The 144,179-nt window shown below is 37.8% G+C and overlaps 2 protein-coding genes across 2 annotated transcripts in view; both read right to left on the bottom strand.

The window, feature by feature from the left end:
• Positions 1-28,955, bottom strand: part of LOC145985659 (fatty acid synthase-like) — a 73,948-nt gene extending 44,993 nt beyond the window's left edge. Inside the window, exons 1-15 of the mRNA XM_083119730.1 lie at positions 28,804-28,955; positions 25,151-25,335; positions 24,134-24,286; positions 22,792-22,968; positions 21,685-21,885; positions 21,116-21,354; positions 19,670-19,900; positions 17,515-17,709; positions 12,696-12,824; positions 11,216-11,446; positions 5,571-5,760; positions 4,612-4,841; positions 3,550-3,854; positions 2,598-2,742; positions 1,271-1,381 (exon numbers count right to left, since the gene is read on the bottom strand). Coding sequence (XP_082975856.1) covers positions 1,271-1,381; positions 2,598-2,742; positions 3,550-3,854; positions 4,612-4,841; positions 5,571-5,760; positions 11,216-11,446; positions 12,696-12,824; positions 17,515-17,709; positions 19,670-19,900; positions 21,116-21,354; positions 21,685-21,885; positions 22,792-22,968; positions 24,134-24,286; positions 25,151-25,335; positions 28,804-28,955 — 2,874 coding nt within the window. The remainder of the gene's footprint in view (positions 1-1,270; positions 1,382-2,597; positions 2,743-3,549; positions 3,855-4,611; positions 4,842-5,570; positions 5,761-11,215; positions 11,447-12,695; positions 12,825-17,514; positions 17,710-19,669; positions 19,901-21,115; positions 21,355-21,684; positions 21,886-22,791; positions 22,969-24,133; positions 24,287-25,150; positions 25,336-28,803) is intronic.
• Positions 28,956-50,451: 21,496 nt separating this feature from the next.
• Positions 50,452-128,005, bottom strand: LOC145985652 (fatty acid synthase-like). The gene is made up of 34 exons (XM_083119724.1): positions 127,893-128,005; positions 126,051-126,244; positions 120,186-120,338; positions 119,722-119,898; positions 112,154-112,354; positions 110,973-111,211; positions 109,418-109,648; positions 107,193-107,384; positions 106,518-106,646; positions 105,839-106,069; positions 101,914-102,103; positions 99,221-99,450; positions 97,599-97,903; positions 95,087-95,231; positions 93,119-93,229; positions 92,087-92,195; positions 89,982-90,239; positions 88,507-88,683; positions 87,829-88,145; positions 86,095-86,388; positions 85,200-85,396; positions 79,694-79,924; positions 79,127-79,250; positions 77,999-78,175; positions 77,491-77,670; positions 72,954-73,152; positions 71,975-72,155; positions 67,648-67,793; positions 61,096-61,343; positions 59,121-59,604; positions 55,692-56,155; positions 53,429-53,692; positions 52,245-52,487; positions 50,452-50,697 (listed from the first exon to the last, which is right to left on the bottom strand). The coding sequence occupies exons 2-34, from the start codon at positions 126,181-126,183 to the stop codon at positions 50,575-50,577; spliced, it is 7,083 nt and encodes a 2,360-aa protein (XP_082975850.1). The 5' UTR covers positions 126,184-126,244; positions 127,893-128,005; the 3' UTR covers positions 50,452-50,574.
• Between the last annotated feature and the right edge of the window lie 16,174 nt (positions 128,006-144,179).

The raw sequence follows: 144,179 nt of genomic DNA, 5'->3' as shown, positions 1-144,179 counted from the left end.
TTGATCATGAAAGTACCAATTAGAAATGTATTTTTTGAAAAAAGTTCTACAGTCCATTGTTAAAATTTCATGATACATTTATTAATTTGCTGATTGGCAACCCTCAGTTCTTTTCAGTAAATAATAAGTGACGGACACACCGATTTTCACTATTATTTAATAGACCCACATCTCAAGCTTGGTTTTTATTTTTGTTCGACCAAAGACTATGGCAGAGTTGTCATCGTCGAATCTTGGGTATGGCAAGGATGTATCTGTGTTTTTTTCCCCTTTATCTATTCCATTATTCCTCCTTCCTAGTCACCTTCGCGATTAACCTACAGGTTTAGGAAAAAAGGAGAAAGTTAAAAGGGGGCTCCAGTTTCCTAACTAACTAACTAACTAACTAACTCCCTAGCCTTCTTAAACCCGAAGGTTCATGGCTGCAGCAACACAGGCCTTCCAACTTTCCCTATCTTGAGCAAGTTCTATATACTCTTTTCCATCCCTACCGATTTCCCTTAGGTCCATCTCAACGTTGACCCTCCATCTTCGTCTTGGCCTTCCTACAGGTCTCTTACCATCAGGTTTCCCAACAAGAATCCTGTAAACTCCTCTTTCCTCTCCCATTCGTGCCACATGGCCTGCCCACCTAAGTCTTCTTGATTTAATTATTCTAATAATATCTGGACATGAATACAAATTATGTAGTTCTAAATTATGTAACCTTCTCCACTCACCTGTCTCCTCATCCCTTTTAGGTCCAAAGATTTTCCTAAGGATCTTATTTTCAAATACTCTCAATTTATGTTCTTCTTTCAATGTAAGGGACCAAGTTTCACATCCATGTAATACTACAGGCAAAATTACTGTTTTGTATATTTTAACTTTTAGTTTCTTAGATATTAAACGAGAAGACAAAAGTTTATGAAGAGAGAAGTAACATGCATTTCCTGAATTAAGCCTACTTTTTATTTCCTCTTTAATATAATTTTCATTTGTTAATATTACTCCTAAGTATTTGAATTTAGAAACTGGTTCAAACGAGTTGTTAGGGCTCCAGTTTCCAAGTTCAAAAATTAGTAGGAAAATTCTTATATCCTATTGTGACATGCGAGTTAATTAATTTTAGGCACTGGCAACAGTGCAGTAGACAGTACAGCTATTAGTCGTAGAATCTACAAGGTATATGTAGAAATACAGACTATTTCATTACATAAATAGTTACATGACAAGAATTAACCAAAAAGAAGGTAGAAATTTGAGACGTACTCTATTATTCTGTACGTACCAAATATCCCGTTGCAGGGAACAAAATTCGTCCGTCGATCTTGTGTCCTGTGTAGAATTGTCGACTTTCATTTCTCACATCAATAGATATTGTTTGCAGTGTATTAACATTCTAGAGGTGTGGAGAGAAATTCAGAATTTAGAATAAGCATCATACCGAGACGAAGCAAGTATCGATTTCAGCTCGAAATTCGAGACGAGACGAGACGAGACTTGAGGCCCGTAATTTACAGATTTTTACCAAAATCAAGATTACTTAGATACTCTACGACTTATTCAGACAAACCTGATTATTTATGAGTAAATCATACATTTTGTTTTTTGTAATTCTGAAGTTCATCCATCAAAGACAACTATGAAGAAATGCATTGTCGTTGCATGCATTGAGGACAAGAATTTTGAGGCTTCGCCAGTTTAGAAAGGAGACGTCAAAGGAGAAAACTATTAAGAAAACTTGTTTGCTTTAATGACCTCTATACGATGTTAAGTTTGCTCAGAGACACGTTTTGTATGTTGTATATAGGTACTACATAGGTATTTCGAGACTCGAGACGAGAACGAGATAATCATTTACATCTCGAGACTGGGAAGTCTCGTCTCATTTCGATACCATCCTTATATAAAATTGAAACATTAGTATTATGAGAACCGTAGTACATATGGCATTTAATCAGCACATTCGTATTGGTTTTATTTGCATACGGCAACTTCAAAATAATAAAATAAAATGTTTAGTCTTTAATAGTAAGCAAGTGCCGGTATCTTTTCTCTTGCCTATATCAATAGTATTCCGATCAAACAGAAATTATAAATTTAGGAGAATCTGCCTAATCGCCAAGAACCAAATTGTGTTTATAAATTCCTAATTTATAATCTACATTTGAACTTCGGGCCATGATGCCCGTTAAACTTGAATCACCAATATATTGATGATAATCATTATGTAATGGCCACATTACACGTAACAGCTTCCGCTAAGAAAGATGATCCTCCCAGGAACCCATACATGCATTATCTTGCCGCGCGGCTTTCTGAGCAAGAAGTTCCTCGCATAGATCTTTCTATTGACAAGACAGTCGTTTGGCGCGTGCGCAGTACAAAATCTGACGGGAGGAAACGCAACACGTATTATCTTGGAGCATGTCCATATGAAAATATGAAATAAGATTTATGCAATCTAATGTTACCTTACTGAACAGAATGACTCCATATTACACGATAATATTACCGCATGGCATTGTAACTGCGGCTTTTTATGCGGTGAGCTAATACTGGTAATACAACCACATGACGTACTGAATATTTAATGTGAAGACATACATACATACCGCTATTTCTGTGCGTGGAACGAACAGATTTTCAGTGTGGTCCCATTCCACAAGTGGGCCGATCATAGGAGTTCCTCTGCTTACGGGAAACGTAACCTGCGGGTACAGGGTGGTCGTCTGCGGTTGAATTCCAGCCAGGTACATCCTGGAATATTAGAATACATACAGGGTAAGGCTGATTGGATTATGTCATTTTACGTAGCCTTTGTTCCACGTTGGCTAATCGCGAAGAGCATATGGTAGCTGTAGATGCAAATACACAACTAAGCTAGCCTGGAATACACCTACAGTTTAAAGTGGGATCCGAACCACTATGCGCCTCCACCGGGTGTCGAACCCGAGACCCGTTGAAATCGGGTAGGCTCTCAGTCCAGGAAAAGAAATACATAAAAACTAAGAGCTCCTTGTCACAACAGCTCTTTTAGGGTCAATACCTGTGAAGTTGCCAATTGGGACGTGGTTAGCACATCAGCTTCCCTGGCCACTTTTATTTGGCTTTCTAGACGGAAAAGGATAACAATATATAGGATAACGCAATTCATAGTGGCTCATAGGAGTGAAAAAACAAGGCAACAATAATTGTAAGTAAAGAGAGAGGATTGGTTAACGCAAAACCAGAGTTCCTAATTTCTAGCTTAAACAAGAGAGCCAGTAAAATACGTAAAAAAAGAAACAATATGTAATTATAAATAGTCAATAGGTCATTCGAGGGGCCTCTTCAATTGTACAAAATAGTTATTGGCGTTTGTTTTCTAAGGAGAATTGAGCCAGCATATTTAAGACTCGTGCAAGATAATACTAAAAACAAAGCGGTTACAGAGAAGAATCTATGTTTAGTTTAAAGGATTTGGAGAACTGAACGGTGGAATGATAACTAAACTGAGAATAAGGAGTGGGAAAACAAAATATTTTTTATATAAAACCACAAGAAAGCTGAAAATAACCCACTCACTTTCCTATAGAAGAGTAGAGATATTCCAAATTGTCGCTGTGGTTCTTCAAGGTTAGTGAGATATTGATGCACTCAGGAGGCAGAGATCGTTTCAGGATCGCCTGAAGGAGGCCATGAGGAGCTATCTCTATGGTTATGGCGTTTTCTGGAACGTGCTTCATCCCTTCCTCAAACAGGACGGAAGAGAGGAGATTGTTCGTCTGGTACTCGGCTGAACAAGTTTTGGCCACAGAGGAATCCCAAAGATCCTTAGGTACGGATGTGCTGATCCATCTGGAAGACCTTGGCTTGGGATCAGGGAACACCTGCAACGTACAATAGGAACTTGAACTCTCAGAAGTAAAAGCTGATTGTACACAAAAATTACAATTAGTACTTCACAAACACCGGCTCTTGTTTCTAAGTTCTCAGAAAGAGATTAGAGAAAATATATGGATATAAGTAAAAGCAAGCATCTACTATTTCATTCAAGTCGATTCATGTGTTCATTTAGTCTCGCCCTGACCATGCGGTTGAAAACCCTGCTACCGCTTGAATGGTTTCTGTTAATTGTTATAAGTTTCGTCAGTGGAAAGAAAAAAATAATATGATACAGTTTCTTGTGTTGCAATGGAGATTTCTCACCACCTTTTCGTATTTTAAACCTAAGCAATAGTGTGTGGTACTGTTAAGATTGAGATGGTAACGCACTGGAGTCATGCATAAAAACTCGCATTTTAGCTGCAATCGAAAAATTTAAACTGATATGCTAAGCTGTCAGGACTTCACTTGACTTCTCACGCAATGAACTTAATTCAAGTTCGTAAACGGGGGCGAGAAAAATTTAATGTCACATACTCACCATAAACACTTACCTCCCTTTTACTATTTTGCTCCATTTTAAATGTCCACACCACGGTCAACCACCTGCCAGTACGGTATGGTATAAAAACGCGAAAAAGGCAGCGTATGGTTACATGGAAATAATAGTTGTTACATTCTTTAGTTCAGCATGAAAAACTGATGTAAATGCTCTTCCAGTGTTGAAAACTTCTGTAAAGCGAATGTAAACACTCTCCTTACCTTCTTCAGGTAACGCTGCAACACAACTCCAGCATCTGCGATGTAACGGCTGTGGTACGCTATGTTCGCAGTGTTGACAGCTCTGGCGAAAATACCTTTCTCCTTCAAGTTCGCTACAAATCTCTTCACTATTTCTTCTGGACCAGAGATGGTAACACTGCTTGGACCATTGTGACAGGCAACGTCAATTTCTGGGGGACACATATTCTTCACTTCTTTGTAGGAGAGGCCTGGAAGATATTACAGTACAGTCTTTAATTCCGTTTTGTAATATAGTTTCTGGAAACCACATTTTTTTAGGCCAACTAGGTTATCGCGCCTACACCCACATACAGGACAATTCCCTGTGGGGCTTTGTGTTGTCATGAAGCTAAATAGAATCCCGTCTTAAGGCGAAGAGTGACAGTTTCGTACCAGGTATACATTTATTTCGTCAGAATGGGCACTGCTACTAGAAAAAGCAAAACTAGGACAAGAGTGTATGAATTTCTCCCCATGTTTCAAGTGAAAGCTGTTTTCTAAAGTTGTTGATTATTAAGCCAGTTACGATCTATATATAAAAAAAAGACTTCCATATATTCCTTATGGACAAAGAACTTCAACTTGAAGTTACGGCTAATCAAATGGAAGTTTTGACTTCTCCTAACACAAGCAAAATGCTCAGCATGTCCTGTTCCCGCTGATGTGTTTTTCTACACCATCGGACGTTTGATATTCCCAAGAGAACAAGTAAAACAATATTCCCAAAAAGGGTAATATAACCATCAGCGCACAGACCTCTCTTTCCCCAGCTCGCCGCCTATAAAGGTCAACGCGGTTGTTATATGAATTTCGAAATGCAAAGTATCCTTCAGCTTGATTCTATTTAAAATCTAGAATAGAAGTTTGCAAAATTAATCTAATAGTGTAAATGTTAATGATGCTGAAGAACTAGTACTTCTTAGATTGAACCTACGTACCCACGGCAGCCATTAATCCCTTCTGAAGCTTAGCCTCGAGGGATGCTCGTCCTCTGTAGTAGGCGGCAAGGACCATCTGCTCAGCCGTGCAGCATCCGTCTGCATAGGCACAGCCGAGCTCCCCCACGGAGTGCCCGATTATTCCTTCTGGTTGTATTCCTAGGGAGTGGAGTACGTCCACCAGACCAACCTGCCAAGTGAGGTGCAACATGAATGTTAGGTATTTTACTACAACCCAACAAATGGTTTACGTACACCCTTAGAAACCTTCCTAAACTTGAATATCTCGTAACATTCCACTGTAATATTCGATATTTTACGACTCTTAAGCAAGTTCCTTACACCTCTCTGTATTAAAATATTCTCTACATATTTCTGAGATTTTAGTACCGGTTGATAATATATACTTTTTCGATGTAACTCAAATCTCAGAAAACTATCCCAATATGATACGAGTAACGAAAGGAGTATTTTCGAATGATAAAGTGGGTGTATTCTAAGAAAATTGCAAGCTTTGTCAGGTTTCGCACTTTTGGAATCTTATAGGGATCCTTACATGGCCTATATCCACACACAATATGAGTTTTTTTTCAACTTAGATTAGACATATCATAAGTTTATCCATGTAGCCGGATGAATACGGTTTTGTCGTATCTCCATTTTTCGTCGGAAGTGATTTGATGACATATCGTGTTCCTTACACGTTAATGTGTCATGTTCCGAAGTGACGTGTCGTCACCTCAACCGATGTGAATAAAAAAATAACAGTAATGGAATGTTTGCGGAAATCGTGTAGTATATTCGGAATCCACATAAATCCAATTTCAATCCGCTCTCCTGAAAAGTTATGGCAGGTGGACACACGACAAAACAGTATTCAGCCGGCAACGTGACGGACTGTAGCGTAAGACACTAGAAACCAATGGTCGTACGATCGAATCGTTGTACGTTGAAACATCAACTTTGAATATAATTATGAAAACTAAATAATATAATTTCCAAAACGAAATGAAGGAAGTGTACTAAAGTGTGGATACTTTGGACATAACCATGACAAAAACTTCGTTTGAGACTCAAAATTAACAACCAGAGGTATGATTTTGAGTTAAATGTTTAGCACGATACAACTCACAACCAATAAATTTATCCTAGAGGTGGAAAGGGGGGGGGGTGGGGGGGCAGGAGCATTTTTTTTGGACCAAAGTATATAAAATGGGATTCCATCACCTCTGCTCACTTAGTACTCAACCAACTTCCTAGGTAGCAAACAACATGGATTATGTTCGTTACATTACAAGGGTCAATTTAGTGCAGTATCAGTTTATCCCCATAGGAGGGTAAGTGGATTTTTTTTGGTCGAACGTATAGAAAATGGTATTACTGCAAAAATTAACTATCGGCAACTTGAATATACGGGTATAAGCTACAGTAAATTCAAGTTACAATACAGAAGGTCGATCCGCGTATATGTGTCCGATTTTGAACCATCACTCCTGTGCACAGAATCTACCGATCCAAGCAGTTAAAAGCGTGGGAGGACGGTTAGAGCCTGTAGTATCATGTCACTATCGCGAGTGTGTGTTGAGTGCATCATGGCTCCTAAGGTGAACCGTTTTGGGGAGGACTACATAGTTGCACTTTTCCATGCCAAATATTCGGTGTCAAAAATTCAGAAACAGTGCAAAGAACATGGATGTGCCTTGGGTTCGACGACCATCAAGAACATAATCAAGCGGCATAAAAACTACGAGGTTCCAGCTATTGAGTCGCCCACCAGGGGTACGAGGAAGTGGGCGTGCACTGCAGTGATGAAACCCGTGTCTCGGAAGTTGCATCGAATGGCACTACAGGAAAACCCTCCGATGCAATGTGTGATGGCCACACGACTCCACGTGACCCAGCCAACTGTGAACCGCACCCTGTGTGAGATATTAAATCTCCGGAAGGTTTTTCAAAGCCGTGAACATTACCTCAGTGAGGCCTATCTGTGTAAGGTCTCATCACATACATCTCGTTCTAACCCAGAACTTTCTGCAACAGATGGCGACAAACACCGGCATTCGGGCTATTCCATTTCAAGATATACTGGCAAAGTCAGTATATCTTGAAATGGAATATATTTTAATGTTAATTTCTTTAATTTCCGATCTATTAGTTATGAATGAATATATAGTACATGGAAAGAAGTAATGGTTTTATGAATTTTACCCATTTTTATATGCAATCTTTTATGCTAAATATTTGAGGCGTGCAAAGATAAAAAGGTAGTAAAAGAGAATTTTGTCCATTAACTTTAATTTAGCTGTCTTCATTTCCTTATGTGATTTCTGCTTAATGTTCTTCATCTGCTAAATAGTTTGAGGTGTAGGAAAAGGGTTTTAGATCACCTTGAAGATAACTAATAATACTGTCATTAATGAGTTTACCAGATTTTCCAACTACGTTAAAATAATAATTGCTAAAATATTGGAGTCGTGAACAAACCTATAGACCTCTTGTGGACAAATTAAGAAGCACAAAGTAAGTTCGTGAAAACATTTTTTCCTAACCGAAAGGGCGTGAGGATAGGGGAGTTTACAATTTATAAAATCCCCGAAATATATTCGAAATAGTAATACTTAAAACTACATACCGAAGCATGTGAAATTAGCTTCTTTTATATTGTAATGTTCTCAATTTCTTGCCGACAGATAGAGCAGAATGTTATGTAGACACTTGACTGCACCGTGTTATAATAAAATCTTTCGCAAATCTTAAACTTGCTCAAGTAACAAGGATATGGCTCGAAAAATATTCTTGTCTCGTGCAAAGTAAGTGCAAACTAATTTATTTTGCATTGCGAGTGATTGAGAGTTTCATCCCATGTATCAAGTTTTTAGAAATCTGTGCTGGGTGTGCGGGTTCCAGAATTTTTGAATAGGGTGTAAAATATAGCTCCTATCCCGATTTCGGTAAACCATTTCCGAGATACCGGCCGACCTGCGTGGCAGAGTGGATAGCACTTCGTCCTACGACTCAAGGAGTTCTGGGTTCGATTCCTGGCCTGAGCATGCAGTTTCTTTGTGAGTCCCTTAATCAGTTTCATCATATCATCATTCATCGTCATCCTCATCGTCGCGATTAGCCAAAATACAACCTGAAGAAATGCCCCCCCCCTGTCAGGAATAAAATTATATAATGAATCCATTATAATAATAACTACTATAACAGTAGTATATTTATTTATTACATTAATTGCAATTGTAAAAATTACTAGACTTTCACATGGTCCTCTAAAAATAATTATAGAAACGTATAATAACCTAATTCAATTAATCAATGAATCGAGATAAAGTACAGTTTGGAAATTTCGAATTGTGAACTTTTTCTTCGCAGTAAGTGTCGTAAAATTATAGGAATTGGTATTTCTGATTCCAAAAATTTGAAAGGAATAACTTCAGGGATAAATGGTGTCCTGAAATCGAGATTTTCGGACACATATATTGTAAAGGTTAGTAAATTTCTCAGCTGAAATAATATTAGAATTAATATGCCTACATATATATAAACCTGCAGGCATAAATTAACAATAATTTATCCATAATATACGTGTGGATATATTTCTTCGCCATGCCCTTACTCTCCGAACACGAAAGACAAGACTAGCTCGAGAGGAGGAATGTACGCGCTATGGGGGAACTAGGTAGAGACATGAGCAAAACAACGCTGTAGGTTTCAGATCAGTTGTTTCGTTTATTGTTTATTATAGCACGCTTTGTTTTGTTTGCGATCGCATTTAAAACTCATGTCCAACGTGGATACGGGCAGCGCGGTGCGTGCGGTGCGATGCGAGCAACGCGGCAGTCGTATCCGATCAAACCTGTAGTCAGCAATGAGCCCGTCCTACGTAGACAAGTGACGCGTGCGATTCGTCCGCTCGCAACGCACGCAACGTTTGATTTTCAAACAGGTTTGTTTTGTATCGCATTTGCCGTCCGGTGGCCAGTCGCCAAGAAATATGGAAGGGCTTATTGCAGAAGTGCAAAGAAGAAATGTGTTGTGGGATAAAATAAACCCTCGTTACAAAGATCGTTTAATTGTTGATAAGGAGTGGGATTCTGTAACTGAGAGTACAGGAATTGCAAGTAAGTAATAATGGAATACACATACACTCTTCACGTTTTAAGTATTTGAAAGTCGTGAGTGGATGAACAAAAACATCAAATTGTATTCACTGAGAAGTAATCACAGAATACGGTTCGTACATTTTCTGCTGCTTTCGAAGCGCGGTTATTTGCCTTCGAGAGTTGTAGGTTCCTGTCCATCACATTTTCGTCCAAGACGTTTACAAGAGAATATTTTTCTATGTCAATTATAACATTATGCAGAATGAGAATTATGCATGCTGTACACTAGTTTCAATTGGTTTCAATAGGATCCTAAATTTCGCAGAACTTATGCCGAAAGCACACTCCACGCGATAAACGATAATTGAAATATGAGGCGGCTGCATTATTTGAACCCTTCTTTTAGAATATGGTCTCATAAGATATGTTCGTAATGGAAATGCTTCGTCTCCTACAAACACAAATGGGTCTTTTTGATGGAAGTTGGACAGCTGCAAATCTTTTGGTAACGATAAGAAACCATTTTCGACATTTTGATAAAGTGCTGAGTTAGAAAATACTCCTGCATGACTTTCTTTGCCATATGCACCCACATTGATCATTAAAAATCTGTACCTTGCATCAACAACGGCCAAAAGCACCGAACTGGAAACCTTGTTCGTCGCAACTGCTCATCACAATCGCACGCAGTAACGTTGGACACTCCCGGCGTTCACGCACATATCTACGGTGCGACGCTCGCATCACACCGCACGCACCACGCTGCCCGTATCCACGTTGGACATAGCGTTAGGCTCTGTCCGAAAGGTCCATAAAGCAGTCTTGAGGTACGGCATTGCCGAAAGTGACGTCACCTAGTGCAATTCGAAAGCGCCAATTAAACGAGCAATCGAGATAGCATGGAGTACGCGAGTTTGCGGGCTTGAATATTTGACTCGTGCACTTCGTTCATTTGTTTCAATCATGAAAGTTAAAAGTCAGCCAGTTGTTGGTTGTGGTTCTTATAATGTGTGAATATATACGTATAAGAACTTTTATAAAATGCAATGTGATTTCCACAGTGGAAAGAACGTGTTTATAACGCGAGAAAAACTATGCGTTCTTAGTTTTATCTTCTGATCCTATTTGCCGCTGTAGTCGAAGTGCAATTCGAAAGACTCACTTCCAGTCCAAGGCCTCAAGACTGAACTGCGTGATCATTCTCGAAGTATGCTCTCTTCAGGTACGGCCTTGCACCTTTCTTACACGACCGTAGCTCCCCTCTTGAAGCATTTCTTAACCTGCTTCTCTTATCCGCTCTACCCCACCTTTTGCCATTGGACTCGTCCTGCCAGCGCATGCGCACTTGCGTCGATGATCGCGACTAAAGCAGCCGGACTGTACCTGGAAGCAAGAACTGTTGATCACCTTTCAGAACACGAAGGCAATGGGAGAAAGTGTCTGTGATAGTACAGACTAAGTAATTATTATAATTACCATTGTTCCTAAGAAAATTGCCACCATGAGATGATGGCAGCTGATGGATTCCACTAAACGTACCTGTATTACAGCGATCCCTACAAAGCAGTTGAGGATGTTGTCGAATACGCTTTCGTCGCTGGTGGTGATGATGTCGTAGATGTCCACTCCGTGTGGTTTGAGTAGTTTGTGGCACTTGCCCACCGCATCGGCAAACACCTTCAGCTTCATGAGGTCACGTCCCATGCCAGCCCATTGGCTGCCCATTCCGGAGAACACAAACCATACCGGCCTCGTTTTACCAGAGAAATACTGAAACAGAAGAAATTTATAGGCAAACATTGTTTGTGATTCGTGATATTCGTAACGTGACTCAAATATTGATAATCTTGCATGCTTTGTTATTAATATTTTTAGCTTTGAATGCAGTGGTTCAATCCCAAATTTTCTTCTCTTAGACACTCGCTCGTAATTTTGGATATTACATTTACAATAAGCAGTAATTCATATTTTCAATCTAAGAAAATGTAGAGGAGGTGGAAACGTCAAATGTACACTCTCCACCCCGTCCTTCCCCTATCTCTTTCTCCCTGCATTTAGGGCACTTTACAACGTTCCAGGAGTCTGTGAGGTAACGCGCATATAACGACGGTAGAGAATGAAACAGAGCAAAGCAGTGTAAACGGCCGGTATCTGAAGTTGCGTTCCCACCTCCATTTAATCCCTTTCCGTTTCACGCGTTCAGTGGTGGAGCTATCTCAACTTATTTTCGTTTGCTTGCTGGGGTGTAATGGGTTACCATTACTCAACATATAATACCAACCTCACTTCCACGTTGTTCACCCTGGACTGCATTATGCAGACTAACGAGGCTCTGGCGACTGGAACCATGGCCAGAATAATTCTCTATGGGACTTGGGTTGCTTTCGTACTCTCCCTATGTGTTTGTGATTCTCCTTTCATCTATTTCATGCAATCACCATTCATCATCATATTCGCAATTATCCAGAAGTGACACCGTCCGCCACCAGCCCCAGTCCACTCTATTTCTTGCTTTTTCTCTCCAGTTCTATTCCCCATCTGTCTTAGATCCATCCGTGTTAGACCTGGGTTGCCTCTTTTTTTCCTCTGTTGTATTCGGTTTGGAATCTGATCATTTCAATATTTTATGTTTTAACTTTAAAATACATTATCTGCCTTTATAGTAAACAAATCTAATTAAGGCATAAGAAAATATCTTTATAAAGTATTAGCAGAAAGGTATATTATCTTTATTTTAAAAAAAATAACATTTGGGATAAAATATGCACTAGGCACATATCTTCATATACAGTATTGATTTATTCTTTTAATTTTTTTTGCCATCTCCCTTCTATAATGTAATATTTCTATGTACAGTACAATTTTGCAGTTGTGCATGAATAAAATTAAGTTTTTAAAGCAAATATTTGTTCTAGGGGCATGGAGAGGATCGTACCATAACAATAGATTGTAAAAAAAGAAACACTAATTTCAGTTATAATGTACTGTATGAACTTAACACGACGATAAAAATATTTACCTGTATTTCACTGTTTGGAGATTTTCCATTGAGAATTGCAAAACCTCTGTAGAGATGCCGAGAGATTTTCAGAGAAAAAGCCTCGTTTAGCAACTTTAGAAATTCGTCATCTAACGGCATAGATTGAATCTGTAAATGGGAAGAAGGTAATACATTTTCATTATGAAACATTTCTTGACAGTGCGAACCTTATAAATATGAAAAGTAAATACCAAATTACAAATTCCAGTAGAATTTGTAGAAGGAATGTTATTAACATGAGTAGAGCCGGAAAGTATTGTACGATTCATTTGTGAAATATCCACATACTTGAAAGAATATGATAAAACGTGTAGCAAAATATGTGGGATGACGCAAATATGTCATTTCCACGGTACGTCGCTACTAATTCTGAATTTTTGAGGGGAGTATTATTATTTTTAATTTACAAATAACGACATATTTTTAAAGCGGTGTCAAAGTGGTGTTCCATTATCATGTGAACCTTATAATCCAGTCCCTGTAACAGTGTCCCGTAAAAATTTTATTTATGATTTGTCTAACCAATGGAACCAAGTAGAATACACGTAGAAGAGTCAGAAAAACTTGGGTAGACATCACCATATTCTGGACCGGGTGTTTTAGACGCCATTTTCCAAAATGGCCGACAGCGACAATATTTTGCTTTTATTTCCGCTCCTGAAACCATTAAAGTCATAATTTTGGTGTCTAAATATATGTTTCGAAAGGTGAGGAATCGAATAAAATGGTTCCTGAAATTGTCTGATTGTTATTTATTTCAGAAAATCTCTCGTTTTTTTTTCTTTCGAAAAATGTGTACTGGACTCTATTACAGGGACAAGAGTATAATTTTGGTTTCATTTATTACATAATTAAACAAAAGGCCTACTTAACTGTATGTTTAGGGTGATAAAGATGTCAGAACTGAATTATATAATTCAAAATTCTAATAATTGTTTCTGTTATTTACAGGTTAACTAGCATTAATTAAAAATTGATGCGCAAAGACGGAAATGTAACCCCCTATGAAAAATATGCTATTACCATTCAACAAGCCCAGCAACTAAGAATGTGAAAACAAGCCCAACAGAGTTTAATGAACTTTTAGCAACCTTAGCAGTTTTGTACAACGACTTTCAGAAATTTTCCAATGATTGTGCCACTAAGTCCGAAATGTGCCGATACTGGGATTCATTCCTTTGCCTGGTAAACTTGTTGAAATTTCTAATAGCGTTTGACAGAGATGTCGATTGGAATAGCTACCTTCAAGCTATTCAGAACCTTCTACCTATATTCTGTGAATTTGACAGTATTAACTATAAGATATGCATCATGGTATCTGGAAAGTAAGCGATGGTTAGAGGATTAGCATCCTGCAGTGTATCAGAAATTTCAAACAGGCCATTTTGTAGTGAGGCAAACCAATCGATCATTTAGTGCTGTGTCACCGGACATGAAATTGGAGCAAACTATCCAACGATCTCGAAAGATCTCTAAAGGAATAATTGGACAAACAAAGCAACAAATCTATGTCACTGAATGGGAGTTCGTATATCACGAGGTACTAGGAATAAGCAACTGTTTCCGAGAAATACTTGGTGCTGATGATATCAGTTACAATGAGGTAACTCTTCATCATGAATTATCAGGAAACTTGAGTTCCAAGATGTTAATGTTTGTGAATGCAGTATTTGAATTTATGAATAGTAGAAGCAATCCATATGAAACATCCAGCCAGACCCAACTTCATAATTTTATCAGTAAACAATGTGTACCTAGAGAGGATGCTATCCGCCTGATGAAAGTGAGAGAGCATGGAGAAGAGAGTTATGAACTATTCAGAAGTGAACGTTTCGTTAAGAAAACTACAAAACGTTCTGGTGTCATCACGATGGTAAAACTCCCAAGAATGATGGGTGAAACAGTAGTGCCTACTCCTAAATCGAAGACAACACTTGCTTCCCAAAATAATAATATTGCTGCAGCTGATAGAAGTATACAAATAGCTAAAGCACGAGGAGAAAAAATGAAATATATTTTGAAATATGATCTGCTGCCAACTAATATGTTATTAGATGATAATGGCTACACAAACAAACCTGTAAAGTATCTACTGTTGTCTGAACTGGAAAAAGAACTAGATCCAACTGATTACTGTTTTCAAGAACGTGAAGTCATGAATACTGCTGTCGTAGTTGATTTTATGTCACAAGTTCGCCAACTCAGAACTAAGTGTATGGGAACTTTTAAAAGTATAGATAGAGTCTGGAATAATGCAACTCAATACCACGGAACTAAATGAGTGGATTTTGTATTTGACAGCTACATCGAGCAGTCACTAAAAGAAGGTTAAAGAGAAAGACTGAGACCTGCTGATCCAATTGAAATTATGACAATCGAATGGTACACACTAATTCCTTATACAGATTCTGGTCTTCAAGTAAAAACAAACAGCTTCTTCAATTGTCCGCTGCTACCGGTTTTATTGAACATGCAAAAACTACTAACTTTACTACAGTGATAAGTGGAACCATTACAGGAGACAATGATACCAGAGATTCCTTCATAGTTATGAACAAGGAACTTCGAAATTGCTCTTACCTTCAGACCTTTGTAGAAGAAGCAGATTCTAGAATGATACTCCATATATTCCATGCTGTTCAGTCAGGCATAAAATGCCTCATAGTACGTATTATTTAATGACACTGATGTAGTTGTTCTCGTCCTTCGATATCTATTTGAACTATTCACGAAAGGATTGGAAGAAATGTGGATTAAAGTGGGAGTGGGTGACAAACTACGTTATGTGCCTCTAACCATGCCGGGGAGAAAACTGGGAGCTACGTTTTGCAGCACTTTAATTAAGGCGCACATCGTTACAGGTAGTGATCACTGAAAGCATCACCAGAAACATTACTAATTGGATTTGCAGAAGAAAATGCTCTGTTTGAAGAATCACTTATTAAGCAGAGGAATATATTGTTCAAGTTTTACACCCATCCTCAAAGTATAAGACATTTGATGAGCTTCGTTACTCATTACACAAACAGAAGCACATATCTGAGCTACCCCTCCCCCTCATCTTTCTCAATAAGAAATGGACATTTGAGAAGATGATTTTTTGTTCTGCTTAAAACTTTCACGAAGCTACTTTCCTGATGGAACCCTGCAACCAACCGATTATGGATGGTGTAAAGATGCAAATGACGTTCTAAAGCCTGATATCTGCCTTCATGAAATGCCTTCTGAGATACTAATACAGTGTACTTGTAAAGCATGTGCTACTAGTAGATGTAAATGTTGTATGAAATATTTACCATGCACTGAGTATTGCAAATGCAGCGAATAATGTAAAAGATAGTGTGGGAGAAAATAAGAAATTATCATATTATTATTCAGATTTTTTTTTACTTTTTTTATTCAGATTGTTGCAATAACTTGCAAAAAAACATTTAAGTTCAGAGTTTTTATAATTATCATGTGTGCTATATTTTATTATAATCCTTTATGTTGTGTAACTGTAACATTCCAAATAAATGTAGTCAGTTTTTGTTCATTTTATCCTTTATAGATGCAAAAAAAACAACAGATTTTCTGAAATAAATAACAATCAGACAACTTCATTAACCATTTTATTCGATTCCTCACCTTTCAAAACATATACGGTATTTAGATACCAAAATTATGACTTCAACGGTTCAGGAGGGGAAATAAAAGAAAAATATTGTCGCTGTCGGCCATTTTGGAAAATGGCGTCTAAAACACCCAGTCCAGAATATGTTAGTCTACCCACGTTTTTCTGACTCTCCCACATGTATTCTACTAGGTTCCATTGGTTAGACAAATCATAACTAAAATTTTTACGGGACTCTATTACAGGGACAGGAGTATTAGCTCACACGTCATTTAATACATAATGGATATGATCCTTGCCAGCCTTCATTGCGGAATAGTTAGCGTAAGCGTTACGATGCCAGAGGTACTAGGGTCGATCTCCTTTGTCAAGCATGGGTATTTATTTCACTGTGTTTGTATCTACCATAATTCACTTCATGAGTTCATCACCAACCTCATCGTTGCTACAAACTAAGGAGGTACAATTAAGAAAAATGATTGAAGAAATAATAGTATATACTCTATATCGGGTATCTGTGGAGCAAGCGAGCGAAATCAAGTGCCTGTGCAATTAGTGACTCGAGAGGACTCGACCTATGAACTCGTCAGAGGGGAAGTGAATGCATTGAGAGGAAAATGAGGCCGCAGGTACCAGCTGTTAGAAGCAACACGTGCTGCTTCGCTCCGCCCACTCGCTCTCTCCGCTTCTCTACAGTTACGCGAGACATGGCCCACAGATTCCCGGGACATAGTATAACTTCAATCGATTCTTCTATTTACAAATATATTTATGGTGAACACAACTGGAAATTATTACCATTATCTATATTTATGCAAAGAAAAATATTAAAATTTAAATAGAACGGCCATTTATCATTTTTGTAAATTAACAGGAAGACTTAAATTTTAAAGGTAAAATATTGTAAAATTTACGGTAACTTTTCGTAGTGTAGAAAAACGACATAAACAGGAAGGAAGAAAATTATGAGTTTTTAGAATATCATAATTAATGATAACAAAATGCAAAACTATACCTAATAAGAAAATTCCCGAAATGTGCTTGTTTAATACAAAAATAAAATCGTATAATCGATTCAAATATGCAAAGAAAGAAAAAGAACTAAAATGAGAGAGTGTTATACCCGAGTTATTTTGCAGGTACTCTATTCTCTCTTACAAATATTACTGAAATTCAGATTCTTACCTCCCTTATTATTTTCTGCAATGCGTGTTCAGTTCTTCCGGAGAATACTGCTAACCGCGGTAGGTGGTCATTTACCGTAGGTTTCTTCTGTTTGTCGTTGCCTCTCAAAACGACGTGAGAGTTGGCCCCTCCGAAGCCGAAGGAGCTCGTGGCCGCCAACGCCCCTGGTCGGATCGGGGTTTTCTCGGTCACAACCTACAACGGCGAAACGAATACTTAGTTAGGAATAATTTGAGGTGGCTTTAGTCATTTACTAATTTTAGTATTCTTAACATTAAGTGCTGAGAACACTATGATACCTTAATACAGAACTACTGTAATTCAAATAGAAAGTACAATATCACACAACTAAAATTCTTACGATATAGAATAGTACAGTAAGAGCGGTATGTTTATATTTTATCCCATTTCAAATTCTTCTCCTCAACAAGATATGCTACCATCTAGACCTCTTAAACCGTACAAAGACTTTAGAACAGATTTGTTACTCCACAGTTCTACAGCCCATGCAGAGCCTTGGACTCCTTGGTGATAGCTGCCCACTCATCTCGGTCGTTCGCTCTAGTTGTCCACCCTCTTATGTCCATTCGTTTGAGGTCTTCTTCCGCCTGGTCGAGCCATCTCTTCCTGGGTTTGACAACACTCCTCTTGCCTTCTTTGTTTCCGTTGGTAGATCTTATATACTGCTCTGTCTGGTTGCATCCATTCTACGTGCCCCAGCCAGCTAAGGCGTTTGGCTCTTATTTCACTTCTTATGCTTGGGTTCTGGTTAAGTGTAGCTAGTTCTTCGTTTGTCCTGATTCTCCAGATGCCGTGTTCATTGGTTGGTCCATATATCTTACGTAAAACTTTCCTCTCCATATATCTCCTCTCCTCTTCCTTTTTTGTGAGACACCAGATTTCCGACCCAGGCATCACTATTGGTCTCATTACATTTCTATACAGCCTTAGCTTCAGTTTTCGGTTGTAAGGATTTTAAAATATTTATAAATTCATGGTAGCATCTGTTGCCTACTGTTATTCTTGCTTTTACTTCTTCGGCAGTGTTATTATCTTCTGTTATTGTTGAACCTAGATATTTAGATATTATAAATTTCGAACTCGCTCAAACTTTTGACTGTGCATTTCGAACTCATTTATAGTTTGATACCTGATCTTGTTTCTTGTTGTTATTATGTATTTTGTCTTATCCTGGTTTATTTCTATTCGGGTTTTTATACGTTATAAATTCTGCAGTAATGTATTTTAATATTGCATATGTGACTTACAATAAATTCACCTTTGTGTTAGATTACTTCAGTGTAATGTTAATTTTTATTGGTGTGTGTATTTTTGAGAAAATAATTTTCTTTAAATTTCAACATGGAGGTTATGAACATTGAAACGAATGCAAAAGTGATACTCAGTTGTTGAAGTCTCCACAAGACTGTTCCCTTAACATTATGTTCTAGATAATTATGTTATCGCAAACTTTATAGAGAGAGACTTTATAGAAATCCGTATGAGAAAATATACCACCAATATTTTTAAGCCTGTAACAATAAGACGAATTAAAAAAATATATATATTTTGCTTACATTGATCGGCGTTTTTCTTGAAAAGATATAGCGTATCATTAATAACAATTAGAAAAGGTACCGCAAGGTAAGAGTCAATATATTACTTTTCGAGGAAGAAATAGTACCCGTGGGCTCGAAGAGACTCCTTTCCATGATCCGAATTTGATGTAATATTAATTAGTAGATTTATTAGCATTGCAGCTATAACGAAAAGTGCACAAATTCTATTTTCTGGCTGACTTCGTGCGGCAATGGCTGCTCCAACTCCTTTTATCTGCCTTGGTTAATTCTTCATCCTTAGTTACTGCTGGTCTTCACTTATTAATTTGTTTTGTGAAATAGTTATATTTACTATATTTGGTAGAGTATTATTATTATTATCTGGACTAACAGTATTTATGGACGCTGGCCGAGCACATTTAGCGGACGACTCAGTATATTTCATTCGTAAGTTTCATCAAATCGTCATTCATCTTCATTGTCATCAATCAGCTGACCGAGAATCTTCTGCAGACTCGTAGTTTTCGTTAATCCAATGGATCCGTTCCGTCAAGAAACTAGAATGCTCGTAGAAGAGTTCCAACCATCACACTTACCTTCAACTTCCCATTGAGTATTGCCTTCATCTCCGGCTTGGGTTTGTTGAAATTCAGATTGGGAGGAATTATCCCAGACTCCAAGACCACGACGACTTTGGCGATGGAGCACAACCCGGAAGCACCTTCGGTGTGGCCCATGTTGCTCTTCAACGCGCCAATGAGCAACGGTGTCGTTCGGTCCTTGCAGAACACCTCGCTCAAGGCCCACACTTCTTCAACGTCACCCACCTGTGAAGCACAAATCTTCATTAGAGTTGTTCATTAGTCTGAGGACAATGCAATAGAAGCAATATAAGCTAAGAAGCTTTCTACCTTAGATTTTACATACTGATGATTATAATACCTGATAGCGTGAGAAACATAGAGGATTTAAAAAATAAAAACATTTATGTAAACACAAAACACAAACACGCACAGTTTACATCTAAATGCGGTTTTATTTGATTTATCTTCCTGTTTGCAGTACTGGTAAGTTAACGCCATAAGATGATTTCTTAATTTTGATTTCAGTTGGCTGAGAGCAGACGATTTTCTTACTTGGTGCCTGGACTTATAAATGAAAAAGTACGTGTTGCTATTATATCATATAAATATCTCTACTAAAACTTGAGTATTTTGAATGTTCCCAGTGTTCCAAGTGGGGAGAACGCGGGAGATACTATCCCCATATTTTGATATAGCAACTCTCAAGCTACGATAATTTGCATAAGCGTCCCCACACCTACTGCATACCCTCTACTATCTCCAAACTCGGCCAATTATCCCCCCGGCTCGGAATTCCCGTTACGAGAACTGCATGTTAACGTATGGAATAAGATGCAGCTGTGGTGAATCATTATTATCTACAAGTTTGATCAACATTTATAACAGTATACACTGGTTATTGTAATTTGATACTCATCAAACATCTTCTTACACATTCACACAGCCTTAGTAATGGGGAAGGGGTGTGTAAGGGGGCGGTCGTCCCGGACCTCGAGGTTAAGAGAGCTTCCTGCGAAAAGCGACTTACTAAGTTAATAATTTTGTCATGAAAATGAGGAACAAAGGAACACCTAAAAATGTTCTTAATAGCTTCGCTCGCATTACAATAATTTCTGCAAGAATCACATCAAATCGTTCCTATTGCTTAAGAACAATTACTGCATACAATTTATTCACGACGTTGTGATATCGAAGTTTCAGAATGATGTTGGAGTACGTGTATAAGCATTCTATACACCCGAAGAATACCAGACTATGCAGAAGTCTGCAGCGGCAATTGGGTGCAAAAAACGTGGGGAGCAAAGACACCTTACTTTCTCTTGGTAGACAAGGCTTAGCATTAAGATGCCATAGTACGAGGGCAAAACGTAAGGAGGGGGAAGGGAGTAACTACCTTCCCTCACGCCCCACCCTATTCGCCGTCACTGGTAGAAGGAAAAGTAAGGTCAAAAGACCTGCCTTGGTTCCTGTTCCATGAGCCTCGACGTAGTCCACAGTGGCTGGATCCACGCCGCATTCCTTGTAGGTTCGAACCATTAAGTCCCTCTGCAGATACCGCGATGGGAAATTTATTCCTTCATCCTTGTACCCATCGCTATTTATCGTTGCGTGAACAATGCTTGCGTACACGCGTTTCGCATCCTTCTTCTTCTGAAGAATGCAGACAACGGCCGCTTCGCTTCTTGCGTAGCCGTCAGCTGAAAAGAGTACCTTCAGTTACAAGCTGCGAAGAGATAAACTGTCCCGAATTCAGTACAAATACATACATGCAAAATTCTGGCATGAAACAAACTCTCTGACCTTACGTCCTAGTATGCATAACTTCTTAAATATTTATTGGTGGCTCTTTTCAAGACTAATACTTTGGACGATAGCAAAACTTGTAACAGATTTCAAATCAGTTAACTGTTAATGAATCATTAAGCTTTACTTGCGGTTTCTGCGACATACCATTCAATTATATAATCCCTCCTTAACGATTCTGGCATATAAATGGCTATTTGGTGCGAATGTTGCTTAAAAGTTACCTTTTTCGTCGAACACCTTGCAGCGGCCATCTTCCGAAAGCACCCCAAGTAGGAAGAACCTGTTGCTGATGTGAGGCATCAGAGTGACGTTGGAAGTGACTACAAGTGCAGAGTCGCAGAGGCCACACTTAATGGCCATGACTGCTTGATGGAACGCCGAGGAACTTGAGGAACAAGCCGTGTCTATTGTAAGACTAGGTCCTACAAAGCAAGAACATAAAGAATTATACATATCCTCCTGGAAACATTAAAAAGTGGGAAATTATCCTGAGCATAGATCATTGTGTACAATTCGTCATTTTGAATACCGTATCATTCTCGCAGGGCTTTACGAGGAAAACATAACGCGCTTAAATCCGCATATATCACCACGTAACATTACCCTACGGTATTTGCGATCGAACTGGATTGATGTAGCGCACTGATCATTCACCCTTTATAGTGGAGCAACTCCCTACTCATGGTAAGCTTGATGGTAAGGTGCGAGAGGTAACAATTATACACTTAATTTGCAAAACACAACACTTGAGTTTAAACCCCTACAGATGGATCAGAATGGTAAATGGAAATACCTGTCTTTCACTGTGTGGAAGTGCTCCCTCGAGGTGTTGAACCACGGACCGGTTAATAAACTAGGTTTCTGTTGTAGTGCAAGTCTGAAGGCCCAGACTTCACTCCCCTTCTCTTAGACTTTTAGCTCGTACATCTGCACTCTCTGACTGATAGCTTCAAACTGACCACTCTGACTGATGGCTTAGAACTCACTACTCACCTCTCTCTTCCCAGATATTTATTCAGATTGATTTTACTAAACAAATACAGAGTCAGACCTGTAGTCTCTTCCTTGATTGCGATTGTTTTACACCTGTTTACAACGATGGCGACCAAGTAAGCTCGGTAATGTCCGACAACACATTCCTTAGATTTTTCTAGCTGTTTCCTGTCTGGAGAGGTGATGGCTAAATGTCTGGGATTTGGAGTTCAATGTATTTTACATTTCAAAGATTCTACAGATTGTTACGATACAACTGGACACACAATGCCTCAAATAGAAACAAATTAACAAAGATCTGATTGAGTACTGGATAGTGATAAATAGTGTTTTACCTGTTAATCCATAGTGAAACGAAAGTCTGTTTGACAACATAGAAACACTGCTCGCAACCAGATCGAATGGCGATACCTCCAGTTCCTCTAGAAGTAAATTACACATCTGGGACTCGTTCAAGCAACATCCTGCAAACACTCCCACAGGCTTCCCACGGAGACTTGACGGACTTATACCTGCGTAATAAAGACGCTAAACTGAAATAATGTAGTTGACACGCTCAAGAGTACATCTCTATGAGGCATCACTAGTTCAAAACTGAAATATGTGAATGATCTGCTTGTGTTTGATGCAGTTTTTATACCTACAATCCGAGCCACATTTGAGGAAAACCCAATCTGAAAACGTCCACTGATTGCAGATTTGTTAACATAATGAAAGTCGCCGTTTGTCAAGTTCTTATAATAGACACTCGTGTACAGAAGTTGAAACTAGATTTGAAGAATGCTTTAAGTAGGATTAATATCAATCTCTTATTTCAGTATGTACTGTAATTTCTGGTTTGAATGGCCAAATGTATCAAACTAATTCTAATGTTGTAGGCATCCAAAACCATATACGTATGAATATACAATATTTTTTCTTACATCCTATACTATCTAAAAATGATGACAACTTAGTACAGACACCACATACTGTAACACTACACAGAAAAGAGCACTCAAAATTGTAGTACACTATGTGTAGACTGTGTAATCAGTGAAAATAATGTTTGTGTAGTGTGAATACCTCTGGTTAAAAGTTACTAATTGCAACTTTCATGCAAAATCCGCAAATAGGATACTTCTCCTCGAATGCATGATTCAGGGTGACGGGATGATAACCCCTACCAATTTACTCTGCGTGCTTCTCTGTTTGCATGATACCGTCATCATAAGAACTACGTTTTTGTATTTTTATTATTTTACGTTGCTTACTTGATATTTCTGCTTAATCGCGACGATGAAGATGAATGATGATTAGATTAAATTGATGACGTCACACTCATGCGCAGGGCGTAAAAACGGGATTTCGGTGAAGCGATCAAATACCAACGTGCTTGGCCAGTCGTCTCATAGTTGAGGTGTTAAGTGACAGAAATAAAAATTAATACCAGTGATGATATTCTGCTGTGCTAAATTGCTGAATTGCTTACATATATCTAGGTAGGAGGGAAAATTATTGTTTTGGAGAACCCGTAGAGGCGAAAAGAGGCGACAGAGAGGAAAAAGGAAAGGTTTTTAAACTGTTATTCAGAAAATATGTTCGTCTTGATGTCTTCTACAAGTTTGTCCATGTTGCACGGCCACATCCTGTGTAAGTTACATTAAGGCAAAGTAATCCACATATACACAGTCTCACCTGCATCCAATATAGCCTCGAAGGATGCCTCCAGCACTTTTCGTAATTGAGGGTCCACTCTGTCTGCGTACGCCTTTGGGAAAGAGAAAAACTGGGAATCAAACTTTTCCAAGTTCTTTATTTTCCCCGTTCGTTGTGGTACTCCGGGACAGCCTGAAATGAAACCAGATATTGTGTTGGAATATTTGGAATTTATAAAATAACAAATGGTGTCGACATTAGGGGAAGGGGGAGTCTTTCTGGCCTCCCAAAACTCTTCAAATGGGACAGAGAACCTAATATGATTAAATCTACGATAAAACTGAATATGCCATCGTGTTTTTCGTCAAATTCTAGCTCATGCTGATATGTCACATTACCACCTTTGTACTCAAGAAAATGAAAGTTGGTTCCAAGATGGCGACCATCGTGGTGACATGACGTAGATGTTTTTCCCCTCACCCACATCATTTTTGTGGGTGGTACAGTGGTGTTACACAAGTATTACTAGGCAGATTGTCAATGGATATTTTCGTTAACTTTTCTCTTGCATCCTATGTGTTTTTAAGGATTAATTTTGTTACTTATGCTGGTGTAAAGCTTATCGGCTGCTTCTTTAGCATTTTTTTAAATTCTTGAAGCTCTCATTGGGTAAAATAAAGTGCATGAACGTGGTGATGCTACACAGTACAATTGCTACACAGTACATATGATTCCCACTGAACCTAACTTTTGGCCCATCCTATAAAATTTAATTAATGATTATTTATTTAAAGTGCTTCATTTCTCTTAAATTATAATTGAAACCAATAAATCAATATTGTTCTTCCTTCAGGTGATTTTCTTAACAAAATAACACAAGACAGAAATCCCCCAAGACAGAAATCCGAAATCACTCATGACATGCCCTAGCATTTCCGTCTACAGAATCAATTAGAGAACTACTTAATTTGCTTTACAAAGTATGCAGAAACTTGATCAGTGGAGTAGTAATTACTAATATCTTTCTTATTGAATTAATTGGAATTTTTCTCTTACCCGCCTTCCACCGTCTTTCATCTTCCGTTATGAGATCCACTTTATCCATCAACTTCTCTCGCAATTCCATAACATTCTCACATTCTGGGAATCTACCTGATATTCCTGAGATGACTATTGTATCGTCGGCCATTTCTTTACTGTAATTAGTGTGCAAAGGCGTGGAAAGCGAATCGTTGGTAAACCTGAAAATATCAACAAGTTAACTCAGATTTGTAGAAACAATTGTAATTCTTGGAGAATTGCAGTGTACCTTGCATTTAAAACACATTTTTCTTACCTGTTAGTGAAATTGGTAGTTATAATGAAGAAAAAAGTAAGCACGATGCAGGATTTGATTCGATTTCCCCCCTCGCTTTTCTGCCACTTTTTGGGGTAATAGCGACAATGACAATGATTGTTGATATGATTAAATTGATGAAGGACACTCGTAAAGTATAACTCCTGGCGTCGTTGCCCGTTGTGCTAACCACTCCGCCACGGAGGTCCGAACGTTGCAGGAGTTATCTGCTTGGAAGTTAGAATTTTGGCCATATTTGGAGAGTGCTAGTTAATTGGAAATATTCTGTTTGAAACGCCGAAAACAAACTAATATATTGTCGAACAGAAATATTGGCGGATGAGAAGTTTTTTTTAATGAATTAAATTAATTACTGCATCGATACTGATTGCTAGGGGCTTAATTAATATGCCTTAAAAGCAACAACGTATATATGTAAAACCTGAAAATATGCAGCCCTACTTAGTGTTAAAATATACAGTAGCATATGCACAAAATTTTGAAATTGATCATACATAGTGAACGATGTGTATGTTATTGTTATGTGTATCATTGTCAATATTAGTCATCTCACGTTTTTTACAGACATATTGTATGGCTGAAGTATAGATTGTGTACACTAGAAGAGTGGTTAAAACTGTCGCATTCTATTTAAGAGGTCTCAAACTGTACAGTCACGTATACTTCTGGGTTGTAATGATTCCATTGAAAGCTAATGGAAGTGTTACAACCCAGAAGTGTTCGTGACTGTACAAGTCTAAGTTCCATGATGGAATGTAAAACATGTTGATGAAATATTTTCTTTAAGTATTTGTTTTGTAACTCTAATTATTTGTAGACTCTTAATTGTGCCAGAAGAAACCACGAGCACACAAGGTGCACCCCCGCAACTGACTTTTCAATCATTTTATTTCCACCATCGCACAAAACTGTGCCACATTGCATTTCTCTTTTATTTTATTTATGGTCAAACTGAACTCGCTTAACTGTGTGTTTGAATTTTAGTTAATCAAGATAAATATACTGTTGTGAACGAGTAATGAAAATAATTTTCATGTAATTTAAAACATTTAATTAATTAATTCTTAATAATACTTGAAATTTCAGACAAAAAGGCTTTCGCTCGCTTGTACACTCGTTGTTTATATCCAATTGGGCTTTTGGGTAAAAAGTTTAATAAGTTTCTTTTTTCTAAAATTTCAGTTTTAGAATATTCCATCCTTAAGAAGTTATGGTGGAAATATACATTAGTTCAACCAGCGTGCTCCATTGGAAGACTTCTAATAGGATTCCACAGGATGTAAGTATTACATTTTTCTATGTCAGCATGTTTCCATCGTTGAACTTTATTATGCAACTTAGAAATGAATAATTTGAAAACTTTACTAATTAAACTTTCTGAGAGGCAGGGATACGATTCAATTCAGCATATCCCTTCAATAGGCGCCATTGATTTTAAATCTTGCAACAGAAGTGGATCGCGTGAGTGTATTTGAAGGACATGTTGTTATACACAAATTTTCGCAATAATGTTTTCTTTCAGACCAATCATTTCAACGAAATGAGCACTTGAAATACGATATTTGTAACTTGTAACGATACGATACATACATGTCGTTCTTTATTGGATGAATCAGTAAAAGAGATTTATAGTACGCGAGAGTGGAAAATGGTCAATAATATCAGTAAAAGTTAGATGTTTCATCGTGGTCTGTAAGATTCCATGGCAGTAAAAACAGTATTCCGTGACTGATATTTGTGATTTTTGTTGTTGATGTTGCAATTCGGGGAGGGCGTGGGGGTAAGAGGACAGTTCAATACAAGAAATTATTTATGTATTATTTCCTAACATAGTAATAAATAACTGGCCTCCCGATGGCGCAGTGGTATCGTCGTCGCCTTCTAATCAAGGAGTCCCGGGTTCAATACCCGGCGGATGCACATAGTGGTTCGGATACCAATTTAAACTGTAGGTCAAGTCCCGATTACCCATAATATGCACAAAGTGCACTTGAGACACCAACTCAATCAATTAAAGTAATAAATAAATATTATTGCACTGACAAAGTAGCCCAGTTATGATAGAGTTTCTTGAGAATTGGCCCTCCGTAATTGATCAAAAATATATATATATATATATATATATATATATATATATATATATATTGTGATATAACATATGTTATAATAATAATAATAATAATGTCTTACCATCATAAACATATTACACTGTTACGTTCAATAAAAAAGTGTGCCATGACTGTCTGTGTGGATGTTGGATGCCAGATAATAACTTTTTGTCACTGGAGTTCAGTTTCACTTTGAAATCTAAATTTAAAATAAATTGTAATTATGTTGATCAATAATAAGTCAGTATCAGGCCATTTTTGGTTAGTTAATTCAGTAATATGTATTTCATTCTTTAACTAGTCACTACCCTGAGTACGGGAACAATATCAGTATGTGAGAGACTTCGCACTTCTCCTTAAACCATGCATGTATCAACATCCAGGTACATATGTCTCTTATCCTATTTTAGGTAAATATACATAAGATGACTATATTTTTCAAGAGCTCTTAGAGCCGAAATGAGACTTGTGAAAGCTTGTGTCTGTTGTATGTCGACATCCTGTACAGAAATGAAGTCCTAAAGAGCTAGATTGGAACCGACAATTAAACCGTAATGTCGTTCTATGTTATTGAAGAGTCATGTGTGAGAACTAGATTCAGAAGGCCTCCATTGATGTTATTTTTCACGTGCATTACCCTAACTATTATATTAAGCATTAAACGTCACATTTGAATTATTTTTAGAAACTGAAAGCCTCAAATTCACCATTTCATTATTGGCGAATTGCATACAAGCCGTATTCCAAAAACATTGTTTGCAATTCGTCTACGTCAGTAGAGAGCCTCGAATGTGTTAAGTGGACTAGTTCAGTAGCAAGATAGGGGTGGACCGGTGCAAGTGGAACGCAGATGGGAATCAAGTTCCGTGAAAATCGTCTTCTGCAGATAGAACATCCAAGTTTCAAACAAAGTAAGTGCTTCGTACCAAAAAATGTACGATAAACGAGATATTGATCTGAAACCTGCACATGTTTATCTTTAATCGTCCTTTCACGTTGGGACTTGTCCACTCGAGCGTTTTCGGCTGTCGAACGCTAAAATATATTTCACCTATATTAGTCAAATTCGTACCCGACACCCCAGTGCTCTGTGTGAAATTAGGGGGACGGGGGTTCCTTTCTCGAATGAAACACTATTTAAACGAATTCGCAATCCAGCCCCTACTGCACGCCAGGTGGATATCAATTTTCTTCAAAGGGCAAATCGTGCTGTATCGGATGCTATAATGCATGCGAGAGCATACATGTTACAAGACAATGCTGGGATTTTCTTGAGAGCGTCCTTGAAATTATTCCCAAACTGCTCACGAACATCGACGACGTTCTGCTGCTCCTCTCTGTCCCCTTCCTGGTCGTTCCGCCTGGGAAACAAGGCCAAGGTTCTCTGGAAGAGCATGATAGCAATGGCAGGCCCTCAGTAAGAACTACAGAGGGTTCTAGTGGACCACATCTTGAGCTGTCAAGATGTTTAGCTGTCTCTCCTGAATAGACTATTTATTATTATTACATTTAGACGTGTCCGAGATGGATCGCTATATTGTAAACGTCACGCTGTCCATCTTCTCCTTGGATGACCGTTAAACAAATTTATTGACTGCTTATATTAGAGCTTTCTTTTTACTGTAGTTACATCCGTATTTAATTTCAATGTATTTAATAGCGTATTACATATTTATACATACGTATTTCAATCGTTACTACATATTGGTAGTGATTTTACATAGGATTTTCTTAATTCTCTATTTATGCCATAACTTATGCTAACAACCCTTAAAACTACTGACGCGGCACCATAGGGAGGAGGGGGTCAATGTCGCCGGTGGCCAAATCCACACCCACTGCCTCCCCACAGGAAGAAAATAAAAACTCGAGATATGAAGTATTGTCTGGTGTTCGGTTTTTTTTTAAAAAATGCATTTATACAATCAAGAGATCCCGGATTCGATACCCGGTGGAGTCACATTGCACAGTGGTTCGGATCCAACTTTGAACTGTAGATCCAGTCCGAATTGGTCTATGTTCATAAAGTGGACTTACAACAAATATTCAAATTAAAATTAAAATGAATTTACGGGTATATTAAATGTATTACTCTTATTTGCGTCGCTTTTCTGCCAATTTTGGCTAACCTGGACGACGAGGATGCGTGATTTTTCGATGAAATTGACGAGGGCGGGATTCGAAATGGCAACTTCAGTGGTGAGATTGAAAGTCGACTACTATACTCTGTCTTGGGTATATCTGGAGAAAGTGTACGATAACAAGTCTCTGCGCAAGTAGTAACGCGAGACGGCTCCACCAATTAACACGTGAGATGGAATGGGCTTGCGTGGAGGGGAGAAAGTTACTAGCCTTCGCAGCAGCGTGTACTGCTTCGTTCTGCTCACTCGATCCTCCCCTTCTCTGCCACTATGCACGGCCTTGCTACACAGATTCCTGGGGTAGAGTATAGACACGCTCAGCCACCGAACTCGCTGTGTTAAATGTGAGCGCCCTTCCCAAATACTCCCTCACTCCATCCTGTCGTTGCTTAAAACCCATACGTTATGTGTAATATGAGCATTTGCGCAGTGCGAGCAGCGTTTTGGTTTGATTGATTGAATTGGATTGATTTGATTTGGTTTGCTGTTTTTAAGTAAACATTATGCACAATAAGGCTAATCGGGACTGGACCTACAGTTTAAAGTGGGATCCGAACCACCATGTGCCTCCACCGGGTTTCGAACCCGGGACCCCTTGATTACAAGGCCACGCGCTACCCCTGCGCCATCGGTTAGGCCCCAGCAGCATTTTGGGATAAAAATAAATGTGTATGTGTACAATATGAGGAAACAAACAATAAACGTGCATTCTGGGACCCCCATAGCAGATAGTCTACCATGATACTTCGCCGCAAGAGCTGTCATTACCCTGCTCTGGTTTCCTGAGCAGTAAACATTCCATTTCCTTATTAAAATGTGTGGATATTTGATAAAATATATTCAGTGTCATCAAAAATTTGGGAGTGCGAATGAGGAATAAATATATGCAGGGTGTATCGTAATAGAGTATTGTATTTCGATCTGTACCACAAGGCTGCATACAAACAGGATAGAAATTCCTGTTTTTTGAGAGCTCGTGTCGTCGAAACCAGACACTATCAAACAAAACGTTACTAAAAGAAAGTTGCTCGTCTTGATGTGAAAGTTTTTTTGTGTTTTAAGGATTGATAGATAACCTGATGCTCATGAAGAAATCACCGGTATTTCCAAGGCTGGAATGAACCACACTGATGACACGAACCAATAAAGTACATCACTTACCTCGTCGACTACTATCTGCAGATTTACTTTTGTCTGTACTGACAATATTATTATATTAAACCAGCAACTTTCACTTCACTGCATCAATCCAGATATGTGCACCGGTGACAGCTAGCGCCAGAAATTGAAACTGAACAGCCAACAGACACACACGCTTATCACTTTGAACAGCAACTCGGTGTGAGCATGCGAATATATATATATAGGTTCAATTTAAGCGAATATATTAATTCTATAACAATTGCGATATTGTATTATTGCTGATCTCCGACCTCTATTCCAGTGACTCCTGCGAGAGAACAAAGAAGTTCGGGTTAACACATTGGTAAGATCAGATATTAAAAAATGCGAATTTGTAATGAACGCTAACCTCTGAGACAATGAACTGTTTTCACTATGATTTGTAATTTGTGTGTGTGTACAGAGTGTGGGCATAAATTGTGAAGCATCATAGTTCAGTGATGTCTCCAGATATGAAAGAAATAAGTTTCAGGCGCCTCTACTAAGACCGATACTATTTTTTTTCTGCTTTGATTCTCCTACTTCTCTTTCTCCTTAGATTTCTTTCTCTCTAAATTTTCTGTTTTTGTTTGTCTTTCTCTATGTCTTTTTCTTCCTCTCTCTGTATTTCTCCTCCTCTCTCTAGTTGTTTCTGTCGCTCTCTCTTTGTCTTTTCCTAACTATTCTTCTCTGCATATTTCCCCCTCCTCTCTTTTATTTATTCTCTCTGTCTCTTTGTCTTAGTCTTTCTGTATCAGTATCTGTTTCTTTGTGCATTTGTATTATTTCTGCAGTATATTTCTTTGTATATCGCTGCCATGGGCGTATACAGAGTGAGAATAAAAACACTCCCTGATTTCAAGATGTCATAAAATTAATAGTTACTTGAATATATTGATAAAATTGATATCTCAAAATATTTTCATATCTTTCTTTTCACAATTGCTAGTTGTGACTTTGGCAGCTAGAGGGCAGTGACATCGAAAATGTCATTAACCCCGCAGCAAAGAAGCTGGTGCGTGTTAGAACTTGCCAAAACAAGCAGTGTTGTGAGAGTGCAGCATGCATTTAAAAGGATCTTTTATGTCGATCCACCAACACACAAATCCATTTTCAAGTGGCATAAAACATTTGTGATCAAAGAAAAGAAAATTCTGGCCGACCGTCCGTCTCTGAGGAAATTGTGGAGCGTGCGGGAGAAGCCTTTGTACACAGCCTGAAGAAATCAACACGTCAAGCTGGCAGGCAGTTGCAGGTGCCACAAACAACTGTAAGCAAGATTTTACGGAAGCGCTTGCGGTTTCACCCGTAACTGCTGCAATTGGTTGAAACGTAATATCCACAAGACAAGGTAAAGCGACGTGAGTTTTGCCAGACTACCCACACTTTAATGAAGGACGAGGACACCTTTCTGACAAAGATAATTTTTAGTGATGAGGCGACCTTCCATGAGAGTTTACTACATTCTACAACAAGATGGAGCGCCCCCACACTGGCATCAGTCTGTACGCGGCTTTCTGAACGACAACCTACCACACCGATGGATAGGACGAGCTGGACCCAAAGATAAAAATCTATGCAAGTGGTCCCCACGATCACCGAACATGACAGTTTGTGATTTTTTCCTTCAGCGGTTCGTGAAGGATCAGGTCTATGTACCTCCACTACTCACAACCTTGAATCATCTTCAGAAACGCATCAGTACAGCTGTCAACTTCATCACACCGGATACGCTTGAGAAGGTGTGGTTGGAGCTGGATTACCATCTCGATGTTTCCCGCGTAACAGGGGGCGCGCACATTGAGTATTTGTAATTCCAATGAACACCACCAAAAACTTTATGAGTTTATGCAACTACTGTGAACATTTCCGCAAAATACTACTTTTGGTATTAAAGTTATACACTTTCCAAACCAGGGACTGTTTTTGTGCTCACCCTGTATATAGCTCACGTAAGGGGGGAGTTCAACTTTTGGTTCAATTAGGGTTCTTATATTTCATAAGTGAAAATCCGGGACACTACTGACCGGTAGCTTGTTAGGGAGGCGGAAGGGGGCGGCTGGACACGATAAAGTTGTATGTATGTACAGTCACGGACACTGCTGGGTTGTAATAATTCCATTGAAAGTCAGTGCATTCATTACAACCCAGAACTGTCCGTGACTGTACAACATAACTGTCATTTACATCACACATTGTGTGGGAACTTTATTTGAAAACTGCGGACTGAACAGATAGGCACCCAAGCAGTGAGTCTTTATAGTAAGCACCTCACTATACAATGGAAGAGAATCGTAACTGAAATTCAGCACCACTAGCAGACGGCGGCGCCATCGTGAAGTCAAAGATGTTTGCAGTACCATCTGTATCTCGTTAACTCTTATACTATTATGGAGAGGGAATGGTTCAATGTAGAGTTAGTTTGTTTTGGAAACTGAGCATTTTAAAATTTCGTCCACGCGTTTAAATATAAAAAAAAGTTCAGGAAAGTATAGTCTTAATCATTTCTTCTTTCCCACCCGATTCCAGGACATTTGTACATCCCAACGAAACTATTCGGAACACCGGGACAAATTATACCATTCAGAGATTGTCCCTGAAAATCCGTGATGTATAGCGTCTCTAGCTATGATCTGGCTATCAAAATCCATTCTGCCACCACATGAAAGGTCACACATTTATGAAATTAAGTCTATCTACGAACTTCTAACTTTTCTACATAAAATGAGCAGAAAATGCTTTTGAAAAAGCTAATCCCAGCTTCTCCTTAAAAAAGAATTACAATGTTAGAATTAGTATTTTCCTTCTTGCTACAAAATTGAAAATAACATCATCGGTGTTATTTTAATATTCGTATGTATGTACAGTGTCTCTCAAAAGTTTTAGGACAACGACATTTTAAACTAGGCAACCCAATTTACACAAGCCGTTGGTGGGTTGCGTGCAGAGCAAAAAATAGGTTTTCTAGTATTTCATCGCTGATGTGTCTACAGTAAGGAAAAGATGTGAGAGGAAACGAAAGGTTACAAAGGAGAGGAGAAAGAGAAAGCGAAAGGAGAAGACGAAAAGTAGAGGAGAGAAGAAAGAGAGGATAGACGAGGAGAGGAGATGTAGTTGAGGAGAATGGAAAAAGATTCGAGGAGAGATGAGGAATAAAGAACAAAGAAGAGAAAAGAGGAGGAAAACGAGACGAGAGGAGATGAGGAGACGAGAAGAGGGAAGTGGAGAGTATAGTAAAGGAGAGAAAAGGAGAAGAACGAAAAAGAGAGAATAGTGCAGTGGAGTCGGAAATCTAAGACAGGAAAGGAGATAAGAGGAGTTGAGAAGAGTGGGATGGAGATAAGATGCGAGAAAAGTAGGGAAGGCGATATGAGATAAAAGCATAACAGAAAGAGGGGAGAGAAGAAGGAGAAGGAACTGGAGAGAAGAGGTAGTTGCAGAAAATATACTCTGAGCGACAAGAATGGATGCATTGGTCAAATTATCAACATGAAACATTCAATAACATTTTGAAATGTATTGGAGAATATATTAGATCGGTGCGAAATGCCTTTTGGCTGAGTTCAGAGCAAGTTAAAAATCTTCCATGTAAGATCTTTGATTTTTTACTAAAAAAATGAACGTAATTTTTAATAATTATTCAATTTTTCTCCACTTCTCGGTTCGTTGAAATGGAGATTTTGTAATGCAATATTTCCCCTCCCCCCATCGTTAATTCCAAATGGAATCATTCCGTTTCTCACGGCGTGGACAACGAACACAATGGGATATGTCTAAAACTTACGAATATTTTGTGCCGCCGGAAGGGTTTGAACCTATAACCATTACATTGAAAATCCTGAACGGTAACCACTACCCTACAAGCTTTCGCTCCTTAAGCCAGGTAGAAGGAGCTGACCAATGAGAAATGTAGATGTAACTCTACTGCATGTAAGGTGCAAACAAGTATTGCTTGTAACAAAGAAAACGAAAGTAGTACGACTCGGCGAAAACATTTAATGGAGAATTGCACATGGTGAGAACTTTTCATTCGATATTTGCGGAGGTATCCTTGCATTGAACCCGAGTGGGAAAAGGGGTAAAATTAGCATGACCTGAATTGCCACACATATAAATAGTTATTTCATTAATATTTGTCAATGTCTTGGAACCAGTACACAATTATCGTTAGAGTATCATAATTCACGATCTTATATATAAAAATATCCCGTTGAACGTGTGTCAATTCATTTATTTGTTTATTTTTTTTATAAATTCCATATGCAGAACAATGTAGCCATTATAAGTTATACTGCTATTATAAATAATGTTACCATGCTCTTGTATAATGGAAGGTATATTTTTTAAGGAACATCTAGTATGGAGGATCGAACGTGGGACCGCAATGCTTTTAAGAACTCTAACCAATACACTACGCCTTTTGTTTCTCTTGGAGCTACAGTTCCTAATTATTCTGTCGCCTCAATATTGTAAACGTCATCTGCAAAAAAGAAGTTAAATACTCAGATATAGCTCTGTACTTCTAGAATTACTTTATACACATGCATTTGAAATTTAACTCTGAATTTCTTTCTTCGTATTAGTATATCTAAGCTTGTGAATATATTTTATTTGTAATTTTATAACGGTTTCATAAACATCTACGAAATAGTTCCTTATAACTTGGAATATGGTGAATAAATATGAAATGTCTTGAAATTAATTTTCGACCACTAGATTTTGGCAAGGGAATTATGTGTGATCCGTTTCCAGTCATTCATTGCTTGAACAAACGTTTTAAAACTATGTGGAATTTTCATTCTGGGATAAGTTGCTACATGCATGCGAACTACACTCTGTCCCACTTATCTCTGGAGCAGGTGAACGAAGACAAGTATCTGAGCAGCGATGAACACGTGAGAGGAACGGGATTGCGTTGAGGGAGGAAACCCACTTCAGTTACCAGCCTTCCCAGCAGCGTGCACTGATTCGCTCTGTCCATTCGATCCCCTCTCTCCTCTCTCCACTTCTCTTCCGCTATGCGCGGCTTGCTCCAGAGATGCTGGGACAGAATACAGTTAATTGTTTCTCAAAAGGTATCATCTATCTCTGTATGCCACACATTTAATTCTTACTCACATGGGAAAAAATGTCAATTTGTATTCAGGGGTAGTTTCACAGTTACAAACTATTTTGGCCTTGATGAGAAGTTTAGTGTAAGTAGGCTTTTTTTGGTTAAAATTATGAAATTGAGGTCGTCTAAGGTTGAAATCCTCATATTTAGAGCTTGAACTTGTCACCTAAGAGGTTGAAGATCGTCCTCTACTTTGTGCGTGACCTTCTTTATTTTTCTATTCATTATTCATCCTCATCGTCGCGATTAGCCAAAGGTAAAATAAGGAAAGTCCTCCTCCGTGACCGTGCGGTCTAAGGAGCTGTGCTTTGGACAACGACTGCAGGACGGCATGGATTCGAGTCCGCCTATGCTCACTCTCTATGTTCTCGGCCTGTGTATGGGACCGGTAGCAACCCACCATCGTGAAGAAATTGGGGAGCTACGAGTGTGTAGCGTAACCAGGTCTCGGAAATCTCCTATGGGGCATGTTCCTGGGTAAACAAAAAAATAATCTATGGTCTATTCGCATCATATTTCTCTTCCATGTGCATGTTGTTGACTTCTGCATATCTCTGTGCACATTGTACCATCCCACCCCGAATCCCTCTCTCGATGAAAAGTAACATGTCTACATCTGTTAATAATTCTAACTTAATTTTAGTTTGCAACAACATTGCAGACCACGCTAATCCCGGGAGGCTACAGAAATGTGCAGGGTCCAACTTGTAAATCGACATTGACGTTTTCCTGAATGCTTGAAAAAAATTCCGCAAGTATTGTTATGTCTAATTTCAAGTATGCGTTGTGATAATCTCCGAATGTTTTACATTCTAGTTTATCCCACATCAGTTGTGCATGTTCGTATTCTATGTCCGTAATTCCTGCTTTTCTCAGTTGACTGAAGAATTCTTTTTGAGGAGGGAGAGTGTCGTCATTTTTATTTAGATTCATTGTTTACGTATTCATACGGATAAATCCCTTTACTTCTAATCAGTTTTATATCTATCTTGGGAAAACTAGCTTTCGTAATTTTGAATTGTTCGTCACAGAGTTTACTTGCTAGAGCGTCCAAACTTGCAGAGAGAAATCTGAACGAGTCAAGAAACCTCATCTCTATGGTTTCATTTGTCCCCGAAATCTTAACTTTCTTGCTTATAGAAATGTATCGTTCTTCATTTTGAGCACGAATATCTTTTTTTGTGTGTCATATCCAAGTTTCCGAATTAAGAAATCAAAATCGTAATTCGATCCATTATGAAAAAATATGGTGACAAATTTGGGCTTTTGAATTTTGAGGTTGCAATCATTACAGATTCCGCTGATGAAACGACCGTCTGTGTGCGAATGGTGAAACACTTTACGATTCTCGTTTGTGAAGTATTGATTGCACACTGGACACTCGACAGTTTCGTCAAATATTTTTTGTTCCTCTGTTGTCAACAAATTCATCGGTTTGGTTATTTGCAAGAAGCTGCCAATTTTCTCAAAGAAAGGATTTTGAGTCATTATTTTGAATATTTAATACTGCTTTCTTGCTTTGAATGTTCGGTGTAAGAGGGACGTAACTCGATGCAGAAAAAGGCATGAATTTGTTCACGTAAATGGTTAATGTATGAGGACTGCCACATAAAGACCATCCCGACCCCTTAGCCTCGAAAGTGTCATGTTTCATAATCAACTCATTTGACAGATTAGAGTACAACTCGTCCAAATTTTCAACATCTGCCAAATAAAGAGCCTTGGTTTTTGGTACGATGATAAACAACTTTTGTTGTACCATCGACTTTCTCATATTCGAAACATAAATCAACGTATACTTTTATGGAATTATTTTCAAGATTATTTTTCAAAGTATTCAGTACAAAAGTTTTCGCTTCACGCAAGAAACTAGGAATGTCACGGCCTGCTTCCGACGTAAATGATAAATCCTGAAGTCGACCATTAAATGCAGACCTAACTGGTTTATATTTATTATTTAATTTAATTTGTTTTGGAGCAGAAGCTTCAGCTTCAGAATAATCATTTTTTCTTTTCAATGTTCCTTCTTCGGTCGATGGTTTGCAAATATTCAAATGTCTACTTAGATTTGGAATGCTAATTTCTTTTCCACATTGAGCACAGGCTTTAGAAGGTAACAAACGATTTGCTCCGTTACACCTTGTCTTATGTATCGATAAATTATTCTTTGAAATTAGTTTCCCACAAGTGACACATTCGATCTTATCAATCTTACGAGTCAAACAGGTAGGTGATTCCATTTTTTTATATGCTTTAAAATATGAGCAAACAAACGATAGAAATTTCAGATATGTTATTTATATAAAATTTAATTTTTTTATATAAAATTTAATGGGATATCACCAACTTAAAATTCAACCTGAAAATACTATTCCCTATGAAAACTCTATGACCTTACTTGGGTTTTTCCGCCAAATTATATGCTTCTAGTCTCCTATAGTTTGGTGGAGCCCGTTCAGGTTCTATCCCCCGCGATGTGGGTTCCTCTGCAGATCCAGCAAAGGTGAGAAATCAGCACTGTTCTCTGACTTATATAGATTTATAGAGCCAATAGAAATCTCGCTTACTTAAACCAATCAGAAAACACCACGTATAAATTATTAGCCAATCAAAATCTCTGTTTTTTAGCTATCATATATTAAAAAAATGCAAAATATCCCAGTTTTAATTCGATCCATCTGTCTGAATCGAAGAAACCGACAATTCGTATATTCTCATATCACTGTATGCTTGCCCCCTATTAGCACCTCTTTTGCTGTTGTTGCTCAATTAATTTTTACTAATTGGCAATTTTCTTGAAGAGGTCTAATAGAACAAGATACGGCGATATGAGAAATATGCAAATTTAAAGATATTTTAGCGAATTACGCCGGCATAAGCTAAGTTCGTGTTGCTAGAAGGCCTTCGTCGTTGCAAGTCACCTAACCCATTCACTGGCAAAAAGAGTTAAAAATGTTGACGTACTGAAAAAAAATTGACTTGTCCCCCCCTCAAACATTCATCGAGTTCCAACATTTGCACATAGATGGCTATGTTATTGCAAATGAAATAACTGACTGAATTTTATTGCCCAATTCACTTACCATGAGGTCTACAGTGGAGGTTTGTGAATGGAGTGCTAAAAAAGCTTTGGGAAGGTAAAAAATCAGTACGATAATGGGAATGTTGGTGGGTTGGAGTTTAAATTTTATACATGTGCACAGGGGAAACTTTCCTTTTTTTATCTGTGAAGGTTCTAAGGTGGGTGAACATGGAAAAGCACTAGTATATACATAGACCAAAGTTACATGGTTCTAGCTCCCATAGGAGTCGAGATACTCAACGTCTTATAAAAATGTCTTGAGACAAATATCTTAATCTTTAAGAAAGTCGACTTCCGGTCTGTCAAGATGTTACTTCCGGTCTGTCAAGAAAATTATCTTAAGACGTTTTCTAAGAAATTAATTTTCTTGGCTGCTAATTGAGCTAGGATGATAATTATAGGTTTGTTGGATAGAGTTTGACGAAAACTTCTCGACTAGCAAACAAAATTAATTCAATCCCCTCAAGTTTCGGAAATATATACATTTTTTTATTTTTTAAGAAACTTGATTTTCTGGCTTAGTTTTGACTCTAATTCGAAAATTTTAATAGCATTCGATAAAAAATTAGAGAGACTCTACACCCTATTAGACAGATGATGATTAGTGCTTGCTGGTTCGGAGTTATTTTAGATTAAAATTTCAAGATGTAATTTCTAAGATCTTTTGTAATTCTTAAACTATGGGCTGTAGGAAAACGATTCTTGCTTTATCTGCTATTGCTCGACGAGTTCTTTAACTGCGAGCCCCCTACTGTGCCAACTTCTATTTGTAGGTTAGCTTCGCCTGCAAAATATCACATGGTGAAATTTTTGCGGAGTAAGTAGGCAACACTGCGAGCCCCCACTGTGGCCCCTCCAAAAGTAGTAGTGGGGGCATTTAACCAATTCCACGACATACATCGTGAAAAGGAGTGGGGGGGGGGCTCACACATCATAAAAAAATACATCGTAGCCGTTTACTCTGAGGGCCCTCACCTACAAAAAAAAAATAAAAAAATAAGGCCCCAAAATACATCGTAGGCGTTTACGTTGAGGGCCCCATCTCAACAAAAAATACATCGTAGCCGTTTACGCTGAGGGCCCACCTACAAGGATAACATAGAAACAACCATTTTTACACTTTGTAGGTTATTTTAATCCGTAAAAGGCTGTAGAAAAGTGAATAGGTTAAGTTATATCACGTACGATCATGGCATACCTACAAAGATGAGGCTCCAAAAATAAGATTGAGCAAAAAATAGGGCTAGAACATCGTCGAACGCAATAAAATCCATAAAAAAATCATCAAAATCATCAAAATATGTCACAACTGAGGTTAAATACTAGGCATACCTACAAGGATTACTTAGAAACAATACGTTTCTACTACTTATAGCTCTGCTGTTAACGATAATCGTCTTAAAATATTAAGGAGTTTGAAAATTTCATATGCAGCAATTTGCGGTGGCAGAAGGATGGGCTGATACTATTTAATTGTTTGGTAGAGCCAACCTGTGGTGATGCCCTTGGAAAGGGGGAGATAAACAATCGTTCAATTTAATTTATGTCTCGTGGCTAAGTGCTGTATTTAAAATGTTAAAGAGTAGATATCCTTCTTTCACTTAGTTCACTTGTATTCAATTTATCAGCCCGGAAACTTCACGGCATGTACTGAATAGTAACCTTTTCTACATACTCGTAGAAAATTGCTCGTTGAAATGTGAACAAACATAAAGAATCAATGCCACGCACTTCTGTTCTAATTATAATGTATTAAGTCTGTTCAGGAAAACCAACATCTCAATGTTACAATGAGATTTTGCTTCTGAATCTTCCGTTTGTCGTTTCGAATATTCATCAGGCCTACTTTAAAGAGGAAGTGACTTGCTGACCTCCATTCTTTCATTGACACAATAACCTTTAGGAAGTTGACACGCCATGCACAATTACAATCATTGTACTCAGGAACTTACTACCATACAGTCAATGGTGCCACGTTAACCCAGATATCAGCATGCATCATCGTACGATATGTTTCGGTACATGTAAAGACAATAGCCTAGCGTCATAGAGCATAGTGACATTTAGACCTTGGAGTTTAGGTTTTTAACCTAAAGAAATAAGAAATAACAAGTTGCGTCTGCGTTCCATTAAAAACCGCAACAACTGATGAAGTTTTATAGTGCCTAAAATAACCTATTTTGCTTGTTATAACCTATTTTAGATTTATGCGCCTAAATCAAACCTTTTTTAGGTTTTTATTATTTTTTTACGTTTTGCAGGATTTGTAGATCATGCAAAGGTATTTGCTCTGTTTGGTGACGAAAAAATTCCATAACTAACGTGATTGAAACACGCGCTCTGTTGATTTACCTCCCCCCAAGTCCATGATGTTTTTTAAAAGTTCTAAAAAGTTCTAGGCACCACCGCTACCTGCATGGTGCAAAGTGCAAACTCCAAATTTGAAAAAAATTTAAATTTTCCCCATTGACAATGCTTCTGTTGAAATATCATTTTCAGCATATAAGATGATCCTTACAGAAAAAAGGCAGAGTTTGACTGTGGATAACATAAGATAATATTGTTATGTTGACGTGATGGCAGATACAAGCAGATGTTTTTTCTATTTTAACCTTTTGTATTACCGCCTCTCACCACACAAATATATTAACAATATAAAGGGTTCGGGTGATTCCAATGCATCCAAAATTTCTAATTTCTAATATATATATATATATATATATATATATATATATATATATATATATATACACACACACATATATATATATATATAATATATATATATATATATATATATATATATATATATATATATATATATATAAATGTTTAATTTAAGGTGTGGAGTTTGCATTTGCCATTTCACATACTCAGGCTCGAAATACATCTACATACACGTGAAAAATGTTACGTGACACGAAAAATTGTTAATTCTAATATGATTTTATTTCAAATTTACCGAATCAACTTCAATAGATCATATTTTGCAATAATCTTCCATCTGTGAGTTAAATTGTTCTGCAAAGAACTAACAAAGTAAACGGATTGAGATAATTCTGTTTTATTTTCCACGTAGCTTTCTTTTCCTTACTCGTGAAAATCTTGCCTCGGCATTTAAAAATATGTATAAATTGAATGGGATTTCGATTAATAGAAGTTGCATTTTTCACATATATGGAGAAAAATTCACGCATAATTCCCAGAGCCAATAATTAACGCATAATTCCCTGAAATCAAGGAATTCTCAGTGACTAGCCACCGTGGCTATTGTGCAGCAAATGATACATACATATTTCATTTTTTATTTAAACAAGTAACTTTTGCTAACAGCTAAAGTATAGTATTACTATAATTTTTGGATAATTTTGAAAATGTTGTACAGAAATGAAAATTTGGCTAGAAAATTAATATTTTTTTGTTATGTATACACCTCTTAAAATTTCTTACGGTTCTTTTGAAATTTGTTTTTAACTATTGTACCTAAACAATAATTTTCAGTAATTTCGAATAATTTTTAAGTTTTTTGGAATCTATTTCAGGATTTTTTGAGCCTAATTTCAAATTTTTAGATCCTATTATAAGATTTTTAGAACCTATTTTATGATTTTTAGAATCTATTTTAGGGTTTTTAGAGCCTATTTTAGGAACCTAAAAGCACACTTTTTAGAACCTAAAAATCCGATGTCTACATATCATTAATGATGAGTTTGGAAGCTACGTTGAATAAAATTAAAAATAAGAGTTACAATGTAACACATCCACATTTTCAAGGCAAGAATTTGTTTCGTGTCCGCCAGTAAAAAAAGATCAAGATCTGATCAGAAACTACTAGAGCGACGTAGACGAAATTTGTGCGATTCGTAATCGTAACAATGTAAGTTAATCGACCCGAGTTAACTCTATTGCCTTGCATTCAAGAAGTCCTGGGTTCGATTCCCCGTGGAGAGACAATGCACAGTGGCTCAAATACTAGTTTTGTACTGTAGACCCAGTCTTCATCAGCCTAGTTAGTGTTAAGCATGACATGGACTTGCAGTAATTTTGTCAACTTTTTTCTTTATGACTTCGTAGACCTGTAAACCATTAATGTGAAGATTTAACTAAATCTTTGCAAAAATAAGACCTAACTTCTTTAACACGACGTACATGATTATCATTGTGCCGCCAGTGTGTCTGTGACATTATAACAATGTACACATATAGCCATCAAATGCTTCACCATTATAAAGGCTACAAATATGAAACATGGTTACTCCATGAACGTGGGAATTACACCAACTTGATAACTTATACATTTTCTCAATCAGCCCATCCGTTTGTTCAAGTCGATAATTGCGACGAATGTATACCCACCCATCAATTACCCAGAAACTACCAACTTTGTCACAACCCTTTTATCTACGTATTACACATTTCGATCAATTTTTATTGAAAATAAGCCTGACTCTTATTTGCTTGTTTGTATCCTTCCCACGATACAATTATAAGATTACTCTAGAATCTAATCCCGTAAGTCGTTATTTCACCCGTCAACTCAAAGATGGAGTAAATAGTGGCGTTCTCGCATCATTGTGTGTCAGTTCGTTTCCAGCTATGATATCACTGGAGTAATGACCAAGTTATTGTAGCTTTCTTTCTTTCTTTTTTTTGTAACTCGGTTGAACGTTTGTGCCATATAGTAATTCCATAAAATGGAATAGTGATCATAGCTTTCACAAGTTATTCTTGAACAGAAATTGAGGAAATGGAGTGCCAAATAGAGAAATTTAACCATAACCATTGCACCCAATTTGTTTTGTTAGTTATTCAGGGTCTGTACGAAAGAACTAGTGAAATAGAAACATCAAATCTCAAACTATTGTAATTTATCGCCACAAAGGTTGCATAATCGGAAAGAGAAACTTTAATAATAAACGTTGAATGCATAGGGAGCGAGCCTGCAGCATACATGTCCTACATGTACAGAAGGTTGTTTCACGTTGATGGTAACGATTTCGATCACCAAGGAGCAGCACGTAGGCATAGCAGAGAGCAGCCAGAGCCAGTAGGACGAAAGTACTGTGTGTTGACTTGCAAAAACGATGCTTGGTGTGTGAGTGAGTGTTTATATGGCACCAAAAATTCCAGTCTTTTGGGAGGGGTACATCTGTGCCCTTTCCGACGTTGGTTATAGTTATAGCCAGATAATTAAACAGTGCCACATGAAAGCATTCCATGTGTCAAAGAAGGGCATCAATGCAGTGTTGAATCGCCATAGAGCTTGCACTGTACCTGTTGCTGGAACCAGTCAAAGTGGGCCTCAGACATATCGGAAGCCCAAGCGGTCCTCCGATGTTGTGCGGAAAGTGAGATCCTTGATGCGATGTGAAAACCCTGCAACGCAAAGAGTGATTGCACAAGCAGTGCAATGTTTCCCTGTAACTGTAAATTGCATCATAGCCCAAGATTTACAACTTGTGCGGAAGCACAAGGCTCAAGTTCGTAAGTTGCGTGCCTCACATGTCCAAGAGAGGAAGACCAACAGTCGGAAGCTCTACGAACGCCATCTGGCAGGGGACCGCTGTAAGTATGTGGTGTCCCTGGATGAAGCATGGGCGTATCTGTCGGGATGTGGTAAAATAGGGCCATCTACTATCGTCCACGTGATGCAAGAGGTCGATCTGAGTGGGTACGTGAATGTGCTGAAAGTTTTCCACGCGGGTTCATGGTTGTTGGTGGTTACTGCCATAACGGCAAACTTCCACTGCGTAGACTGGTAAAAAAGGCTAAAATAAATGCAGCCTATTCCCAGACGAATATTTTGGAGCCACTTTACAGACATGATATTCCTTCTCTCTATGGCAGCGACACATCTCGTGTTGTCATCCACCAGGACAAGTCTTCCAGTCATACGGCGAAGTCCACGCAGGCATAACGTTACATGGATCGGATGGCACGTGAAACGAGCATTCATGCAATCCCCTTTACAGACATCCCTGTGAAAATCCCCCGATGCCTCATCCATGGATTTTTGTGGGTTTCCGTTGTTGAAACGAGTCTTGGGAAGCAGACGGCCCCTCACAATTGAGGATCTTTGGAAAGCTTGTCAGGAGGAATATGATCGTTTGGACCAATGTGTTCTTCAACGCAGTCTCCTCCAATGGAAACTCCGCTGCAGGGCCATTGCTGCAAGACAGGGGTATCACGTGGAGCACCACCGCTCGTGGCGTCATGGTTTTTCTTAAGGTCAGGTGTGTTCTAACTTTGTTACCATGGACATGAAACGACCTTCTGTAGAAAGGGAAAAACGGCAAATTCGATTGTAACTGTCTTGCATATGAACCCCGATCGGCAAAGAGAGGGTGCGAACTCCACAGGAGAAGGCACAGTGCCTCTCGTGGTTGGCTGAAACGGCCAAGTGAGTGCTGCAATGTCATTTTAAGAAGGTACAAGGCAGAACTCTCCGCAACTGCATTGAAGAAATTTCAGCAACTAGCAATTTCGACAGTCCTGAGTCACAAAGCGAAAAGGCAGAGAAGCACAGCGGTAGGCTTTCTTTACACGAACTGGTACTAGAAACACTTTGAGTTACTCTTTCCGATTATGTAATACACTTGCGCAGAAACTTGTTTCCATTCGCTCGCTCCAGAGATTCCCGGGACAGAGTATAGTTGTTTCTTCCCGGACACCCTGCATTAGTATAAACATGACAACGTACAGTTCTCGTCTGTAGTAATGTCTAATAATGGCATATTTCAAGTACAAGGGAGATTCAAATGCAACCTTAGTTTGCTTTTCTTTCCTATCTATAAGATTTCTGTATGTAGGATTGAACAAGTTTGCTGCATTTTAGCACAGACCTATTGCTGATCTGCATATATTTTCAACTTTGAGTTATTGCCTGTATACCTTAAGAAGAATAAGTCTTTGGGGTCCACGTGCAGTCATTTATGAGGCACTTCGAAGCAGTGGCGTCTCCTGACCCTGAACTTCAGGCGTTGGCAAAGAAGGAATGTTAACCCCTCCCCCTCTCATTTCTGTGAACCAATATTACAAATTTTCTCCGTACCTTTTTGGCGTAATTTTATAAATATTTAGAAAAACATTAAATTACATAAATTATTTTAAATTAAGTAAATACTTTATTTAAAGTATTAATATATTTGAAGGGTAAGGAGAAAATTAATATACTATGTTCAATACTTCGCCATACAATCAATTTTTAAAGCACGAGTTTGCAACCAGAGGGGTTGGTGGAACTCCTACCTATCACCCCTAAAATAACACCGCGGACATAAGAATGACCCGTTCATTGAAAAATCGCTAAAATGCACATTTCCGGTTTTTCCCCTTACCCTTCATTTATCCTTTCGATTTATCCCCTTCTCGCAGCTTAGAAAGTAATTCTTTCTGGATGGAGATAAGACTTAAATTCGTCATCCGGTTCTGAATTTGAGTAGATCGGCAGAATGTGTGGATCCTCTTCAGTGATATGAACGATCTCTCGACAGATGACGTGGTGGAAGGAATTGTTGCGATCAACATTGCTAATTTATACATTTCTGTAAACTCACCCACTAGATTCGTGTCCAGTAGATAATTTACAATCTCAATTGGTGTTTTCTCTGATCTTTCAGTGGAAGCATATCAAACATAAAGTTCATTCTTCTGCAGTTTGGTTAAATTAAACACACTGCCATAAATTTCCTGCAATTTATGTACGAGATGGTGAGGAAAGTTTTCTCTTTTATTCAAGTAGCCCCATTTTGTGAGATTTAGTAAATCAAAATATTGCAATTTTTCAAATGATGCGAATCTAATTGTTATCTGGTTGCTGATATTATCAATGATTTCAAAGTAAAGCCTCCGGCAGTGGTCTTTCTGTGATTCGTTCTTCAGTCGCCTCCTTTTCATTTCAACAACCTCTTCCTCTTCTACTGCACCAGTTATAGAATTCCATAGTCTTTCGAAATTCTCACTTTCCTTTTTCAGCTGTTGTTGAAATTCAGTTATTTTATTACTGCAGTACAAAATATCAACATCTTTAGACTGCAATATACTGAATAATACATCTGAAAAGGCAAGCAAGTTGGATAAAGCCTTTTTTAAAAATATATCCTTCAGGAAGCTAGAAAATCCTCTTGGAGTCATTGCAGTCAAATGATCGAAATCTCCACTTTCATTAACATGCTCAAAAAACATAAGCAGTGCTTCTCTGTTGTCATTGACTGTCCACACTAGCCTAGAGGTAAAATTTCATCTGGTAGGAGCTAATGACGGGAGCTTTCTGGACATGAAAGCAGAAAGTTCGTGTAACCTCTTTGGAGAATGAGGTTTAAGTGATTTAAGACCACAAAATAACACCTTAAGCTCTTTGTTACATTCTAACAATTGTTGCAGCACCAAGTTCATGACATGAACATAACAATGCATAAAAAAAAGCTTTCGGATAATTTTCCAAAACTTTACTTTGAAGGCCATTCAAATGACCACTCATTACAGAATATCCATCGTATGTCTGGGCAATTAATTTATCCCCACACTTATATTTATCCATTATTTCAGTCACGTGACTAAAAAGAGCTCCTGCAGTTTCATCGGCGCTCATGTCATGAAATCCAAGAAATCTTTCAATGACTTTTTTCTGTGAGGCCGAAAAAAACGTAACACTGTTGACACCTGAGATTTTTTGCTAATGTCTGATGTTTCATCGACCATGATAGCCACAAAGTCTGTGTTTTGAATTTCATTGTAGATTTCATCTCTCAGAACATCCGAAACTGAATTTATTAAATCATTTTGAATGCCTGCCGAAGTACCGCGAAAAACTGTAGAATTTAATAAATATTCTTTTAATGAGGGATCGAACTCGGCACTTGCAATAAGGAATTCCATGTAATTGCCCTTATTTAGAGAGGCTGCATTTTCCTCATGACCTCAGAATGGCAGTTCTTGCTTTGCTAAATAGCAGACGGCGTTAATCAACCTCTTTAATTCTTTAATATTTCCCTGTTCTCTTTTACTTTTTCATTGTGTAGCTCTATTTCAGCTTTTCGTTGAGTATCCAAAAGAACGTCAATTCTAGTAGGGGTGGCAACAAAACTACTAAATTTAAATAAACTATAAAGATGCAATTCAGACTCGCTGTATTTTCTCACTGCAGTATTGAGATGATTCAAATCCGCATATCCTTGATAATTCCCAAGACCTTTTTTAGTCTAGAATAATAAACATGTCCAACAGTAAAATTTATTCAACACATCACACCCGCAAAGCCAGTCTCAAATTTCATAGAGTTCTTTTCGAAAATGTCTCTCAAAACCTTTTCCAGCACCACTTTTTCCTTTAACACACGTTGACATCGTGAGATTCGGACATGGTCGACCATTGTCAATCACTTGTTTCTTCTCTGAATACGAAAGCGAAGAAAATGAATTATTTAAATATTTTTGCACAACACTTTCACTATTCTCCATCTTAAAATAATCACATCACTTCACACCACACGTTTAAAAAATAATGCACAACAATCACGAGCAAAACAACGCGGAACGCGCGATGAATGAAAGCCAAAGCGTTGGAAACAAATACAACGCCTTGAGAAGCTAACCATGGTGGTGGGTGGCAGGGTGCGCATGCGCGGTCATCCTATGTTTTGGCAGTGGTAAGACGTTGTATTTCCTCTCCAACGCCCTGGCAGTGCGGGACCGATCTACCTGACTGACAACCACTGCGCGCTGCGCCGCGTTCGAAAACTACCGGGCGCTCGAGACTGACAATTGAAGATAAACGCTCAAAATCATAATTTATAAAAGTACAGATACTTTCCTCTTTATTTCATTTTCCTTTGGCCGTTGACACACGACTTACACACCCAGAGAAATCGCCACTGCTTCGAAGGCCTTTCCACCCATCTGCCTGCGAACTGAGGCCATTGTCGAACTTTCTCCTCCATTACTAAACTTGCTGGTGTGGTAAGCATCCACAGTGATATTGAATTTTCATTTGCCGAGAAATTTCTGTCAGTTTTAGGCTGACAGAGGGCAAGAGACCACTACTCTTCACTGGTGCAAGTGTGTACAATGACATTTTGAAGCTCACTTGATTGGTGTTGCAGCCTTGAGGTAAATAACAGTTGATAATTCATGTAAATTTGAGCTGTATACAGTCTGCCCTACAATATTTATTGGACTTTTAAGGTTTTCATTTGACTCTTATATCTGTTTTGATAAAATTCTTTCATACTGATAAAATTGCTAACATACACTGTATTTCATAACTGGATAAATTAATAGATATATTATTTTACGCTGTGATGTTTTTATTGTTTTTCTTAAGTTCCGTGCAAATATGTGTTTTTCAAATGTAGAACATTAAATAGCCCAATTGTTGTCGATTTACAGAAAATATTCACCACATTCTTGAAGACACGATAATATTTTTCATACATTTTCTTTAGTTTTACTGTTGTTTGGCGCGAAAATAAAATGAATTGTGTTTTCTTATTTTGCACAACATTTTTTAAAATAAAAGAAATCATTTAAAAATGCTTCTTTGCTGCCACCTTTGCTGAACGTGTTGCTTCTTCTCCCTCCTAATTCTCTAGGATTGAGTTCCAGCTGGGGATGGATGTTTCGTTGTGTTAGTTCTTTCGTTTATTTAAGATAATTCTCATGCATCTTCATCGATACGATGAAGGTATAACATTATAGAAAGGAATATAATTTTAGTAGGTGTCGTACTTATGGGGCTCGGCGTTCCCGAAATTTTTTTCCTATAAGAAAGAGAGTTATCATCTCTTCTTGACTTAGAAATCGATTGGAGAGTACTAATCTAAGGTATACAATACCGTTATGGAAGTTTGTTGGAGAGAGGTACAATGTTGCACCAATAAAATCTTTACCTAGCCTAAAATTAAAATGTAAATGCACCTCTGAATCTGAGTCTTTACCACAGCCACAGTTTATATGGAGTAGAGAATGACGTGGACTATGATTTACCCCAGGACTTTCTAAACTGAATGGGGTCTACAAACCTTTCCATTACACTCAAAATGTATAAAATCAAGTTTGATGGGTTATTGACACATCACTTGACAAAGCCAGAAGTACAATTTTGGTTTCCTTGAAATAATCGTTAATGAACAGTTTCCTTGGTGCATTTTTAATGCATCACACGAAACAGCAACTGATAAAAGTACCATTTGAAGCATATATCTGTATTTTTGATTCATGAGAATGCATCAATAGTAGTTTATGTTTATTGAAATTAAACATATTTGTGTCAATTGGAACATTGTTGGTTCTGATTGTATTTGTTTATTGCAAATTATTTATCATTATGTTGGGACAACAGATAAATAAAATACAGCAACAACCAGTGAACGAGTGATCTTTATTACTGACATGTCCATCTTAGATGACAGTTGAGGTAGAATTTCTTCCTGCCTCTTCAACATCAAATAGACGAATGCACTTTCATATCTGCATCATTCATTCGAGTTCTTGGCTTCGACACCCGAGCGTGGTTCTCTGCTTCAGTCCAGCTTCCTTCCCCACGATGCAAGGTACTCGTTGATGATGTCCGCAACCTTGCTATTCTCCAGGAGTGATTCATGGTTACCTTCCACGACATGTAGAACTGGCTTCTGCTTGCAAACCTGACAACACAAGCGGAAAAAGACTCAGTTTATAATTTGAATGTGACTGTCTGTAACAAGAAGCTTGCTTAAGTGGGTGCCGTAGAAAATGTTCTAGCTGGGGTGTGAGGGGGCTAAAATAAGAAAAAAAAATGTTCTGAAGTGGGATACACTGCATGTACATATTGAATAGGTCGTTGTAGAATATGAATGTTTTGAGAAAAACAGAACGAGAGAAATAACAAAACAGAAAAATATAATGGGAGAGAGGGGCGAGAAATGAGGAAGCTGGGAATAGAAAGGGAGAGTAAATAAAGATGATCGAGGGATATAAATGAAAGAGAAGCAGTGAGACTGAGAGAAAGAAGACGTAAAGAGAGGTAGAGAGGGAGGGAGGGAGGGAGAGAGGGGATAGAAAGCTCAACGGAGAAAGGAAGAAGCTCGAGAGAGAAAGGTATAAAGAAATTAAAGATGCTAGAGGGAGAGTGTAAGAAAGACACATGCAAAAAACTAATTCAGAAAAATAAGAGAAACTTTTAGAGAGAGACGGAATGGGAGAGGAAAGGCAGTAAATGAAAGAATCAATTAGGAAGAGAAGAATACGCAATACAGAAAGCAAGGTGAAAATATTGAACAAAGATATAGGGAAAATAAATGCACAAAGATATGGGAAAAATAAATAGACATATGACAAAGATTTTAAAAATATTTTAGGTGTTTTCTAATTTCAAAAAACGAGAAATTAAAAAAATACAAAGAAAGAAAATTACATAACACTTACGCAAAAAGTTAAATTATTTTAAAGTTTGAAAACATTGTACGAAAGATATATTTGTGTATTGAGGTTTGACACTCTGCAGTTTTAACTAGAATTTTGAACCTACACACGAAGCATTTTTACTTTAGTTCTTTTCATTCATAAACAAGATGATAAGATGTTCTGTATAATGTTCGTACCTGTCCTTAAGTTTTGGCTAATGTATAATTGTTACCTAAACATTTGAGGCAAAATCATGCATATTACATTATATTAACTAGAGTCTGTAATTCTTTGTGTGTAATAAATGTTAAGTTGGTCTATAAAACTTTTTAGCGTGTTTAATTTAATATAAATCTTGTTTTAAAAATTTGAAACTTTCGTAACACATTTTTGATCGTTTTTGTCACATATTCAGCTTTCTCAAGAGACAGAAATGAAACAATATACTTAAGAGAAGTTAGAAAGATTCCTGACTTCTCACTTCCAAGATTAAAGCGCTAGATAATGATATGGGATTGAAGTTAGTTGTAATGATAATGCATTTTCGGATAATAATTCAAGGTCCTTCCAGAAACACTGTCACGCATTTCTTGAAATAATAGTTACAACACAGGGCGCCATCTTGCTTTACTGAATGCAATGCAAGATTAAGGCTTCCAGAAACATGATATATAACTTTGATCGTTCATAGATCAGTTCATGTTCTCCTTTCATAAAAGACGTCTCGAAACAGTGAAACCATGAGAGTAACACTAACACATTAGGTCTACGATCAGAGCACAATGCCTATCCCTATACTACTACCTACCTCGTTTAGTCCGTAATCCTCTTGGTCCATTGAAACCACACTTTCTGTAGGCTTTATCATAACAACGTCACCTTCAAACTTGGAATGTGCTTCGTAGTTCAAAATAGCTTTAACTTTGCCCTGTACTGAGTACACTGTCTTGATGACGTCATCTTTACTAACAGGGAGAGAGCTTCCGATCGCGTTCGTAAACCATTTTGCTCTATCTTCCAAACTGCTTAGAGAGGAGAGGTCCTTCGCAGCCTGAAATGAAAACAAAGATATACTGTGTACTCGTACATTGCATTTAGATGAAAATGTTGGTGTTGATGTATAATTATTTAAGTTGAGAAAGGATTGAAGATGCAATGGGAAATGTTGGAGTTACCGTAACTGACGAAAATGTCCTAAAAATAATTTGGAGCTGTATTGCTTGCAAGAAAAATAATACCAGCGCACATACAGTGTGTCCCAAAATAGTGTTTACGCTTTTTGAATGGTACCGGTAATAATGGGAACACTAATAACAGCAAGTAGTTATATACTGTCATATACCTTAAAGCTTATTGGCAGCAATACTTTGTCTGCAATGCTGTATAACAAATCGACAAATAGCAGATATGGTTTGCACAGGAAGGGAAGCACAGGTAGTGTCAATCGACCAGTGACTATAGCTTTGTGGGGTACGCACCGTTCTTCACTTTCCCAGAGCTAGAAATCTAACGGTGTTAAATTGGAAGATCTCTATGATTATTTGACACTTGTGACATTGCTCAAAAGAAAAATGGCTCAGCTTTGCCACTTTGGGTACACTAATGCCTACCGCCTGCTTGGCTGTGATGGGACTAAACACAACAGAATGCCTACACACACTCACTCACACACTCAATGTAGATATTGCAGCTTTAAATACAAAAATTCCACTCAAGCTACCTTTCATAGTTTCTCTGTTCAAAGAGTGTAAACACTATTTTGGGACACTCTGTAGATGGGACTGAGATCGGAAGGAAAAAGTAAGGAACCACAATTGTGAGAGGATATGAATATATAGATGCTTCGAAACCATAATCAATTGAAATAGAAAATTATAGACACCCACTACCTGATGTAAAAAGAAACTCTTAGAAAATCTACTTTCTGATACAAATTTAATTACTTCTGACAACCTCACGAGGTAATGGAATGGTAATGAGCAAGAAACTCACCTTCTGTTTGTCGCATTTTGTGTGATAGGCTAGGATATTTGCTAATAGGTTTGCTTCAACGGCAACGTCATCGTGTTTGATGGAGCCTTCCAGGAAAAGCTTCTGAAGGATTGTCCTCATGTAGTTCGTCGATGAATCCAATACGAAGATACGCACAGCCTGTCCCATCTTCTGCAACTGCAAGCCCATCTCCAGCCCAATGACGCCTCCGTAAGAGTGACCGGCAATATAGTATGGCCCTCTGGGCTGGACTGAACGAATGTGCTGCAATGAAAATCAGTTACAATTAGAATTGAATTTGGCTGCTAATTGGGTAATGTTGTGGTTTCTATCGACATTATGTGGACATTTTTATCTTTGGTAACTTAGGTCGAATTAAGTCACGGTCGTCATTCACATCCTCTTATTTCTTCTACATGTAATTACTATGCAGAGACTTTGCTTACATGCAACGTAATTAATGGTAGGCCATGGATTACTACGGGATATCAATATTGCAGTTAAAGATTTGCAAATGTACACTTTCTCCACTATCACTAGGAGTACTACATTCAAAGTCGATAATTTTACATCCTTTCAACACAAATTTGAGATGGTAAAACTGATATGTTGCGATTCGAAACCTACCACCGATGACGTTGAATGTACAGAGTGTGAGTCTGCGCAGGCATAGTAAGTATATAATAAGGTGTGGTCCAATCGTGTTGTGTCTATGCATGACATTGTTAAATTATATACTATGTTCGTAAAACCATTGAAAGTAAAAATGCATATTGGATGTAGGTACGAAGAATAACACACATTAAGAATTATTTTTCCGTGCGTGTTGTTAGTAACTTACGCAATCACTATTTCTAACCAGAGGTAGTTAGGAATGTGACATTCCATCTTTATATCGTGAGATATAAACAATAATAATAAATGCAAAGTAATATTTTCAACCATGAACCATAATCGGAAAATAACTTTATATCATTTTATTGGCTTTGATTCTGTGTACTATGAATGGGTCATATTTTTTACTAATGTAATATTACAATACCTTTCAGGAAAGACATAATACAATATTTTAATAATGCAAGTGATTCTAATATAAAAGACTGATAATTAGCATTTCTAAACTTTATTTGTGATATATATTATACCTGACATGTTCAAGAGAATTTTAAATTATTGATGATTAAATTGACAGAGTAAATTAAGGACGAACTTTATGTAAATGTAGTCGCACTACGATGGTGTTTCACTATATTTTATAGCAAAAACGATAACTTTCAAAAAAGCTTACCAACAATAATGACTAGGTACTTACCATGTATTTTTGGAAATAAATATGTTGGAAATTAGGAAAACCAAACATAGGCCTATACCCTGTACCAGCTAACTGTAGACCAGGCGAACGAGAACAAGTCTCTGCGCAAGTAGTGACGCGAGATGGCTTCACCAATGAATAGTGAGAGAAACGGGATTGTGTAATGGGCGACTGGAGTTATCCGTTTTCCCTGCTTCTCTCTGTAAGCGTTGCAAACTTTTGAAAGCGACAGAACGGTACGAGCATGGCAAACGGACCGTATTTTTGTCTCCAGGTCCGAGCGCTTGGTTTAAGAATTCCTTAGGGAAATATTTGGGATAAAGCAGCAAGTGCAAATTTTGATAAGCCGAACATTGAGCGAATGGACTAAGGAGCGTACGTCCATACATGCCATGAAATCTCCGTACATGTACAGACAGGACCGTACGATTGGCAACTCTGCGCTTTCACCACTCGATTTCCCTTCTCCTCCTCTGCCACTATTCGCGGCCCTGCTCCACAGTTAGCTGGGACAGGGTATATAGTTTTATGAAATGCGGACCAAATATATTGAAAACGTGATATTCGCTTTTAGCAGTTGTGTACGGAAACGCATATTCAATCCACATTATGATGAGTGATAATTGTTAGTTGAATGTAGAAATCGTTCTAAATATTTATTGTACAGTCAAGATGTGAAACGAGTGATAAAATAAAACAGGCAAACTTCTAAATTCGAGCTCAATATTTGAAGAAAATATTGAAGATTTCTGACGGACAACGTGGAATTATGCGGGATTGTATTTTCTCCCGCCTCTGTAGTCATCAAATGAACGGTTTCAGCTTTTGCAGCAATCTTTTCACTCTACTGTCATTAGGAACAGGTCACATGCCAATGGAACGTGCTTATCGGTGTTGTAGAATGCTTTACCGGTAAAACTAAAGATTCTTATTGCTGGTAAGCGTACTTACCTTGATCATGAACGTCGCCATGTCTTCCACAGAGGTCGTCGGCGTTTCTTCGCTGAACTGTACACTGTACACGGGACACTTCGTAGACTTAGCGATAGTCTGGAACACACTCGACATGCCGTTGATGCCAGGAACACAAAATATGGGGATCTGCCCTTTCGAAGCTTTGCAGAGGGAGGGAAGTTTCACTAGAGTCTCTGTCGACGTGAACTGTTCGACAATCATTTTGATTCCGTACTGGAACTGCTCCTTGACCAGCTCTTCTCCGCCTTGGGACACCTGGGGTGACTCAGTGTTTGCCAGTTCAGCCAGTTTGGAAAAGGTCAGAGTTTTCATTGCTTCCGGAGTCAAGAAGATTTCGAAGTCTCTTTCCAGTAGCTGCTTCACCTCTACACCCACCAAAGAGTCCATCCCGAGCTCTGGTAATGTAGCCTCCGGACTTACCTTCCTCACGTCCTTGATGCCTGAAGGAGCCATGGAAAAAAATATACGATTAATGATGCTCAGGGGGTGTTCACATACAAATTGATAGTCATGCAAACCATAGACTCTAACGCCCCTGTCAGTCAGGAAGGTTTGTATGAAAGCACACGACGAAAAAGCATAGAATTGAGACACAAATGAAAGAACTTCCAATTTTAAAATTAAATTTGCACATTTTATGCTGCATGAAGATAGATAATGATGCATAAAATTATATTCATTACCGTTAAGATGGACCTAAAGGAAATTCATAAGGATGGAAGAAATTGGATTGATCTTGCCCAGGATAGGGACAGATGGAATACTTATGTTGCTGTAGCCATAAACCTTCCGGTTTAAGAAGGCTAGAGAGTTAGTTAATTAAGTATGCAAAAGCCGATATACTGTAAATATGTCCATTTTCATTTTTACGGCAGTTAGATGGTAGCGAAAATTAACTCTCAGACCGTTATTTCTACATATAGTTCTTCAGTCAGTTCTGCAGTGTTCTACATTAGCAGGACATACACGGGACATACTATTGGATTTTATATATGAGCAAGGACTCAATTATATCTGTAAGGATAAACAAATTTTTTTACGAATTGAAACAGGATTTCTTTATCACAAGGTACATTGTGGTAATAACTGAATGTCTTTTGGTTGACGTTTGTAATACCATTGAGCATTACACTGAAGTTTAATGTTTTATTTTTTTCGTAAATTGAATTAATTCAACTTTCATCACTTGTTTACTGTGTCACGGACAACAGTATTTAGAAGGACAATATATTAGTAAAAGGGTCATTCCATGCCAAATTAACCGGTCTCTGAACTTTGACATCTCAGATGTGCAGTGGTATTACCAGTAAAGTTGACGAAAACTGCCAAATTTAAAATTCTTCCGGCTCGTAGTTTTGCGAGTTACGGACTTTCAAAAAAGCAAAAATGACAAAATTTGACGACATTTTGAAATCTGTAAACAGCAGTAGATAAAAAAAAAACTATTTGACCTAGAGAGCTCAAATTGGTGTCATTCTCTTCTGCTTTTAATGAGCTTTAATTTGAAATGCAACATGACTGTGGTATTTGAATTATGTAATTTTTAAAAAAACTTGAAAATATATATTTTTTGAAAATTTAAAAAAAAAATATATATTTTTTTAAAAAAATATATGTTTTGAAGACATCAAGTGACTATTTGTGTGCAAAATTTCATAATGGGACCGCAATGGGTTCCTATGGAAATGATTTTTTTTGTATTGTAATGTGTGAGAAATTTGCTAAATTTGTTGATTTCCATGTTAAAACCACAACTATATGCTGAGTGGTTGATGTTGAAGTCTTCATATTAGACTATTTTATAATTTTTGGAGGATAAATAACATGAAAATAGCTGAAATTTATTACTTTTAATATCAGGTAAGTAAATTGAAAAATGTACGAGGGGAAGTTATTAAATAACAGAAATTTTATTCTAAACTTCATGAAGATTTATGCACAACCAAAATTTGTGTTTCGGCACTCAAAAGGTGTCGTGACGATTGAGCAGTATGCGCCTGCGCAGTAGCTCGTACAGCATGGCCGTTCCACTACTGACTTGCACCGCAGAAGAGCAAAGAAGTTTTATTCGTTTTTTGTGGTCAGCATATAGTTGTGGTTTTAACATGGAAGTAAACAAATTTTACAAATTTCTCACACATTACAATACAAAAAAAAAAATCCATAGAAACCCATTCCCGTCCCATTATGAAATTTTGCACACAAATAGTCACTTGATGTCTTCAAAACATATATTTTCTTCAAAAAAATTAAAAAATGGTGTTCTAGAGATTTTCAAAAAAACATTTTTAAAGTTTTTAAAAATTACAAAATTCACATACGACAGTCATATTGCATTTCAAATTAAAGCTTATTAACAGCAGAAGAAAATGACACCAATGTGAGCTCTCTATGTCAAATAGTTGTTTTTTTATCTACAGCTGTTCAAAGATTTCAAAATGTCGTCAAATTTTGTCATTTTTTCTTTTTTGAAAGTCAATAACGCAAAAACTAAGAGCAGAAACTTTTTTAAATTTGACAGTTTTTGTCCCCTTGATAGGCACAATGTATAAACAAAAATCTAGAAAAAAACTGAATCCTTAAGGTTCAAAAATAATTACCGGTATTATCGGTTGATTTGGCATGGAATGACCCAAAATCAATTTCGCTCATGATTTTAAAATTGCGTCAAAACTATTACCTTTCACGTCAAAATTCTAACTCGATGTATTAAGCGGATGGAGCTACTTTTATATTCCTGCCTGGCGAAGGTGAATGGAAAGAAAAGAGGTTTGTCAACAACTTTGTGATATGAAACAGAGAACAATAAACATTTTAGTTTTTCGTGTTTAGTAAATGAACTGCTGTACACTTTAATGGAATATTTTGTGTTCCATGTAAAAAGTAGAAGTTGATTGTAGTTACAATGTTGTTATAGTGATTATGATTGAAGTGAATGCTAGGAATATTCTATTTCATCAGTTACAGTTTTAGGTGAGTAAACGAAGTCAAGTTTAATTTAAATTTATTGATATTTATGTTAACTGAAAAGGTTCAGATAAGCTTTGTTGAGTTCTCTTGATTACTGCGACAGGAGCAAAGGTATCATATAGTGACGTAAAGGTACGTCACAAGTATAACGGCTGTATGTTCCGTGCTTGAGTAGCACAAAATGCTCCTCGCTCTCCTAAAATATGGAGAAGGTATAGTCTATATCAACGTAAAATCCTTTATTCGATTATTTCCTCAGATTAACTGAAATACGAGGCTGTGTTAACACAGCACACACATAGTGTAGGAATCATTTTATTTGTTGCAATTTTTGAGTACATTCACAATTTGTTTTGCAATATTTGAGCTCTTATTTGTGACAGACATTCATCTTAATGTCATAACATATCCAATGTTAAGTATTAAATTCCGTACCTAAGGCCGTAGCGACTGCATGAACTGCATCTTCCCCAGTTGCCCCCTTGCTGGCTGATACCTTCTCGGAGACCACCATGCTGCAGACGACAGGATGTTCCTGCCTGAGGAACCTGTCGAGGACCTGGAGGCAGGAAGAGATCCTCTGCGGCAGGGTCCCTCCGATGGCAATCTCCTTGTCCCCCTGCATCTCGGCCACGAGGCCAACGTCCCCCACGGCCCCCCACTGGATGGCCAGCCCCGGGAGTCCCTCCCGCCTCCTCTGCTCGCAGACCCTCTCCATGACGGAGTTGGCCATCCCGTAGTTGCTCTGTCCCGCGTTGCCTCGCCCGCAGCTCACGCTGGAGAAGATCACAAAGTTCTGGAGCTCTGGACACAGTTTCCTGGACAATACGTCAAGGTTCTTTGTTGCTGTTGCTTTTGGAAGGACTGTGGATTTGAACTTCTCTTGAGTCTGGTTTTCCAAAATGGCATCATTTAGAACCTAGGGAGGAACGGAGGCGAAGTGAGAGAAGGATCTAAAAGAGTAAATAAAAATAAAATACAAGTACTCCTGGACAACACTGTAGAGTAATATTGGAATTAGTTTAACGGACTTTGTTAAAGTGAAGCCGCAGACTCTACTTTTCGTGATATTTCTCAGACTTACGATTCATTTATGTGCCCAGGGTAATGATTTCAAGATTTATTTTAAAAGCGGGCATGAACTTGAAATTATATACCTTACTTCACTTGGAAAGTTAAGGGTGTTTGTATATAACTTGCGGGAAACTTTTCCGTGTGGTGCTGCCAAACATTGCATGACTGTCATTTGCTTAACAAAACTACACCAATTTCAAAATTTGGAATGTTGAAATACATTACAGCATGGAGTTGCGGTTACGGAATTTTATACAAATAGTGTGATTGTGCGGTTGTCACCTGATTTATTCTTTGTGATTACTTCCTGTGTGGAACACATGAAAAGTGAAGTGTTTGCAAGTAGCCCACAGACTATTGAGGAGCTCAAAAACATCATCAATATGGAAATCTGTATCATTCCTATTGATAAGTTGATGGGTGCCATGGTTGATCTCCTTCTGAGACCGAGCCTCCAGATGGCGTCGTCCCCTGGTAATCAAGAGTTCCAGTGTTCGATACCCGGTGGAGACAATATTGCAGAGTGGTACGGATAGCACTTTAAACTGCAGGTTCAGTTCCGATTAGACTATTTGTATATAAAGTGGATATAAAACAACAAATCATGCAAACACCCTCTTTTTCATACTGTTTGAGTGAGAGATGTCAAGGTGTTCGGTCACCTACCAGACAATATTGAAAACATGAGGGTGATTGTTTCATAAATGACAATGTATAATGTTACTATACTGTGCTTATAATGTTTATTTAATTAAAACAATGATCTTTTTTATCGCCAATTTTGTCCGTATGATATTGTTACTTTTGGCACTGTATCAATACCTTATAAGTACAAAGTCATCATCTAATTAAAGACTTACTTTGACATTGGGCAAGCCTAAACAACTTATCATGGTTTAATCAATTTTCCATTTTACTCTAAGCCCTAACTTTTCTTTATAACCTTAAAATATTATTACAAGGTTCAGTTAGCAAAATAAGTTTTTGCTTCCTTTTCTTACAACCATTGCAGGTTGTTATGACATCAGTTACCCTCTTTCATTAGTGACTATAAGTGTCCATTTTAAACACTTGTACATAAATTGTGTACATATGCATTTACACATATTATTGCCTTTGTGCTTTTTCTAATACTGACTGCTCTCTATACTTTTCAGTGACAACAGTTATGGCTTCAAGTTTAACCTCAGTTGTTCATCTGATTCAATCATTGTCTGTCATTACTCCTTTGCGCCCAGTGGTGGTCTTCAATGCCTTTTTAAGTATACAAGGATTAAGTCTACTTCTGCTCCATTAAATCACCGCTTACAAGTATGATCAACTTCAGCTGTCTTACCACTGCCAAGTTGAATATGGAGCCAACAGGTCCCAGGCGATTACTGTCGTTAATCAGACTGTCTGCACCTTCCATTGTTGTAATGTCGTGTGTTGAAATAGTGACGTCAACACCAGCCTCTCGCATTCGACGTACGGACAAGGCTTGGTAGCCGTTTCTAATCCCGGTTCTGGATGTGAGAACGAGTTTCTTGGCGCCTCTGGTCATTAGCCAATCTGCAAGCTCCAATCCAAATCCTCCAAGACCACCTGAAAATAGTCTCATGATGTTTGGTCACATAACTTCATCTTAAGTAATATTCTTTAAAGCCAGTAAAAATATTTCACGATCTTGTACAATCCCAGTGGAAGCTGCAAACTGGACCTTTTGGCCATATTATTTCTAAAAGGCGCTAAGATACCCTTAATTCCGAAAAATTGCAATCTGTTTAGAATTCTTCATACAGTATTCAAGGGAATTTTTGTGTGTTTTGCTTTCTTTGTTGTTTAGATATGTGTTAGAAGAGAGCCTTATGATGCAACCAAACCATAAACTATCACAAATATTCAAATAACGACGAAAAACGACCTCAAGAAGAATCATCTAACTGCTCTAGAAGGAGTTCCAAACAGATGTAATTTTTCATAATTTAGCGGATTTTCGAAAACTACTTTCTTAGCAGAGGCCAATGGCGCAGTGCAGCACTATACAGTAATGTACAGAGCGAGATAAAATTTGAACAACACTTTATAAAATCTAAGTGGATTGTGTACAGAGCATGAATGAGCATGAAAACATGTCAAATCATATTTGTAACTGACGTGTTACCACTTTTCGTATTCGATTTTATGGAAACCGAACAGAAGTAGTAGAAGAAATAAACCAACAACAAGGTACAGATAATTAAGATGAAATAAGAGACAGAAGAAGGAAGGTGAAAATATAGAGAAAGAACGAAGAACAGAAATAGGGAAGAAATACATTAATAACAAGAAATCTTTGCAGATTAGGAGCGCCTATGGTACTATATGATTATTATACCATCATCAGGCTGTGACTGTTTTCAAATTGTAAAATGTATAATCACTTCTTGTGTAAAAGAAAAAGAAAGAAATGTTATAGCATACTGTTTTGTTGCGTAGAAACCAGTTGTTGAAAAACAATTGAAGGAGATAACAAGAACGTTTTGCATATAGTTCGAATCATAGTAATTGGTGCATAATTTAATGTATTTATTCAGTGAAAATAATAGGTATACTCATCAGAGAACAGTGTTGTGATTTTGAACTATATTCATTATTGTTATTTCATAATTTGCTGTGAAGTAGAACAATGATTTACTGACTATAATGTAAAATGCTCAAACCTCTACGACACTAGCAAAAAGTGGCGACCGTGTGACAGGACTCTGAAGTTAAGTAGTTCTTCGGATAAATGATGTGAAATATAATCTCCTTAGGTCTGGGATTGAAGCGAATTCTAACTGCATTTGATTGATATTCAAGTATTTAAGTGTGTGTAAGTTTATTTTCGTTAATGAAAAATGTCTTCCAGAGATTCATCTAAATCTCGTAGCAGAAAGAAAACTGCTATGCAATACGAGGGCACATATCTAGCAACGTTTACAAACGTTCAAGGTCAAGAAGTTAATTGTGATGATAAGACTGATACAAGTACTCGCAAGGTGGAATGTTGTGGTGATACGAAAGCTGACATCAGATTTGTTCAGTGCTATAAATGTCTTTCATGGTTTCACTTTTCTTGTCTTAAGTTGTCAGTTGTTCATTGGTCTATTTATTCTACTACGGTAGAGAATTACTTTTGTAAATCTTGTGAACCTAGTTATAATCCATATGAATTGTCAGCTTACAAAGAGAGTATTAGTCCTAATTTTAACGATCTGCTAGAAACAATCAAGAGCATTCAGTTTGTTGTAGTTAATTCTAGTAAAGAATTAAAATCTCAGCTTGAGGATTCAAACAAAGAATTAAAATCTCAGCTTGAAGCTTCCAATAGAGAATTGAAATCTTCCAGCGAGGAATTAAAATCTCAGCTTGAAGCTTCCAACGAAGAGTTGAAATCCAAAATTGAAGCTTCCAATGTTGAATTACAGTCTAAAATTGAATCTATGAATTTTGATTTTAAGCAGGTCAATAACCGTATAGACGTGTTGGCTTCTGATGTAGCAATAAGAATCGAATCTTTAGCAGAAACGTGTGTAAGTTCAAATGCAGAATTAAACCAGAAGTTGCAAGAAAGCATGCGAAATTATGACTGTAAAATATCAGACATTCTTAGTATACAAGATCTTCGTGAGAAACAAATAAATGAAATTGAAGGTTCTTTGCAAGGTGCAAAAGACGATATAGGTAAACTCAAATGTGGATTTGATGATTGTTGTTCGCAAGTTGAAACATTCGATTCCTAGGTTTCACAGTGTTTCGAAATTGTTAATCAGTACGATAATAATTTGAAACAGCTTGCATTGCGTGTAGATGTCATTGAGAATAATATGCAGAAACCAGTTAATGTAAATTATGGTGGCGCTGATTGTACTGTTACAGGTACTTCTCATAACAAATATTCTAATACGAACACTCAAGTTCATGGTATTGATAATGTTGCAAATCGCCAATCGAGAAGATTAAATGTAAGGCATCATTCTGGAACTGGTCATAATCATGATTCTGGTTTGAGTGATTCAGATGGAAGTTCTATTAACTCTACGGATACTACTAAAGTAAAGACGTTTTATGTAAGGGAACCACATCTTAAGCATGTAAGTTGGAAGCAAAATCGCAAACAATCTAGTTTACATAATGCTACAAAGACGCAAGAAAATCCTAATTGCTCTTGTATGAATAGATCTAGCTGTATTTTAAACAAGCACAGAGTAGAAACTGAGAATAACATTGATGTTTCCTCGAATAACGCATTTCCTGAAACAACATCAAATATGTTAGGTAGGCCAGAGGACTTCCGCAGTAATGGAGGATATTGTAATTTGAATTACACAAACTATCCTTGCACTTGGTGTTCCGGTTCTACTAATTATACTCAAATTCATCCAGACAGGTCTGATAACACATCTTCAATAATGAATAATACACAGAGAGCATTTAATTCTCATAATGATAACGATGAGTCTAGAAGGAAAAGGTTTAATCGTTCTTACCCTTGCACATATTTTGCTGGTAATCAACAGTCACCAAACATTCATGATAGTGCATTTGTGAATGGAATAGAAAATTGTAATGATGCACATAATTTTCAAGAAGATTGTAATACAAGACCGAACTCTGATTCTTTGCCCTTGTACATGAGGAAAGATAGACATTTGAAGTTAAATGAATTGTCTTTATTACCAAAGTTCTCAGGTCGAGTTGAAAAGCAATCTGCAAGAGAATACTTGGAACAATTAAACTCAACATTAGATCTGATAGGAGTGCCTGGTGATAAACGATTGCAGAGCATTCAGAATTGTTTTACAAATCGAGCAGCTTATTGGTTTAGAACACACAAAAGATATTTCTGTTCTTACACTGATTTCGAAAGTAAGTTTATTCAACAGTTTGCTTCGCCTGAAATGTTACAGTCACAGTTAGCTGTTTTAAGGAATCAAAAATACGACCAAAATGCACATGGTAGTTTAGAAACCTTTGCACTAAAAACACATTCCACATATTGTAATTTAGTGAACAATCCGAATGATGTTGATGTTATACAATTGATAATGAGCCAGTTGCCTGATAATGTTGCTAACAATATCGCGTGTCATAGTGTTCAGACGATGGATCAGCTTACAAATATGCTTTGTAAATTAGATGTTATTAGAACTAGTAGGAAAGGACTTATGCATTTACCTGAAGATTTAGATTGCGACAAGTCTAACAAAGGTCTTAGGAAGAATGAACATCAAAGATTAAATGTACGACAAGTAAATATTCGACAAGCAAGAAGTACTAGTTCTTCTTCTACTCAAACTCTGCCTTCTGATAATTTGGGTGCCTCTGTTGGAAATAGTTCAGACAATGTAAACCAATCTATGAGTTCAAGATATAATGAAAGTAATGCTACTAATTTTGGAAATTTCCGACGGAATAGAAATCAGATGTTTCCTAGGAATTTTTACAATACTGGCAGGTTTTACCGTAATAATAATAGAAATATCTCGAATGAGAATTCTAGACAAGATAATGGTCTTAATTTTAGGCAGCCTAACTACAGATTTTCTAGGAATGGTTACTATAATAGTAACAGATCTTTGTTTCCCTCTGTTTACGAAAACTGTCCACCACAAAATCGAGATGTGCCAGTGGTGAGTGATACAATGAGGAATCAGCCCAGCAATATGCAAAGTAATATAATGGCGAGTACATCTAATACTGGTGTAAATCCTAATTTGACTCAAAATACAACTTCTGGTGTTCAGTCTTTACAATTTAATGATGCTAGGCAACAGCAGTTGGAAAGGCAGTCTACTTTAAATTAAAGTGGCAGTCGGAAGAGCCTCTTTCCCTCTGCACTACCTACAAGAGGCACAAGGAAGAGTCAAATGATTTATTTAATGTTTGTGATGCTATGCAATTTTCGAATGAAAATGCATTAAGTAACTTGCAAATTAATTTTTTGTTAGAATGGTTTGAGGAAGAACCTGACTGGGTTATTAACGATGAAGATATCCCTGTACCTTTAACAGAAGTTCCAATTGTACATGGAATTATATGTCAATTGCCTATCATTTGTATAATAGATTGTGGTAGCCAAGCAAATGTTATGAATTATGAGGTTTGGTGTAAGATATCATCATGTATTGGTAATCTTACGTTGGACAAGGTGGATGACATTAGATTATGTGGATTTGCTGGAAATAAAAAGTGCAAAATTGTCGGTTGTAAGACGATAAATATTCAGATTGACAGCGAATACTTTCCAATGGAATTTTTCATTTTAAAAGAACTTAATGCAGACATTATTTTAGGTATTCCTTTCTTACGAAAGTACAAAGCAATTGTGGATTTTAGGAATCAGAATATAAGTTTAATAACTTCATCAGGAAAGCAAGTTTGTACAACATTAGATAATAAGGATTCTAGTATGATAAATGTTGAATCTGACAAGCTTGTATCTGGTGTGAAGCATGATACTGACATAACGGAAAATGAATTTCAGTCTTGTGGAATGTTAAACTTTATATGTATGTTAGATGTTGAAGCGAATTGTATGCCTTCTCAGAAGAATATTTAAGTAGAGTATTTGAAGATGAAGATGATCATGAATTTAGTTTGGACGAGGAGGACAATAGTGAAATAGAAGATGCAAAATGTGTCAATGACGAATCTGGTAAAAGTGATAGCTCAGCATTATATGAAAATAGTTCAGCATTACAAGGAGATAGTTCGGACTTATATGAAGATAGTTCAGTATTACATGATGATTCCTCTCTTGTGGAGGGCATGTCTGAACTTTAGTCAATTGCATATGACACTGATGATGAGACCCAACAACTGGATTTCGATGATTATAATGAAAAATATAGACAATAATAATAATAAATAAGTGGAGGTTAAAAGGATTTTCATCTTCTACTTGAGACCATTTATGAGCTAGACAAGTTAAGATGAATATGAGGAAGATGAAGATAAAGATAAAGGTGATTTACAAAAACGTGATTAATTTTCACTCTTATGTAATGAGTGACATACTATATTCAAAGATATAGAGAAATGATATATTGGTTTAAAAGAGAAACATGGAGTGCTGAGTGTAAATGAATACATAAATTTATGGACTTGTGGCTTGGTCCATATTTAGTTAAAGAAGCCAATGGTAACTGTTGTGAACTGTTATCCTTGGATGGAAAGAGAACTGTACAAACACACAATGTATCCAATTTAAAGAAATTCAATTGCAGTCAGGAAAGAAAGGACGAATTATGTAAACTTAAGTAATTTCAAAAGATTTCAACAGCCATTTATTAAGAAATGTTAATATGTTTTAAATAATTATGATATGTTTTCAATATTTTCTGTGTTAATTAATGACGATATGTATGTCAGGAGAAAGTCTGTTTTCTTTGTAGTTTTTCATGTTATCTAAAAATTTTAAAACCAATGTTCTAAAATTTTTCTCCGAAGGAGGGAGAATGTTGTGACTGTTTTCAAATTGTAAAATGTATAATCACTTCTTGTGTAAAAGAAAAAGAAAGAAATGTTATAGCATACTGTTTTGTTGCGTAGAAACCAGTTGTTGAAAAACAATTGAAGGAGATAACAAGAACGTTTTGCATATAGTTCGAATCATAGTAATTGGTGCATAATTTAATGTATTTATTCAGTGAAAATAATAGGTATACTCATCAGAGAACAGTGTTGTGATTTTGAACTATATTCATTATTGTTATTTCATAATTTGCTGTGAAGTAGAACAATGATTTACTGACTATAATGTAAAATGCTCAAACCTCTACGACACTAGCAAGGCATGGCTCAATTCATCTTTACAACCACCATAAAATATTCTTTACACATCGAAATTTAAAATACCGGACAAGTCCCTGTTGATCCCACTTGCCTGTAATGATGTGAGAGTGGTTTGGGTCGCAGAAGAATTTTGGCACTGCCTCCACAGTCTTCGGTGCAACAGGACAGACCCTGGCAGGTTCTTCATCCCTCATCTTCAGCATCACCTTGCCTATGTGTTTCCCAGAGGCCATGAACCTGCGAAGCAATTGTTCGTTGAAAGTTATAAGCATTACATTCTATTGTACATGGTTTTAGCACAGTTGTCTGTGGTTTTCAGGGCTGCCCACAGGGGGGGGGGGGGGGTTCATGGGTTCATGACGTGCCTGTTTCATAGGATTTTTTTGGGGGACAAAATTTAATACCAATTCTATATATTTTCACACAAAAAAGGGGGGGATCGTATCGTTTGATTGACTTGTTATTGATTTTTAGTTTTGATTATTATGTACAATTTTTCTACCTACGCTAGGGTTGAAATGAAACAAGCAAGTTACAAGTGACCAGAGTCGAATTTTAAAGAGAATCTGAAGAATGATAGATTTTATCAGAGGCGGCTAGGTGGGCACTAGCTCAACATGCCAGAGTTTAAGTGGTAATTTCTGACAAACAAGAAACCTTATTGAATAAGTATTGGGATAGTAATACGTGTATCCGCTCCTTCTTAACAATGTTAGCTCGAAGACAATCTGTATTCCATTTTTTTATATTGGCAACTTGGTCAACCGGAGGTTATTATAAGGAACTATTTCGTAGATGTTCATGTAACCGTTATAAAATTACAAATAAAATATATTCACAAGCTTAGATATACTAACAAAGAAGAAATAAATTCAGAGTTAAATTTCAAATGCATGTGTATAGAGTAATTCTAGAAGTACAGAGCTATATCAGAGTATTGGATTTCTTTTTGCAGGATAACGTTTACAATATTGACGCGACAGAATAATTAAGAACTGTTGCTCCAAGGGAAACAAAGGGCGTAGTGTATTGGTTAGAGTTCTTGAAAGCATTGGTTGCGGTCTCAGGTTCGATCCTCTATACTAGGTGATTTTCTCATCCTTTTCTTAACTCCTTTTCTATTAAACAAGAGCATGGTAACATTATTTGTAATAGCAGTGTATAGTGGCTACATTGTTCTGCATATGGAATTTATAAAAATAATAAACAAATAAATGAATTGACACGTTCAAAGGGATATTTTCATGTATAAGATCGTGAATTATGATACTCTAACGATAATTGTGCACTGCTTCAAAGACATTGAAAAATATTAATGAAATAACTATATATATTTGTGCAATTCAGGACATACTAATTTTACCCCTTTTCCCACTCGAGTTCAATGCAAGGATACATCCGCAAATATCGAATGAAAAGTTCTCATCATGTGCAATTCTCCATTAAATGTTTTCGCCGAGTCGTACTACCTTCGTTTTCTTTGTTACAAACAAATATTGTTTGCACATAACATGTAGGAGGATAGTTTCATCTACATTTCACATTGGTCAGCTCCTTCTACTTACTTTCAGGAGCGAAAGCTTGTAGGGTAGTGTTTAGCGTTCAGGACTGTCAATCTGATGGTCGTAGGTTCAAACCCTTCCGGTGGCAGAAAATTTTCGTGAGTTTTAGACCTATCCCATTGTGTTCATTGTCCACGCCGTGTGAAACGGAATAAATCAGTTTGGAATTAACGATGGGGGAGGGGGAATATTAAATTACAAAATCTCGAGAAGTGAACAAAAATTGGATAATTCTTATAAATATTAAAATTACATTCATGCTTTTAGTGGTATAATCGCAGGTAAAATCAAAGATCTTACATGGAAGATTTTATCTTGCTCTGAACTAAGCCAAAGGGCATTTTGCACCGATCTAATACATTCTCCAATACATTTCAAAATGTTATTGAATGTTTCATGTCGACAATTTGACTAATGCATCAATTCTTGATGCTGAGACGACATTTTCTGCAACTACCTCTTCTCTTCAGTCCCTTCTGTTCTTCTCTTCTCCTTCTCCTTCTGCTCTGCTTTAATCTCATATCGCCTTCCCTACTTTTCTCGCATCTTATCTCCATCCCACTCATCTCCACTCCTCGTATCTCCTCTCCTGTCTTAGATATCCGACTCCACTGCACTCTTCTCCTCTTCTTTTCGTTCTTCCGTTTTCTCTCCTTTACTCTACTCTCCACTCCCCTCTTCTCGTCTCCTCTTCTCTCATCTCGTTTCCTTTTTTTTCTTCTTTGCTCCATTTTCCTCATCTCTCATAGAATCTTCTTCCATTCTCCTCACTACATCTCCTCTCCTCGTCCTTCCTCTCTTTCTTCTTTCCTCTACTTTTCCTCTTCTCCTTTCGCTTTCTCTTTCTCCTGTTCTTTGTCGCCTCTCGTTTTCTCTCACCTCTTTTCCTTTCTGTAGACTCGTCAGCGATGAAATACTAGAAAACCTATTTTTTTCTTTGAGAAAGAATTTTGTCACATGCGATATAATACGCGCAGTGATATTTTTAATAATTTTATAGAATAATACTTGTTTTTATTTCTTTCGCGTATTTTATAAATATCTATTGTGCATGTGGCAACCCTGAAATTGTGCCTAGCTCTACACGTAACCCACCAACGCCTTGTGTAAATTGGTTTGCCTAGTTTAATATGTCGTTGTCCTAAAACTTTTGAGAGACACTGTACATGAAAGTTACACATGTATCTTCGGAAATCATTTATCATTCATTTTCTGCCATTCAAAAATACAGTTTGTGTGCTTTATTTCCATTATTAGCTAATGCGAAATTGACGGTGTTGAAAAAAAAATATTTCAAATAGTTTGTTCGAAACAAATGCTTTAGCACAGACTTCTACCCACTTTTTGTGTTAATTTACGAGGATAATAACGTCTTTGATACTACTGTAATTATAATAATAATAATAATAAAGCCATTATTAATGTTATTGTTATTATTATTATTATTGGTACGTTTATCCTGGTACTTGCCCCCCCCCCCCCCGCTACAATTTTTTTGGTTGCACCTCTGGTATTATTTTCCCGCAACTTTTGTGACAAGAATAATTTGAGTAATTTATTCGGTATAAACGGGGGGATGTTCTACCTTTTGGGGGGGGAGTGCGTCATGGGTCTTGGAGGGAATGGGCACCCCTGGTGCCTAGAAGGGGGCGATTTGGAGAAAATGCATTGCACAAGTATGATGTTCCATAATTTTCCTTCCCCCCTGATATTATGTAACAAACACAAAGTCCACTGACCTGAAAATGTCAGGGAAATTGATCTATGGCTAAAAAATCATGGAATTTTATAAATATTGACAATAAACTAGATGTAGAATATATAATTCGTAAACATTAATTTGCGATAACAGTGACATTTGTAAAATGATGTGCTTATTTCTCTATTAACTGGAGCTAGTTCTGCCTTATCTTTTGTAAAAAATATAAATTGTAAACTGAGTTATAATAAATTCAAACACAGCAGAATTAAAAATACCATGAAAAACCTTAGAATTCCTTTTGCTAAAATGTGTATTGTGCGTGTATTTTCTGCAAGAATATGAAAAAGATAATTAAGTTTTTATTCTAACCAACTGCAATAAAATGTTTCTAAACGTTGTAATGGATTTTCAAAACTAATATTTAAAACTTTTCTACAATATTTTAGACATCATATTTTACTCTTAAAATTAATTGGCCTTTGTTGTTACATCTATCTATATGCACACCTTCAATAGGACCCTATCCGCGCTCACCCCATTAACTCCCTACTTCCTTGTTCTTTTGAGAATATGAGTATTTTATACACAATTAATACGTGTAACGTATTATATTGTCGTTTTCTTAAAAAACGCTTTTCATGTAATCCACAGTAAAGTATTAAAACATATAACCACTAGAGCTTCCACGATGCCGTGCTGGTAACGTCGTTGCCTTGTATTCAAGGAGTCTCGGGTTCAATACCCGGTGAGGGCACATAGTGGGTCGGACCCCACTTTAAACTGTAGGTCTAGTCCCGATTAGGCTTACTGTGCATAAAGTGGACTTAAAATACAAACTGGTATGCAACCACTAATATTAATAATATAATAAAAATAGTATTCACCATAGCATTAAGGAACTTAACATGTAGAACTTCATAAAGCAGTGATTCTTCACACTTGACATGTGCGGAAATTCCTTCCTGTAGAAATGTAAAGCGCATGCTTTATGTAAGTACATAAGTATAGAGAGTAATTTGAATTTTTATGATTTGGCGTCTCATTTCCGCCACTTTTGACTAATGGCATTGGTGAGGATGAGTGATGAGGAGATGACATTGATGAAAGTACACTCACGAGGAACTTCGATGACGAGATAAAAATACAATGCGTACCTGAAGGCTTCCTCGGCTTGATCTGCTGGGAACACTGTCCTGTTGAGTGGCGTGACTGCTCCAGCCTCTATCCCGTCGGCAACCAAACTATGTAGCTGCTTCTTTACAGGTGACTTCTCGCTCATGAGAGTGTCCAACATGATTCCATGGAAGGAACAATCTTTCGCGAAGAAATTCATACCTGTGGGAACGGAATGTGTATTTTAAAACTGTGCAATTCGTCAGAAACATATACAAAGGTGTTAAATCATTCAACAAAGTATGTTTTTCTATTTTAATGGAATCATTGCTTGTGAAATCAATGAAAAACTTTATTTTGCAGTGATTTTCAAATATTTTCTCAATGAAGTACAAGTTATTTTCTTCCTTATGACATTATATGAAATGCACGTTACAAATATCATCCTTCAAAATATGTATAGTATTTATCAAGTCAGAATCGAAGAAATTGTCAGAGGGAATTTGTTTTTGAAATTCTACGCCAACTAAGTTATATATTGTATATCATAAAATTATTAGTCACACAATTTGTACGTTTCACTTGCCGCTTATCACGATGTAAATAGGAGTCAAATGACATGTAGAAAGTAATATCGAATTACAGAAAATTTAGAGATATGACTGCCATCTGTAGCACACAATAGGCAAACTAGACAGCGTATCCATGTACGAACTTTAATTACTAATTTGAGGGTGAAACACATCTAGCGTTAATTTAGATTACCGAATTTAAGAGAAGTTATATTTTGAATGTTTTCCCCACAAATATACTTTCATTTCTCAATGAAAACTAGAGAAATGTTTGTAACACGTCAGTTTGCCGACGCTTGGCTACATACAAAGGAAAATATACGTAATTACGTAAAAATCTGGGCCCTAGTTATAAAAGACATCTTCATCTTTGGACAATAATTGTGGAAATATTTTACAGCATTACACATTTTACGTAGAGACCGGACGATAAAAAGAAGTAACTTACCTAGCGGGTGATTGTTCAAAATATCGAATTTGCCAATTTCCAAAAAGCGTCCATGTCGTGCTAGACACCGTACCGACGCTTGTAACTTCTCCTCGGCCAGTGAGTTGAGGACAAGGTCCACTCCGTTGTACCCAGTGGCCGCCATAACTTGGTGCTCGAATTTAGTGTCTCTTGAGTTGAAAATGTGGTCGTCCGTCAACTGAAATAACATGAGAATTCTTCTTAACGTATACGCAAGCGCCTGTACTGGACGAACATTCTTCGCTTCCTGGTAATAATTCGTCGTTTGGGAACCAGAGGGACATAACTCCAATTTATTAAATTTACAGGAGAGAGGAAATAATGTATTTTTAGGAATATGTCTCACTCTTCAAAAGAGTCAGTTAATTGGAGATAAGTGACTCCACCTTACTGCTAACGATTAGAAGCAGAGATATGTCGATCTAACTTCAAATAGAGATATTCAGAGGAGATACATCCAACAAAACCGAAAGCCACAGTTTTGGATTTATCTTCCTGTGGTTCTCATTCGACGAATTGGCACTGGGAATGGTATGTCCGTGAATTGTGTTCAGATACGTGAAAAAAGGTGTCTGCCTTCCTAAGTAACTGCAAAGAATCAACACGTTACACATTTGCATAACTTTCCATTTCAAACGCTAAATTCTACCGAATGATACAAGGGAATCCAACGTGATCTCATAAACTCCGATAACAAAGACCCAGGAGACGAATGAATTGCAGAAATAATTATATTTTTATTTTAAATATTTTAAATAACTAAATGGATGATATTATAATAGTTGTAATTTAAAAGTTAGTTCTTCACTCGTAGAAGTTACCGAAAAAAATTACAATATTCTACTAAAGGTAGAATTTTAGTATGCTAATTTACAAAAACAGGAAGCAACCTTTTTCCGTGAGCTCATGCACATTCTCTGTGTTGTGGTTACAATGAGAAGAGAACATGGCGTCGGTAACCGCTTGGACAATTAAACACATTCATATAAATATCATATACAGCAAGCATAAGTTATTTTGGATTTTAGAAACCTTCAAATTGAAATTTGACTATTTTGCATAAAGGTAGGTTTAATGATTATAAATTGCAGTTGTGTGAATTGGAAATACACGATTTATAAAAACTGTATTATTATAAATATATTATTACCGTTAACTATGAAGTTGTAGTTAATTGTACTACAGCGCCTTGAATAACATAGTGTGGAAAACGACCCATGAAACTGATTCCCGAGACGGATGACAACATAGATGGCAGTGCGATCAGCACAGCTGTTAATTTTCTTATGGAAGTAATGCGGCTTAGTTAGTTTTTGGAATATATTGTGTAGATTTGTTTATCTAGAAAGGCGGTACGTGAATTGATGGAAGCAGTTATATTTGTGGAGTGATTTGCAGTCACGAAATGGCACTAATTTGGAAAGGAAAGTAAAATAAAATTAATAAATAAATAGCATGCGTAACACAAGAAGAAACATCGCAATGTGATTCCGGACGTCAGGTGTTGGATTGTGTACTAGAGTTTATTTTTCTATGTTATTAGAATATAAATAGTATCCTGAGAGATATTTCATACCGAGTTGACAAACCACAAATGTCGCTTGGAAGCGAGCAGTTGGTAATCAATGCAGCCTTTCGAACCGTAGGGACACAAGCTCTGACTGCACCGTTTCCTCATGGAGATTTTAGATAAAAGCGACACGCAACAACGATTCACACCAAAGCGACACGTGTCCTTCTGTCCAAGGCAACTTTCATACCGAAGCGACACATATTGCTTGGAAACGAGCCAATCAAGAGCAACATTTCACATCGTAGCGGCATGACGGGCAGCACAGGCCAGCGTTCGGTTGGTGAAATCCTCAAACGATAAGTGTCGCGTGCCGCTTGTCGCTTTGGTGCGCAATCTCCCTAAATCAAGACACACATTGCATCGCGCATGCGCGAACAACAAAGCACGGCAACACGTTGCAAGCTATTGAGGAAAGGGGTCAAGTGTGAGCGAGCGAGACGCAAGCGACAAAGTGACACGTGTGGCTTATCGTGTCGCCTAGATCTGCTGTTCGCATAAATAGCAGCAAACGCTTGCTAATAGACTGAAAGCTTGTCACTTAGTTGCCCCCCCTGTGGCGCGTCGCTTCGGTCTGATCACCCTTCCTTTAAGGAGCTTTCAGACCGAAGTAACAAGTAGCACGTGAATACGACATTGAACGTGTCGTTTGCTGTTTGGGCCCTCATGCGCAATGAATGCTATTTTACAGTCTGGAAGTGTCTGTGTCACTAGTCATATCAGTGTGATCATCCCGTGTCGCTTGTCCCTTGGTCTGAAAGTTTCGTTACACTCATGTCGATGGTAGTAAGGAAGTTTTGTGGGTTTCCCCTTGTCGTTTCATGCAATCATCATTATCATCATCGCCGCGATTAGTTTAAAGCGGAAGAAAACAGAACAAAAATACAAATGCTTCAATGTGTATATCTTTAAAACAAATGATGATGATGATAATAATAATTAACCTAATTCATACACAAAAATTTAGTTACCAAGAACATTTCACGCGTTCGAGCCCCCCACCCCCCCACCCATGTTAATGATGTGGGGGCAGAGCCCCTCAAATAATTTTGCTTAAGAGGATCTAATGTATTATTTTGCTTCTCTTGTAAAGTTTACTCTGAATTGTGCAACATGAACTTAACTTTAAATACACATTTGAAATGTTCTAGACCATCAACTTTGGGGGGCTGAGACCGCTAAAGCATCAACTTTGGGGCGGGGGGGACGGGGCTATGACCGGAGACAGCAAAACACATGACTTATTACTATATACTAAATATATAATTATGAGTATTGTTAATATTTTTACTAAAAAGAGTTTCAAAATAACGAAGTTATATCACAATTATACCAGTATGTTGTTTAGTGAATTCTGAACAATTTAAGGTCGAAAACACGACTTTCAGGCAATATTGATATGTACGATATTTAGTTATCCTCGAAATCTCTTCCTCTAGTCCAAAGAATAAGGGGAAAATAATTCTAAAGTCTTTGAGTTTATTTCACACTGCCTTGCAGTAAAGTACGCAAGGAAAGCTTAGGAAAAGTCTGTATTGCGAAACCGGAAACGGCTATGATCAAAGGCATTTTTCCTAAAGCACGGCGTGCTGTGTGTTTTTTTATTATTGCAAAATTAAATTAAAAAGGTAAAATATTGTATCAAGAACAAAAAAGTAAAACTAATTTTACTGCGATTTGTGTTAGCATTTATGTAAATAATTAAATAAAACTGTTAAATATTGTAAATATTCGTTATTTTTATGGGTACGTCAACACTAAGGTTATTTGCACCCGTCACATGTTCTTTCACTACAAGTCTGCTGCGGACATTAAAACACACCCATGCCCTCGCCGGGACTCGAACCCGAGACCTCCGGATCAAAGCGAGTTGAGTCTACCACCCAACACGGTCTACCGAGCCCGGAATAAAACTGTTATGTTGACCTATTAATGTAATTACATAGCCTACTTTTAAATAAAAATGTTAATTGTTATCTAAAAAACAAATGAGCAGACACAAAAGACATAAGGAGACTTTGAAACATTTTCTAAAAGTTTTTCATGTTACATTTCATTTGCATGAGGAATATAATATAATAGCTGCTTAACACTGCAATACGAAGAATTATTTTTTGTTTTTAAAAAAGGGAGGGAGTGAGTCATTCATTGATATATTTCAGTGATCAGAGGGGGCCCCGCCCAATAATTTTGACAAGTCGGCGCTCCTGATTGGTCACTGTCATTTTCTTACAATATTTTAATTGCAGCTGAAATTGACTGTGTTAGACCATAATTCTCCAGTATACACTGTAAGTGGTGTGGTACAAGGAGCACCAATTATAATGTTACCATTACCAAGACTTAATGCAATTGAACACACCCTGTGATGTTCAGAAGTGGTTTTTGTTCAACATCATCTTTGGTGTCTTGCTAGACCATAGGCTTTCTAGCAGCAACAACACGTTTAGAGACATCTCACACTCGAATTCGGTGTTGTGTTACAGCAATTGTGGTGACAGCTTAGAGCTAGATTGTATGAATGGATAAGAAATGGAAAAATCGAGACGAGAAAGATGGATATAAATAGCGTGACTTTGTCGAAAATTGGCCCTATTCATTTCTTCCAATAAAGTAAGATTTCAGGAGCTTGTGCGTTTGTTCTAGTCTATTCTTGCGATTTATTCTAGGTAGAAATCGTGTGTGGGAATGGGAACTACATGAAACACTAGTTAACTACAGTCTAAAGAACTCACTAGTATGAGCTATATTGAGAAAACACTTTCTTCAAGCACTTATATCGTACAAGCTAAAAAGTCACAGAGGTATCAGCTGAATCGATTTGAAATGAACCGAAGCACCTCTACGAGGGTTGTACTCACTTCCTCTTACGCGCCTGCGCACACGTTCTGTTACTCTCTACTTTAATGTAAGCCTGCGCACACTATCTACAACTTCGCGTCGTACCTGTTCAAATCTCTTCTTCAGAAAATCTCTCTTCTCCTGAGTTCCGACTGTAGTGTAGACCGTGCATCCCATATGGAGAGCCACGGATATGGCCGCTTGGCCTACACCACCGCTTCCTGCGTGAATTAGGATTGATTCACCCCGTTGCATCTGCCCTCGAAGGAATAAAGCGTAATACACCTGAAAAATTCAACATGCGGATCAGTTGCGGAGGTGTCAGAAATACATATTCTAGAAGCGAATAAGTGCACCCTGATTGTAATGCACTAAAATTTCTACTATTTTACCAGCGTGCAGGAATATGAGATGTAATAAATAAGTAGCGAATCAAGTGCGTGAAATGAGTTGAGCAGTACATAACTTGAGGTATAGCCCAAAAGCGGTACAGCGATGGAAAATAATGAAAAATAGAAACACAATAGTCAAACATTAACACCTATTTTTACCACAACATTACAAAATGTGAGATGAGCTAGAGATTGTAAGAATAATATGCATTGTTCCATACCGTCGCGTAAACGCAAGGCACGGAAGCAGCGTGCTCCATGGTCCACGATTCAGGAATCTCCCACACAAACTCTGCATCGGCGGCCACTTTGGTGGCGAGGCCTCTGGTGTTCACCAGCCCCATCACCCTCTCTCCTTTGCTGTTCCTTCCAGAGAATTCCAGTCCCAGCACGCACTCCTGAATTCATGGAACACAACTTCGTTCATTATTGGAAAAATCACAAAATTGAACATGTTAAATCATAAATAGTCACAGGTTATGTCGCACCTAATTCTGACACGCTGAGCTCTGTTGTTGCTGATGAAAGATCAGTGTCGCAGGAACGTTTTTGGAGGAGTACAAAATTACCTCCAAGCAGTTCGTGCACGCACACACACTCGCACACAAACACAGACAGACAGAGAAGAGAGAGAGAGATATCTACATACATCATGTACAGAGAGAGAGAGAGAGTGTGTGATAAAGAGAGACGACACATAGAAAAATAGAGAGACATACAGAGAGGAACATAGAAGGAAAGAGACAGATATACATATACAAAGAGAAAGCCAAAGAGAGAAAGAGAAGGGGTTTAAGCACATCCTCTTCTCCTTCCACCTTCTCTTCATGTTCATAAAAAAATTAAAATCTACATGCTTTCACTATCAAAACATTGAGGAACACTAAAAATGTACGTTTTCTTGAAACCTCTTACACGGAAACCACCATATTAAAAATAGTAATAACATAGAAATATATGAATAATATTACCTAATGAAAGGAAGGCCCATATTCAGCAAACTGTGTACTTTTAGAAAAATAATTTATGCAATATATATTTATATATATGCATAACATATAAATTTGAAGGGACACATTCACAGACACTGTGGGTTGTAACGAGCACATTATAACCAAAAAGCGTGCGTGACTATCCAGTGTATCATCATTATGTGCCGTTGTCACTTCTACAGCCGAAGCTTGAAAAGTGTTAATGTTTTGTACCTTAAGTACGCACATTAATGTGAGTTTGTAAATATACGTAAAACCACATACAAGTGATATTAATGTCAAGAAATGCGCAAATTGTATTTTTTACTTTGGAAAATATGCTTAAACATTGGCGATTTTTATGTGCAAACAACATACCTGTTCTAAGCGGTCTTTTACCAGGTCTTCTGCGGCTAAACGACCTGTAGCTAACATGATGTCTCTGAAGTTTAACGCTGTGTAGTAAACATCACAGATCTCTTGGTCACAGTCAGCATGGAAGCTTAAATAAGGGAGAAATCCAATTTGCATTTACCTAAAATTTTTACTAATATTCTGGAATTATATTTCTAGAAATACTAGTTTGCCTGTTTGAAATATTTTCGACTTGAGTATAGGAATTTGAGTCTTTAAGTACCTAAAGTAACTCTTTAGTATGCTCAGAAAACAATTTTTAAATGTAAAACATATAGTCTTCTTTGTAATTCACATATCCAAATGTTTGTTATATAATAATGAAGCATTCATATTGATTTGTTTGATAATATTTTACAAACTCGAAAACTTCTGCCATCTTACAATAAATATTGTACTTTAGAATGTCATTTGTCTATAATACAAGTATACCTGAATAAGCGTCTTATACTTTCATATTTTAAACTGCGTTTAACAGTAGCTATGAAACCATGATATCATCTCATCATATGAATTAAGAAATGTTCATACCTCAAAGGAGCTTCTATCCAACGAAGACTGGACAAGTCACCTCTTCTGAGAGTGTTAAGATAGGCATTAGCTGTGGGAACAGTAGGCGAATTATCTAAAGGCAAATGGCGGAAGCTTCCCCACATCTTATTCTGGTACACATTCATCACAATATCTTTTCGCAGTTGGTCACAGTACAGTGGGTCAGTCAAGGAAAATTTCGGTGCATCGTTATCACGAATGAAGAGACATCTATATACAAATATGAACAAGAAATAGATCAAATAGATTTATAATTGTGCATGGCGTTGCAATACTTTTCCCTCGTACACACAATTTATAGTGAAAGTTATTGAGTAGGAATGTTAAGTATTGTAAATAAACTATGATAGTACCAGACGTGCAAGCAATTTCATCTATTTATTTGCCAAGAGAAGATGATTGTGACTATTCGTCTGGTTTGTGAAATTAAATACCTTGGGCGTTAAAATTACATTCACTTATAATAACAAACTTATGAGAAATAAAGATCTTGATATGCAGGCTGTTCGACAGTGTGAAGGAGGCTACTAAAATGGAAATTTTGAGGATCAGATTTAAGAAATCTCTCTTATTTAATTGTGTGGGTTACTGTCTGAATGTTAGTTGTGGATGTTACGAATATTTGCCCCGCCAACGATGTCGATGGCTCTATGCATGGTACGTATAAGTACAAACTAATTAGCATCGTATCCCTCAAAACGGAAGTGGAACTAGTCTCCGAAGCGAATGAGTAAAAAGAAAAGGATAGTTTTCAGTTTTGAAACATTAATTCTATGTTGATTGTCATTTTATACATGGTTGACTGGTCTGTTGTTCATTCTCTTTCGTGTGTGATCGACGAGATATTTAGCGTTTACAAACCTTCAAAATGTAGCAACATTGGCAGTAAATATCTAAATGTGGCAATATCGGCCATGGTCTTGGCAACATTCGGAATGGACGAGTGCTGAATTATCATGGATGCATTTAATGTGTTGCAGTGCATGTGAGAGTTTAGGTACTCCAGTTTTTTTTTTTTGGCCTTGGGACTTTCGTAGTGAAAATGTTACAAGTATGGGTGCTATTGTGTACCATATTTCCATGTACAAGTATTTAACTTTTAAAAAAGGAAATTTACAACCACCAAGTCTCTACTAGAAAATTCATATCGGTGTACGGAAATGGGCAATATTGAAATTCTCACATATTCAGGTTTTAAATTTAATATCAACTACTCATTACCATGTGGAAGACTCAGCATGAATTCCCGGTGTGGGTGATCTCAGGTGGTACTTTTAGTCAGGGACCATAGGGTATTCCGTATGCTCCTTCGTGAAGAAAGCAAGGGACTACTTTCAATGTGTTTCTAGATGTGTCAGGAAACCAGAATGCTTTGGTGCCACTTTCACAATGGCGGCGTTTCAAAATGGCGGCTTCAGCTTTTATTAAATGTGCTATACCTGGGATCCCCTTACTTCAATTTTGATCACCTTTTTTTAAATGGCAGATAATTTAATATTACTTAATTTTGTTTATTACAAATTTTCACGTATTTTAATAGTTTTTCAGTAAAATGTGAAAAATTATTTTTCTCATAGCCTATTCTTTCTTCGAGAATCTATTGTAGCTGTCTGTCATTCAATGTTATGCATTTATTTTTATTGAATTTTTCATATTCATATCGTACATTTCTCTGCTAAGGATAATGTAATGGAAATTTACGATATTTAATTGAAAAACACAAGAGGAGATATTGAAATTTATACATAGGAAAAACTCGGAAGTAGCATCTGTGTTGTAACAGGCAATTTGGAACTGTTCATGGACCGTTTATACAAAGAGAGGGACATTATACATGTAATATTTGTTTTTTGTGTGAATACAATAATACATTGTCTCCTTCTCACACTAGAGTCTCTTCTTCATCATCATCACTTTCAAACACGAAGGATTCAGTAATTGCACTATTCTCGCAGAAATCTTTACTTCCAGCACAGCTGCACATTTCTGTACAGGGTACATTATTTGTTGAACCTTAGCAACGATTGGTGTTACATTTTGTCTTGACACAGCTGCACTTTACAAGTTGAAGTATCGCTTCAGGAGCTCAAGGACTGCAACATATTACAGGAACTAAGTGCTTGTTTTCACGCTGCCAACCTACGACCAACACTCAAATTCATGGATGCCGATAATTGCAAAGACTTTTCAGCTAGGAAATTGGACAATTCGTCCTTTGTTTTTTCACGGGAAAGAAGCTTCTGCTTTGGTATAGAGTGTATAACACTTGCAGGTTCAAATCGGTAATGGGTTGGCTCAACATTTCCACGACGCTTGGACCATACAGCTGATGAAATTGTCTGCTAAATCAGACCATGTCTTGATACTTGGCTGTTTAAAGTCAAGAGCTTGTAGCTCAGCCATGCCATCAATAATAGCAACACTACCAAGGACTTCCACATCTGTAATCACATTTGTCAGGATACCTTCATACTGGGACTTATCTGGTAATGCCTCAAGTCGTTCCATTAACTTGCTTTTTACGGAGCAGTGCAACATTGTCCCATCAGGAGCAAACATTGAACGAGGTACTACAGAAAGTTCATAACCGCTTACTGTATCACGAATGTCTATCTGAGGGCGTGATCTGGCTAATATCAGCATTCTCGAAAATAGCTCTCGGTCTTGTCTTAGTTCTAAGAGTGTGTCTTTCATTTGCATTTTAGTTTTTTGTACTGATTGCCTACAGTTGCTCAGATTTACCTTCTTTACGGAATCCCACATGTTGACTTCTCCAGTCACTATGCGTTTCTGTGTGAATTCAATGAAATGTTCCTCTCCAATTATTGACATTTTACACATGTAGTCCTTCGTCTTCTGTGGCATGACACTTTGTGCTAATGTTTTCAAGTTCATTTCTAGCGTACATGAAAGGGTTTCCTGCTCTCCGAAATGTTTTTACAAGTGAGTACACACACTTACTTTGTCTGGTAGATTTACTTATTGACACTTCATGATGTTTCTTCTTGCTATTTGGTTCAAATCCAGCCATGGTTTTTGCTTCTTTAACGAGCCGGGAAAGCTCAGGAGAACTCGAGAAGAAACGTATTTTTGCATTTTCATTCAATGTAATTCCAACTATTTCATGTTCTAGGGCTTCATCTGTGCCTAAACTGCAAAATGGGATTTGTGATTTGTTTACAACCCAGTTTCCTTTTTAAAATTCTTCCCAAATCTCTGGGTTTGTGGTTCTAAGATTTTCCATCTCAGCCAAGTACAAAGCAATCATGCCTGAGTCATTCAAAAGCTTACAAAGCATAAAAATATTTTATAAAGTCATGCAGTGAAGAAAGATGCAGATCCCAATTTCCTGTTCGCACAGATAAGACAAATGCTAGCAAGGACTCGGACCATCTTCATATACTGCCGTACTACTTTGAATGTCGGACTGGAATGTTTCTTTGAAGTGTCAAACTCTTCTAACCGCTCTTTCACTTTCACAAATTTTAAGTCACTCCATGTTGCTCTATCCGTGATGCATTTGTATAACTTTACATAACTTTCCTTAGTTTTTGGCTCCGATACACTTTCTCTTGTCTCCAGTTAGCACAACAAACACAGTGTCCATATGGTGTCCGATGAACGCCGTCTCTTAACTGACGGAGGAAAGTCATCCTCTCTCTTACAGCTTCATCACCCCGTTACCTGCAACAAAAGAAAATCAATTTAGAGTGCAGCAGTGTAAAATATATCAAGTCAAGAAAGCGAAATTATCGCATGGCAAAAATATTGAAAACTAATAATTTCACAGACGTGTTGGCCTGCAATTCTACTCTAGTACGCAGTAACCATTTTACCTATTGTATAAAATAACAAACATTAAAGAGTATTAAATTATCTACAATTTAAAAAAAGACGATCAAAATTGGAGCAGGGAGATCCGAGATATAGCACATTTTATGAAAGCCTCCATTTTGAAACGACGCCATTGTGGAAGTGGCACCAAAGCATTCTGATATTCTGACATCTAGAAACACATTAAAAGTAGCCTCTTGCTTTCTTCACGAAGGAGCATACGGGACTAAATTTTTCTCCCTATGGTCCCTGACTATTTGCCGCCAGGGCAGCTCTGGGGCTCACCCAGACCAATGCGCACTTGGGACAATCCTGTTGGCCAAAGACGGTCGAAGCGTGATTCTCTCTGATTACTTCACTTCTACCGAGATGGAGATTGTGTGGGATAGTATATCCACACTACCTATATATATAAGTTCTGTGTCCATATACAGGGAGTCCATAAAGTCCTGCAAAAAACTAAAACTCTATAACTTTTTAGCTGTTGCGTTTAACAATACACATTTTTTGGGTGAGAAGGGTGGAAGTTTAAAGTTTTGTTCTGGCCACACTGCTCAGTGACGCTTGCACTGGTAATCACGTGATCATGTGACTTAAGATGGCGTCCATCCAGGAAAAGGCACAGTGTGTTCTGTGGTTTACAGAGTTAAAATCTTGTGTTTCAGTGCAAAGAAAGTTCCAGACAACATATGGGAAACCACCCCCAGCAAATTCAAGTATCAAGAGATGGTATGAAAAGTTCAAGGCAACAGGAAGTGTGTCAGATTTGCCATGCAGTGGAAGGCCAGGATCGAGTGACCATGTGATTCAGTCAGTGATTTTTCTTCGAGGAAGACACGGTAAATGGCAACAACTATCTGAACATGCTACAGACATTCCTTGTGCCAGAACTTAATAGGTTAGGCATCATCAATGACGTCCACATGCAACAAGATTGGGCGCCGCCGCATTTTGCCTTTAAGTTCGGCAGTTTCTTAACGAACAATTTCAAGGTATATGGATTGGCCGAAGAGGGCACACACCTTGGCCTGCAAGATCACCAGACTTGACACCTTGCGATTATTGGTTGTGGGGACATGTAAAGACCGAGGTGTATTCACAGAAACCAGCTAATCTGTATGACCTAAAAGAAAAAATAAGAGATGTGATTCTGAATATCCCAGGAGAGCACAGTCAGCACGCAATTCTCGGTTTCACAAAAAGACTGCAACAATGTTTGGATGTGAATGGTGCACAATTGGAGGTTTGGCGATGAACCTAACAAGCAAGAAATAAACTTTGAACCTTGCTGTAAGTACACACACAATATTTTGTTAATAAACTTAATAGTTTTCAAGTTATAGAGTTTTAGTTTTTTGCAGGACTTTATGGACTCCCTGTATTATATATAAACTGTATCGTGGCAGGTGGACAGTTGCGTCAGAAGAGAATCCGCATAAGCGGAACTATATTCTGCCCGCAGGTATATGACTTAACATTGCGGCAAGGTTGACTTGTCTCGGAGCATACTACGTGGTGCGGTGCATTGCAGAGAACATTATCAAAACCGAACCAAAAAGAAAAATGTTATAATACTTATATTATTCAAACAAAATTATAAGCAGTACTTCACTCTTTATATTTGTATTCAGCAATACAGTACAACGCCCACCTTAATTTCTTTCCATGTGGCTCCAGTCTGATGCAGTTGACGAGTCCCATGATTCCGCTCATTGGTTCTTTCTCCGCGACCAGGAAAACTGTTCCTCCATCTTCGTCGCTTTTCTTCACCGTCGATTTCAGTTCGTCTACCCAGTCGAAATTTTCTTCAGTCATTCTTACTATTTTTGGTTGAGGCGATGGCGTCACCTACATTACAATAACAATTAATAATGAAAGTAAAACTTGATTACATGATGTTATCTACCCTTGTCAGCAAATTTTCATAATTTTCATATTATTTATTTCTGTATTTTGGTGCTTAGAGTATGCCATGCATTTGTGTGGTTACGTTAATTACGATAATGTCAGCCTATTAGTAGACATAATCAAATATATAGAATGAAACATGCAAATTATTCTTACCTAACTCTTGGCTTGGAATTACATATTCTATTCCTATTTACTTGTTTTAGTGCAACTCTGGACTTAAAATTCCCTATCACATTCCTGTTTAACCGTTTAGTGATGATTGCAGCCACTAGCGTATGAAGAATTTATTTTTCGAATATTCCGGGAATTGTGAAAGTGGGTGCCACACATTTGTGTTCTAGGTAGGGACGGGATATAATGTAATACATATTTAGTAATTAACATGTTTAACCTTCATTTTAATAGTTATTCAAGGACAAACTAGTAATCGGAACCATTTAAAGGGGAGTTTTAATTTGCTACCTTGTTTTTTCCCCGAGTTCTTTACTGATTTTATTTGAAATTTTTGATTTTCTCAAAAATTTCGGGAGGGGCTGTAGCCCCATCAGCTCACCCCCCGCGTACGCCAGTGGTGGCGTGTGTCACGTTACGAAATCTGCAGGAATCTGTAACGCTAGATTACCGTAATCGTTCACCTTTCGTAGAAGATGAAGTGTTCCTGTATCCATCCTCTGCTGGACGATGCTTTCCAGTCGGAATCCATTTATAAGTTGAGCAGGGGAGGCAACACTGCACTCCAGAACTAGTACGAAGCTTCCTTCTCTCAACAGCTTCAGGGTCCCTTCTGCTTCCTTAGACAGTTGAGAAGCAATCACGAGATCAAATTCCACTTCTTCCTGCGGGAACTTCTTCTGTACCTTGATGGTCTCCTCGGTTTCTAGTTTACTCGTGTCTCCTTGCCAAGATGTTGCATAGATTGTTATCTCGGGCTAGAGAGGAAGAAAGAGAGGAAATGTTGAAAATTTACAAATTCTATTCATCGTTCCAGCTCTCTGATATACTTTGTTAGCTATTTTGTTAATATAGAAAGGTTTAATCAGAATTGCTAGATACATATTTGATTTGATTCGCTTTTCTGCCACTTTTGGCTAATCACGAGATGAGGATGAATGATGATGGGGTGAAATTGATAAAGGGACACATCGCAAAGAAAGCCCATGAACATTTAAAGTAAATAGAGAAAGAGAGATAGGAAAGAATAAAATAATGAAATAATGAGATAAGTAGAATAGAAAATAGAGAAGGAAAGGATAGAGAATTAGGAAAGGAAGAGTGGGAATGCAGGGAGGGAGAAATCGAGAAAGAAAGAACGAGAGAATATCAGTAGCGAATACGCGACAAAACGTACCATCGACAAAATGTACCAACCACCTGGACGGCTACCTGCAAAGGGTCTTAAAATATTTGCGATGCGACAAAACGTACCACTTGATGGGACTGCATCAAAAATCGTGTCGTTTGTTCTTACAGTTCCACACTGTTATTCGAATTTCCGAATTTTGCAACCAACTATTCACAAAGTAATCAAAGAAAAGAGTTAACTTCGCTGATTCTTCAGAGTGTATTTCCAGCCGTCCATCATAAACTTCCTCCATTTTTTAAGAAGGCCAGAGCTGCACACATGCGTATATACAAACGGATTTCCTCATTCTCTGGATACTCGACCTAAAGTCCTATATCTTGAACTTCACGCCAAAGGCATTTCTTAAAATGGAAGAAGCACCCACTGATTTCTGTCGAAGGAAACACTTGGCGAATCGCAGATATGGCTGCCAATTTGGGAGCATAACTATAACCTAAACTAAGCTAACCTATCCTAACCTAACTCAAGATCAAGTTAGCTGGTGCTGATTCGGGTGGCAGATAGCGCACCGTATTGGAATGTCTGACATGTCAAGGGTAAGTTCAATCGTTTTCCTTGAAGTGGTACGTTTTGTCGCGAAGTAAATATTTTGAAGTTATTAGTGGATCCTTCACAGGTAGCTGTTTATCCGAGTGGTACGTTTCGTCGCGAAAACCCAAGTGGTATGTTTTGTTGCTGGTACGTTTTGTCGGGACATCATCAGTAGCTATGAAAACCGAAAAAGAATTCACTTGAAATGTTTTCGGCCATGTTTGAGCACATCAGAACGACATTTTTTGGAGACGCCATATAATCATATGATTAATCTACTGATTTTGATTTTCTCATCCTATTCAACCACATGAATACATTCTTCATTAAAAAGATAGTACGTGCGTACAGCACCTTCCAGAGTTGACTATATTCCAATTTCCTTTTCGGGACATCAAACGTTAACCCCTTATAAACATATGCAAGGCAGTTGGAAATTAGTCTAGAATTTAGGCATTTAACTAAAAGAATGTACCTGAATCAGCGGTAGGTCCTTCAGAACCTCCACTACAGTCGGCGAGAGAGGATTTCCATATTCTTCGAGCACCTCGGCAATCTTCAGTTTCACAGAGGACGTGTTCTCAAGAACCACGTGCGTGCAAACCCTTACGGCGTCGACGGTGTTCTTCTGGTTATGCGGGAATGGATTCGTGTAAGGCAAGAACTGGAATTTTTCCAACACTGGATTCGTCTGCACGTTTCTCCTCGTTATGAAGTTCGACTTCAGTCCTCGCATTTCTACTCCCCCGCACTTTATGACGTTGATTCCATTGTAGAAATGTACTGGGATGCCTGTTAATAGGAAATAAAACTGTTTTAAAAATATGTACATTGTCATAGGTGATGTAAGACACCACATTGTACTCCATATAATGCATTTTGCTGACTAGCGAGGCTGTAGCGTCTGGACTCATAACCAGTATAATGCTTTGTGTGACTATTGGGGAGGCCCGAAATTTTTTCACTTCCTGTATTCCCAAAATAAACCGACGAACATTAACCCATCACTATCCTTCTAATGGACAAGACCTTACAACTGTTTCTTTACTCCCGTCTGGACACTCTTAATATACAAAGAGCCATTTTGATTTGGAGATTTCCATGATCAAATTCCATATTATCAACATCACACACACACACACATCAGACATACCTTCATTGTCACTTAAGTTGTCAGTAATTTCAAGATGCTGCTTTGGGTTGATGACAATTCGTTCAACTGAAGTTGGCACGAGAAGAGCCCTGGATTTGTCTTGCAGGATGCTGAGCTGCAACATGGTGTCCAAGAATGGCACCCAGTTCGATTCCCACTTGAGGGTTCCGTAGCAACCTGGAAGTATAAATGAGCGCGGTGTTTTTTTCCTACATGCAGTTGAATTGATTTGTTCACAAGGCATTCACTTCATTGTACAGTATAACTGTTTTTGTGTAACTGCCAGTAGGACGCAATCCTACTACTTTGTTTTGCTTGAACAGAATATTTTAAACGTCGACGTAAGTGGCAATATTTGAGACTTTGTTTCACTTGTTAAAACTAATGAAATTTTTTATAAGAAAAACTTTTACACCCAATTTGCTTGTAATGAAAGGAACTGGAAGGAAGTTGATAAACACAGGCAGAGTGACGGTTGTACTTAAATGTACATATTTTTGTTTAATTTAAACTTGTGCCATCTGTGAATAATTTTATTTTCCCCTCCACATGATGAAAATAATTCAAATTCATATGAGGTGCGATTTTTACGACAAAAAAGAGAATATTTTTGAATGTGTGTTAACAAAATGTGGAGACTTTTCACATACTCGCAAGTGACAAGAATTAAAAACAACGACCCTCCCTAATGTAGGTCAGAAGGTCTGTGTATCCTGTTAGAGTTTCTATCAGAGATTGCAGATGGTCTGTTGCAGGGGTTTATTTAACATTTTTCATCTGGGGGTGTAAGGGTAAATTTATAGCCAAAGAGATCATAAATTTGACCTTTGTGTTAAAATGTAAGGGGTGCTGATGATATTTTGAACACTTACTTCGGCTGTACTTCCGGCCACGAAGCTGGACTTCAACTCAAACGAGTGTGCAACTTTTTGTGAACAGAAGTGTACAAGCATGGTGACTAGCCTTACTGTTGCACGAGTCCTTCGAAAAGAGTAAGCAAATTATGTCAGTGAGCTATTTAGGACTTTAGAGCGAAATTCCTTTCCGCTAGCCATTTGTTGGTTACTTTATCTTCTCCTCTGCTTTGAACGTGGCAACCAAGTGTTCAAATTCTCCTTGAAAACTGAAGAATGAACTCTGACTGGCAGATGGTAATGCCAGTGTTACTCTAGCGCTCCTCTCCGTGGATGGAAGAACTCACATGTCAGAGTCTTCCAGCAGACGATAGAGCACCTAGTGGCGGAAAGTGTACAAGTATAAGTCTTCTAGCTATAAGTCGAGACAGTAGCCTTATTCCTATCAGAGGAGAAATTAACATTCTGACCAAGTCTCATAAATACCACATCTAAAATCCTGGAGGCCAACAGATCAATATTTTGCCCACTAGTGGGCAATATTAAAGTATGTAGTGCAGCACATGGTACTGCATTCTACTGTCAAAAAAATACTATAACATGTCATGAAAGCGTTGTTACCTTCAAGATCGGCTTCCATGATACCCTTGAACACTCCGCCGTAGTTGTATCCTCTGAGACGGAACTCCTTGTACACGTCGTGCGTCATCAGGCGCTGATCTGCACTTTGGTCTTTCGTCTCGTGAGGCGGCAACTCGCTCATCTCCTTGGCGACGTTGGTGGGCACCGAAATCCTCCCCGTCACCACTGAGGACCCGTTCTCACTCACTTCGAACTCTCCAGAGCCGCACATAAGAGTTATGGTGAACTTCACTGAACCTGTCGCAGAAAATAACAACTTGTAATCTTTGATGTGTTGATAATGTACATATGTACAGTCATGGACACTTCTGGGTTGTAACGATTCCATTGAAAGTTAATGGAATTGTTATAACCCAGAAGTGTCCGTGACTGTACAACGTATACGAGAAGAAACTTGCCTCGTGTTTGGAAATATAAATAGATAGAGAGAACTCTTTGGAGAAGAGACATCAACCTTCTATCTGTGAAATAGCTTAGGAAATTACAATATTAATATAAAACGACGAACAATAACCTTCTTTTATGTCGTGTTATATCATAGAGTAATTACACCCACACACAGGACACAGGAGCCTCCCCGATTCTTTCGTTTTCTCATAGAGCATCCAGAACGCAACAAATACATGAAAATATTCAAGGAGGACTTTGGAAAAATCTGTGCAAGCGGCACTTGCCCAGTCTTCCTTCAGTGCACGCTACTTATTTCTACTTGTATTATACAGGGTGTCATTTTAATGGCATCCACGGACCACGGAAACGTATAGAGGACATCAAAACAAACAACTTTTCTCAGTAACATTTTTCTCGTTGGTGCGTCATTTCGGCGATACAGTCGTTCAAAAAAGCCCGTTTTGCCGCCTGAATGCTGGCAACAACACACAACATTTGATTGCATTTGTGACGTCATATCCCGTCGTGAAGCCATGCGTCCCAGGGTTGCCAGGAACACTCATATTCTGTGAAAAATGACATAGCTACAATCAGCCACATTATGTACCGTAAAACAAAACGACAAAACATGTTCTGTAACCCAACAGGAAGTAAACAAACTATACGAAAAATGGTAGAAAGAAAATAGAATTCAAGTGGAAGTGGTCATATCGAATTTTGTCTCAGCTTACATTTCATATATTTGCAAATCTAGTTATCAAGTTGGCATCTACAATTTAGTCTATCCACTTCGTCCTTCTGATACTAGTTGTCTGTTGTTTATCTATGCACTGGTTACACATGTAATAATTTGGAGCTGTGAACAGGGCAGTATATTAGCTACTGATTCAGAATTAGATTGTTACTTTGGTTGTACGTGTTTTAGCCGTAATGTAACAACGTGAACCTCGGATACTTCCGTTATCAGCACAAAAGTACCACAAGGCATCTGGACACAAACCTGTAGATATCAACCTTGCAACGAGATTTGCAATTATTTGTCATGTAGCTGGGCGTAAACAGCCACATGTAAGCTGTAAGTCCAATAAAGTGTATTATTGATATTTGACATGTAAGCTGAGACAAAATCTGATATTGACACTTGATTTTGAATACGTTTTTACCATTCCTCATACCGTTGGTTCACTTCCCCTTCCCCTGAGATGATTGCTGATCTTCTGGCTGGTTTGGCTATGATGTTCGGTCTACTGGACGCGTTTCTCGATTCGTTTTGCACCTAATCAGTGGTTGGTAGTTTGTCAATTTGTGTCTCCCTTGCAACCCTGCCGTGTGCTGTTTCGCCGCAGGAAATGACGTCACAGATACGATCAAATGTTGTGTTGGGTTGCCAGAATCCAGGCGGCAAAACGGTCTTTTATGAACGGCTGTAGCGTCGAATCGACGCACCAACGAGAAAAATGTTACTGAGAAAAGTTTTGTTTTGATGTCCTCTATACGAATCTGTGGTCCTTGGCGCCATTACAATGACACCCTATATATTGGCTGAAACAGCCTAAGAGTTCTGTGAGCAAGAAACATAGTGACTACAAGTTTAGTAGTAGTCACCCAATCATGTTCTTCATATTTTCCGGACATGCAAAGGCAGCATTTCTACTCACGTATTTAACGCAAGTAAATGCTCGAACAGACCTTACCTTCGGGAGGGAGAATTGTTGCTCGCAGGAATCTCACATTTTGGAAAATCACGGGTACCTCGGCCAGCTGGATACCTCCCACACGGTTGAATGTGTCCCACACCAGTTTCTGCAGTGGAAAAAGCCATTTCGATTGTAAACATGGAGACAAAATGTAATGTAATGTAAATTCTGAAATTTACCTCACACTTTACCAAAGTTTTTACGTCTTGACCCTTTATTTGTAGTCTCATGACATTTCCCATTTCCTATGTACATGTGCAAAAAAATTAGAATTATACCACTACTTCATCGTGATTTCAACTAATATTTTCAGTGACATTATATTAATAATAACATAAAAACTTTGAGCTCCCATCTTGCTCTCTACTCTCATCCAGACTGAGAACTGTGAAGTATTTGTTTCTCTTGAATGTTCATAAAATATTTGTCGTTGATCATTTTGATAACTGATTATAAAATAAATCACTTATTTGAGAGTTCTTAACACAACAATAACGTTCGGCTTTAAATATTATAGAAGACAATTTTATTCGGCTGCCTTCACGTGTTGACAAAACATTTTTATGTGGCTCTGCCTCGTTTGTCATGGCTTCAAGGTATCTTTTTTCACTCTTACTTTGTACTTTTCTCTATCTTATTTCTTTTCTCCTCCTCTGTTCCTCTAGATTTTTCTTTATTTTTTCCCTCTGATCTCAATCTCTTCCCCCTCTCTCTTTCTATGTTTATATCCTTCTCTCCCCCTCTCTCTTGCTGTCCTTGCATCTATTTCCTTGGCTCTTTTTCTTCCTCTTTTCCTCTTTCTATCTTCCTTTCTATGTTTATCATTTCTTTTTCTTTTTGTTTCTCCATCGGTTTCTCTATTTCTTTCTTATCCTATCTGTCTTTCGCTATCTCCTTCTGTTACTCTATCTTCTCTTCTATATGCCCACCATTCTGTGCGTGTGTGCTTGATTCTTTCTCTGATATGATATTCAAAATTCCCCATGTAGGCTAATAGAGTGTGCTCAGGCTTTTGCACGTTAGGCTTACCAAATATCCTGTTGCGGGGAACAAAATCCTTCCGTCAATGCTGTGTCCAGCGTAGAACTCGTTCTCTTTCTTCCTGAGATCAATGGTCACATTTCGAACAGCGCTGGCCGTCTGAAATAACACAACGACAATATAAGGAACAAAACGTAACGTTCTCACTAGTGCCCTACTTAATAAGATAAATATTTTTATGTAAATAGAAAGCTAAGTCATTTTAAATAAGAAGTCGTTTGAGCCTGACCTATGGAGAGCTATGGTTTCAGCGTCATGCTGAGAGGCGACCAGTGGACATTCTCTAACCCAACTTTGTTAAAAAGAAAATGAATCATATTCCCCTATCCACAGAGGGAGCCAGGGGCAGAAACCCCCGTGGTCGGCCTTTTCTTCCCATCCCCTTCCCAGCAAGCAAGAAAAGCTCTTTAAATGTGCATTTTAGATTTTAGGCGTAGAATAAAGGTGAACACTCCCTCAGAAAATATCCCGCACCACTCTGTCCTCCAACGAATTTTGACATAGTTTGTTTGCTTTGTACACTTTATGTTTAGATAGAGAATGTGCTCCAACCAAGAATGCAAACCAGAACCAATTAAATACAAAAGCTTTCACTATTTGAGTACAGATGTCGCCTCATGTGGCAAAATATTCGTATATTTCAAATGATTTTCTTTGTATGATAAATAATAAAGATAGTATATATTTTAGAACAATAAATTTCATTATCCAATAGTGTAACTCGAAAACGCTTACAAAGAACGTGAATTGTGGCTGCAAATCACGAATGCTGTCGACACAAGAATATCACATTCTAATATAAGCTAACTAGGTAGGTATATGGCACATGATTTTATAAAGCTTTCATTATGTCGGTCTTCATAGGAGTGTAAAACGTTTGTGTGAACTTATAAAAATACGAATAAATGAATAACAATTTTGCAATCATTAGGGTATTCATCTGCAGTTTCTTACACAAGTAACTAGAAATCACTTACATATTTCACGCTGTTGAGTTGAGTTGTTGTTTTAAGTACACTTTAAGCACGGAATGGTTAATCGAAACTGAACCTAAAGTTTAAAGTTGGATACGAATCACTATGCGTTTCCACCGGGTATTGAACCCTGAACCCTCGATAACAAGGCGACGACGTTACCGCTACGAATTTCGCGTTGCTCAAGACGTAGGCCCCATATGTTTACATTGGGGATCAAATAATTTTGAAAAGGTTCACGAAATAAGAAAACATTACCCTATTTGAAATATGGTAAAATTCGAAGAAGAAAATATAACTAGCTATCTGATGTGACTTAAAGATTATAACTGTAATTATGCAGGGAGGAGGGGGCGGAGGGGCACAGAGTAACATTAACCCTTGCGGTACACGGGGCCTGTTTTCTTCTAGAGCTGCAAATGTCTGTCTCGTTCTCGTCTCGAAAGTAAAGTCTCTAAAATAATTTGGAATCGTTATTTTTTTTAAACAGAAAATACTTGATAAAACAAACTAAAGACACAAGTTTGTGCATATAATCAATCCGAAAAAAGTCAGATAGCCATTCTCTTGGGACAATGGCCTACATCTGAAATATGCTACATTATCAAAGTACGTTTTATTCAGCGTCAATTTTCATGTAATTAGTCGATTTTACAGACGTCTCGTCTTAATGAGTCTCGAAAGGTCTGGTCTCGTTCTCCTCTTGAACAATCGTCCCAGTCTCGCTACATATAGATCTGAGAACTGTAATCTCCTTGTAAATGACGAGGCTGTATAGGGGCATTAACACAAGTTAATACTGAACATAAAAGCCTCATAGGATTCTGTTGGTTGTCGACCCAGGGTTCCATCAGTCTAGTTAACCTGCCATGATTCAATTTCCTGGGTGTACTACGTTGAGTTGTATGTGACACTTGAGTGTCGTCGGATATGGCCACCTCCTTACATCTTGAAAGACAGAGTGGTCATTGCTCAGACGTACCTTCATTTCAACCCGTGGGACGAAGTAGTCCTCTGTATGATCCCATTCGATGATTGGAGCAATCATAGGCGTTCCCCTACTCACTGGGAACGATACGTGTGGGTACAGTATGGACGTCTGCGGTTGCAAACCTGCCGTGTAGAGTCTAGATAAAAATATATAAAAAAAGGATTAAGAAATTGCAAATCACCTTGCCGGAGCTTACTCGAGCTAACTTTTATCCTGCTCATATGCAACTGCGCAGCACGTTCTCACATTTGCCACTAATACGTTTATATTGACTTTCCAGTTACTACAAACAAATTACATGAGTTATCTATAAATAGTCAGACATAGGGGAGAGTTGCCAAAATTGAACCGTTTCCTAAGATGGACCACCTTTGTTTTTGCCTATAGACGAGTATTTGAAACAAGTGAGTTGGCACTACTGGTTGGCGTCAGTGCCATGTACAAATGACTGAATGGTCAGTCAACTAGAGACGTTCGACGAACTAGGAGTGCTGTTATTGTGTTTCCATTGTTCGTGTTGCAATTATTGTGCTTCGGATCTTAAGCTCTTGTGTAGACTAGGGGTAAGTAATCAAATGTCCTGTAGTATATTATAAAAGTGCCATTCATTAACCACTAACTACATGTGGTAAAACTATGGTTTAGTTGCGTATGTTCGCGTATTTTTATTAACGGGGTATAATTGCTTAATTTGGACCACTACGTGTTTCCCAAATTGGACCGGGGAAAGTATGGGCTGTGGACAGAGATGAAATTGCAAATGGCTATAGCAGCATACAATAATGGGGACTATGGCTTGAACGAGTGTAGTAGAAGATATGGTTTGTTTGTTTTTACAGCTGACCGAATATTCAACGTGGATGAGTCAGGTTTCACCACAGTCCAGAAACGTCCATAAAAAATTGTAGCAAAGAAATGAAAATCACAGGTAGGTGCTGTTACAAGCGGCGAACGTGGAGTAAATGCCACAGTGGTGTGTGCAGTGAGTGCTGCAGGTGTCTAGATACCGTAGATATACATACGTACATACCTTCTGTGAGCGGTCCAACCTAAACAACCTGTGGTCCAATTTAGGAAACCAGTTGCCCATAATGGACCGATGCCACTACTTTCGTTCATGTACCCTATTATATTGGTTCCTGCATTTTTTGTTGAAATACATATATGAAGTGAAAGCTAATAGTTTGTGCTTCTCATACCTACAATTTCGTTCTTTTTCTGTGTCTTATTTTTGATGCAGAAGCAAAATAGTACCAACTGGTCCAATTTAGGCAACTCTCCCCATATATCAGCTTGATATTTCTGCCTCCCTCATGGCGTAATAGTAACATCGTCGGCTTGCAGTGTTACCTTTTAATAGTAATTTACTTACTAGTTGCTTAGTTCAGAAAGTAACTGCACTCCAGTTACTTTTACAGTTACGTTCTGTTTGAAATTTTCTTGCAAATAAATTACTTGAACCAATGATCATTCATTGTAATAACATAAATATATGAAGACTTATATGTGCCTTGTTTATGTTTCTGATACTCTATATGTCTTCATATATTTATATTATTACAACAAATAAAAATGATGGAAAAAGAGTCAGCTTTGCTTGAATTTGTTCCATGTCAGTCTCGGTATTTTGAAGGTGATTCAAACTGCACCTCTTTCTCCTGCATTCGAAGATCAGCAAGATCCACTCCTTCGACAAGTACTTTTTCCTAGCTAAACTACCACGTTGCAAATGAATGCACTCAAAACACTGAAGTTTTCGCCTGTAATTAGAAACGAATCGCAATAAAGGTGGATGCTCTAAAATCAGGATGAAAGGAATTCTATCCTCCTTGCCTTAAGAGATTCCACGAAAATTCTTTCACCTTAGCATCCAGAGAAGACACATTGTTGGAAACAGAATTTTGCCAAATTTAGTTTTTCGCACGTTATAAATTTTTCAAGTTTACAATTTAAGTGTCGTAAAGTACCTGTTGATAACATTTCTTACATTGTAAAAAATAACTCTGTTACAGATGCAGATAGTTTATCTAAAAGTAACTGTTTTCTGTAACTGCGTTTCTTATGACTAGTTACTTCCAAGAACTGCCGGTTTGTAATAAAAGGGTCAAGGGTTCGATACCTAATGAAGGCACATTCCAACTTTAAACTGTAGGTTAAATACCCATTATGATATCTGTGCATAAAGTGTATGTAAAACAAAACTTAAAATTTAAAGCTTGGCATTTCTGAAGAAGTTTCATAGAAACTATATTAAGGTGATGTAATTTTCTGCAAATATCGTACCAAAGTCTCGAATGAGAGAGAGAGAGAGAGAGCCCCGGACACACAGTCTCGATTTTAGAGATGCCTGTCTCGGTCTCGAGTCAATCATCGAACCGAGCCGGAGAGTTCTCTTAGCACCATCCACAATTGGAACTAAGAATTTCCAATCGTTTCATGGTATTCTTCAGTATTCCTCTTTGGCGACCATTTTCCCACTTCATGACAAGATGCTATCACTTACTTTCCTATGCTGGTAAGGAGATACTCCAGGTTGTTGGGATGCCTGCGGAGGGTGAGTCCTAGGTTGTAGCAATCTTCTGGTAGAGACCGCTTCAGGATGGCTTGCAGCAGGCCGTGCGGGGCGATTTCTATGGTGATGACGTTGTTTGGGATGTGCTTGGACGCTTCCTCGAACAGCACGGGCGAGAGGAGATTGTTGGTGTGGTAGTCCGCGGAGGAGCATTGAGCCAACGGGGTGTGCCACTTGTCCTCAGGCACCGAAGAGCTCACCCAGCGAGAGGTTCTTGGCTGAGGATTTTTGATTACCTATAACAGACAAAGGAAACTAGAAAGTGTACAAAGGCAAGGGCCAAAATATTAATGATACTCATATGAAAAAAATAGTTTTCTTGTTTGAAGTATTTACAAGTTGAGTACACGAATTTGAGACTTTAAGATATATAACTAAAGTAACTCTTCAGATGTCCAGAATTTTTTTTTTAAATGTAAAGCATGTAGTCTTTTTTGTAATTCACGTATCCAAAAGCTTGTGTAATAATGAAGCATTGATATTGATTTCTTTGGTAATATTTTACGAACTCGAAAACTTCTGCCATCTTACAATAAATATTGTTCTTTCGAATGTCATTTGTCTATAATGTGATATTTACCTGAACGATAACAATTGCTTGCAAATATTTGTGCCTTGAATATTTTGGAATTAGCAAATCACCATTCTCATTCACCCTGTTTCGTACAATGTGAAGTTCAAGAATTGAAACATAGCGCCATCTCTGCACAATGTCAACCGTCTCTGCTCAAGCGTCAACGAAATTTCGTTCTTTAAATAAAGCTACGAGAAGGATAAATCAACAAACCTCTACTAGAAGTGACAATTGTGAGGAAACTTTGCTAAAATAAGATAGAAAAACGCGTATTAGAACCCGATCTTCTTGTGATCAGCAATACCCTATTTTCAGCAACGTCTTTACATTTTTCTATTTCCATCTGAGCACAACTTGCACGCAGTAGATAGGAAGTTACATAAATAATTCATATTTAGTTAATTTTAGAAAGTAATGGCCCAGACAATGCTTATTAAGGAGAAGCACTTCGCAGTTGTTGGCTAACGCATATGGAAAAAAGACTTGAATTTAAGTAAGAGAAGAAAAATGAAACAAAGAATGTGTTTGGCAGAATTATTTATATCGACGAAAGGAAATCAGGGCATTCTTTTTTCCCCGATATCAGCTATGATATAGATATTGTACAGCCACGTTTTAGAATTGGGTACTCTTATCAAGCAGCATTTTTCGCAAACAGAAACATATATTTTGTCCAATGTACGAACGAAAGTTCATTATGTGAGAGCAATTTTTGTTTTTGCACAGTCAGTCATCCGCAATACATGCGAGACACCTAAACCTTGAAAAACTAACTTCACTGCAATGCCTTATGTGTGTTGCAATAACTCTACTTTCTATTCAACACTTACTATTCAAGACTTGCTATCGAAGTTCGATAATTACCAAAGTCAGCACACCTAACGATATTAATAAAAACGAGTATTTCACGATCTAGGTGTCTAAATTCTACTGCGGGTTATTGTACAGTTAAAATAGATATGGACAGTCTAGGAAGTACCTCGTTCAAATACGTCCTGAGCTTCGGCCCAGCGTTGGCGATGTACCGGCTGTGGTAGGCGATGTTGGCTGTGTTCACTTCTCGTGCGAATATCCCCTTCTCCTGCAGACTCTTGACGAAGACCTTCATTACGTCTGCTGGACCGGATATGGTGGAGCTGTCTGGGCCGTTGTGGCATGCGACATCTATGTCCGGAGGACAGAGGTCCTTCACTTGGTCGTAGGACAGGCCTGAGAGAAGAAATTCGAATATATCGGACGATTTTCAACTAATACCTATTCGCTATACTGTTCTCAAGTGTGGACTTTTCAATAATTAGTGTAAGTTAACAGAAATGAAAACACTACAGTGATAATTTGGAATTATTTTACCAGTATAGTTGTACGCGGACTACAGCAGCATACACTTGATTAGGAATGGTATCGAGACAAGACAAGACCTAGCAGCTTCTCGTTTGTCTCATGTGTGAGGAAGTCTGCGTGATCTGTGATGAGGTCTGCCTCGTTCTCGCACCAAGTTGCAAATGGTTATCTCGTTTTAGCTTTATTTCTCGATATTGTCCGATAGCGTAAGACGAGACAAGTTCGATCAAACGAATCCACGTACCACGCGATAGGGGAGGTAGGTAGAACATTGCACGAAACAAAGCTGTAGGTTCCAGATCAGTATATCGTTTCTACCCGTGCGGTTGTTTTCTTCATTGTTGTTCACTTCGTTGCGTTTGTGAGTGCCGGCGACGTTTCTGTGTCTGAAACCTCAATATTGTACAGAGCATTCCCTGACATTCGCTACGAGACTTGGCGGCAAGCGGCTCGGCATCAGCGCTTGTCTTTCCCGGTGAACGAGTCCGCGACAGTCGCTTATATTAAACCTCGTAAAAAGTTTAGAGTAACAGGGTCAGTTCTGAATAAAAGTGGAAAGAAAAATGGGAAAATCTAAAAATAAAGTATACAAAGACAATCGGCACACCATCTGTGAGTTAAAAGAGAGGATTGTACGAAAAATCGGGAGAACTACAGCAGACGAACTTGCACGTGTATATGCCAATTTCCTTCGGAGATGCCAGGAATGTGTTGCAGCAGAGGGACATCATTTTCAACACCTTCTGTAGTCAAGGTTAGTACACAATATGAAAACTGTAATTTTAATAGCCGACTCTAGCGACTGTCGCTGACCCGTTGACCGGGAAAGACAAGGGCTGATGCCGGGCAGCTTGCCGCCGAGTCTCGTAGCGAATGTCAGGGAATGTTCTGTATTAGCAGCAGATATATTCACGGAACTTGATTCACGTATTCTCTCACTTTAGTCCTCACCCCAATATTGCCACCGGATAGCGCTTGCGCCACCCCTCAATCGAACCTGTTACCAAATGTACCTGCCCGGAACTCGTCTTAGGATGTACAATATAAGCAACATATACAGCGTGTCAAAGCACTAACGTTCACAGCGTATATAAATAGTTAAAGCAGACAATTTTATCTTAACATTTTTCTGTTTGATGCCTCGTTTCAACGCTACGTGCGTTCGAAAAGGGGCATTGCGATCCTGAATGTATGCAACCACGTCGCACAGGTTCACAGTTGTAAGTAATGAATTAACGTTGCAATTGTGATAAATAAACTACTTGTTGAAAATCTTCGGTGCTGAATCAGGGATGTTCGAAACAGGTGGTATGACCGTAAATGTGCATTATGGCTTTCTTTAGCAGTCAGTGTAATATTCTAATTTGCCACCTCTTCCATCTTTTAACTTTTTTCTTTCTATTTTAGGAATGCCGTGCGGAAGTGAGTCATGACCCAACCAGCCGCTCCCTTGGATACGCTACTGCGGCGAATGACGAAGAAATTCTCTTTGGATATCGGCCAGGTTAGTTCCGGATAGGCTTTCGAGATATAACTTCCCTAGAGGCGAGGTGAGAGCTCATCTTCAATGGTTGCACGCTAAACAAACGTTAAACAATTGGCTACTCAAGTTATATGTTTGAATACATTGCATAGTGGAGGAATGTTGTTTCATGTGAAAATTTTCGAACATCACATGTTAAGTCTCGGCCTCGCCTCAATTTTACAGAGGCTTGTCTCGTTTTAGGTCTCGTCTCGACAGGCCTTGAAGTACCGTCTCGTTTTTATCTATTTAAAACCACATCCTGAGTCTCGATCTCGTCTGTCTTGAATTTCGAGAAGAGATTGAGACTTTAAATATTCTGTGCACAACTATGCTTACCAACACTTGCGTACGCAAGATTTTTTTTCGAAGGGGGCTGGAAATGTAAATGTTGATATTTCGTAATTATCATTGTAAAGCTACGTTTTAAAAGTTGTTCTAAGACATAAATATTAATCGAGTTCATTTTAAGTGGGGTTTGCATTCACCACTTTGGTTTTTTCCCCGAGCTTTTTACTTCTTTTATCTGAAAAATTCAGTTGAAAATTGTCATTTTCTAAAAATTCGGTGGGAGCAGTATCCCTATCAGTTCCTCTTACGTACGCCTATAATAGAAATAATTGTTAAAATTATATATTACTGAAGTCGTTCTTCTTTAATGTAATCTTCGAAGTTTATTTCAATATATGAATGATTCAGCATTTCTCCAATTTGTACTACCTGCTTGAGGGTTACATCATGATGAATCATTGAGAACTTTCACAAGAAATTATTATTTTAATTTAATCGACAATGTGGTTAATACCTACCCACAGCAGCCATTGAACCCTTGATGATATCTGCCTCCAAAGAGGCGCGCCCTCTGTAGTAGGCCGCCAGTACCATCTCCTCGGCCGTGAAGCAACCGTCTGCATAGGCACAGCCCAGTTCACCTACAGAGTGTCCAATGATGCCATCTGGTTGGATACCAAGTGACGTCAGAACGTCTACCAGCCCCACCTGCAATGTGTTACGTTTTAAGATAAAGTTGTGCGACTTGCGACTGAAAGTTTGAAGGGATTTATTGTAATTTTATTACATGCTAAATTTATAAAATATCTAGTGTATGATAACCTATGTTCGGAAGATGATGAAAATTCATATTTTTCGGGATCTTCAAGATACTGCAAAAGCTAGAAATAGTCAGCTTTCTTTCAGTGAGATAGGAGTCCAGGGTTCGAATCCCGGCCTGAGCATGGGTGTTCTTTGTGTCCTTCACCACATCATCACTCATCCTCATCTTCGAGATTAGTCAAGTAGAGAAGCGAGGTAGAAAAAGAAAGTCGACTAGAATCACAAATTATTGTTTCATATTTTGTATTTTTTCGCATTTTTGCCTTTTTGAAGTACTGGGTTGTTATCCTACATGATCGTTTCATTTACTTATTCTAAAACCCTACAGGTAAGAGAGAGAGAGAGAGAGAGAGAGAGAGAGAGATAGAGAGATAGATACGTAGATGAAAACCGATATAGGAAGAAATAACTTAACGTTGCAGGCAGTTAAAATTAAAATGTTAAATAGCATGTAATTATTTCTTTATTTCTCTCTTCTTAGCTTATGTAGTTGAAACTTCTCATTCGCAACTTCGTGACAAGTACGTCATTTATAAAAATTATATCTTAAATTATTATATGCCATACAATTTAAGGTCAATATTTAAACTTTGGCCTATTTTATATCTTCAACTATGGAGTCCTAGTTATACAACATGAACACTCCAACACATCCACCCAGTGAGAGATTATTGCATGATATTTTCACTAGAAAACTTGGCAAAAATCTCGTGACACTCTTGAAAATCGTAGTTACATTTGCAGTTAAAAGCATTAATGATGCAAAGGAAAAAAATGCACTCAAAACAGTTATTGTAACTCTACTTTTTCAAGAAACGAACTCAAAATTCTTCATGGAGTGCTGCCATTGTCGGATTTATGGGGAATGACTAAGTATTATATTAAAAAGTATGTTAGAACGAACAAATATACTTCGAGCAATCCTTTGCAGATAGTAAATGAATGAAATAAAGTTTAGCACAAATTCATTAACCGGGACTATATTTACTAAACACTTAAATTGGTCTACACAGGAATTCGAATTTGAGACTTGATGGTAACGGAATTTAAAGGAAATCTTCCTGCGAAAGTGACATTCTAATGAGGACAGCGGAACCAGACCCTTTGATGGAAATATCGGAATTTCGTGATTGTAAGGTAAGTGAAAAAGGTAGGTACAATGTCTAAATGCACTCGTATTTGACTTTCAGCAGCGGAAGAGTTTTATTTAGTGCGCGATATATGCTATTCGCCGGGAGTGGCTGGCTTCGGTGCTCTGCGTTCGCTTGACCTGGCGACCAGGCGGGCCGACAGCGCGGGGATTGGTGGGGACGAATAAAATGACGCCTCCGAAAACCGAACCACTTGAAGATGCACCATAGGAACATTCCTGGACGGACATGGGCCGCATACGGTGAGTACCTTCCTTTCTGTGTGTACATGCTGTTTTGCTATCTTCGCTTCGTTATTCGAGTTTTCGAAAAAAGTACGATTAACGCGTATCGGGTACGGTCTTTACGATACGGGTCTCGGCATTCTTCCAGCTTACTTGGCAACGGCTTTCTTTGCGCTGAGGAGAGAATGGAAGAGGTGAAGCTGATAAATAGTGATTGAAGAGAAGCAATGACAACCATGGCAACAGAAAAATGCAAGAGGTGAGTATGTGTTCCATCTTATGCCTGTTTCTTTATTGCATGCATTTATTACTTTATCAATGTTTAAAGTCTTCTTTTCTTACAGAATAATAATGTTAATTACTGGCTACTGCGGCAGTCTTGACGTATGCTAATACCTATATAGGCCGATGCTTATATTTTGCAGCATAATCTCTGGACAATACATTCATTTCCAAGAAACGTTCAGCGTGAAGAGAAAACCAAAAACTAAGGCGAAAGAGGAGCTGCAAAGGTATTGTAGATACGTCTGACCTCTATTATTCTTTATATAGGCTACATTATTTCTTTCTTGTACGTACCTTCTTCATCTCACGCTTGCTGCTATTTTTAACCCTAGCTTACCAGAGGAAGAGGGGCGCTACCAGGCGCATCATCTCTTGTTTTTCGATTTTTCAACTGTGGATACTTTTATAAAAAAACTGAAAATTAATTACATTGTTCCCGAAGTTGTTTCTGTAATACTTTTGTTCATAAAATCATAACGCTAACGCACATAGGAGGCAAAATTCACGTTGTGAGCCTGTACCTCCTCCTTTTTCTGGGATGTGTGTTCCAGCAAGACACTCATACCTTTATCAGTGAACAATGGGTTGGTAATAATGGTATATTTTGTAATTATTACAATTACCGCATAACTGCACATATAAAAGCAAAAAAAGAAAAACCTTTATGGTCATTAAAAATACTCGCACTGCAAGTTTAGTGAAGGATAAAATATGTTGTGCCACTCGCACAATAATTGGTTCTTATTTGTTATTAATGATGGTATTTTTTTTAAAAAAAATATTATAATTAATATAAGTTGCACCTTTATAAAACAACAGGGGAAACAGCTAGGGTTTAACGTCGGGGAGAGAACAGTTTATTCTGATTGACGGCGAGGGGGGATGCCATTTTTTGTCTGCCACGTGGTAGGTTCAATGCTGCTAAATTGAAGATAAATGATATGATATAAACTTTTCTCTAATGCCTGGGTGTTTATAAATATATATTCACGTGTTAGATATATCAGATATATTGTTTGCTTTGCATGTCTCATTTTTGTCTTGTGTTATTTAAGATTGCTAGATCGAGTGGTCAAGAGATTGGGTGGTCGTTCATTTTTGTTTTAATTGAAAAATGATTGCTTTCTACTGGTCTATGAGGTGAACGGGGTTGGAGAAATGGTGCTTTGTTTACTCTAACGTTAATTGATTGCTTTGCTAGTTCAGATTGTCCAGATTTTGGATAGTGTTGCCCACGAGACGAGACTTTGGCCTGTCTGGTCTCGTGGAAATGCTGTGAAATGCTGTCTCGTCTCGAAAATATTCGTTTGTCAAAGGGACACATGATCAATCTCGTCTCGTCTCGAATTTTTAAAAGCCTGTCCCGTCTCGTCCCGTGGGCAACACTAATTTTGGACGTGTCTGACTGGGTTAATTGAAAGCTTGTTATTGAGTAAAGAGTTTGGGTGGGCCAACGTTTTTATCAGTTCGGTGACTGTATATTGTATAGCATGTATATTGTATAAGATGGTTGTAATTTTTCTTAATGTTTTTCTGTTCTCTTTGCAGATGACACCCATATTTATCTAATAAAGAGCAGCCCCTTTATATATTTACCACGGAAGTACGTAATGTCCAAGTTATGAGGGTAACAAGAAATGCACAATTGGCTGCTTCTACAATGAATAACCTTATTAAGGCGGCCCTATTAACGAAGATTAGGTTGGTATTTTCATTTTCCTTTTGATATATCAATGCTGCGTTTAACCACTTTGTAGCCGTAGGAAATCATATCGCAGCATTTTAATACTTCTTTACAAGTATCTTGACTGTCAAAACCTAATTTTGCATGAAAGTTCCGATATGTTAAAAAAATATCGACTCGATATATCGCATCCATGGTGTAGCACATTACGCCACAAATGGGAAATTTTTATTATGCGCTCTAACGGTAATAGTAAAAACCAATCAAACTCGCTCACCTGGACAACAGCTATTCCGACGAAGCAGTTGAGTATATTGTCGAACAACTTCTCATCCCCGTTCGTGATGATGTCATACACATCCACCCCCTTGGGTCTGAGTGCCCGATCGCATCTCTCCACTGCTTCGGCGAACACCTTCAGCTTCAAGAGGTCTCTTCCCATTCCGGCCCATTGGCTACCCATGCCGGAGAAGATGAACCACACAGGCCGCGTCTTGCCTGAGAAATACTGAAGAAACAAAAAATGTGGATAAAAGTGTAATTGAAAGGGTTGTATTAAATTGGGGTGCACTACAAAAATTCGTCTTTGATTAACTGAGTTTTACAGTTCTACCATTAGTTGTTGAAGTTGCAATGTGGCATGTATGTCCTATTTCTTATTATTAATGCTCAACCACGAGGTTGGTTTCCTCAAGCTATTTTCTTTTTCATTCCCATTCAAAGAAACCATTAATGACTGAAATACTTAATAGGACCTCACTGAAACTTTCATCTCATAGTCAAGGGGTTACCGATAACACATGTCAGAATGTCAGAGCCCACAATAAAAATTATAGGTCCAATCCTGATTAGTCGAACAGAGCTTAAAGTTAAAAAACTGTCGAACATTTTGGTCATTAAGATTCTGAAGCGTGCAAATTTAGCTTGACATACCTTCAAATTCGCAACAAGATTACCTGTATGTCCCTGGACGGTTTCTCCCCTCCAATGACTGAGAATGCTCTGTACAGATGCCCTGGAATGTTCGCTGCGTGGATTTCACTTAACAGCTTGAAGAGTTCATCGTCCATTGGCATTGATTCCACCTGAAAATATAACTTTCTGTAGTGTATGTTGCCATTTACGAGTACATGGAAAAATATTACGAATACTATATTTTTCGTATTTTTATAGCGGCCCTCCCCGATGGCGTAGTGGTAACGTCGTCGCCTTGTAATCAAGGGGTTTCGGGTACGATACCTGGTGGAGGCACATAGAGGTCGGACCCCACTTTAAACTGTATGTCCAGACCCGATTAGCCTATCTCTGCACAAAGATGGACTTAAAGCAAAAAGTATTTTTTTATAGTTGTTCAAGTTTCACAAAAAAGCCTATTTGCTGACTTGCCATAATTTTAAAATCAATAGATCTATCAATTGTCTGCGCCCTAACGGAGTGCGCACCGGGATTTTCCCCCGCTGTTCCTTTCCGGCTCTTTATATCCTAAAACAACATATTAACGTATAGGCTGGTTCTATCTGCAACCATCGGTGAGTGTGGGAATCAGGTGATTTTGTGCACATTCTCAACTTCTTGTCGATATATTCAGTACATTTCAATGATGCCATGTGGACGAGTGAATAAGAACTTACCTGTCGCAGCATTTTGTCAGTTCCATGTTCCGTCCTTCCGGATAGAACGACAAGTCGCGGTATTCCGTCCTGGATTGTTGCCTTCTTTTCTTTATTGTTTGCTCGGAGCAGCACGTGGACATTGGCTCCTCCGAATCCGAAAGAACTGGAGGCCACCAATCCTCCTGGCAGTGGAGTCTTCTCCGTAATAACCTGGAAGTTCATAGTGAAACTGAGTTAGTCATTTACTTATGGCATTGAACTTCTTGGGCTGTTCAATAAAGAATGGTCATTATGTTTCTATTCACACAATTTTTCATGCTAAAATTTAATTTTATGTTACGTTGTTAGCTTAATGTGCGATGTTCGTGTTGTACTAGTTTTTATTGTTTTGACTTCAGTTATGTGCCTGTAACAGCCATGTAGGTTCAGACAAGTTCAGTTCCGCCTACGGCAATAGTAGAGGTAACATGTGATGATGAATGCGCTGCGTTGAAATGTTGTAGGTTTCGTTTCAACAATTGCCAGCTGAGGCCTATGCAATGCTATAGGTTGCCAATGGAGAGTCTGCTCTTCCATATAGCACAATTTGAAGGTGGTTTCAAATGTTTAAAGGGGGAGGGGACCTGGAGTTCCGATCAATGCTCTTACGCAGTAGCGGCGATTGGGTTCCAAAACTGGGGGGGGGGACAAGAATAGTTTACACTAAAAGTTTAGCATAGTACAGGAGCAAAAGTGGCAAAAGGAGGGGGCAAGTGCCCTCGCCTAACCCTAATCGCCGCCACTGCTCTTACGGAAGAAAACGTCAACACCGCTGCTCTCATTGTGAGAGAAGATCGTCGAATAACGTTAAGAGTACTATCAGATTTACTGAAAATTTCAATGGGTGCCACCCACATCAGTAGCAAGGGTGGGGGCAAACGTTGACGGCCAAGGGCACCTGCAGGAGGGCACAGAGGAACAATTCCCTCCTCGATTTCAAATTTTATGCAAATAAAAATACATTTCGAAAAATTTTCTTGCTTGCTTCTCTCGCAAGTTCAGAGCCGTAGCTAGGGGGCGGCGGGAGTCGGCCATGGACGCCAAGCGATCTAAATGAAAAAAAGTTGTGAAAAAGAGAATGCCATGGCGCCCCGTGAAATTATTTGCGCCCTATTATATCAATATTGTTTTCAGTCGCAACAATTGCTAAAAATTTTCTTGGTCGCTTCGCTCGCAATAGCTATAAATGTTTTCTGTAATGTAATGTATTTAAATAATATGTGTTGTATATATGTATTGAATAAACTTTGAATACGTACACAATTTAGTGTTAGCATGTTGCATATGTATTTTCTTATTTTATGTCGCTCCATGTTGCATATGTGTAAAACATATCTTGTAGATAAAAGTTATACATGTTATATGTACAAATAGAATTATCTTCGGAATGCATTTATGATTCATTTTCTGCCATTCAAAAATACAGTTTGTGTGCTTGTTTTCCATTATTAGCTAATGTGAAATTGAACGTGTTGAAAAATTATTTCAAATCTCTTTGTTCTAAACAAATGCTTTAGCACCGACTTCTACCCCCTTTTTGCGTAATTTATGACAATAATAACATCTTTGATACTACTACTACCACGAGTATTATTATTATTATTACTATTATTAAGACTATTATTATTATTGCTACACATTATTATTATTATTATTATTATTATTGGTATGTTTATCCTGGTACTTGCCCCCCTCCCCCCGACAAAAATTCGTGGTTGCGCCTCTGACCCACACATTGGTAACATAAAAAAATACACATGGGACGTGTTTGTGCGTTGTGGGTTCCAAGACCACAACAATGCACTGCCACACATCACAAATATTGTTTCTGAATATCTCGCGAAGTACCATGTGAAGTGTGCTCGAAATTGGGGCCCCTGGCGTCGTATCTCGCTATGCTATCCACTCCGCCACGGAGATTGGATCTTTATCGTGGAGATTAACCCCAGAGTTAGAAAAGCGACGTAAAATTAGCCAAAGAGAAAAACTTTTAAATCTGTTCAAATTGTTCAAATAGATGTGTGACTTGTTTACTGGCTTCCCCGCGTGTGTGCGTATGTTTTTACTAATTTCTGTACATATTTGGAAATACGTTAAGCACCTACCTAGGTATAATCTGAAGTATTCAACGATTACGTTAATTAATGCCTGAAGATTCGCCAACTTCTTTGCTTAGCAGTAGCAGCAAGACGAGGAATCCTTACCTTTAATTTCGAACCTAGGATGTGCGCGAGTTGGGCCTTGGGTGTCTTGTAATGGAGATTGGGAGGAATTATTCCCGTTTCCATGGCAATGATGACTTTGGTGATGGAGCAGAGACCGGACGCTGCCTCCGTGTGTCCCATGTTGGTCTTAACAGAACCGATGGGCAGAGGTTTCGTCCTGTTCTTGCAGAACACCTCAGCCAATGCAGACACCTCTTCTACGTCGCCAACCTGCAACGATAAAGAAACTCGATGTGAGTTCCAAATGGTGAAACAAGTCTGCAAGATAATCTTTCAACGCGACACAATAAAGAGTGTGACATTGCTGTCAAAAGGAATCATAGATACCAGCCTGACGAGATGTGGTTCCTAAGACGAACAGTAGGAAAGACAAGCCAATCTAATCCCAACACCAGAAACACTACTATCAGAGATCAGCTACAGCAAAAACTATCTATTAAAACGATTGAGAGGAAGACTTTGCAACAACGTATTGTACATGGTAATAGAATGGAGGAACATTGTAAGGCTTAACAGGTCCTAGACTCCAGCCTAGTGTTGTCCACGGGACGAGACGGGACAGGCTTTTAAAAATTCGAGACGAGACGAGATTGACCATGTGTCATGAGACAAACGAATATTTTCGAGACGAGACAGCATTTCCACGAGACTTCCACGAGACGAGACAGGCCAGAGTCTCGTCTCGTGGGCAACACTACTCCAGGCCTGAAGGCAAGGGAAGTCGACCACGTATTCAGTGAGACAGGAGTGGAATTGATTTCAAGAAAGAAATGGAAAACGTTATTGGAAATGAAAACTTGCCTTGGGTCGAAGAGCATACAGTCACTGACACTTCTGATGTGAGTTGTAACAATTCCATCGACTCTTAATGGGATCTACACACAGAAGTGCCGTTGACTACAAGAACTGGACGAAGGAACGCCTAACGACGAAGGCAAGGAGAAGAAGTGGTTGCTCTTGAAAACAATGATGTCAATTTCTGCCTGTGTGGGCAGATCTTCCTCCGTTCAGACAAGAAGAAAAACTAGATAATATTCTATTTTAGCTCGAACGTGCATTTCCTGTTTGGCATTTAGAAGTAGATATTAAATGTGACTGCTGCCTTAGACAACATCACCCCTTCCTCTGTATCTCCAGATGGTGTGACTGAGCGCAAGAACATTGAACATCCTGGGAAACTCAACCTGTGACTGAAAAAACACAAAAATCAGACAAACTTAAAATTATGCATGCATTCAAAAGTTTTGGGTGTGAAAAATCAAGCACTTTGTGCATTTTTCAGTATTTGTGAATGAAAATAAAATCCATTTTCTTCTTGAACCAGCTTCTTGATGGAAGATATTTTGTTTAACAATGTTCCAGTCATTTTCTTGGTTCGTTTATTTTGAACAGTGTTGATTATACTTGATTCCTTTGAATAGTAAGTACAGGTTAACACTCAAATCTATCTGGGAAGCTGGTAGTATTCAATTGTATTTGCTAAAATTATACTGTAATTAATTAAAACTAATCGCATGCAAGTTAACGAACATACCCTAGTTCCCGTCCCGTGAGCTTCAATATAGTCCACTGTGGCTGGATCCACCCCACACTCTTCGTACACTTCGTCCAGTAGCTTCTTCTGCATGTACCTCGAAGGGAAGTTGATGCCGTCCGTTTTGAAGCCGTCGCAGTTCATCTTCGTGTGGATGATCTCTGAGTAGATTCGTTTCGCATCCTTCGCCTTCTGCAGGAAAAAGGCTACACAGGCTTCGCTCCTCGCATATCCATCCGCTGAAACGAGAAATACCGTTAGGCGATAGTACTGTTCGAGGCCGAGGGTCTATCATTGGAACGATTTTAAGAAATATTCCAGCAGGACAAGCTATTTACGAGATACTAGTATTGAAAGTTATATTTTTTTCCTCTTGTCTATATTTTCATGCCTTGATAGATGGTTTGTTGTATAGTAACTTACTGATAACAGCCCTACCTTCTCCTCTCAATCATTCCAATTCTTCTCTATGTTTTGCCAATTTTGTCTTAATCTACTAAAGCCTTCGAAATCATCCACCCGTTTGAATAATTTGACAAAGGCGTTAAAAAGTATATTTGTAATATTCTAAAAGTAGCACTGCAACAAATCGAAAATCCAAACTAATTTCACCGTGAATGTGTGGTACTTGTATTTCTTACGTACACCGGCTTATGAATATAACCAGTAATATAATCAGGCAGTAAACTCTTGCTATTTTAAGTTACACAACCCAGTTAGAGTACCAAATAAAGATTAGCGGACCTCAGTAATAGGAGCATATTTTTAAAGCTTTTGCAATAGTATTCGTGGGTTACGTTAGTGAATATACATTTAATGTTTATCGCAATAACATATTATTTGGAATGTGTTTCGGAAACTTGTAAATCCATGACTGCCCTAAATACTTCACATCGCATGGGCTAGTCACGATGTCTATATTAGTTTTTAGCACATTCTAAGAAGAACGGAACAAGGTGTGTTCAAGGAACTTCTTGTCGAAACATGCGCTGTGCGCCCTGAGCTTGCTCACACAAATATATTACAGTGAGTGGAATCTCGGATGCGCAGAGATATGCGCTGTGTGAGGCGGAACCTCATAAGCGAGCTCGCATTAAACATACGTAGAGATTAGTCTTTATATTTTGCTGGCTCCGTGCATTGTGTTAACCCATGAGAGAACAATATACGGAGAACTTTACCTTCTTCATCGAACGTTTTGCATCTGCCATCCCTGCTGAGCACCCCAAGGAGATAGAAGCGGTGGCTTGTTTGAGGAAGGATGGCAAGATTGCAGCCTGCAACGATGGCCGATTCGCATTCGCCATTCCTGATGGCTCTCACAGCCTGGTGGAAAGCTGTACTGCTGGAGGAACATGCCGAGTCGATTGAAAAACTTGGACCTGTGGGGGAAACAATGTTATAGTACTCCAGAGCATGTCAAACAATCCATTTAACATATCCAAATGTTCACCTTTATATCAAACATATACCGAGCAACGATATTGTAAAATTAACAAAAAACAGCGTTCCTGCTATGCTATCAGGGAGGACAGTTTCATACTGCCAACAAGTGAAGCTATCCAGGAATAACTTTAAAATAAGTATTTAAAACAAGCCTTTATTTACTTAGAATTTTTCAGCGAAAAATGCAGGCTCTACAGGACTCGAACCCAGGTCTCTGGCATACCGTGCCATTACTCTACCACTGAGCCACCGAGCTGGCCTGGCCTCGCCTGATTTTTTGCTGTAGCTGCATTATCTGCGTGGAATCGTCTCTGCTAGTCCTACGGCAACGAGATCTATTGCCTTTGAAACCCTGTAGACTTCGACGTTGCCTGGTTCCTCCCAGTGTAGAGATGTTAATATTGACGATTCCACGCAGGTATAACAACGACAGCCTAAAAATCAGGCGAGGCCAGGCCAGCCCGGTAGCTCAGTGGTACACAATGGCACGGTATGCCAGAGACTCGGGTTCGAGTCCTGGTCGAGCCTGAATTTTTCGCTGAAAAAATTCTACGTAGTACATCTCCTGTGTGTGCCTAATATTCAAGTCTTTATACATATATTTTCCTTACGTCGATTTTGTAGGACTTATGGCTAACCACGACGATGATGATAGATGATTACTGAAACCTTCTGTGACCTCGATTCTACCATAGGAACGGCGTATGGAATCATTATTAAAACCTGTTTTGTGTGTGTGTTTTTGTAATGCAAGGGGCGCTTCGAATAGAATTTCATCCAGGTTGTAGGTGTTACTAATTGTGTTCAAACCTCAACAATTTCATCGTGTTAAACATGGTAATGGTGGATTCTCCTGGGTTTAAGCAAATGGTCCATTGTACGACAGTCAGTTTCAGACTGAGAGTGGTTGGTTGTAATTTGAATGGCTTCCTACCTACATACACACACACACACTAATGAAATTATGCGGAAATATATTACAATTGGGTGTTAAAAAGGATGCAACATAAATCTTCGAGTAAAATTGGTTTTCAGCGATATACTGAATACCAAGGCATGCCGGGAGTGGAGCTGGGGTGGAGATTCAAGCTCAGCTTCTTGAAAACGGAATCTCAAATTATGAGTTCTAATTTGATAAGTGATTGAATGTTTATAGTAACTTCCCCCATACATTTAGTCAAATTCGCATTCGAAACAATAAAATGTCTCTCCAAGGTGAATCTAACCCAGGACATCTTGATCATAAGGCGGTACTAGATAGACACTTCATTACTTGTTATTAGATTAGATGAAGAAGTGATGTAAATAATAATAATTATTATTAAATTTAGATAAAAATTGTTAATTATTATTAAACTATACTAATGAATTTTTGCAGAAATTCTGACTAACGTAAGTGCATAAATGTTGACTGCGAAGAAATTCACATTCAAGCCAGCGTTTTGTAGACACTGAAACAATTTTTCCAGTGTTGTCAACATTTCATTAAAGGTATGGCCCCAGGTAAATAAATCATCCATATAAAAGGCGAAGTTATCACTTTGCATTCCGCTACACGCCAATTGAAGTGTTCTGTTCATCGCTGCTGGAGAAGTAATATGACCCTGACTTAAAACATTAAATTCAAAATGACCTAGGTTGGGAATAGAGAAGGCTGTGTACTGTTTACTGTCTTCTGTTAGTGGTATCTGAAAGAATCCTGAACGTAAGTCTTCACTAGAATAGTACTGCTTTCCGCCCATATCGTGCAAGATAGACTGAATGGAAGGCATGGCCATCGCATCGAACACAGAGCGTTTATTTAAAAAGCGACCGTCTTGAATAAAACGGTAACTTCCGTCACGCTTTTTCACAAGAATAACTGGTGAGTTATAAGGACTTGTACTATCCCGGATTATTCCCTGTTTTTTCAAAGTCTCAATTTGTTTCTTTATCTCTGTTCGCAAATGTACCGGGATCGGATATTGCTGCTTATGGAACGGCGTAGGATCAGAAAGCTTTATCCTATGTTTGTAATTGGTGGCAAGGCCCATGTCATTCTCGGACCAACTGAAAACGTTTTTTTATTTTAACAAAAGCTCTAAAAGTCGATTTTTCTTATGTTCCTCTAATTGAGGATTAATGTCAAATTTGGATATATCCACTTGTGGGATATCGTCGTTTTCTGATTCTTCCTTTGTTAAATTAATTGTTACAGAACTATTTTCCTGATCCACCGTTGCCAACTCACAAGATTCTGCGCCACCGATCCGAGTACCTTTGCGAATTACAATTCTATAATTCAAAGGGTTGGATACCCAAACAAGTTGTGTAGCAGGGTTGAGTATCGACCTTGGTACCATTATGCCAGATTTAGCCTGAAAATTTGCATCCGGCTCAAGTAAAGTTAAATTCTGATTTTCTGTATTGACTAATTTTAAAGGGATGCACAAATGTGATCTTGGTTTCACAACAATTCGTTTAGAAGCCACATATTCAGGTTCAACAGTATGTACCAGCAAACCTGCCAATTTAACGGATTCATCAAAAGCTTTCTTCGAATCAAACCGAATACGGTTGCGTGGGGGAGTGCCAAATATGCTCAAAGCCAATTTATTGCTTTCAAAATCTAAAGTTGCATTTTGGGCTTTGAGAAAATCATTACCAAGGATGGTAGTATGACCAAAATCTTGTACCACCCTGAAGGGGTGCCTAAATGTAAATCCATTTAGAGAAAAATCTAAAAGTACAATTTATTTAATTGTTAAACAATTATTCGTGACACCTTTAACTAGAGTGTTGATTTTAAACCTCCTAGCATGGGCAGGAATACCCTTATCACTTGTTACACTTATTTGGCTCCCACAATCGACAATAAACCTTTGACGTTCCCCATTTACATTGGCATGTACATAAATGAGGTCTTCAGACGGGAAAGGAGAGACTAAAATCTTTTTACTGCCCGCAGGTATGTCTCCATTACTTGCGGTTAATTGGCGTTTAAATCTTCTGGATTTTGAAGACAAAATTCTTGGTGGTGATTAGGAAAACCACATTTATAACAAAGTTGTGGGCCAGGCCGGTCACCTTGATCGGGACGACCGCGGGGGGTTGGTGAACCTCGCCCCCGGCCACGCTGAAAATTGGAACGATTCTGAAACCGGCCGTTGTTTGAACGATAGCCTCTACTTCCCCTGCCCTGAAAGCCTCGTCTGTTGTTTGAACCACGATTGTGATTAAAATTACCCCTTTGATAATTTTGGCCTACTGTTTGAAAATTTTCGTGATCATGTGACTGTATAACTTCCTCGACTTTTAACGCTAGGTTGCTGACCTGCTTAGCCAAAGCTTCTACAGTGGACGGTTCTGAAGTTGGGAGAGACGTTTGTTGTCGTTTGACAAGGTCCAATTCAGCTTGCAAGGCTTGCAGCTGATTAGTCATGTCTTGATTAGCCCGAGGTGCTGATTCCGGAGCAACCGCCGTAGTGCTAACTACGGGGTTCTGGTGAGGAATGCGCAACTCAGCAGGAGACGGAAAAAGAGTTTCCTTCTGAGCCGAATGCAAGAGCTCTTGCACCGTTCTACGGCGCATAAGGAACTTTGCTTTTTCATATTCCTTGAGGTCTTTCAAAAGCTCCGGAACTGAATTATATTGTTTTTTGTATATCTCTCTGATAAATTCCGGTTGAAGACCTGCGTTTATATATTTAAGCTGCTTATTCACAGCCATGTTAGGGTCCATCTTAAACAAGAGGGTCTACTTATCCCTAACGTAAGATGATATCGGTTCATCATCCCTGTGGAACCGATATCTGATCTGCTCCTCGATCTGCAGCTGATCAAGAGAGCCTGTGAATTCTTCAATAAGCTTTTTCTTGACGTCCTCATAGCTGACTAAATTGACGCCTGACGCTAATTGCATTAAACCAGAGGAGGGCTGCCCCACATAACAACGCCGGGAACATTTGCCGTTTTTTCGTCTCCTCCCAATTGTTGAAAATCGCCGCACTTTCGAAACGATCTATGAATTTAGTAACATCCTCCTCCGAGGCACCCTGAACCTGAATGCTCTCGAAAAGGAGGGGATGAACAAAAGGTAGTTGAGCCATGGTGGGTGGGTCCACAAGAACTGTGGGACGATTATCAATTTGAAAGTTAGCCTGCGCGCGTGCGCGACTTCTAGTTAATGGAGGACTTCTGATTGGGGTGGATGAGGCACAAGGTAGGCCCTCCACATCAAAAGACGGACCAACAGCATTATTGGCGAGAATGGTGAGCCTATCCAATGTGGTATCAAGCTCGTCCTCCAACTCAATAAATGACATAAGGCATTACTAACAATGGTGACGTACCTTATTTTAAAAAATTAACCCCCCGTTAGTAAAAAAATCCGCGAAGAAACAAGTCTAACATGATATTAATGAATTTCAATTTTCATTTATTTCAGAGTGAAATAAATGAAAAAAAATCCGCAACTCCAACCGCAATGCCTACCCTTTCAATTTTCATGTCTGTTTAGGAAAACAATGCATGACGCTTTTCATTTCCAAAAGAAAATGAAAATGACCGCATCAATCCACCACGTAGCGTTCCAACATGAACGCGAGGATCTTAAATAGGGATGTAACTTGCCCCTCCCGATTAATACTTGTTGATGGTAGAGACAGCCCTGAACGGGCAGGTACAAATATCTAACTTATCATTAAAATAAACTCATGATTCGGTTTAGACTGAAGTGAGCAATGCGAATGGCAGAATGAGTGTAGAGTAGCTTACCCTGTTCGGTTTAGAAATAAGACCAGTAGCTCCTGCTTCTCCGATGATTCCAGATTAAAAGGCCTCGTGTCGCTCTCATGCGTACCTATTTAAACCCTTGCTTGGTCTCTCGTCACCTCTAGCCAAAGGCCAGTGTTCTTACCATTTCCTGTGAAAGGCTTACCCAACACATTTCTGAGCAGGAGCTGACAAGGTCTGCCAGGGTCAATATTTCTTAATCGAACGGGTATGGTACGCAGAAGCATAGGTGAAAATTATATAATTCTAATAGCATTATAATTGCATTGTGTACAGCATTTACTTATGACCATAACTCAGTAATGATGTATTTCCAGTCTAATGTCTGCGAGAACTTATCCATGTTACTAATTGCGTACAGGAGGAAATGAGAAGTAACGTATCTTTGGTACAAAGAAAAAATTCGATACACCCAACTAAAAAGTGTAAATATGTTACACATGAACGAACCCCTACCTCGAAGATCAATTCATAGGGGTAGGTTAAGGTTTTTTCCTCCTTTAGTGAATCCAAAAATCAACTCTTGCCGCCTATTTCATACTGAGTTTAATAACATGCAAAATAGTTATTGTATTAAAATATACGTATGTATAAAAATAGATGCTATATTATTTTTTAATAACCATTGAAGAATATTATAATTTTCTTCCAAGTATGATATTAAGTTAATGTAATCTTTGAAATATCTCACTCTTCAGATTACCTATTGAATTTGGAGGATATGATCGTACAGTAATATTAACTCCCTCCAAATAACTTCCTTCTTAGTTTTTCTCTCAACAGATGCCAATAGTTTCAAACGAATCATTTTTGAAGCTAGTTTTCTTCTTCGAAGATGCAATAACTTGTAATATTGAAACTTGAAGCAAACATATTACGCTCTATTATTACAAGCACCAGTATTAACAAGTGATTCTCATGTAAATTTACTAGTGCATGAAGGAATTAAATTATTCTCCTTTTCAGTCCGATCTCTTCAAACAATAATGATGTCCAAATTTACAATTACTAAGAATTTCATTTATCATACGGTAAATGTATGATGAATCTCAAGTTTTTATTTCAACTTTCTTGTTATACTCATTTTGGATGATGAAGAGTTTATTAAATATTGATAGTATATGATGATTTATAAAAATGAGAGCAAGGTAATTCGAATAGGTTGAAAGAAACACTGATTTGCACGAAAACAGTTTTTCCACTTCTAAATAAGAACATGTATTTTGCTCTCTTACTCAAAGCGGAAATAACACAAGTTAAGGTGAGGAGTTACAGTTACGCACCATGTGTGCATTTATTTCAATTTCGTCCGAATGGGCAATGATAATAAATAAGATACGCAAGAGTGCGAATTTCTCCCTATGTTGCAAGTGGAAGTGTTTTTCTATGTTGATTATTAAACTAGACACGATACTTGAAAAATATGATGAGTGAGAATTTTCAGAATCCGATGTATTCCTTATGGAGAAAATAACTCAACAACTTCAACTTCAAGTTGCAGCTAATCAAATGGAAGTTTCGACTTTTCCGCTGGTCAAAAGCTTCATCAAACTGCCCTCTTTCCGTTAATATATTTTTTCTCTGTCATCGATAGTTTGATATTTCCAAGAGAACAAATCAAATAATACTCCCATAAGTGCAATGCATTTCTCGTTGCCTCCTACGGCCATCCTGGCAGTGTTGCCAAACCTGATGCGCATAAAAGAGCTAAATTTCACATAAAATTGAATTGAAACTGACTTCCAAGGAGCTAGATTTACGAAGGCTGGATACAGTGCCTCCTAGGATAATTTTAAATTTAGGTGTCAAAGGGGTGGGGGCGCTGCTATTACCGTTAACTTAAAAGTAATGACAATTTATTCTAAGTTTTCCGACGGCATCATCCATCTCAATAATCCACCGATGGTTGTATGAAATCGAAAATAAAGGATTCCCGGATAACACTACTATGTCATCTCCACGGCGCTATAAAAAAGTAGCTGGGAAGGTAAGAGGGGGTGGCGTGACGTAGCCAATATAACAATATCATGTCACATGCAAAATGTATACTCATGGCAAAAGTTGGTCTATGTGGGCCGGAGCCAGTGATGGCATCATAGTGGAGCATGGGGGCGGGCGCCCCAGTTCACAGCCAAACGAGTACACGAAAGAGTCAGATCTGGCTCCAAAAGAGCTAAGTTGGCAACACTGACTCGGAGGGATGAACCTGGCGGAAACTGTTCCGCATGCCCTTAAATGTTCTTACCATTTCTTAAAAATATACCTCAATACTATCCCGAAACACCGATATATCTATTACTATTCCCTCCCTCCCATCGAAATATTATAATAATATTTTCCTCTTAATTTTCGCTAGGAAAGCATGCGTTCGTCAGCCACTGACAAGTCACTTCCCTCCCTAGTGACGGCATGCGCTAGTGCAACGATCTGACGTTACCTGTTGACGCTACCTCTCCTTCAATGTACGTACCTTGAGAAAGAAGGGCTCAATACCATTGGTTGAGTTTGCAATAGAAATTAGAATATTTACCAGTAAATCCAAATATGAATGAAATTCGATTGCTCAACATGGAATTTGAAGTTCCTGCAAGATCGACACCCAGCGGTTCCAGCCCGTCGTTGAACGCTCTGGTGCAGTATGGTTCAGAGAAGCAGACGCCTGCGAACACACCCACTTTGGATCCCTTCAGCAACGATGGATTTACACCTGTAGAAAAATGTAAAACCTGAAAACATTTAAGCTTGAAGCACCCGAGTTTCCAGAACTTGAAATAATTATAAAACTTTATGCTTCGGGTTTGTCACCCCTTGCTGGATTCGCATGTAACCATATATTGCAAGGTTAACTACATTATTTTCGCGGAAAGATAAATTGTTATTATTTACAATAACCATAACTGTTTGTATTCATAAATATGAGTTCTCGGCCTTCTAGTACGAGAATTTTAAAAAATAGGATGATGAAAGCCTTGCATACTGTGTATTAAGACGTACCGGCATCAACAATAGCTTCAAACACCAACTCCTGAAGCATTCGTAATTGTGGATCGTAGCGAGTGGCATTCTGCGTTGATAAGCCGAAGAATGGTGCGTCAAATTTTTCTATGTTGTTCATTTTCCCCATTCGCTGAGGAATATCGGGATTGCCTAAAGAAAGAAAAGAAGAAAAACAGAGATGATATGCGGCTAACATCTTGGATTGTCTCAGTTTATTGGTTAGGAAAACCTTTGCAATTCTGATTTGTCAATGTTCATTTTCAATAGCCAATAACTTAAGCATTTTATACATGTCTATGCATTTTTATACGTTAACTGCAATGTGGTTGACAAGTCAGTTAATCTTAAGGGTGGATTAATCTCTTAGGCTAGATAGGGGGATAAAGTGTTATACCAGATCAGCACATCTATTCACACGACCATCTCACATTTTAATAAAGGGGTCCCGGGTTGGATTCCGGCCTGGGCATGGATGTTTGTGAGTGTCCATTCATCAATTTCAACATTTGAATGACTCATCCCCATCTTCGCAAATTCGTCAAAAGTAGCAGAAAAAGCGAAGTAAAATAAAGCAAATCAATCAATCAATCAATCACATTTTAATAAAAATTTGCACACAGAGGGCAGCGGTAGTCCAGCCAGAATTGTGTCTGTTTGCTGGGTTCGACACGGAGAATGGGTGATCTCAGGTGAGATTTTTTCCAAGTTGCCATCAATAGCGTTCCTAGGGGAAAAGCGACTGATTACATTTGTTATATGGGTGAGGTCGAGAATGTGTTGAGTTCTACCTCCACATTTTCCTTGTGCATTCATGACAGAATGAAATACAAAGATACATCTTTCTTTTCTTTCTAAATGTATAGGGACACCTATTAATGTAAGATATAGAAATTCTAAGAACCCAGTTTGATATGAAATGTTCTAGCTGGCGCTCCTTGTCTAGAATTTTATGCTCATACAGCTAAGAAATAAGACATTCTTTGTAAACAATTTCATAAAAAACGAGTAAGATGCTTTGATATTTAAGACCAAATGTCATATTTCTAGCTCAAATGTCATACTTCAAGGTCAATTTTTCAAGGTCAATGTACAAGAGGGGACATTTCGAAGGAAAGCTCTGTTATCGCTTACGTATTAGCACAAGGACCAGAGTTTCTGCATAATGCACTTAACTTGCTAGAGATTTTTCAGCTTTGCTCGAACAGTTGTTTACTGCACCACTCCAAAGATTCAGTGAGTTAAATCTGGCAACCTATGTGGCCTGTCAGGAGTTATTTGATTTTGATCAGTTACAAGACTAGATAAGTTTGATAGTACGGTAAATTGCATTATTATATGCATAGTTTTTGATGTGTAAATGTTATTTTTGTAAACCATGTAATTTCTTGATGTTATACAACTCCTCATACATCATCAGTCCCTCACTCTCTCGAATTCTAGACGAATGAGATCTCCCATGAAACAACACTACATCTAATCATCATTAATTTCAATCTAGTTACTCTTCTTCCTAAAGTACCCACATGCAAATACACCAGCACCAGGGATAGGAAGTTCCTTCCGCTCCATTTTTACACCGGGTCCAAGAACTCTTTCACTCGTGGGAAGTCTCCTTAATTGGAAATGCTTTAATTATATCTCTTCCTCAATTAAAGCAAGGGCGATCCCTACTTTCTCTGCGAGTATACACGAGGGATCACGGACCCTTATTTTCTCAGATCCTGCTGATGTCACTCCAACGACCTTGTAGGTGGGAGAGTCCCACTGTCAAAGTTCAAGCTGACGTTATTTCCGTTTGCTCGTACGAGAGGGCAACAACGCCAGATAGCTCAGCCGTTTTTGTTCAAGTGAGCGAATTTACGTGTCCCGTGTTCTCTTGTAGATCCTATGCCCTTGAGAGGAGCCGCACCCAGAACTACGTTACTCTCACTCTACCCGAGCTGTGATGCATCTAACGAACAGAATGTATGACTTTGCTTTTTAAGTCCACTTTGTGCACAGAAATGCTAATCGGGACTGTTGCTAGAGCACAAAGTGGGATCCGAACCACTACGTGCTTCCACCTGGTATTGAACCCGGGACTCCTTGATTACAAGGCGATGGCGTTGTCATTGGGGAGGCCATAACGTAAATCTGTAGCTTTATGAAAGCAAGGGAAAGATTCAGGATGCATGTTGCGTCGGGAGACAAAAAATAATAGAATCTTGATAATGTAATAAGTAATATAATTGGTTTCTAAAATATATTTTTATCGTTTATCTACCTTTTCTGTTATCTCTGCACAGACACGGGCTGAGTGAGGTTTTCATTGACTTATGAATTACAATACAAGGTTACATAATTTACAATTGCATAATTTATATTCTTGTCCAGATATTAAAATTATTAATCAAGAAGACTTATATGTGCAGGCCATCTGACACGAATGGAAGAGGAAATAAGAGTTTTCAGGATTCTTGTTTGGAAATCTGATTGTTAGAGACCTGTAGGATGAACAAGACGAAGATGGAGGGATAACGTTGAGATGAACCTAAAGGAAATCGATAAGTATGGGAGAAATTGGATTGATCTTTCCCATGATAGGGACAGATGGAAGGCTTGTCTTCTTCCATAAACCTTAGAGTTAAAGAAGGCTAGAGAGCTAGTCAGTTAGTTAGTTTTGGATTTTTCTCCCTGTGGATTAATCGCGACGATTTGTAGGAGTAGATGATTAATTAAACTATGGAGGGACTCCCTCAAATACCAATACTTTGCACGGGACTCGGCTTTGCGGAGGGTCTAGATTTCAAACATGTAGGGAGTGGATATTTGAGTGTGCATTTCATCATTTCTTTAATCAGACACAGACTATTAGACTGAATGGAATCCAATTCAGTTGTAACTAGACACCAACTGACGAACCTTGCCATGGCTTCCACGCGATGCACCCAAAACAGCACGTAGAAATATTCGTATCGTGTCCATAGTGGATTCAGAGCCTTAGATATGAGGGAAGGATTGGAGACCGTCCCGGACATCGAACGATCAGAAACAAAAATTTGCAAGGAGTAAACTTCAAGGCTCACTTTGAGTGTATAAGCACTCTACTAGTCAAGTGAATTGTGTAGAAAAATATCTTTTTTCTCTTCGCTTGCAGTGTAAACTTTTCTGAAAAAGTCGCAAATGATCAAAATTGAGAAATGTTGTGTCGAGTTTTGATGAAGTTATTATGAATATGTCTGCATTGCGAGACAACACATTCTCAATAGGCTGACCTCTGAAAGCACAAAGCACACAAATGTCACCCTCTTCCACGTAGTTCACCTTGTACTTCATTTTGCAGGCCAAAGAGGCTCTGGCGAATCGACGCACAGCCTCTGTTGGGGCTTTTGTTGTTTCCTCTCTTCATGTGTTTGTGATTGTTCTTTCACCATTCTCATCTTATCTCCATTCATCCTGGTCTTGGCGATTAGCCAAAAATGGCAGAAAAGCAAAGTAAAATACAACAAACCAAGCAACCAATCAACTCGTCCTCAGACACGGTTATTAATTTTAGTAATAAAATAATACTTTGTTTTTGAGACCTCCTCGATGCCGTAGTGGTAACGTCGTCTCCTTCTAGTCATGGGGTCCCAAGGTCGATATTCGGTGGAGACACTTAGGGGTTCGGATACCACTTTAAACTGTAGGTCCAGTCTCGATTAGCCGTAATATTCATAAAGTGGACTTGAAAGATCAATTCAATTAATTATTCAATCAGTATTTTTTTCGATAATCTTCAAAAGCATATGCATGGTTTTTACAATGTTGTTATTATATTATATTATTATATTAGAAGGGGCCTCCCGATGGCGCAGAGGTATCGTTGTTGCTTTGTGATCAAGGGATCACGGGCTCGATACCCGGTGGAGGCACATAGTGGTTCGGATCCTGTAGGTTCTGTAGGTCCAGTCCTGATTAGCCTTACTGTGCATAAAGTGGATTTAAAACAACAAATCAATCAATATTATATTAGAAATACTTTTGAATTATAGATTCGCTTTATACAGTATCTTCATATACTGCATGGATTAGTGAAGCAAATAATGTTAATTACGCACTTCGACATTTTTCTTTTGTCAACGGACAATTTTGTCTTACGAAGTGACCTTTATGCACTGCTTATACATTTAAGAGACAAGAGTTTTATTGTAGACGAACACGCGGAATTAAGAGTAGACTGATGTAAATTTTTGATATGGATTCCTTATGGAGTGCAAATTAGCAGCATAACAACACTTTTCCCAAGCAGGAAAAGGGAGCTCCGAATTCAGTTACAGAAATTCTAATCTCGCCCCGGCCGTAGAAATATTCAACTATGGCCCTGTGCTTCTGGAAAATCCTCACAATAAAGTCTATCATTGCAGATTTGTAAAAGTTTAACGATACCAAGATGATATTATAATTAAATAGAACATCTGCACTGTCATGATAATATGTTTGCAGTAGAAATAAGACTATCACGATAAACTTCATTTGGCAAATTTAGGACATTTGTATTGAATGTTAAGTGGTGGAGAATATAGAGCTGTGGTTCAGATTCCACGTAGTGCTGTAGGTCCAATGTCAACTAGCATATGTGTGACACAATAATTAAACTGTTTAATTATTGCCTTTTTCCTTCTCTACCCAAAATAATTTGCTAAAAGGTTAGCATGAAGGTGGAATGTGTTACCTTCTTTGGGGGGAGTGAGTGCGCCGTAGGTTTTGGGGGATGGGCTCTCCGGTGGACACTGCATACTATGTGGATGCAAGGTAGACGAACATAAACTTTCTGAATTTATCTTTCCATTTGTATCAATTTTTGTGTATGTTGATTGCATTAGACGTGAGTAATACATGTTTCACACCTGGAACACCATATTTGGTAACCCCGTATAAATCATGTTGGATGTTTTCGATTATATGAACATCGCGCCGTTGATTGTTAAGTTTCGCACCCCTTATGCATGAACGTCAGCATGAATTTCCCATGGAGGGGTGAGCAAGGCATTTTTTCACTGGGGGGCAAACGTGGCATATCCCCCCCCATTACTGGCGATGTCCGCTCACTTTTAGGTTGACATTCATTTTACAAGGGGCTGGTGGACGTGGGGCCCTCTTGCCCCCCATTCGGACGTACATGCACAAACACATCCCTAGATTCCAGATCGTGGTGCCCCCTACACCCATCTTTCTCGCATATTTATCTATCATTCTCTCTGCCTCACTGTTCTCTTAATTTTTCTCTTTCTCTCCCTCTCACTTCTTTTACTCCCTTTCCCTTTCTCTCATTCTCTACCGTTTTTTCATGCCCTCCTTTACCTCTCCAATAAAACATTTCTTATGAATACACGTAAACCTGACATCAAACCTGATCCCAATTCAAAACACAACGTTTTGATTTTCAACCTCTCTCCTCCATGGAGAAACATCTGCGTGCGATCATATCTCTGAATGACAAGTGTTTAGACATTTTGTATTTTAATTTTCGAAACGTGTCCTGAGTTGCATTGTTGATTAGGAATTTGTACCCGTACGTCATGCCATCGAAACGCTTCCCTAAAGTAAACGGCCGCAATGGTGTTGCCAGAATATTATGGTCGGGTGGGCTCAGAGGTGAAGAAAATTGGCTCTGATTCGGTGATCATGCTGCTAAGATTCTTTCTATACTTCTGTTTCTCTATTTTCTATATTTCTATCTCCGTCTTCTTCCTTCTTTGCTTCTCCTATTTCTTTCTTCCTCCGTTTGTGGGTGGGCAGGAGAAAGGCTGCACCCTTCTTGCAACGGTGATGAAAAGTAATTTACAAAGCTCAATCAGAAATTTACAAGAAACCCCCGTAAAACATTCAAAGAAACATTACCTGATCTCCATCTTCTCTCATCTTCTGTCACAAGGTCCTCTTTGCTCATCAGCTTATCCCTGAGTTCGTGCACATTACCGCAGTTCGGGTATCTACCTGACAATCCAGAAATGACAATAGCATCGTCGGCCATTTTGGTACCAGTGGAATCGGGAAGATGGTAGCAGCTGTCTAGAGTTTCTTAGGCACTCTGCCTGCAAGAGAAGGAACAAATGTACATCAGCAGAATCATCGAGAAAATAGAACTTGACGTATTTAACATTCCAGTGCCCTTGTATTTTTACCAGCAGTATGCATACAAATGTATTGGAGTAGTGAGTAGGGAAAGGATTTTAAGGTGCAAAATTATGGTCGGGAAGGAAAAAGAGATTCTGAAAATGTTTTTAAAAAGGTGGAAGAAAAAAGGTGCTGATAAAATGCCTTTATTCAATGTCCTTTTTTCCTGCACCTTCTGTATATAATGCGCGCGGACCGCATACAGAACTGTAGTTCTGCCGAATAGGTTTTGTTCAAGTTTGTGATTTCTCTCGCGGGTTTTGCTACATTATCTTGGGAATTATTGGGGCTACAATGACTATATTATACCCTTTTATAGCTCTCGTTCTGCTCTACAAAATGATAATATAGTGTAATTCCTCGCAAAATCACCCAGAGCAGGTTGCTTCATGGTCATGGATTTGCTTCATATTTCGTTTACTGATAGATACTTGGTTCAATATGACAAATATTAGACTTGTCCAACGAATTTTTGAAAATTTTAAGATTTTCAGAAATTAGGTGGATGAACGAACGAACGCACCATGTGATACAAAACATGTCATATCTCGAAAACTATGTGGAGTATTTTCATGATTTAAGTATTGTTGGAGAGGAGAAGGACAGTCCTAACAGAAAATGACTATATTATCACACTTACCTAGTCAGAAAGTAGAGAAATCTTTAAATAAACTAAAATGTTGTGATGAAGAAAACACTCCACTTCGGGTAATTGTTTGATAGGGAGTCCCAAGTTTTACCACAATGAAAATTGTTACACAGTATAATCAATACATGTCATACATAATATTAAGAAATCAGGAAGGCAATATTTTTCATAGTAGAAATATCACAGGTTTCAGTATAGGGTATATGAACCAATTTTCCACTGGCATACGGCTTTATTTTTGACAAATGACCCTAAAACACTCACTATTTACCACTAATATGAGTACACATAATATTGTTAGAAATGTTGAATAAGTGGGAGAAGCATTATTATGATGTTCATCCACTTTTAGTTCATAGAAATTGTACTGAGACCAGAATTTTTGTACAGAATGCATATGGGTGAGTCCATACCGAATGTTCCAGCACTGGTTGCTTGACCACTTTTAAAATTTTCAATATTTTTGTCGTTTGAACACATATGCAGGGGAGTTAAGGCAGGCATTATTTTTCTAAAACTTGACTTTGTTTAAAAATGCTGGCTATTTTTTGTTTCATTACTTTGGGTATTTTTGGCCTTTGGAGACAGTTGCGATAATTATGATAGCTCAACTAAGAAAAATGATAGAAAACTGTGATAAACTACATCGTTTTCTGTACATTTCAAGCACTAATTTTTGTTCTGTGCGTTTTTGCACCATCTCTAATACATAGCTCTTACATTCTATTACTTCCCTACTAAAGAATAATTCTAAACTTTGACTTTTGTTCAAAATTTTATATCAATTTTGGCCTTAAATGTCAGCCATTTTCATTTGAGATGGTGCAAAAACGCACAAAACATAAAATAATGCTTGAAATATACTGAAACTTGTACCCCCGTATGCCATCCTATTTCTTTCGTTTGTATTATATTACATTCTATATTTTCACGGCTGTATTCAGGTTCTCCAGATATGTTCATTATTACCGCACACTAAAGCAACTATATTTCTAACATTCAACAGCGAATGTAATGTATGGTATAGAACACTTCACTTCTAAAATTTTACCGAGATCTTAATCAGTGTTTCACATTCAAGTCGTTTCCAAATATCTTGCAAATAAACGCCAGATTAACAAACATTACTTACAATCCTTGATGTAGTTAGTGCCTGCTGAGTAACGAACAATTGAACATCAAACTGTTAAGACACAGATTAGCAACGCGGTAACTTTTAAAGAACAACCACGAGAATGTAAAACAGATAAAATCTCTGATCAATTTCTGCGTGCAATTAATTGCCCAGTATAATACATCGGATTCGTTGTTTAAAAAAATATATAGTCACTCGAGTGTGGAGAAGGGTTGAATATAAGACACTACCCTGAACATTGTTGTATACAATTTAAAGCACTTATAATACAATGCAAACGAAAAAAGATTATCCGTTAGTTACAATGCTGTTTACAGTACTGAATTATCTGTAGCATAGATTAGGTGAATAATCTGTGTGTAGTGAAAGGAAGAAATAAATAATTAATTTATTTTACTACGCGTTTCTGCCAGTTCTGGCTATTTGCAAAGATAAGCATGAAAGGTGATAAGTTGAGATGAAGTAGATGAAGGGACAATCACAAACACATATGGACGACACACACCATAAAATTCCACAGAGGATTACAATGGCCATGGCTCAGACGCCAGAGTGAGTGGTGAAATATGGATGTAAAATTTAATTCAATGCACTCGTCAAGTTTGCGATAGCTGCACTTTTACAAATAAGTCCTACTGTATGACCCTATCATTCTTCCGCCAGAATTCTCTGCATATTGGCAATATAACGCCACAAACTCAAGGCAAACTATGTTTGGCAATTCTGTTCTTAACACACTAACGGCGATTTGACTTACTGGTCGTCCCAGTGGATTAATTCAAAATATCGAACCGGTATTAAGTGGTTCTGGCCACAACTACATATATGGAGGCGATGAGAGGGTCTTCAAGCGTCGGTTGTTGTTTATTTAGAAGATCGTCACACCTACCTCGTGTATCCTCTAGTCCTACGTAAGTAGTCCGATTGTTCGAGCAATGCAGCTTCTCCAAATGGACTGTACAGAGTCACAGGTGTCCAGTGGCCGTTAGTCTGTGGCCGGAAGCAAGCCTTCTTCCTCTACGATTGTTTTATATAGTGTTAAGAGTCGGGGATAATCAGCTTCCGAATGATTATTCAAGATGGAGTCGTCCCACGGTGAAATTTCGTTCGAAAGTTCTCACCGCGGACTTCATTATGCTGCTCACATCACAAACAATGGGGCAATGGAAAGTTGGCTCATGTTATGTTCATGCTTTTTTGCAATGGGGACGCTGGAAATGGAGCACGATTGATGGATACATTGGAATTATTATTATTATTATTATTATTATGCTCGAATATTGAACTGACTTGTACACTGCACATATTCGAACTTTCAAAGTACTATTATTAAATTTAGTAGAATAATTCGGTCTTCCAAATTTAATGTAGCTAATGTGCTAATAAAACTGCTTCGGAGGAGGAATACCATGCACTGTTCATTATACTAGTAGGTGTTCGTACAAAGAAAATGAATGTGTTTGCACACTCTCTTTACAGATAGATGACAGATAGATGAACATTAGTATTAGCTATTATTAACGGTAACTGGGACATTAAAATAATATAAAATATAATATGACAATAACATTAAAATAATATAAAAACTACACAGTCATTTCCTCTTCCGATTATTGATTGATTGTTGACACAATTACTTTTTCACTTGTATGTAGTATGCCTCATATCCCCCCCCCCCTTTCATTGATTGGTATGAAAGGTGTTTCATTGAATGAGGCATGCCACTGTCAGATTATTTTTTATTCCTGTTTCCAAAGTCATCTCAAGATTAAACTTGCACCAAACAGAGATTGTATTTAACTGTGCAACATACTTTGTTAGCCACAAAATTGAACATACATATGCTTGTATATGCAACGTCAAAGGTCACATCATGTGACCTTTAAGTGAAAATGTTAATAGTTTCATATAGAGATATTTTTTATGATAGCTGTGCTCCTGTAGCTTCAAAACAAACCCAAGATGAAAGTTATACCATAATTGGAAGTAAAGTTAGGAATTGTTTTATTTGATCTTGTAAGCACATAAATTTTACATTTGTTATAAAGTTGGCAACCCTGCTGTATGAATACCGTGTACCACTCAAGGCTAAAAATTTTACATGTGTAAGTTACTTCATATCTTCTACCATCCTACCAAATTGCATGAAAATCTGACATGGTCGGGTTGAAAAGTTCATTTTCTGGTGATGATTTGGCATGGAATAACCCATATGTACATAAAATTTGTTTTAATGAAGATTTATTAACAGAAGCAGTGGAAAAGCCACTTTATATCTTTTTATAGATTTTTTTAAAAAATAGCATGATAACAGCAGTGCCTTTTAGTGATAATGCAATTTTAGTAACGTCAGATGTTGACATACAAAAATCAACATTATTTAAAATATAATATTATACTTTTAAAAGGGAATATACATATATCTAATAAATTTAGAAAGAAATATTGAAAGTGATATGTTGATTTGACTCTGAGATATAACTTTTTTCTGTTAAGCACTGCAGGCTACAACCATGGCCTCGGCAATGACCGATCCGTGCAAAATTCTGAAGCTTTAGTCTCCATGCACACATCGCCCGTCGCTCTCATTTATATAGGTGAGATAAGTCGTAACATAGTAGGCGACGATTTGCAGGGAAGGCCCCGTATTTTCTTTGATAAATTTCTTATCCGTGGCAATGAAGTCTTTCCTCTACTTGAGAAGGGAGTCGGTAACAAAGCCTTTTCACTTTAAAGTAAAATGATATATTAATTAACCAAATACAGTTTTTTCCTCGTCCAACCATTCACTCTAGCCCCCAATTAAAAGACTAATGATTATGCTACCTTCGCAGGGTCAAAATACCGCAGCCATTAAACAAAATGTCATTGCGCAGGTTATACTTCATATAAAACCATGAAAAGATGTTTTTGATAAACAGGCGAGAATAAAATTTTGCATAATTCCTCTAATTAATTAATTAAATACACTAATAGAATCATAATTTCTGAACTTCATAATTACCCCTAAGTCCACAACTTAATATTCTACTTAAGCTACCTAAATGATTTAAATTCAATGAAATATTGGAGAACTAACTAAAAAACTAACTCTCTAGCCTTCTTAAACCAGAAGGTTCATGGCTGCAGCAACACAGGCCTTCCATCTGTCCCTATCTTGAGCAAGTTCTATATACTCTTTTCCATCCCTACCGATTTCCCTTAGGTTCATCTCAACGTTGTCTCTCCATCTTCGTCTTGGCCTTCCTACAGGTCTCTTACCATCTGGTTTCCCAACAAGAATCCTGTAAACTCCTCTTTCCTCTCCCATTCGTGCCACATGGCCTGCCCACCTAAGTCTTCTTGATTTAATTATTCTAATAATATCTGGACATGAGTACAAATGATGTAGTTCTAAATTATGTAACCTTCTCCACTCACCTGTCTCCTCATCCCTTTTAGGTCCAAATATTTTCCTAAGGATCTTATTTTCAAATACTCTCAATTTATGTTCCTCTTTCAATGTAAGGGACCAAGTTTCACATCCATATAATACTACAGGCAAAATTACTGTTTTGTATATTTTAACTTTTAGTTTCTTAGATATTAAACGAGAAGACAAAAGTTTATGAAAAGAGAAGTAACATGCATTTCCTGAATTAAGCCTACTTTTTATTTCCTCTTTAATATAATTTTCATTTGTTAATATTACTCCTAAGTATTTGAATTTGGAAACTGGTTCAAACGAGTTGTTATCAATAATTAGATTTTGATTATTACGTACCTAACACTTGGTTTCGGCCTGTGAGCATATATTTAGTTTTCTCTTTGTTAACTTCCAAACCTATCTCTTTAGCAGTTTTGAAAAATATTTTAGCATTATTCTTAATTGTATTCACATCATCCCCCAGTAAGTTTACATCCTCTGCATATGCTAACAACTGAGTCTCACCATTTAATTTTGGAGAACAAAAAACAATTTAAAAAATTAATGGAAATAAATGACAAAATAATAATAAATTTTCACGAATATAACTTCCTCAGCAAGAAAATATACCAGAATAGTATATTCCATGTTGAGTATATGAATACAAATATAAAGTATAGGCCGCACTTAAAAAAGAGAGTAAAACTAATACCAACCCACACTATTAATAAAAACAAAAAAAAACAAACAAAAATAATAGAAACTTGAACCACTATCCATAATGAACCATTCAATCTTAAAAGGATTAAAAATATAAAACAAAAAATATATTTTAACACTTCAATAATACAAATGAATTAAAATAATCATTACCATGAGTACGTGTAACTGACATTATAATAAACAAACCAAGAGCCCCCACAATTTAATATAAAAATACCAACTAAAAGAGGCAAGGAGGCAAGTAGGGTATAACAAAGTAGATATACTCCTGCCTGTACTCGCTCTGTTTCTCAGTAACTATGAGGTGTAGAAAAGAAATAAAATGCATGTGTTTATACCTTGGTAGTATTATTTACATCGGAATGTGCTAACAAGGGTAAATTACAACAACATGAAGTAAAATTACATATGGAAGAGTGAATTACAAATTTTTACACAACAGTTTTCTGAGACATATCTGATTTACACAAATGTCTGTCTGGTTTGATAGATATTTGTATTGACTGGGTAGTCTGTGGATGAGATATAAATTTGGCTTTGAGTAAGGAAATGATGAGTGGTTCTAGTAGCGTGTATTGGCACTCAACAGTGAACTTCCTGGAGTAGGCTCTAGCTTCTGGTGTTACCATTTATTTTAAACAGAAATACTTGGGTGTCTTGTTAGCAGTTTAAATATTTTGCATTCTCAGGATAATTTCATAATTTTCCAAATGAATGTCTTTTTGTGGATGGAATTCCTTGATGGACAATGGCTAGGAAGAAGTTTAGGGACGGTCTAAATTTTAGGGAAATTGGAGAACAGTGTTCAATTTTAGTAGGAACGAAGGATTTTGAAAATGTACCGAGAGCAGTGATATTTGTTTATTTCCGTGAAACGATATAGCAAATTCTTCAAACACAGGAAACTCTTTGGGCACTGACGAGACAAGATATCTCATTTATGAATGTCTACTGTAAGATAAGAATTTTAGACAGCATGTTGTGTTATAATGATAAAATATCAGGGATAAATTTGTTATAATACAAAAATACGTAGTTACGGTAGAGTAACCACCCACGAATGAATAATTTCTAATTCAACCCCCCTCCAAACACCCCCCATCACACACACACACACACATGTGTGAAAACTGACGGTGAAACCAGAAAGTTAAAAATAGTGAGAGCTGTTTGCGAACGGAAAACAAGTATGTTCATGTTTCATTGAAACAGGATTCCCTGTAGAACCTGCCAGGAAGATGATGCGATGCTTTAATGGATAAAAACAAGTTTCATTGCGTTTGAATGACCTAGTTGCCATGAAGATATTCAGAGGAATACATCTGCCCCACATACCCAGTTTTCTCTTCGAATCGACGTAACTACATCCCTTAACTCTACTTTTCAAAGGTAAATGTTTTTTTATTTAATTTTATCCTGGGAAGAGTAATCGAGTTTGGATACGGTTTGTCATGTTGGAAATCTGAACCATGAGGCAGATGAACCTTGCAGCAACGTTTCACACGTCGAGACCCAGACACACGAACCGAAAATACTTCCGCTGAGACGGGTTATAGTTTGACATACATGTTTATTTATTTATTTATTTATTTATTGAACTCAACAGGTACATACCAAATTACAGAGCCCATATGAAGGATACATAGTCATTACAATTACATATATTTCTCTAATATAGAGATAGAAATTATATATAAATATATATACATACATAATATATATGTATATATATATATAGACATACATATATACACATACACACATACATATACATATATATATATATATATAAAAATATTAAAAATATTTATATATATATATATATATATATATATATATATATATATATATATATATACACACTTTATCACACAATTTAAATACGAACTTATGTGTTTAAGCTTAGGCCATTGTGTTAATAGTGGCTTTACTGAAGTCCCTTAGGTTCATAGAAAATATGTCAATGGTGTTATTCTTGATTAGCAAGTTATTGTAACTGGTGCACATTCTCCACAATGGAGATTTCTTTTTAATTTCGGATCTAGCCTTCTTTATAAGAAAAACTTCATTCTTTAGTCTAGTTTTCGACGACGGGATTCGAAAATTAATCTGGCAGAGTAGATGTTCAGCATCTATTTCGTGATTTAACAATTTCCACAAGAATACTATTTCATGTAACCTTCTTCTGTGACACAGCTTTGTAAACCGACTTTCATATATTAGGTTGTCGTAGTGTTCAAATGTGGGGTAAACTTTCTGAAATTTGTATTTTAAAAATCTAAGAAATCTCGATTGGACTGTTTCAATTGCTACACTGTACTTTGCTGTGTCTGTATTCCATATAACAGATGCATATTCGAGTTTGGGTCTTACATATGAATAATACAAAACTTTTAGTGTGTCGATACTCTTGAAATCCCTCCCCATTCTAAGATTAAACCCAAGGTTCTTGAACGCTTCACTAATTATTTGTTCTACGTGTTTATTAAAAGTAAGATTTGAATGAAAAATAACCCCTAAATCCTTGACTGTAAAATTTCTTGCTAGAGTATTGTTGCATATTTGATACTGAAATTCAACTGGGTTTTTCTTTCGAGTATATGTTACATAATGACATTTACTGATATTTAGTGTTAAATCATTGATTTTTGTCCACGTTTCTAACTTTGTAACATCATTTTGAAGTTGCACACTGTCATCTTGTTTGCTTATTTTCCTGTAAAATTTCAGGTCATCTGTAAACAGCAATTTGTGTGAGTTTTCAAATGAATCCGGCAAATCGTTAATAAGTAATGTGAAAAGAAGTAGCCCAATGTTAGACCCCTGAGGTACTCCAGAGGTGACTCTTATCTCTGAAGATGTGTGGCCTTTATACGTTACGTACTGCTTACGGTTCTGCAAATAGGAAGCGAACAGTTGACGAAGTGGTTCAGAAATATTGAAGCATGCTAATTTACTTAATAGAATATCGTGGTTAACCAAGTCGAACGCTTTGCAAAAGTCGGTATATATTACGTCAACCTGACCTCCTTCGTCCAATGTTGAACTAATAAAATTGGTAATATCGGAGAGATTGGTCAACACCGATCTACGTGGTACAAAGCCATGCTGAAACGATGATATTACAGGTTTTACGTGGGTAAATATGTAACAGTGCATGATTTTTTCGAATATTTTTGCTGGGGCTGATAATATACTTATTGGTCGGTAGTTTTGTACGTCATTAGTGTTATTGCTTTTTGGAAGTGGACAAATTGCCGTGGCTTTCCATTTTTCAGGAAATTTGTGTTTTGCAAGAATTAAATTGAAAATGAGATATAACGGGTATTTCAATATATTACTGCAACCTTTGACTACATAGGGCGGTATCTTGTCCGGTCCGGCTGATTTCTTAGGTTTTAAGTTTTTAATTGCTTTTTCTACGTCCTCAATTCGTATCTCTGTAATATTAAGATTATCCAAAGTTTCATATTGTTTATGGTTAGGCAATACTTTCATGTCATATCTAGGGGAATCTTTTTTATACACCGACTGAAAATGCTGTGCAAAAGCTTCGGCTACCGATAGTCGGTCTGACAACACTTTATCTTGGAATAGTACAGGATCTTTGTTATTTTTCCTGCGTTTATTTGTAACAAACGACCAAAACTGGGTGCTATCTTTTGCAATATTTATTTCCGAATTGGCAACATAACTGTTGTATGCATCAATAATTTCTTTCCTCACTATTGTTCGAAATACGCTAAATTTATTGTAGTGGTATCGAAAGTCTCCCGCCTGTTTTTTCCACTTCTTGTGGTGATAATGTTTCCTATTTATATTTTTAATAATGCTGCTCGTAAACCAACACGGGTACTGTCTTTTGCGGCTTTTCTTTAAGGGGATACATTCATCGAATATTTTATATATAATTTCGTAAACACGTCTGTAGCTTGATCAACGTCATTCTTTGTTTTCAATACATCCCAGTTCGTGTTAAGCAGCTTGTGATAGATGGATGGAAAGTCGGCCTTACTGAAGTTGTACTGTAGCTTATGACAAGTTTTGTCGCGGGTTTCTTTGACATGATTAATATCTACTAGCAGCGAGGGATGATGTGTGTCTTCAGGAACTAGCGGCTGTGTGTTTCGTGTTACTTTATTCCCTGCCCATTTATCAAAAACAAATCGAGTGTTTTCACATTGCTATTTTTAATGTCGTTCAAGCTTTTTAGTTGATATACACCAATAAAGTTGTTTAAATCGAAATATGTTGTTGCTGATGAACTAGTTAGATTGTAATTGCTACCAGTTATATCTGTCAGATTAAAGTCCCCACCTATCAGTAGTTTAGCGTCACCAGGTTGACAGTGCTTTTCTATGAACGTAAAGAATAAAGTGTATGTGTCTTTGTTACTACCAGGTGCTATGTACACAACGCAAATATATACAGTTCCTAATCCATTTAACCATAGTTTAATCAAAATGCAGTCTATATTCTACTTGCAACATACGTTATTTAATTTATAATGCACAAGAGTTGTTCAAAAAGTAATGCCCTAAGTAGTGTAAAATACAATATAACCAGCACAGGAAAGGATGAACCCCCCTCAGGCAGATTTGGCTACACTTAAAACAGGCTCAACATGCCCATATGAGCTTTTTGCTCAAGTGTGGAACCCTGCCTAATCCAAGATTTTTGTGAAAATGCCCTCGGGAAGTTCCCGTGAAATGATGAGCCCCCTCAGATTGATTTGCCTACACTTATAAAAGGCACTTCTGTGAGATTGTTGTCCATAAACCTGTCAAAAATATGCCCCTTTTGATTTTTTTTCTTGCCCACACCTAAAACTACGCAAACGTATTAACACACACACACACACAACACTGACCTTGACCTTGAGATGATCTTGACTATTTTTTCGATTATTTTTTCGAATTTTTTTTCGATTATTTTTTCGATTATTTTTTTCGATTATTTTTTCGATTATTTTTTCGATTATTTTTTCGATTATTTTTTCGATTATTTTTCGATTATTTTTTCGATTATTTATTCGATTATTTTGACCTTGACCACACCCACCCACATACACACCTACACCCACCCACACCCACCCACATACACACCTACACCCACCCTCACCCACCCACATACACACCTACACCCACCCACACCCACCCACATACACACCCACACCCACCCACACCCACCCACATACACACCCACACCCACCCACATACACACCCACATACACACCTACACCCACCCACACCCACCCACATACACACCTACACCCACCCACACCCACCCACATACACACCCACACACACCCACACCCACCCACACCCACCCACATACCCACCCACACCCACCCACATACACACACACACACCCACACCCACCCACATACACACCCACACCCACCCACATACACACCCACACACACCCACACCCACCCACACACACACACACATATATTTACTTCCGGTCCACTTGTGGCCTATTTCTGCTTTATTTCTGTTGCATTATGTTTTGCAACAAATTATTACCCAATATTATGCATTAGACACGTGTTGTTTTCTGATTGGTTGCTTATGACATAATGTGATGATGTGTTAAATTCTGATTGGCTTATTGTTTCAGATGTTTTCAATGCGGTCCGTGCTTAGGGTATATAAAGAGATTTTGCATTGCATATCAGCCAGTATTGAAAAAGTTGTTGAAGAGTACAGATGTGTAGTTGCAGTGCTGCTCATATTTTTTAAACACAAAAATATTGCAGATTTGTATAAATTGAATTACAAATCTATTTGATTTAATATACAGAATTTTTGACAACCTGTCATAGGTTTATTAAGTATAAAGTTTTGATTTGGACCCCAAGAAATTTTATATAAATACCAAAGCCAAAAATATTAACACACATACACACACAAAATATACAAATCACACTGCTGAACCCAACTGATATTTTTTATTAAGCATAGAATTTTGATTTGGACCCCAGGAAATTGTATATAATAAACAACAACAAAAATGCCAAATCAAAAATATTGTAATCAATGCAAAAAGAATATATCTAGCCCCAATTGGGCCAGGCATCAAAGGAATTGTAATCCAGACAAATGCAGAACCCCCATAAAAATATGCCCTAAATGCCATAGAGAATATAGCATGCAATACTTCACATATACACATAAAGGTACTTGCTCTGCACAGTTATCAACATTGCCCCCACAACCATCTACATCTGGTCTGAAAAGGAAGCATGAAACACCTGTTAATGCTTCACCAGCAAAGCAGCCACGCTATGAACCCATCCATAGCAGTTTTAACGGCCAATTAAGGGATCACCGGTTTGTATCAGAGCCAAGATGTGGTATTAAGAATTTTTTGAACAGTGTAAATTCTGATGTGCAGGCAATTCTAAATACACAAAATGGCTCTTATAAGCTGTCCCTCAAATTGTTTGCACAATATAAGAAGCCAAATGGCACAAAATTTACACAGCCCCACATAACAGAAACTGTACCTGTGTACCTAAATGCAAATTCAGACAAAATAATAAGCAGTTTGATAGAACAATTGAATATTAAACACTCTGAATTTGCAGCAAAAGAGTCTGGATGGAGCCTATGCGGTTCTCCACACAAGTTATATGTTAATATTTCTGAATTCAGCCCATTACAAGGATCTACATATCTGCCATTACCTGCCAATATTAAAAACAAAAGAGCCGTGGTTAATATAGAAAATAATGATGAGAAATGCTTTTTGTGGTGTATTTTAGCTGCTTTGTTTCCAGTTTCAAGGAATCCTCAGAGAATAAGTTATTACAAACAACATGAGCACGATTTTGATGAGGCAATGGAGGGTTTAGAATATCCAATGTCTGTTCAGAATATTGATAAATTTGAAAAAAAGGCCCGGGATATTAATGGTAAGCAATTATCTATTAATGTATTTATTTGTTCCACTGGCCGTGGCAATTGCTTGATAGAACCTCTCAGAATCAGTACATTTGATGATGATTCTGCTGTTCCGATTGATCTGCTCTTAATTGAAGGGGATGATACACATCATTACACTCTGATACATAATCTTCAAGCTTTAGTCAGAACACAACTAGACAAATCCAATACAATATTCAAGTTGTGCAGAAGATGTTTAAGTGTATTTGATGGTAGAAAAATGGTGAATGGGGTTCGGGAAGTGAATGCAGAAATTGCTAAAAACAAGTTAATTGAGCATCTGAAATACTGTGGCAATTATAAACCTGTTCATATGGTGATGCCTAATCCAAGTGAAAAAGCAAAATTCAAAAAGTTTGAAGCCTTGTTGGAACACCCAGCATATATTGTCTGTGATTTTGAATCAAACCTCAAACCTCTTGCATTCTGCAATCCAGATCCTGAAGAATCTTCAATTACACCATACCAGCTACATGAACCTTCCAGCTTTTATTATGTGGTTGTACAGGATGGTGTTGTTAGTAAAGAAGATTCATACATGGGAGCAGATGCCATCAAAGAATTTGCATATAGAATAGAAAATGAGTGCCATGACATAGCATCTAATATCTTATTAAAATCAAAACCCATGTTGCCTTTAACAGAGAAACAGATTGAAGATTTCAACAATGCAGAAAAATGCCCGGTATGTGATTCTGAATTTTCAGATATAAATATCAAGGTGAAACACCATTCTCATACAGATGGTAAATTCTTAATGGTCCTGTGTAATAGCTGTAATATTAAGATCCAGAGACCAAAATTTGTCCCCATATTTTGCCATGGAGCATCCAATTATGATTTTCATCATTTGATCAGGTACGAGGGGTTTGACAAGGAAAATTTAAATATTTGAGCAGAAAATGATGAAAAATATATATCTATTAACAAAATAATTAAAGTTAATGGTGTTCCTATTCACATAAGATTTCTTGATTCTTACAGAATTTTATCGGCTAGCTTGGCTACACTGGCCACTCAATTATCTGATGATCAATTCAAAATCACATGTGCTTTGTTTCCAAATCAGGACCTGAAATTAATTAGGCGGAAGGGTGTATATCCATATGATTATGTTACAGATTTTTCTAAATTTGATGAGTGTTCTCTGCCACCACAACAAGAGTTTTACAGCAAAATCAGAGCATCTGGAATCACTGATGATGATTATCACCATGCCCAATTGATGTGGAACAATTTAAAATGCAAGACATTTGGTGATTATCACAAGGCTTATTTAAAACTTGATGTGACCCTCTTAGCTGATATACTGCAGGCATTCAGAAAATCTTCCATGCAAAATTATGAACTAGATCCAATATATTTTTACAGTGCCCCGGGCCTAGCATGGTCTGCAATGTTTTTAAACACTAAAATGCAATTGGATCTGATCCAAGATCAAGATATGTATCTGTTTATGGAACAATGTATAAGAGGAGGCATGGTGCAATGTTCTCAGAGATATGCCAGAGCAAATAACAAATATATTCCTGATTATGATCCAGCACTGCCATCAAATTATATACTTTATGTGGATGCAAACAGCCTCTATGGTTATGCCATGATGGATAAACTGCCATATTCAGGGCTTGAATGGGTTGAAGATTTCAATATTGAGAATCTTAAGGATTTTGATGACAGTGACTATGGCCTCTTCTTAGAGGTTGATCTGACAATTCCAGATTATTTACACAACATATTTTCTGATCTGCCCCCAATTCCCGAGGTTCAGTGCTCACCTGGCTCTAAACAGAAGAAGCTCATGATGACACTGGAGCCAAAACAGGGTTATGTTATATATTACAAAAACCTCCAGTTCCTGATGCATCATGGTGTTCAAGTGACCAAAGTTGGAAAAGTTTTGAGGTTCAGGCACTTAAAATGGTTGAAGCCATATATTCATACAAATACAGAGCTTCGAACATCTGCAATGAGCCAATTTGATAAGGCCTTGTTTAAATTGATGGTCAATTCTGTATATGGCAAAACTATTGAAAATGTCAGAAAACATACCGATGTTAAAATAATTACTGATCCCAGCCTGAGCAAAAAATTGGTTGCAAAGCCTAATTTCAATTATAGAAGAATTTATGATGAAAATATGGCACTTTTCAACATGAAAAAAACAAAAATTAAGTTTGATAAACCTATTTATGTAGGGGCTGTAATATTGGAATTGGCCAAATTACACATGTTAAAATTGTATTATGATGTGTTGAAACCTTTTTATGGTGATTGTGTTAAATTGATGTACATGGACACGGATAGTTTTGTTCTTGATATTCAAACAGAAGATGTTTATCAAGATATGGCACAGCCTGAATTGTTTAAATACTTTGATACAAGTGAACATACAAAAATTAAACACCACAACAAAAAGGTGCCTGGCAAGTTAAAAGATGAGACCCTTGGTGATGTTATTGTGGCATTTGCTGGGTTAAGAGCCAAGATGTACAGTTTTGAAACATGTAGTGGTGCTGTTGCCAAAAAAGCCAAGGGCATTGGCAGAGTAACTGTTGAAAAAGAGCTCCAATTTGAAGATTATAAAAATTGTCTCAAATCATGTAGCCCAATCAAAACATCAGAATCCAGAATTCAGAGTGTGGATCACTTATTGACTACAAATATTGTAACAAAAGTGGCTCTGGACCCACATGATGATAAGAGATGCATTTTATCATGTGGCATACATACTTTACCTTGGGGGCATTGTGATTTGAAAAATGGAAATCAATGCCCAATTACAGAGCATGATTTGAAATAAATAAACATGCCTATGAACTTATTTGGGTTTAAAAAACAAGGTATTATGGACCTGCCGACACCACAACCCTCTTCTGATATGATATCTAAACTGAGTGGTTTCTTAATTATTCATCTGAACAGCATACTTACAGATGTTGATGATGAAACAGGCAAAATATTGTACATATTTAACAATAATTTAAATCATTACCAATTACCTGTAGGTGGGCAATTGCAATTTATTACAACCCCTGAGGGCGATGTCAAGATTTCAATAGGGAGAAATATTTATAGAATTAAGCACTCAAACATGATTTCTGGCACTGTTTATACTGTTTCTGCTGGTGACTGCTTATATATTGAGGTCCCGGGATCATATGACAAGCTTATACCATTTTTTATAGAATTAAGAATCAGATACTCTATAATAAATAACCACTAAAACAAAAATGCCTAATGATATATTTGGCCATACAAGGCATGAAGATCACAGTGATGAGATTCTGATGCTTGATGTCAGAGTCAAGAAATTAAGAAGTGATTTACAAGCTTTACAAACCACACTCAATGCCAGTCTTCAACTAGAAATTACAAATTTACAATCACAATGCATGGACCCTCTTCTTAAAATTGATTCTGAACTCAAATTGTTGCTTCAAAAATATACTGATTTGGCCACATTGGATAATTTTCAAAGTTTAGAAGAAGCTGTAGCAGCTCTTCAAGCCAAATTTAAGACCCAGGCCACCAATTCTGAGCAATTGAAGCAACAATTGGAAGAGCAAATAAATAATGTCCAGGCACAGCTCCAAACAATTGTCAAAAGCATAAAATCACAAGAAGATTTTGATCTAGTGATTTCCACTCTAAAAGAACAGATTCAATCACTCCAAATACCTAATCTGGATCCTCTGCACAATGCCATAGCCGAGGTTAAAGAAAAAATTGAGACACTTGAAAATTTTATGAACAATTTGCCATCTTCTGATGCTTTGAGTGCAATAACTCGGAGTGTAGCAAATATTAAGCTGCAACTTGAAACATGAAGATTTTGGAAAAATTCAAAGTACCATAACCCATCTTGAAGGTACAATAGCAGCAGTGCAAAGTGATTTGGCAAATGTACAAGAGACTCTAGAATCTCGCCTGCCCGGTATTGTAGATACTCTTGTTAGTGTCCAGCACCAAATCACAAAGCTTGAAAACCTCAACACTGAATCTGAACTATCTCATTTTCATCATTTGATTGATGATATTCAAACAAAACTTGAAATTTTACAACAATCCACACCCACTCAGGCAGATATAGCCCTGCTCCAAAATGCTATGCAAAATGTGGCTGATGCTTCTGAATTAAACAATGTAAAATTGGCACTTGAATCTTTGCAAAATACAGTATCAAATCTTCCTACATCACAGGAACTTAAAAATATTAAGAGGGCAGTGAATAGGATATTGAAATCAGAAGATATCAAGAATATCCAAGCAGAGATCAAACATCTCACTCAGACAGTGGCCACTCTACCAACCAATCAACATATTAATGAACTGCATGCCCTGTTTGAGGATATCAGAAGACAGGTCCATGATCTTACTGCTCAAAATTCAAAATTGGCAGTTGTTGAAAATTTGCAACAAATTGTAGCTAATATCAAGCAACAGCTAGGAACCATGGAATCCAATCAAGCAAATGCTCTGTCTGTTTTTGCCACCCAGCTTCAAGAGATTGTGCAACAATACAAGAAACTTATTGTGGACATAAAAATCAAGCCAGGCCATGATGATGTTGTTAGGACCATCAATGAGCACCTTGAATCTGTAACAAGCAGATTGTTTACAGCAGAAAAAGAAATAACAGGCATAATCGAGAATCCAAAACATACAGTAATTCTTGAATTGTACAGCATCCCCAACAAAGAATATGATTCACCATTTACACCAGGTGGCAAAATATATATGCTGTCCCCTGCACAATTTTATTACCAGTTTTTTGTTGGGGGCACACTGAGACCAATCAAGATCAAATATTGGCTTCAACCACAGGCACACCACTACCCCACCTTATCAATAACAAATGCTGACAACAAAGTAAAAATCACCAGTGTAGAGTTAGAGGATTTTACAGATCCCAATACATTAGAAACAGCATATGTTGAAGATGATGGATCTCTGGAATTTAAAATACAAATAGGGGACAAATTATATT

The sequence above is a fragment of the Lepisma saccharinum genome, chromosome 1, assembly GCF_977018435.1.
Source record: "Lepisma saccharinum chromosome 1, izLepSacc3.1, whole genome shotgun sequence".
In the NCBI taxonomy this organism is placed as follows: domain Eukaryota; kingdom Metazoa; phylum Arthropoda; class Insecta; order Zygentoma; family Lepismatidae; genus Lepisma; species Lepisma saccharinum.
This window is presented reverse-complemented; position numbering and strand designations above follow the sequence as displayed.

Coding starts and splice junctions, on each gene's coding strand:
- LOC145985652 (XM_083119724.1), bottom strand. CDS start 126,183: ATGGCCGACGATGCTATTGTCATTTCTGGATTGTCAGGTAGATACCCG. Junction 78,176..79,126: donor TAAAAGACCGCTTAGAACAG/GTATGTTGTTTG, acceptor CCATGAATTCAG/GAGTGCGTGCTGGGACTGGA. Junction 61,344..67,647: donor CCACTCTCACATCATTACAG/GCAAGTGGGATC, acceptor GACTATTTTCAG/GTGGTCTTGGAGGATTTGGA.